The sequence below is a fragment of the Phocoena sinus genome, chromosome X (assembly GCF_008692025.1).
Source record: "Phocoena sinus isolate mPhoSin1 chromosome X, mPhoSin1.pri, whole genome shotgun sequence".
Lineage (NCBI taxonomy): Eukaryota > Metazoa > Chordata > Mammalia > Artiodactyla > Phocoenidae > Phocoena > Phocoena sinus.
The window spans coordinates 109968010-110089905 of NC_045784.1; the positions used below are offsets into that span (position 1 = coordinate 109968010).

Genomic DNA, 121896 nt, shown 5'->3' on the forward strand with positions numbered 1-121896 from the left:
CACACCGCTGTTTTTCTGCGTGTGGCCACAGATTTTATGCAACTTTGCAATTTTCAGAACTATCTCTAAGCTTTAAAGAAATGATTATACTTGTTTTGGTTTTAAATGATATTATGCCTCTATTGGTATAGCAGTGACTTTCATATAGTCTGAGATGCTTGAAATTGAGCCTAGTGAATTTTTAATTAGGTATCAATCAAATCAAGAGACTGGTTATAAAGCATCATTTTCCAGTAAAGTCAGCAACATGGTAAATGATTTTATTGGTAAACCATGAGCTTTCTTTACATATTTATTATTATTATGTCAATACAGTTTTCCTCTATCTGCGTATGTATAGCAGTTGACAATATCAGTCACATTATCAGCTTGGTTTCCTCTGCTTGGCTAGCTTTTCAGCTGTGGTAAGTGAAGTCTGCATTCCCTGTCTCAGCACTTCCGAAGAAGTGGCAGTTACAGTAAAACTTATATTAACTTGCACCCAAGTAATGAACCCTCTGTTAATTGAAAAATTTCTGCACTTAGCTGTTATGAAAAAAAAAAAAGCAATTACATGAGGATGGACTGACAAACTTTTTTTCCCCAGAAACGTTTGACAGTAGTCTATCCAGTCCAATTTCCTGTACTATTTCCATCTAGAGTTCCAGATAGTAATGGGCAATACGCACCTTGGCCCTTACGAAGGGCCCAGCTCTCTAGGTGCCATAGGGTTCAAAAGAGGCAGGAAGAAACTAATGTTTATTAAATGACTACTACGAGCATCTCTGGAAAGACTCTCAAGAAACCGGTGACCGTGGTTGTCTCCTGGGAGGGAAACTGAGTGACGGGGGGACAGCGGTAACAAGGAGGCTTATTTTGCACTACAGTCCCTTGTGTACATTTTGAAATTTTGATCGTGCGCCTATATTACCTAATCAAGGAAATTAATTAAAGGTTGTTTTAAATGCCCACCGTGTTCTTAGCATGACTGAATAAATTCTCACAATGACCCTTTGAGATAAGAACTGTTATCTCTATCTTTAGAGAGAGAAAACCAGAGCTCAGAGAATTTAGGTCACTTGCCTCAGCTCACACTAGTTAACTGAGGGAACAAGAATCTGAACAAGGGTCTGCCTCACTCCAAAGCTGTGCTGACTATGCTGTTCCCCAAAGGAGATGAAAACCCAGTACTTATGCTTAAGGCCAATCTTGTTGGAGAACAAAGACATAAAACTCTGAAGAGTTAATTACTGTATTTCATTGATTCTAAGAAACACATTTTAAATGTTCTGAAATTATTAGGATGCGTCTTCCAATGGATGGCATGTTGTCCTATATTTGGTGGTGGTTTATTTTTCTCGGTGGTTCATTAGATAATGGCGTGTTTTTCCACCAATGGTATCTAGGAGTCAATGGAATATGGTTCCAATAGAACGCAGAGAGAATCGAAAACTCCAAATACCCAACACAAGCAGTAAGTGCTGTAGTCCTGAGGAAGGAGCATCCTCTTCTGTAAGAGTTGCTAGGGAAGGCTCTGTATTGATCTGAGCTAAGCCTCAGTGAAGTGGGTAGTGTATCTGTTACCCATTGCCACAATAATGCTGTGCAAAAAACCATCCCAAAACTCAGTGGCTCAAAATGACAGCCATTTATTTATTATTTCTCTCAAGTCTACAGTTTAGCTGTGCAGTTCTGATCATCGAGGCTGCATTTGTTCATATGTCTGTATATGGTGGGCTCTCGGCTAGGGTGACTCATGTGTAGAGATGAGCTGGCTGTTGGCTGATCTGGTTTGGCCTCTGCTTGAGTGAGGGGTGGTGTGGCTCTTCTGTGTTTCTGTTATGTGTTTCTCGCATACCTCCAACAGGCTAGCCTGAGCGTGTGCTCAGGGACATGGCAAGAGTGAAAGAGCAGATGTACAAGAGCGAGCAGGAGGAAATGTGCAAGCATTTTCCAAGCCTCCCCTTGTACATGTTGGCTAACATCCTTTTGGGCAAAGAATGACATGGTTGAGACCAGAGTCCAGAGATGGGGCAGAACACACTGCCTACAATGGGAGAACGGAATAATTATGTCCATCAATGCAATCAATCCATCACAGGTAGGCTTCGGATATACAGGCTGAGGAAAGGAAGGCTTTGCTTGATGGCTAGGAAAGAGGAGAGTCAGCCAAATAGACTGTATGCGTGTGTTTGAGGGGGTGGTTACATCAGCAAAGACAGAACCAGGCTAGGCTATATCTGAGTTCATTTAGGAACAATGTTCACAGTGACGACACAGAATCATTGTTTGAAATAAGGATAGAGCCAACACGGGGGGAAGGGATAAATCAGGAGCTTGGGATGAACATACACACACTATTATATATAAGATAGATAACCATCAAGGACCTACTGTATAGCACAGGGAACTCTACTCAATATTCTGTAATAACCTAAATGGGAAAAGAATCTGAAAAAGAATGAATCTATGTATATGTATAACTGAATCACTTTGCTGTACACCTGAAACTAACACAAATTGTAAATCAACTATAATCCAATAAAATTTTTTAGAAAGTAATTTAAAATTTTAAAAAAGGATAAAGCCAATAGTTCAATAAACTTAGCCTCCCCACCTCTGCACCCAGAAGCTCCCGAGGCTCACCCACGGAACCCTAAGTCTCTACCAAATACAGTTGGAAAACTACTGCATGGCACTCTTGGTCCCAGCAGCAGGTCTCTCCTGTCTTTGTTCACTGTCCCAGGACAAGCATAATGAATTCGGCTTGGAGTGCGGGCACTCTGGCCCTGGGGAAGTCACCCTCCAGCTCAGCCATCTTGTGAAGCCAAAGTGCTTTCCTCACTAACCAGGGCACTATTCCTCATGTTCGACTCCAGAAAGAGGTCCCCACCTCAGCAGATGAACTTTAGAAAGGACACGTGAACAACCTCCTCTCTAGGATTCCAATTTGCACCCTAATAATGTTTGCAGAGATTTCTTCCCTGTGATATTGGTGGATAATCAACCACCTTTCAGTTCTGAATCACACTGAGGATACCCATAGCACTGAGAATTTTTCTTTTGAAAACAAAAGGGAAATCAATTTCAGCCAATTCAGTTATTGCCATTTTATGAAATTAAGGTGCTCAATGTAAATTAATGCTTTGAACGTATGCCTTTGATCAATAGGTGTAATCGTTGTTTGGAATCACACAAAGCCGAAAGCAGACCAATCATTCCTGACACTGTAGGCTTTCTACGATGCAGATAAACCCCAAACACAACTGCACTGAGTTCAAAGCTTATGTGCCTCCCTCCCAATTTTACAAGTCAGCTCTTTAAAAGAATGTAAGCATGTTCAAAAACAAACAAACAAACAAAAAAAGAATGTAAACATGTTCACTCTTTGCCTTCCTTTCTGTGCAAACTCCTCTGGATTTTTAATTAAAAGGATCCATAGACCAGAGTAGGGGCAGTTGCTCCTGATTGGTCACTTGTCCAGAAAGTGACTAATATAGTTCCTTATGCTTAGTAATGATATCACTACTAGGAAGTATATATTAAACAGAATATACTGACGCAGAGCCCTCAGGCAAAGCTAGCCTGATTTTATTATTATTGGAGGACCACTGCAGCCCCTGCCCCCAATCAAAAGGATTACCCCATAAGCTTGTCATAGCATACAAAATTCTTATTATTTGTCATTGTCAGGGTACACAGAGGCCTTTTCCCTCTTAAGCCCCAGGATCCATTCTGTCTCAGTCCAGTTTCCCATGCTCTCATGAACAGTGTCTAACACCCACTGAATACTTACCAATGAACCAGGCACTCAGCTAGCACTTCACATGCATTACCTCACTGAATCTTTACAAAACTCTGTTAAATAGGTAACAGTACCCTGATTTCAAGATGCCAGTAATTTTAAGATTCACTTTATTTTTTTAATATTTATTTATTTATTCACTTGACTGGGCCAGGTCTTAGTTGTGGCATGTGGGATCTTCGTTGCTGCCTGCGGGATCTTTTAGTTGCGGCATGCAGCATCTAGTTTCCTGGCCAGGGATTGAACCCAGGCCCCCTGCATTGGGAGTGCCGAGTCCTATCCACTGGACCACAAGGGAAATCCCAAGATTCATTTTAATTTAATAAATCCTATATGAATCCTATACACTGATTATGTAAGATACATATCGAATATGGAGGTGTGAAAATGTTAGAATCAGGAAAATAGGTAATATCCCCATTTACAGATGAGGAAACTGAAGTCCAGAGGAGATAAATAACCACTCCAAGGTCACAAAGCTAGTAAGTGGTGACCAGCATTCAAACCCACATCACTGATTCCATTGCCTGTAGAGGCACAATCTCTTTACTTCCTTTGCCACAGATCTTAGATGTCTTGCTCCTCTCCTCCCCAAATGTCACCTTGCATTATCTTTCATGGAGTTCTGCTAACCCCTAGAGCCCAGCTGCTAGGGTGACACAAATACCTAGTTTCTTCCTTCCAGAAGACCTCAAACAACCAGAAACAAATGATCATGCCAGGAAATAGAAACAGTATCATCTGGTAATAAAGGTGCAGGATCAGTGATTTCAAGATGTAAGACCTAATACATGCAGCAATCTCTCTATCCAGCATGAAAACCATTGAAATATAGAGGAATCCTTGAAAGAGATAAAGCAGGTGGGATGGTGTTAAAGAGAGAAACTAGAGCACAACATAGGCAGTAAAACTCTGCTGTGGTAGATGAGAGTAGTACAAAGGATGCTTCATGCCCTCAGGTGGTGGAAACAGGAAGAGCCCTCCCACCTCCTCCCTCCACAGGCCAGGAAGTAGCAACAAACAACAGTAGTGTCTGCATCCAGGTGGGAGCCATGAGTATAGGAGCTTGAATCCAACAGACATCAATGCTTTAGGTATAAGATTGTCAGACAAATTACAGGACACCCAGTTAAATTTGAATTTCAGGTAAGCAATGAACTTTTCCCCCCATAACTATGCCCCATATATTGCATGGGACATACTTAAACTAAAAAAGAATTTATTGTTTGTCTGAAATTCAAATTTAAATTCAAAAATTCTAACACTATAAGACTTTAACATGCAATATATGGGACATACTTATATTTTAAAACATCATTACTTAGCCAAGACATGGAGGCAAACTAAATGTCCACTGAGAGATGAATGGATAAAGAAGATGTAGTGTATATATATGCAATGGAATATTACTCAGCCTTTAAAAAGAATGAAATAATGCCATTTGCAGCAACATGGATGGACCTAGAGATTATCGTACTAAGTGAAGTAACTCAAGGAATGACAAATATCATGTGATATCACTTATATGTGGAATCTAAAAGCATGATACAAATGAACTTATTTAAAAAATAGAAAGAGACTCACAGACATAGAAAACAAACTTATGGTTACCAAAGGGGAAAGGGGGTGATAAATTAGGAGTATGGGATTAATGGATACACACTACTATACATAAAACAGATAAACAACAAGCACCTACTGTAGAGCACACAGAACTATACTCAATATCTTGTAATAGCCTATAATGGAAAAGAATCTGAAAAAGAATATATATGTACACATATATATTTACAACTGAATCACTTTGCTGTACAGCTGAAACTAACACAATATTGTAAATCAACTATACTTCAATTTAGAAAAAAACAAAAAGAGTAATTGATGTGAGATTTAACTGGGAATTCTTTTATTTACTCAGTCTACCAACCATATTCATGAGACTAGCAAACCCTTAGAGTAATAGAGAGCACCCACAGCCAAAAGAACAGCTAGCCATGTCCTCCAGCCAGCAACATCTACTCTCCTCTAAAATAGTCACAGCAAACAGTAGCAACTTCCACCTAGTCCGTAAACCAGATTGTGCAAACAGAGGCAAGAACTGTCAAACATTTAAGGAAAACTCACACCATTAAAGAGAAGGTGGGATGGGGGGAGGTGGGAGGGAGGTCCAAGAGGGAGGGGATATGGTATACATATAGCTGATTCACTTCATTGTACAGCAGAAACTAACACAACATTGTAAAGCAATTTTACTCCAATTATAAAAAAGAGAGAGAAACCCACAGCCAACATCGTTCTCAATGGTGAAAAACTGAAACCATTTCCACTAAGATCAGGAAAAAGACAAGGTTGCCCACTCTCACCACTCTTATTCAACATAGTTTTGGAAGTTTTAGCCACAGCAATCAGAGAAGAAAAAGAAATAAAAGTAATCCAAATTGGAAAAGAAGAAGTAAAGCTCTCACTGTTTGCAGATGACATGATATTATACATAGAGAATCCTAAAGATGCTATCAGAAAAATACTAGAGCTAATCAATGAACCTGGTAAAGTAGCAGGATACAAAATTAATGCACAGAAATCTCTGGCATTCTTATATGCTAATGATGAAAAATCTGAAAGAGAAATTAAGGAAACACTCCCATTTACCATTGCAACAAAAAGAATAAAATACCTAGGAATAAACCTACCTAAGGAGACAAAAGACCTGTGTGCAGAAAACTATAAGACACTGATGAAAGAAATTAAAGATGGTACAAACAGATAGAGAGATATACCATGTTCTTGGATTGGAAGAATCAACATTGAGAAAATGACTCTACTACCCAAAGCAATCTACAGATTCAATGCAATCCCTATCAAACTACCAATGGCATTTTTCACAGAACTAGAACAAAAAATTTCACAATTTGTATGGAAACACAAAAGACCCCGAAGAGCCAAAGCACTCTTGAGAAAGAAAAACAGAGCTGGAGGAATCAGGCTCCCGGATTTCAGACTATACTACAAATCTACAGTAATCAAGACAGTATGATACTGGCACAAAAACAGAAATATAGATCAATGGAACAGGATAGAAAGCCCAGAGATAAACCCATGCACATATGGTCACCTTATTTTTGATAAAGGAGGCAAGAATATACAATGGAGAAAAGACAGCCTCTTCAATAAGTAGTTCTGGGAAAACTGGACAGCTACATGTAAAAGAATGAAATTAGAACACTCTCTAACACCATACACAAAAATAAGCCTAAAATGGATTAAAGACCTAAATGTAAGGCCAGACACTACAAAACTCTTAGAGGAAAACGTAGGCAGAACACTCTATGGCATAAATCACAGCAAGATCCTTTTTGACCCACCTCCTAGAGAAATGGAAATAAAAACAAAAATAAACAAATGGGACCTAATGAAATTTAAAAGCTTTTGCACAGCTAAGGAAACCATAAACAGGATGGAAGGACAACCCTCAGAAGGGGAGAAAATATTTGCAAATGAAGCAACTGACAAAGGATTAATCTCCAAAATATACAAGAAGCTCATGCAGCTCAATATCAAAAAAACAAACAACCCAATCCAAAAATGGGCAGAAGACCTAAATGCACATTTCTCCAAAGAAGACATACAGATTGCCAACAAACACATGAAAGAATGCTCAACATCATTAATCATTAGAGAAATGCAAATCAAAACTACAATGAGATATCATCTCACATCGGTCAGAATGACCATCATCAAAAAATCTACAAACAATCAATGCTGGAGAGGGTGTGGAGAAAAGGGAACCCTCTTGCACTGTTGGTGGGAATGTAAATTGATACAGCCACTATGGAGAACGGTATGGAGGTTCCTTAAAAAACTAAAAATAGAACTACCATATGACCCAGCAATCCTACTACTGGGCATATACCCTGAAAAAACCATAATTCAAAAAGAGTCATGTACCACAATGTTCATTGAAGCACTGTTTACAATAGCCAGGACATGAAAGCAACCTAAGTGTCCATAGACAGATGAATGGATAATGAAGATGTGGCACATATATACAATGGAATATTACTCAGCCATAAAAAGAAATGAAATTGAGTTATTTGTAGTGAGGTGGATGGACCTAGAGACTGTCATACAGAGTGAAGTAAGTCAGAAAGAGAAAAACAAATACCGTATGCTAACACATATATATGGAATCTTAAAAGAAAATAGTTCTGAAGAACCTAGGGGCAGGACAGGAATAAAGACACAGAAGTAGAGAATGGACTTGAGGACACGGGGAGGGAGAAGGGTAAGCTGAGATGAAGTGAGAGAGTGGCACGGACATATATACACCACCAAATGTAAAATAGATAGCTAGTGGGAAGAAGCCTCATAGCACAGGGAGACCAGCTCGGTGCTTTGTGACCACCTAGAGGAGTGGGATGGGGAGGGTGGGAGGGAGACACAAGAGGGAAGGGATATGGGGATATATGTATAGCTGATTCATTTTGTTATACAGCAGAAACTAACACAACAAAGTAAAGCAATTATATTCCAATAAAGATGTTATTAAAAAAAGAGAGAGAAAGAACAAACTCAATAAGTGAAAGAATTTAAGTTAGAGGAAACAGAATTAATAAGAAAATCACAATAAGAGCTTCACATAAGTTTGGTTTGTTCTCTCAGAGAGATATAGAAGGATATTACATCCAGAAACCAGGAGTAAATGGTTTTGAGTAAGAACTGAAGATTATTTTTAAAGCTAATTAGAGATCTTGAAAATTAAAATAAAACTATTGAAATAAATATCTCAACAGATGGGCTAAACAGATTAGATTTACATGAAAAGCAAATAAGCTGCAAAATTGAGCTGGGAAATTATCCAGTAGAAGCCAAAGAGTTAAGAAGACAGAAAGTACAAAACTACAAAGACATAGAAGTCAGAGTCAGAAGTTTTAATATCAGTCTAATAGATGTTCCAAAAGAATAGAACAAAATAGAGAGGAAGCAATATTTGAATAAGTAATAGCCAAAATTTTCCCAGAATTGAAGAATGCTAATGAATCTTTGATTGAAAAGTCCCAACAAGTGCCAAGCAGCATAAATTAAACATACACACACACACACACCCTTAGACACATTGTAACACAATTTCAGAAACCAAGGATAAAGTGCTAAAAGCTACCAACAAGCAGAAAGAGAAGTCAGATTATCAGAAAGGAATGAGAAATCAAGTTGACATCAGACTTCCATCTGCAACATGGGATGCAAGAAAACAAGGAGCACTTCATATTGCTAAGGGTAAATAATTCTGAACCTAGAACTCTATCAAGAAGAGGGGTAAAATAAAGACATTTTCAGCCACACAAAGACTCAGAAATGTTACCTACCACAAACCCACACTGAATGGTGGATATATTACAGAAAGAAGAAAATTGAATCCAAGAGGAAGTAGTGAGATTCAAATCCAAAACTATCAATATGAGAATTGGGAATGGAGAGAAGAGGGTAGTAGAAACATGCTAAAGTTATTATCTTCTCAGGAAGATGAATAAATACTTACTAAGTCTAGTGTTAGAAAAAATATAACTTTATGTGTCTGTTAAAAATTTAAGGGTGATTAATAAAACATAGAAATAAAATGTATAATTTTCCACCTTGAAAGAGGGGGGAATAAAAAAGTCTCAATCCATTCAACAGGAAGCAGAAAGGGAAAAAAAAGTAAGAAAGTGAAAGCATGATAGTTTCATAACAGAAAATAAGAAAACAGGAATAACCCGATACACATCAGTGATCACACTAAATGTGAATGAATTAAACTTATATATTAAAAGACAGTAAAAATGATCCAACTAGATGTTATGTGCAAGAGAGACACTTAAAACAAAATGACTCATGCATTGAAAATAAAGAGCTAGAAAAAGCTAACACCAGACAAATGATAACAAAAAGAAAACCGGTGCTGCAATATTAAGAGCAGATAAAATATAAATTCAAGGTAAAAAGAATTCAGAATCAAAGAGAGAAACATCATTTTGATAAAAAGAGAGAACACTCCACTAAAAAGATATAACAGTTATGAACCTTTCTACACTTATGAACAGAGGTTTAAAATATAGACACATAAACTGATAAATGTATAAGAAATCATGCTTTATGTAAGTCACATCACAATAGGAGAATTTAACATATTTCTCTAAGAAATTGAGAGATCAAGTAGAGAAAAAGTAAGAATAAAGAAAAATTGGAATATTACTCAGTGATAAAACAAAATGAAATCCTTCCATTTGCAGCAACATGGGTGGACCTAGAGGATATTATGCTAAGTGAGATAAGTCAGAGAGAGACAAATACTGTATTATCTCACTTATGTGTGAAATCTAAAATACAACACAAATAAACAACCAAACGCAAGCGGACTCATAGATACAGAGAACAAACTGGTGGTTGCCAGAGGGAAGAGAGGTGCAGGGATGAGTGAAATAGTTGGAGATTAAGAGGTACAAACTTCCAGTTATAAATAAATAAGTCACAGGGATATAATGTAAACCATAGGGAATATAGTCAGTAACTCTTTATGGTGACAGGTGGTAATTAGATTGATCATGGTGATCATTTTGTAATGTATAAAAATCACAAATCACTACATTGTACACCTGAAACTAATATAATATTGTAAGTCAACTAAACTTCAATTTACAAAAGAAAAAAATTATTTGGGGAAAAAAAGAAAAATTGAATAACACAATTAATATATAGAAATTCGCATTCAACAAATAGAGAATATATCTTTTTAAACATACACAAATATTCACCAAAAAATGACCATTCATTAGACCATAAGGAAATATCAAATTCCAAAAACATAATATCCTGTAGGCCATGTCCATTGTTCTTAATGCAATAAAATTGGAAATCAACTACAAAAAGATAGTTCCCTAAAATCTTTATACCTGGGACTTCCCTGGTGGTGCAGTGGTTAAGAATCCACCTGTCAATGCAGGGGACACCAGTTTGATCCCTGGTCCAGGAAGATTCCCACATGCCGCAGAGCAACTACGCCCATGTGCCACAACTACTGAGCCTGTGCTCTAGAGCCCATGAGCCACAACTACTGAGCCCGAGTGCCACAACTACTGAAGTCTGCGTGCCTAGAGTCCATGCTCTGCAACAAGAGAAGCCACCGCAATAAGAAGCCTGCGCACCACAATGAAGAGTAGCCCCCGCTCACCACAACTAGAGAAAGCCTGCATGCAGCAATGAAGACTCAATGCAACCAAAAATAAATAAATAAAATTGATTCTTTAAAAAGAAAAAAAACCACTTTATACCTGGAAATTATTAAAGAACACAATTCTAAATAACTCTTAAAGTATAAGTAAAATACTAACACAGTATTGTGAAGCCATTATACTCCAATAAAGATCTATTAAAAAATTTTTTAAAATAAAGTATAAGTAAAATGGGAATTATATTTAGAACAGAACTAATCTCAAAGCATTAGGAATGGGTGTTCCACTTCATGAATCATCATGGAAACACAAATCATAGCTATCACCATTACATAACCATCGCATATTCACCAGAATGGCTAAAATGAAAAAAAGACAGAAAAATACCAAGTGAGGTATACAGAGCAAATGGAAATCTCATACACTGCTAAAAAGAGTGTAAATACTTAGGAAAACTGGGATGAAACAGCTGAACACATACATACCCTATGATCCAGCAATTCCACTCCTATGTATATACCCAACAGAAATGCATGCATATGTTTACCTAAATAGATGTACAAGAAGGTTCAAACCAGCTTTATTTGTTATTGCTAAAAACTGGATGGAAAAAATCCAAATATAATCAATAACAGAATGGATAAATAAATTAACTGTAGTGTATTTACACAATGAAATACTATGCAGCAAGGATAATGAACCATTACTCACATCAATGAATCTTACAGACATAAGGTTAAGTGAAAAAAATCCAGGTTCAAACGAGTCTTTACTGTATCATTCCATTCACATAAAGTTCAAAAACAGGCAACACTAATCTATACAGCGTTATAAATTAGGATAGAGGTTACTCTTGGAGGGGAGTGGTTGGTGATGGGGCACCAACCACTGGAAGGGGCACAAGAGGGGGCTCCTGAGATGTTGGTCATGTTGTTTCTTGACCAGGGTGCTGGTTACACAGGTGTGTTCAGTTTGTGAAAATTAATTGAGATGTACACTTTTGACTTGTACAGTTTGCTATATGTATGTTATACTTCAATAAAAATTACCAAAAAAACTTAGATATGTGGCCAAATAGTACTCAAAAATAAATTTAGTCTTAAATGCATGCATTAGAAGTAAATATTGAAAATAAATGAACTAAGCTTTCAACTCAAGAAGGTAGAAAGAAAACAATAAAATAAATCCAATGAAGGTAAAATGAAAAAATTATATATGTAGATAAAAACATACATTGGTAAAATATAGAATAAAATTCAAAAAGCTAGATAATAAAAAACCCAAAAGTGAGTAATCTGAAAAAATTAATAATGTAAACAAATATGGATAATGTATTTTAAATATATTTATTTAAAGTATTTATTTAAATAGTATTAAATATAATATATATTATTTTCAGATTCTTTTCCATTATAGGTTACTACAAGATATTGAATATAGTTCCCTGTGCTATACAGTAAATCCTTGTCATTTATCCATTTTATATATAGTGGTGTGTATATGTTAATCCCATTCTCCTAATTTATCCCCCCACTTTCCCCTTTGGTAACCACAAGTTTGTTTTCTATGTCTCTGAATCTGTTTATGTTTTGTAAATATGTTCCTTGTATCATTTTTTTAGATTCCACATATGTGATATCATATATTTGTCTTTGTCTGAATTACTTCACTTAATATGATAATCTCTAGATCCATACATGTTGCTGCAAATGGCATTATTTCATTATTTTTATGGCTAATAGTCATATATATATATCATATCTTGTACAATACTGTAAATCAACTATAGTTCAAAACTGAACTATAAAAAAGAATATTTTAAGACAGCCACATTGTTCAACTTCAAGGGTTCCTCCTGGAGTTGTGCAGTGGACACCCTGCAAGACCTTGATTTTAAATAAAATGTACACTGTTATTTAAAAAAACTAAATTTTAAAAATTAAAAAAATAATGTAAACAAAACTTTGGCAAATACGACTATTTTTTTAAAAAGAGAGAAAGCAAAAGAAACAATATCATGAACATAAGGGTATAACTAGAGATAAATTGGGAACTAAAAATTACAAGAGAATACATATTATGTACAACCTAATACCAATTAATTTGAAACCTTAAAAAATGGAGACATTCAGGGAAAATACAAATTACCAAAATTGGCCCAGGAATAAACAGAGAATCTTGAATAGGCCAAAAACCATTAAAGAAATTTTAATAGCATCCAAAATTTTCTAATACCCCCAAAAAGTCCCAGTGGTTTTATTGACGCATTCTATCAAAGCTTCAAGAAAGCAATATTTAAATATAATGAATAGAAAAAGTTCTGGAAGTATACAACCAAACGGATAGTAGTGGTTACTTCTGGAAAAAGGAGGTGGAAATTATGATCAACAAAGAGATAATAAATAATATTTTCATTACTATAAGAAGAATATACTCATGTATTTCTTGTGTAATTTATAATTCCCTTAAAAATTGCCCTACAATTTAAATGCCAAAAAAAGTATTGATCTGTACCTAAATTGAAGACCTAAATAAAATGGACAATTTCCTATATAAATTACCAACACTGACTCCAAATCCACCACTTCCCAGCTGTGTGATCTCTGGCAAATTATTTAACATCTCTGAGATTCAATTTCTCTGTAAATTGTGAGTAATAATAGTACCTTCCTTACAGGTGTTACAAAAATAAAAATTAAATGCATTAGACAAGTGCTTAGCACAGTGCCTGGCACTTAGTAAATGTTCAACAATTGTTAGTTATTACCATTACTATTCACTAATAAAATAAATAATATTAAGGTATTACAGAGGCCACAGAACCTTACGGCAATCTCACAGTCACCATCCTTAGTGTGTAATTCCTGACTCCCCTCTGAGTCAGTGGTGACTGGGATCCCCCTTGGGATTCTGTATTCTACTCTCATTCCTGACTCTGGGCCTCACTCTCCCTCCCCACCCACAATTCCAAACCACTTCAGGGAAAGTCACATGGAGTTTCCTTTTTTGTTTCTTTCCTTTTTAAAAATTATTGTGGCAAAATATACATAACAGAAAATTTACCACTGGCATCATTTTTAGGTGTACAGATCAGTGGCATTAAGTACATTCACAGTGTTGTTCAACCATCACCACCATCCAATTTCAGAATTTTTTTCATCACACCAAACAAACTCTGCACCCATTAAACAATAATTCCCCATTGTATATTCTTTCTCCTGGAATTTCCCTCTTCTCTGCCTAAAGATACTAAGCCTTTGTCTCCAAGGACACTTAGCATCTCTGAAGCTCTCCAGACTGGGTGGCTTCCAGTTCTCCAAGCTTCTAGAATGATGGTCTCCAGGCCTTTCCTCACAGCCAGTACTTTCAGTGAAAGTAGGGAAGGTGTCTTTTGAAATATAAATATGTTTACAGGGATAATGAGCCATTTTAAGTCATTAAAATCTTACTGAGCTACAAAGAACCTGTTATGGGTTGAACTATATCCTTCAAAAACTCTTACGTTGAAGCCCTAACCCCCAGCACCTCAGAATGTGACCTTATTTGGAATTAGCATTGTTGCAGATGTTATTAGTTAGGGTAAGATGAGGTCATACAGGAGTAGGATGGGCCCCTGATCCAATATGACCGGCATCCTTATAAAAAGAAAACCATGTGAAGAGACAGACATGAACACAGGAAGAACACCATCTGGAGTTTTGCTGCCACAAGCCAAGGAACCACCAGAAGCTAAAAGAGAAGGATGGAAGAGGATCCTTCACTAGCACCTTCAGAGGGAGCAGGGCCCTGCTGACCCCTCATTTTTGGACTTCTGGCCTCCAGAACTGAGGTAATAAATTTCTGTTGGGCCAAGCCACCCCATTTGTGGAACTTTGTTACAACAGCCCGAGGAAACTAATACAGTCACCTACCAAAGAAAATAGGATAGGGAAATTTTGAAGAGCAATGGAGGGTTGGTGGTGTGTACTGGTTTTCTATTGACCTGGGTAACAAATTACTCAGAGTATAGGGCACTTCTGGGGAGAGTCAGCTTAGGTTAGAGGCCATAGTTGGGGGCTATGGACAGTAGGGGGCATTATAAGGGTCCTGGGTTCCTGGAAGACTCAGAATGTCTATAAAAACTAGGCCTGCTTACTGCCATTCTCATTGTGTTTCCAAGGTTACTTTTTTCTGGGTCTACCTGATGACTCCCTGATGCCACATGATATATAACTTCTTCCTTTTATGTGCAATTTTTTTGTTCATCTAAAGAGAAGATCTCTTGGGAGCAGATAGGCGACTGAGGAGAACGGTCAGAGGAAGGCAGGCTCTCTTTCAAAGCTGTCCAGTTTGGTGTCATGAGCACTACCTAGTGTTCAGCTCACATGTTGTTTAACTGGAGGCTGACTTTTGTCTTCTAAAGGGCAGTAGGCTACCCTGGGTATTAGGGAGGAGCTTTGAGACATGGCATTTGGAATGAGTTGGCATATTCAATCTGCCTTTCCCAGAAGAGTGGGAGGCAGGGCCCCCTTCTCTGTCAACCATGATGTGACTTCCTTACTATAGACAGCAGGCTCAGGAATCCAAGATCTTCTTCCAGCCAGCAGCTGTTGTCTAAGAGCTGGAACTGAGGCCAAAGAGGCCTGTCTTGAAAGCTACCTTGTAACCCTCCTGATCTGCCTGGTGGTTGAAAAGGCAGGACTCTTTCACCAGAGCTTGAAATTGGCCCCCCCCCCCTTTTCATTAAAAAATGAAACTCACTATGGGGATTCGCTTTGTTGTGCGACAGAAACTAACACAGTACTGTGAAGCGATTCTACTCCAATAAAGGTCTATTAAAAAATTAAAAAAAAAAAAAAAAAAAATGAAACTCACAAGGGCTTCCGTGGTGGCGCAGTAGTTGAGAGTCCGCCTGCCAATGCAGGGGACGCAGGTTTGTGCCCCGGTCTGGGGGGATCCCACGTGCCACGGAGCGGCTGGGCCCGTGAGCCATGGCCGCTGAACCTGTGCGTCCGGAGCCTGTGCTCCGCAACGGGAGAGGCCACAACAGTGAGAGGCCCACGGACCGGAAAAAAAAAAAAGAAAGAAACTCACGGAATTTAAAAGTTCTTGAGGTTAGAATGTGCACTTGCTGAAATTGGCTCTTAATGGTCTCTCCCTTCTCATCTGTGTCTTCCTGTGTTCCAGCCTCCTGCCAGTGTGCCCATCATACAAAGAAAACAGCCTCTTCTCAGCAAAATATCTTGAGGTTCATGAATGACAAATAGCTGAGAAGGGAGAGAGCCCGTGCCTTAGTTGACTATATAAGTTTAAAATGTGTCATCTCTTATTTTTAATTGTCTTTTGTTTTTTAATTTCCCTCGTAGATCTTTGCAGAAGTTAGGTAACCATAATTACAAATCAAAAGGAAGGTCCTCCCTACAGAATAATTGGCAAGATTTTCAGCCATAATCATCTTGACCAAATATCTAATATATAATCATGCCCTTGGCATTTGCAAATATTTTCCAAGATCAGACATGGAAGTGTCCATCGACAGATGAATGGATAAAGAAGATGTGGCACATATATACAATGGAATATTACTCAGCCATAAAAAGAAATGAAACTGAGTTATTTTTTTTTTTTTTTTTTACATCCTGGTTCTTTTTTTTTTTGTTTGTTTGTTTTTTGTTTTTTTGGGGGGTTTTTTTTTTGTGTGTGTTTTTTTTTTTTTTTTGCGGTACATGGGCCTCTCACTCTTGTGGCCTCTCCCGTTGTGGAGCACAGACTCCGGACACGCAGGCTCAGCGGCCATGGCTCATGGGCCTAGCCGCTCCGCGGCATGCGGGATCTTCCCGGACCGGGGCACGAACCTGTGTCCCCTGCATCGGCAGGCGGACTCTCAACCACTGCGCCACCAGGGAAGCCCGAAACTGAGTTATTTGTAGTGAGGTGGATGGACTTAGAGTCTCTCATACAGAGTGAAGTAAGTCAGAAAGAGAAAAATACCGTATGCTAACACATATATATGGAATCTTAAAACAAAATGGTTCTGAAGAACCTAGGGTCAGGACAGGAATAAAGACACAGACATAGAGAATGGACTTGAGGACACAGGGAAGGGGAAGAGTAAGCTGGGACGAAGTGAGAGAGTGGCATGGACATATATACACTACCAAATGTAAACTAGATAGCTTGTGGGAAGCAGCTGCATAGCACAGGGAGATCAGCTCGATGCTTTGTGACCACCTAGAAGGGTGGGATACGGACGGTGGGAGGGAGATGCAAGAGGGAGGGGATATGGGGATATATGTATAGCTGATTCATTTTGTTATACAGCAGATACTAACACAACATTGTAAAGCAATTATACTCCAATAAAGATGTTAAAAAAAGTGTATCCCTTTAAGAAGACATAAAATAAAAATGTAAAATGAAGGAATTATGGCAGTGTTTTGCATTGTCACTATATTTTGTCAAGCTTTTTGAAAGATAGTATAAGCTCTGATTATGGTGTGATTCATTCACTCTCATTCAGCAGATATTTTTAAAGAACTTACTATATTTTAGGCAGCAGGCTACACACGAGGATACAGTGGTGGGCAAGATGGACCCTGCCTGCACTGAGCTTATGGGCTAATATAGGAAGATTCACAACTAAAGCAGCAATTGCAATAATGTGTGATGCATTCTGTAAAGAGTTAACCTCTCAAGGAGCTGTGAGACTATGATGGAAGAACATTTCTCCTGGACTTGGGAGTGGGGGTGGAGTTGGGAAGACTTCCCAGGGGAGGGAAAATTTCCACTGAGACTAGAAGGATGAGTTAGTCTGGCAGTATGTGGGTAGATGGGCATTCCAGACAGTAGAAACCCATACAGTAGGCTAAAGCTATGAGGCTTTGAGTAGGGTACATACAGGCAACTGAACCAAGTCCATTATGGTTGGAGTATTAGTGTAAAAGAGAGAGAGGTCTGGTTTAAAAAAAATGAGGTTGGGCAAGTGGACAGATGCCAGGTCATAAAAGATTTTCTAAAATTTGTTAAGAAATTTAGAGTTTCTTTAGGCAATGGGAAGCCACTGAAGGCTTTTGGGCAGGGAAGTGACATGATCAGATTTATGCTTTAAAAAGCACACTCCGGCTGCAATGTAGAGAACTGACTGGAGGAGGGAGCAAGAGTAGCGGCAGGGAGACCAGTGAGGTAATCGCAGTAGTGCAACACAGAAATGACAGGGGTGAGTGGTAGTCTATGGTGCAGTGATGGAAATGGAGAATAGTGGAGAGATTCAAGAGATACTTAGAAGATAAGATGAACAGGACTTGGTTATTGACTGAATATGGGAGAGGGAAAAAAAGTTGTCAAGGATGAGTCCTTGATTTAGGGCATAGAACTCTGGGTGGTTGGCAAAGTCATTCAGTGAGATACAGAACACAGGAGAAGAAACTTGAAAGGCTATGGGGAGAGGAAGGAGATGAGTTTAGTACTGGAAATTTTGAGTTTGTAGCACGTGTACCCCAATCTAGACTTACCCTATTTTACTAACGTTTTCTCCAAATGGTTCCTGGTATAGACCTCCGACCCAATTAGTCAGTCTCCTTATATTGTCAACCTCATGTTAGTTTCTTTGCATCCCTCTCTCTCGTCTGTCCACCAAAAGCCTTTGAAGTCAAACTTAAGAGTTCACCTTCTCTCAAAGGCCTTCCTTGACTCCAAGTCATACTGATGGTATGCTCCCCTGCCCTAGTTTTAGCAGTTATCACAAACTACTTCTAACTTATTAGCTTTCTGTTTGAGATATGTTAGTCTTACCACCCTAGTGAGACTGTAAATTCTTCTAGAGCAGCAACTATGTATTTACTTGCCTATCCACTCCCACATGCCAGACAGGCTATGTGCTCAGCAAGTACCTAATAAAAAACATTTTTCTACTGAAACTGGTATGCAGCCTTCCTTTTTAGCTGTTAAGGCAACAAGACCAAGCCCCACTCTCTGTTATCTGTGGTATGCTTATTGCAAAGGATCCTCATTCCATGGCATTTGCCATAGTTAATTGGGGGGTGAGGCAGGAAGATGTCAATATTTTAGTTGCAGTAAAGTACAAAAATCAGGCAAATGCACCAGGAAAGAAAACAACAGCAGGCACTGTGCTCAGGAATCTGGGACCTTTATTAGACATCCTCAAACCCCAGCATGGGCCTGGCCTCAAGAATGAACATTTCACACTGAGAGGCACTCATTTTTAAAGAAGGTCATGTTTGAGGTCATAGCTAGTGGACTGTATCGCTTTAATGGGGACAAGATAAAATCATACATTTTTTAAACAAGGGCTGTTGGAATGACTTTGCCTTGGCTTATGCTGCATTTACCCTGGAAGGAAAGCAGGTAAACATGGTTGAGACTTTCATTAAGCTATAAAAATTGATGGAGCCAATTACCTCCCTCTGAAAATCAGTCAGTATAAGGAAGAGGAGAGGAGAAGATAAATGGCTTGAAAATGGAAATGGGGCACTAATAGAGCTATGAGTTGCATATGTGAATATGACCTTACTTATAAATACGGTCCTTGTAGATTTAATCAAGTTAAGATGAGGTCATTAGATTGGTCCCTAATTCAACATGACTGGTATCCTTATAAGAAGAGGGAAACCTGGACAAAGATACATAGGGAAAATGCCATGTATGACAAAGGTACAGATTGGAGTGATGCAGCTGCTAGCCAAGGAACACCAAGGGTCGATGGCCATAACCAGAAGCTAAGAAGAGACAAGGGGTGATTCTACCCACAATCTCAAAGGAAGCGTGGCCTTGCTGACACCTTGATTTCAGGCTTCTAGCCTCCATAACTGTGAGACAATAAATTTCTATCATTTTAAGCCACCTAGTTTGTGGTACTTTGTTATAATAGCCCTAGCAAAATAATAAAGCTATTTAGAACATAAATATATAAAACAACACAAAGAGTTTCAACTTGTATGAGATATCAGAGATAACACTGGGGGAGTTCCCTAGCGGTCCAGTGGTTAGGTCTTGGCACTTTCACTGCTGTGGCCCGGATTCAATCCCTGGTCTGGGAACTAAGATCCCACAAGTCGCGAGGCATGACATACATACATACATAAATAAATAAATACTAGAAAAAAAGAAATAACACTGGACTAAGAGTTAAAAGACCTAAATTTTTGTCCCAATTCTCTCCTGACTCCCTCTATGACATTAGGCAAGTCACTAACTCTGAGCATAAGTTTTCCCATTTACAAAATGCAGGGATTGGGTTGCATAATTATTAAGGTCCCCTTAAGGATGACATTCCCTACCATTAATAGAACTCATTTCTTTTTCAATTCTAAAAATGTTAGCATAGGGCCCCAAATTCATATGATACCAATAAAAAGAAGTGAAATATTTTATAATCAAATTAACTCCTTCCATCTTGAAGCTCTTTTGCTCATCTTGAAATCTCACTGGAGCTAAAACCACCATTGTTTATAAGACAAGGATGCCCACTCTTGCCACTTTTATTCAACATAGTATTGGAAGTCCTAGCTACAGCAATCATACAAGAAAAAGAAATAAAAGCATCCAACATGGAAAGGAAGAAGTAAAACTATCACTGTTTGCAGATGACATGATACTATACATAGAAAACCCTAAAGACTCCACCAAACAGCTATTAGAATTAATAAATGAATTCAGTAAAGTTGCAGTATGCAAAATTAGTATACAGAAATCTGTCGCATTTCTATATACTAATAACCATCTATCAGAAAGAGAAATAAGAAAATAATCCTATTTACAATTGCATCAAAAGAATAAAATACCTAGAAATAAATTTAACCAGGGAAGTGAAAGATCTGTATTCTGAAAACTATAAGACATTGATGAAAGGGACTGAAGACAACACAAATAAATGGAAAGATATACCGTGTTCTTGGACTGGAAAAATGGAAAGATACCATGCTCATGGATTGGAAAACTTAATATTGTTAAACTGTCCATACTACCCAAAGCAATCTATAGAGTCAATACAATCCCTATCAAAATATCAATGACATTTTTCATAGAACTAAAAGAAATAATCCTAAAATTTGTATGGAACCACAAAATAGCCAAAGCAATCTTGAGAGAGAAGAACAAAGCTGGAAATATCATGCTCCCTGATTTCAAACTATATTACACAACTCAATATTTAATAAAAAAAACTATTAAAAAATGGGCAGAGGGGCTTCCCTGGTGGCACAGTGGTTGGGAGTCCGCCTGCCGATGCAGGGGACACAGGTTCATGCCCTGGTCCGGGAAGATCCCACATGCCGTGGAGCGGCTGGGCCCGTGAGCCATGGCCGCTGAGCCTGTGCGTCCGGAGCCTATGCTCCGCAACGGGAGAGGCCACAACAGTGAGAGGCCCACGTACCACAAAAAAAAAAAAAAATGGGCAGAGGACCTGAATGGACATTTCTCCAAAGAAGACATACAGATGGCCAACAGACATATGAAAAATGTTCAGCATCATTAAGCATCAAGGAAATTAAAATAAAAACTACGATGAGATATCACCTCACTGGTCAGAATGGCCATCATCAAAAAGTCTACGAGTAAGAAATGCTGGAGAGGATGTGGAGAAAAAGGAACCCTCCTACACTGTTGGTGGGAATGTAAATTGATACAGCCACTATGGAGAACAGTATGGAGGTTCCTTAAAAAACTAAAAATAGAGTTACCATATGATCCAGCAATCCCACTTCTGGGCATATACCCAGAAAAGAGGAAAACTCTAACTCAAAAAGATACATGCACCCTTATGTTCATCGCAGAATTATTTACAATAGCCAAGACATGGAAGCAACCTAAGTTTCCAACAATAGATGAGTGGATAAAGAAGATGTGATGTGTGTGTATGTATGTGATGTGTGTATGCCTGTGTATATATGTATGTATATATAACGTGTATGTTTATATATATAATGGAATATTACTCAGCCATAAAAAACAGAATGAAATCGTGCCATTTGCAACAACATGGATGGACCTAGAGGGTATTATGCTAAGTGAAATAAGCCAGACAGAGAAAGACAACAACTGTATGATTTCACTTATATGTGGAAACTAAAAAACAACACAAATTAACAAACAAAACAGAACAGAAACAGACCCATACATACAAAAAACAAATTTGTGGTTGCCAGAGGGGTGGAGGGTGGGGAAATGGAGAAACAGGTGAAGGGGATTAAGAGGTACAAACTTTCAGTCATAAAATAAATAATTCATGGGGATGTGATGTACAGCATAAGGAATATAGTCAACAATATTATAATAACTTTGTCTGGTGACAGATGGTTACTAGACTTACTGTGGAGATTGTTTCATAATATACATACATAAACGTTGAACCACTATGTTGTATACCTAAAGCCAATATTGTATGTCAACTATACTTCAATTAAAATAAAATAAAGTAAAACAAAATAAAATTAGGATCCTAAAAAATCTACCCATTCTGTGTAAAAGAGACTAGAACGATTTTACCCATATCTCAGGGAAACATCAAGGACACTTATAGGCTCCTGGCAGCTATGGATTGAAAATAAAGTCTTCCATAAGAAGTCATATTCTAAGTCTGTGACATATTTTTGGGTGGGGGTGTTCACTTATCTATTACATGGAATAGGACAATAAATTAACATAAAACTTCGCCCGGAATTGGTAAAAACTCCCATGGTTCCTGCAGAATCAAAACCAATTTTTAGAGACCTCCACATCCTAGGGTGTATGGAACACCCATAGAAAAGACAACCTTGAATTTATAATAAAAAGGTAGAAACCACTTGAGGAAATTAACCACCATGAGGAAGAGTCAGCTGTCACAATAAACAGCAGGATTACCATCCAAGAAGCACACAAAATAAATACTTGAAGGAGATTATAAAACAGGCATGTTTAAAATAATTAAAAAGATAAAAGAAGAGCATAGGACTTTGAGGAAAAAAGATGAATTTAAAGGAGAAACGAAAAGAACTTCTCAAAATAAAACATAGTCACTGAAATTAAAAACTGAATAGAAAAGAACTGAAGGCTAAACACAGCTGAAGAGAGACTTTGTAAAGAGCAGAAGTTAGCTGAGAAATTAACTTAGAGAGATAAAAATGGATGGAGAACATGAGTGATTAAAATAGCTAAAGATATAAAAAGCAGAATAGTATTAAAGAAATACTATTATTTTAAAGGTCTTGTTTACAATAGATAGAAAATGAGTTACAGAAGAAATGAAGAAAGAGAATGGGGAAGAGGCAGTATTTGAGGAGATAATGGCTGGAAATTTTATAGAACTGAAGAAAGACATGAGTTCTCAGATTAAAGAAGCACAACGAGTCTTAAGCAGGATTAATAAAAACATGGATAGGCGGGATAAGCACCAACCTCTAGATAATGCTCACATCTGAAGAGGAAAGGAGGGAAGGGTATGACACAACGGATAGAAGGGGAATGAGTCTTCAATGGTATGATGTGCCATTTTGTTTCTTTTTTAAAATTATCTGCAAAGGCAAATTTATAGAAAAAGTTGATTAGTGGTTGCCTGAGGCTGACGTCAGGAATGGGGAGTGACTACCATGGACATGAGGGATCTTTTGGGGGTGTTGGAAGTCTCCAAAAATTGAATTGTGGTGATGGTTACACAGTTCTGTAAATGGCTGAATTATACTCTTAAAATGGTAAATGTTATGGTATTTAAATTATACGTCAATAAAGCTGTACTTTTAAAACTATCTGTAATATATTTAGCAAAACATTATAATGTATGACTATTAACATAAAAAACAAATATGTTTGTATATGCTATTAAAAGCTTTTTTTAAATGACGGGGCATAGTAGTTGGTTTCTGCCTATAGGTCTGATGGCTCAAGTCAATTGCTTTTTGGAAAGAAAAGAATGTGGGACTTAAAGATAGTGTTGCTGAAATAATAACAGTGATAATAATAGCTACTTTATATTATTTGATTTATTAATTTAGATACATGCATATTTAAATTTTAAGTTAGGGATGTTGATTATATTCTCTCATTCTGTGAAGCCAAATCAATGTTTGCATCTTCCTGGATCACTTTCTGCATCATCTAACATAATTTTCCAAAGCACATCATTTTCACTTCTGAATAGTAGCAGAAGACACAGCATTTCAAATATACATATATGATGCTCTCTCTAGTAAAAAAATGTTCCCAGGCAATAAGTTATACCTATAGGCATAATATGCATAACAACTAGTCCATTTTTTCTCACTAATAATTTAACACAGTGATTAAAAGAATAAGCTCTGGAGTTTGACCAGCTAACATCTATCGAGGACTTGCTAAGTGTCAAGCCTATCAATCTTCACAATAACCCTTGAAGTAAATATTGTTATTTAGCACCATTTTTCAGAGGAAAAAAAGAAGTCTCGGAGAAGTTGAGTAATTTACAGCTAGTGAGGATCTGAAGGCAAGTGTCTCTACTCTAGCTGCTCCTATCAAAAGTCTAACTACCCAGAGCCATGTTATAAAATTAACCACAGGGTCTGGTGGAAGGAATGTTGTCCTAAACTCTTGTCAGTGCTGTCAGATTAAAACTTTGTTTCCAGTTCAACCAATGATTTTAGGTAATTTTGACACCAAGGGCTCCAAAGAATTCAGATATCCTTGCCAGAGTTTTTCAGATTGTCTTTTCTAGGAAGGTTCCAAGTCGACCAAATCATGGATAATCTCCCTGTTGCTTTAGCTCTATAGAGGAGCTGGGAGTGTTGGCTGACTCGTTGGCCAGGTAGCAGGTCAGAGATGGCCGACTTTCGCTGGCAGCAACGGAATTTTTTTAAATGTATAAACCCTAAAACAAAGGCAAAAGTAAAGAGACTATCACTGGACAAGAAATATCAATAACTTTCTGAACACAGAAAGCAGATGTAGAAGTGGTAATTGATGAAGTGAGGCAGAAGAAGCAATAGCTAGAAAATGCATAGAGGAATACAGCCAAGAAAGGAATCAGTATGCCGTCTATCATCCCACAAAAGCTTATTGTTCAGAAGCACCAGAGACAACAAAAAGTAAGAGTGAGGTGTGGAACTGACAACACAGGAATTAATTAAAAGTCTGTATGTGGAACAGTTGACTCTCCCCAACATCCAAATGCCCATGCGCAGAAATATTAACCACCAGACTTTTTTCCCAGGTGAGGAAAAGGGGGCTTCTTCTCTGGAGAAATTCAACAGTCCTACGGCAAAGGCCTCTGCTTTCTGATCTTTGGGAGTTCCCTATCAGATGACTCTAATGTGAAACATACCAGTTGACCAGCTTTATCCAAGCACAGAGTTCCCAAGCAGTTGTTTATATTTTATTTCATTATTCTTATACATGAACCCAAGGATCATCAGGCATTTGAAGAAATTTTTCAATGGAGAAAAGATCAATAATAAACAGGAAAATGGCCCCAAGGGAAACAGCAAGAGTTCAGGGAATAAAGAAAAGTAAAAAAGCAATAAAAATAAAATAATTTTTTTATTGTGTTAAGAGCACTTAACATGAGATCTACTCTTTTAACAAAATTTTGAGTGTACAATACAGTATTGTTAAATATAGGCAGTATGTTGTACGGCAGATCTCTAGAATTCACTCATCTTGCATAACTGAAACTTCATACCTGCTGAACAACTCGTCATTTTCTCCCTCCCCCTAGTCCTTGGCAACCACCTTTAAACTCTCTGCTTCTTTAAGTTTGACTATTTTAGGTGCCTTAGAGAAGTCAAATCTTGCAGCATTTATCCTTACGTAACTGGCTTATTTCGCTTAGTATAACGTCCTCCAGGTTCATCCATGTTTTAGGATATGAAAGGATTTCCTTTCTTTTTAAAGTTGAGTAATATTCCATTGTACTTATATACCACATATTCTTTATTCATTCATCCATCAATGGACATTTATGTTGCTTCTGTGTCTTGGCTATTGTGAATAATGCTCCAGTGAACATGGGTGTGCACATATCTTGTCAGGATCCTAATTTCAATTCTTTTGGATATACACCGAGAAGTGGGATTGCTGGATCATGCGGTAGTTCTTTTTGGGTTTTTTTGGTTTTTTTTTAAGGAAACTCCATACTGTTTTCTATAGCATCTGCACCATTTTACATTCTCAACAACAGTGTACAAGGGTTCAGATTTCTCTAAATCCTGGCCAACATTTCTTGTCTTTTGTTTTTTGATAAAAAAGGTTGTGAAGAGATAACTCATTATGGTTTTTTCTACTTCTGCACTCTGTGTGCTACAATGCTCCCTAGATATTAAAAAACAGTGAATCAAATTCACTATGGTTTTGATTTGTATTTCCCTGATGATAAGTGATGTTGAACACCTTTTCATATACCTCTTGGCCATTTGTATGTGTTCTTTGGAGAAATGTCTGTTCAAGTCCTTTGCCCATTTTTTAATCAGGTTGTGTTTTTCTGCTAATTGAGTTGTAGGAGTTCCTTGCAAATTTTGAATATTAACCCCTTATCAGATATATGGTTTGCAAATACTTCCTCTACTCTGTAGGTTGCCTTTTCACTCTGTTGATTGTTTGCTTTACTGTGCAGAAGCTTTTTAGCTTGATGTAGTCCCACCTGTCTGTGTTTGCTTTTATTGCTTGTGCTTTTGGTGTCATGTCCAAGAAATTATTACGTATACCAAGGTCATGATGCTTTTTCCCTATGTTTTCTTCTAGGAGTTTTATAGTTTCAGGTCTTACATTTAAATCTTTAATCCATTTTGAGTTGATCTTTATGTATGGTGTAAGATGTAAAATGTCCAGTTTCATTCTTTTGGATCCCATTTATTTAAAATAGCATCAAAAAGAATAAAATACTTAGGAATAACTTTAACCAAGGAGGTGAAAGACTTTTACATTGAAAATTACAAAACATTGATGAAAGAAATTAAAAAGGTCACAAATAAATGGAAAGACATCCAGTGTTCATGGATTGGAAGACTTAATATTGTTAAAATGTGCAACCTACCCAAAGCAATCTACAGATTCAGTGTGATTCCTATCAAAATCTCAATGGCATTTCTTTTACCAAAATAGAAAAAAAATTCCTAAAATTCATATGGAACCACAAAAGACCCTAGTAGCCAAAGCAATTTTGAGAAAGAAAAACAATTTTAAATAACATCCTCATAGAGATTCAAGATATTGTATTCCTAAAACAAGGACAAAATGCTAAGACAAGGGACCAATGAGAAAAAAAGAAAGAGATTGTGTAAATTTAAAATGTAATTTCCAAAATAAAATTTAGTGACAAGGTTGAGCATAAAGCTGAGGACACTTCCCAGAAAACAGAATGAAGGCACAAAGAGGTGGGAAATCTGAGCAAAAAATATAATACACAGAGGATCAACACAGAAATTCTAAATCTGATGAACAGGAGTTTCAGAAAAGAGAATTTAGAGAGGAAAGATAAATAAATTATCATAACAAAGAATATAAGAGCATTTTATAGAGCTCCGTGAAGAATAGAGTTTCTATACCAAAGAGGCCTCCTCAGTGTCCAGTGCAATGAAGCAAAAACAAAACACTCCACAACAAGCCACATCACTGTGAAATTCCAGAACACCAAATATCAAGACAAGGTGCTAAAAGCTTCCAAAGAGAACAAAAGTGGTCATCTACAAAGGTACAAGAATCAGACTGGCATCATATTTTTCATCAGCAACACCAGATGCTAGAAGACAACTGAGCCACACCTTCAAATTCTGAAAGAAAAGTACTTTCCAATGAGAATCATCCAACTACAAACTTATCAATCAAGTGTGAGAATAGAATCAAAACATTTTCAAACATTTAAAACTCAAAAAGTTTATTTCTCACACATTCTTTCCTGGGAAGTTATTTGAGGATCTATTCCTGGAAGAAAAAGTAGTTAACCAAAAAAAAAAAAAAAAAAAGACATTGAGACCCAAGAACCAGTGGCTCCATCCAAGAACTGCAGTGAAGAGAAGTCCTAGGATGATTGCTGCTCCTTAGAACTGGGGAACAATCTGGGCAGAATGGAGCGACTTCTTGATGCTTTTTTTCATCAATTATTTTCCTCAAACTTAGAGGGATTTACTACAAATTGATTTACCTTTCAGTGAAGAAATATTTTTCCAAAGTATATAGTTTCTTCAGTTTGACCTCATTTTCTCCTTGCTCCATTAAATTCTAGCAAAAGTAAATTGAATAATTTTGATTAAAAATATGTATTATATGATCCAAATTTTATCAAAAATTGGTTTGTACATAGCAGCCTACATGCCCATCAAGAGATGTATGGATAAAGTAGATGTGGTACATATACAATGGAATACTACTCAGCCATAAAAAATGAATGAAATAATGCCATTTGCAGCAACATGGATAGATCTAAAGATTATCATACTAACTGAAGTAAGTCAGAAAGAGAAAGACAAATACCATATGATATCACTTATGTGTGGAATCTAAAATATGACACAAAATGAACTTATTTACAAAACAGAAACAGACTCACAGACATAGAAAATAAACTTATGGTTACCAAATGGGAAGTAGGGGAGGGATAAATTGGGAGTATGGGATTAACATATATATGTTATATATGTATGTTAATATATATATAATATATATATATTATATATATATGTTTATATATATAATATATATATATTATATATATATATAAAATAGATAAACAACAAGGATTTACTGTATAGCACAGGGAACTATATTCAGTATCTTGTAATAGACTATAATGGAAAAGACTCAAAAAAAGAATATAGATATATACATGTATATGTACAACCAAATCACTTTGCTGTACACCTGAAATTAACACAATATTGTAAATCAACTATACTTCAATAAAAATAAATAAAATTGGCTCTGTACATCTATCACTGGTCTGGCTATATGTGTGCAATCAGATATTCTAGAATGCTGTTAATCTCATGTTAATGGTGATTGTACCAGGGTGATGGGAATTGGGGTGGTTTTAGTTCTCAACTTTTTACTTTGAATTGTCTGAACTATTTATAATGAGCATGTATCATTTTTAGAAGAACAATAAAGTCATGTTGAAATGAGAAGATTAGACTCAAAGGTCTCCAAAAATCTCTAAGCTCTAAAAGTCTATGATTTAATATTCTATGAAGCAAGCACAGATTCATAATTCAGTGATGTCTCCACATTCTTTTTTTAAAATAATATTTCACTGAAACTTCTAGCCTCTTTGATCACTGATCTTTGTCTAGGCTCAAGGCCTATTGGAAAAATACTAAATGACCTCAAATAATTAACCTTAGAGGACAGTGTGTTCTCATCAACCAAAAGCAATTTTTAAGATACAAACAAAAATTTTAAAACAGGAAGCAAACTATCTAGTCTAAGAACAATAAAGAAACATCAACTTACACATAAAGTAGTTTTAATATTTAATTGTAATGACTGTAAACTGTCTACTTAGAGAGGTTGTAAATATATCTTACATTGGCATACTTTTCTTCAAAACAAGCAGTCCAAATATATTATCCAGTAGGAACACCCACTATTCCCCTAACCTCCCAGGTCTTTCAGACCTGTGTATCTTTGGACACATCCCAATGCTTTCTCCCTCATCTATAATTTGGACAAATGCCATTCACCTGGCGAAACTCAGTCCCTCCTACAACTACAGGCCCATAGCATTTGGCATATACCTCTGTTATAACAGTTCTCAGGGCCACTGTGTGTAATTGTGCAGGTTGTGCACTGCACAAAGGCACTCAGATGAGGGAGTAAGTAGGTGTGCAAATCTATCCTGAGCTTAGCGGCCAAGCCAGGTTGTACCTGCCTAGAGGAAGTCTCTTTATTAAATTTGAACAAAGGTATCTTATAGATTCATACTGACTCTCAGAGTTGTTTGGGTTGAAATCAGAGTTTACTCATCTATTGCCCCTCCTAGAGTGTGCACTCCTCAAGGACCTAGCATAGAGTAGGGACTTAATGTTTGTTTAATGGATCCTGAATAAAGATAAGATATAAACAGTTCCCTTAATCTCTTAACATCAGAGTGAAAACAAGTGTCAGGCATCTTTCTCTCCCCTTATTTAGGTTGAAAAACATTTCTCATAAAGTTGTACAGAAGAAAAGGAAGAAAATAAAATTAATATTTCATGAGTAGCAACTCAATGTCAGGAACTTCACATATATTATCTCATTTTATGTTCCAAATAACCCTACCTATTAAGTTTTACTAGGAGGGATAGTCAAAATACTTAACAACCAGTACAGCATGGGTACCTACCAGTCAGAGTGGACACTGGCCCAATCAGAACAGAGCCCAGCGGCAAACAACTGATCCACCCATGCTGGTAACGTTCAGCTGAAAGTCAGCCCTGAGTATCTCATCCCCACATTACAGATGCGCAAATGAATGCTCAGAGAGGTTAAGTAATGTGTCAAGGTCACATAGCTAGTAAGTGGAGAAGCTAGGACTAGACCCTGATAAGTCTGAGTCCCAAAACCGGTGCTCTTTCCCCCATACCATGATGCCTCTCCCTGGTCTCGAAAGCCCAGCAGAAGTGTGACAAGTTGGGCTTAAGTTTCCTGATGTCTAGTCCAATGTCTATTCACTAGACTACTTCACTTCCCCAAAGAGGGATAACATTGTTTATGACTCTAAAATAATGACCCTCATACCATAAGTCACACACAACAAATAGTCCTGTTGCTTTAGAGTCACACCTCATATCTTAGTAAATCTGAACGAGACATTTCTATCACTTTATACATTGAAGAGGTTAGCAAAAGGAGACAATCCTTGAATAACGCTCCTAGCTCCCTATGCAGTTTTTAAAGTCCGTATTCTTTAAATCTGAACTACATAATGCAGTTCCTTTCAGCAAATACACTTCAACTGTTGAAGAATATACCAAATGTAATTTTGTTCTGTGAAAATTCAGGGCAATACTTTGCATCCTAGACATTTTACTATCAGTTGATGAATACTAGCTTTTTTCAAGACCTCATATGTTCTCTGAACATAGTTTCATTTTGGGATCCTGTTATTTACCCAGTCCTTGCATCAGCCACTGCACAGCACTATGGCCAGACACTATATATCATGGCACATCCCTACTGGGAATGAAAACATTCAACAGTGTTTGGTTTCTTCCAAGGTTGTTTTCCATTACAGCCCTGTAGGAGACTCTAACAAATTTGTTTCTCCTATGAAATCAGTTCTTTTCTGTAAAGAAAAGGGGATTTTTTCCTTAGGTCAGTTTTACTACAATATAATACTAACCTACAGGTAATTGACTCATTCTGATTTGTGACCAAAATTTATTTTTCTTGCAATAAAAGAGTGAACCTAAGGAAAGATTATCACTTAAAAATGCTTTTTTAAAGATCCGATTTCTCCTCTTTTTACAGAAATAAATGGTGAACGTTTTTAAAATGCAAAATTTGTAGAAAGACGTGTTGAAATTGCTTTAAAAGAAATCAACCAAAGTATGAAATACATAATTTACAACTACACTAATGCAAGTATGCATAGAAAATATTGCACATATGCATTTTGTAATACAGGTTTTGGATCTTCTTTCCATGCAAGTCATGGGAATGGCATTCAAAATATTTAAGAAACAGTGTAGCACAGACATCAGCCAATCAAAACGGAGGCCATCCTAGCTCTGAAATAGAAGCCCAAATTCCTCTGCTAGACTACAGATTAACTTTTTAATTTCTGGGTAGTAAGAAGATCTTGGGGTTCCCTGGGAGGGGTCAGGTCATCTGGGATTGGGGGGCACTTGAGGGGCTCAGGGAAGGAACTATTTACCAATCACTAAGAGGTATTCAATATTTTAATAACCAGTACAGCTGGTTATTAAACAATTACAAGTAGTATATTTTGATTTATATTTTAACATTATATTAGATATTACCATATTAATCAAAATAACCAGTATGGTGGGTACCATCTGAAAATCAACTTTGCCAGTCAGTACACTATACTCAAAATGTTCATCAGTGCCTGCCAGGCCCCAGGCCCTTTGTCCAACTCCCCTACCCTTAGCCCTACTGCCCAGGCAGCCATGTTCTATGCCATATTACTCTGCCCTTCACTGGCCACAGCCAACAGGACTCAGGGACTCACAGTCCAAAGGCTGAAAATCCCTAGGCCAGCCAGCAACCCTTTCTGGCCTGACACAAAAAAATAACCTGGTCAACCAATCAGATTCCTAGTCTTAGAAATCTGAGTTAGGAAATACAAGTAGCAGTTAGTACTATCCCGGCAGGACATGAGAATGGGAAAGGTGATAACAAAGATATCACAAAGGATGGGAGGAGCTTGGGTTGGACACAGTGGCAGCAGGTAATCATGGAACTGTGTGGACATCCCAACCGACCCACGAGGAAGGGTGGCGAGCCCGGTGCCAGGAGGGATGGAACACAGGAAAAACTCTGTTTGGGGTTTACAAATATAGGGGCTCCCAGGCACACTAGTGACAGAAGACCTAGAGAAATTCTCCTGGATTGAAACTACCAACAAAACCCCACTTCAACTTGATCACCAGAGGCCTGATTCAAGTACCCTAAAACGACAGTTTTTAAAGTGTGATTCCTGATTTGGATATACACACTACTATGTATAACACAGATAACTAATGAGAACCTGCTGTATAGCACAGGGAACTGTACTCAGTACTCTGTAATGGCCTATATGGGAAAAGAATCTAAAAAAGAGTGGATAGATGTATATGTATAACTGATTTACTTGGCTGTACAGCAGAAACTAACACTACATTGTAAAGAACTATACTCCAATAAAAATTAATTCTTAAAAATTTTTAAATAAAAAATTTAGAGATTGGTTCAAGATGGTAGAATAAAAGGATGTGTGCTCACTCCCTCTTGCAAGAGCACCAGAATCACAACTAAATACTGAACAATCATTGACAGGAAGACACTGGAACTCACCAAAAAAGATACCCCACATCCAAAGACAAAGGAGAAGCCTCAATGAGACGGTAGGAGGGGCACAATCACAGTAAAATCAAATCCCATAAACACTGGGTGGGTGACTCACAAACTGGAGAACAATTATACCACAGAAGTCCACCCACTGGAGTGAAGGTTCTGAGCACCACATCAGGCTTCCCAACCTGGGGGTCTGGCAATGGGAGGAGGAATTTCCAGAGAATGAGACTTTGAAGGCTAGCAAGATTTGACAGCAGGACTTCAACAGGACTGGGGGAAACAGACTCCACTCCTGGAGGGCACACACAAAGTAGTGTACACATCGGGATCCAGGGGAAGGAGCAGTGACCACACAGGAGACTGAACCAGACCTAACTGCTAGTGTTGGAGGGTCTCCTGCAGAGGCGGGGGGTGGCTGTGTCTCACTGTGAGGACAAGGACACTGGCAGCAGAAGTTCTGTGAAGTACTCCTTGGCATGAGGCCACCCGGAGTCCACCATTACCCCACCAAAGAGCCTGTAGCCTCCAGTGCTGGGTCACCTGAGGCCAAACAACCAACAGGGAGGGAACCCAGCCCCACCCATCAGCAGACAAGCAGATTAAAATTTTACTGAGCTCTGCTCACAAGAGCAACAACCAGCTCTACCCACCACCAGTCCCTCCCATCAGGAAGCTTGTAGAAGGCTCTTAGATAGCCTCATCCACCAGAGGGCAGACAGCAGAAGCAAGAAGAACTACAATCCTGCAGCCTATGGAATGAAAACCACATTGACAGACAGACAGACAAAATGAAAAGGCAGAGGACTATGTACCAGATGAAGGAACAAGATAAAACCCCAGAAAAACAATTAAATGAAGTGGAGATAGGCAACCTTCCAGAAAAAGAATTCAGAATAATGATAGTGAAGATGATTCAGGACCACAGGAAAAGAATGGAGGCAAAGATCAAGAAGATGCAAGAAATGTTTAACAAAGACCTAGAAGAATTAAAGAACAAACACCTAGAAGAATTAAAGAACAAACAAACAGAGATGAACAATACAATAGCAGAAATGAAAAATATACTAGAAGGAATCAACAGCAGAATAACTGGGGCAGAAGAATGGATAAATGACTTGGAAGACAGAATGGTGGAATTCACTGCCACAGAACAGAATAAAGAAAAACGAATGAAAAGAAATGAAGACAGCCCAAGAGACCTCTGGGACAACATTAAACGCAACAACATTAGCAGTATAGGGGTCCCAGAAGAAGAGAGAGGGAAAGGACCCGAGAAAATATTTGAAAAGATTAGAGTTGAAAACTTCCCTAACATGGGAAAGGAAATAAATAGCCACCCAAGTCCAGGAAGCACAGAGAGTGCCAGGCAAGATAAACCCAAGACGAAACATGCCAAGACACATAGTAATCAAATTGACAAAAATTAAAGAGAAAGAAAAATTATTAAAAGCAACAAGGGAAAAATGATAAATAACATACAAGGGAACTCCCATAAGGATAACAGCTGATTTCTCAGCAGAAACTCTACAAGCCAGAAGGGAATGTCATGATATATTTAAAGTGATGAAAAGGAAGAACCTACAACCAAGATTATGCTATCCAGCAAGGATCTCATTCAGATTCAAAGGAGAAATCAAAAGCTTTACAGACAAGCAAAAGCTAAGAGAACTCAGCAGCACCAAGCCAGCTACACAACAAATGCTAAAGGAACTTCTCTAAGTGGTAAAACACAAGAGAAGAAAAGGACCTACAAAAGCAAACCCAAAACAATTAAGAAAATGGTAATAGGAACATACATATCGATAATTACCTTAAATGTGAATGGATTAAATGCTCCAAACAAAAGACACAGGCTCAATGAATGGATACAAAAACAAGACCCACATATATGCTGTCTACAAGAGACCCACTTCAGACCTAGGGACACATACAGACTGAAAGTGAGGGGATAGAAAAAGATATTCCATGCAAATGGAAATCAAAAGGAAGCTGGAGTAGCAATCTTCATATCAGATAAAATAGATTTTAAAATAAAGAATGTTACAAGAGACAAGGAAGGGCACTATGTAATGATCAAGGGATCAACCCAAGAAGAAGATATAATTATAAATAACATGCACCCAACATACGAGCACCTCAATACATAGGGCAAATGCTAACAGCTATAAAAAAGGAAATCAACAGTAAAACAATAATAGTGAGGGAATTTAACACCTCACTTACACCAATGGACAGACCATCCAGACAGAAAATTAATAAGAAAACACAAGCTTTAAGTGACACAACAGATCAGATAGATTTAATTGATATTTATAGGACATTCCATCCAAAAACAGCAGATTACACTTTCTTCTCAGGTGCACACGGAACATTCTCCAGGATAGATCACATCCTGGGTCACAAACCAAGCCTCGGTAAATTTAAGAAAACTGAAATCATATCAAGCACCTTTTCCGACCACAAAACTATGAGATTAGAAATAAATTACAGGGTAAAAAACACAAACACATGGAGGCTAAACAATATGTTACTAAATAACCAAGAGATCACTGAAGAAATCAAAGAGGAAATCAAAAAATACCTAGAGACAAATGACAACAAAAACACGACGATCCAAAACCTATGGGATGCAGCAAAAGCTGTTCTAAGAGAGAAGTTTAAAGCAATACAATCCTACCTCAAGAAAAAAAAACTCAGATAAACCATCTACCCTTACACCTAAAGGAACTAGAGAAAAAAGAACAAACAAAACACAAAGTTAGTAGAAGGAAAGAAATTATAAAGATCAGAGCAGAAATAAATGAAATGGAAACAAAGAAAACAATAGCAGAGAGCAATAAAACTAAAAGCTGGTTCTTTGAGAAGATAAACAAAATTGATAAACCTTTAGCCAGACTCATCAAGAAAGAGAGGGAGAGGACTCAAATCAATAAAATTAGAAATAAAAAAGGAGAAGTTACAATGGACACTGCAGAAATACCCAGCAACGTAAGAAACTACTACAAGCAACTCTACGCCAATAAAATGGACAACCTGGAAGAAATGGACAAATCTTAGAAAGATATAACCTTCCAAGACCGAAGCAGGAAGAAACAGAAAATATGAACAGACCAATCACAAGTAATGAAACTGAAACTGTGATTAAAAATCTTCCAACAAACAAAAGTCCAGGACCAGATGGCTTCACAAGTGAATTCTATCAAACATTTAGAGAAGAGCTAAAACACATCCTTCTCAAACTCTTCCAAAAAATTGCAGAGGAATGAACACTCCCAAACTCATTCTATGAATCCACCATCACCCTGGTACCAAAACCAGACAAAGATACTACAAAAAAAGAAAATTACAGACCAATATCACTGATGAATATAGATGCAAAAATCCTCAACAAAATACTAGCAAACAGAATCCAACAACATATTAAAAGGATCATACACCATGATCAAGTGGGGTTTATCCCAGGGATGCAAGGATTCTACAATATACGCAAATCAATCAGTGTGATAAACCATATTAGCAAATTGAACACTAAAGACCATATGATCATCTCATTAGATGCAGAAAAAGCTTTTGACAAAATTCAACACCCATTTATGATAAAAACTCTCCAGAAAGTGGGCATAGAGGGAACCTTCCTCAACATAATAAAGGCCATATATCACAGACCCACAACAAATATCATTCTCAATGGTGAAAAACTGAAAGCATTTCCTCTAAGATCAGGAACAAGACAAGGATGTTCACTCTCACCACTATTATTCAACATAGTTTTGGAAGTCCTAGCCATGGCAATGAGAGAAGAAAAATAAATAAAAGGAATACAAATTGGAAAAGAAGTAAAACTGTCACTGTTTGCAGATGACATGATACTGTACATAGATAATCGTAGAGATGCCATCAGAAAACTACTAGAGCTAATCAATGAATTTGGTAAAATTGCAGGATACAAAATTAATGCACAGAAATCTCCTGCATTCCTATACACTAAAAATGAAAGACCAGAAAATTAAGGAAACAATCTCATTCACCATTGCAACAAAAAAATAAAATACCTAGGAATAAACCTACTTAAGGAGGTAAAAGACCTGTACTCAGAAAACTATAAGACACTGAGAAAGAAATCAAAGATGACACAAACAGATCAAGAGATATACCATGTTCTTGGATTGGAAGAATCAAGATTGTGAAAATGACTATACTACCCAAAGCAATCTACAGATTCAATGCAATCCCTATCAAACTACCAATGGCATTTTTCACAGAACTAGAACAAAAAATCTTCAAATTTGTATGGAGACACAAAAGACCCCGAATAGCCAAAGCAGTCTTGAGGGGAAAAAAAGGAGCTGGAGGAATCAGATTCCCTGACTTCAGACTATACTACAAAGCTACAGTAATCAAGACAATATGGTACTGGCACAAAAACAGAAATATAGATCAATGGAACAGGATAGAAAGCCCAGAGATAAATCCACACACCTATGGTCAACTAATCTATGACAAAGGAGGCAAGGATATACAATGGAGAAAAGACAGCCTCTTCAATAAGTGGTGCTGGGAAAACTGGACAGCTACATGTAAAAGAATGAAATTAGAACATTCCCTATCACCATACACAGAAATAAACTCAAAATGGATTGAAGACTTAAATGTAAGACCGGACACTATAAAACTCTTAGAGGACAACATAGGAAGAACATTCTTTGACATAAATCACAGCAAGATCTTTTTGGACCCACCTCCTACAGTAATGGAAATACAAACAAAAATACACAAATGGTACTTAATGAAACTTAAAAGCTTTTGCACAGCAAAGGAAACTATAAAGATGAAAAGGCAACCCTCAGAAGGGGAGAAAATATTTGCAAACAAATCAACAAAGGATTAATCTCCAAAATATATAAATAGCTCATGCAGCTCAATATTAAAAAAACAAACAATCCAATCCGAAAATGGGCAGACCTAAATAGACATTTCCCCAAAGAAGATATACAGATGGCCAAGAGGCACATGAAAAGCTGCTCAACATCACTAATTATTAGAGAAATGCAAATCAAAACTACAATGAGGTATCACCTCACACCGGTTAGAATGGGCATCATCAGAAAATCCACAAACAACAAATGCTGGAGAGGGTGCAGAGAAAAGGGAACCCTCTTGCACTGTTGGTGGGAATGTAAATTGATACAGCCACTATGGAGAACAGTATGGAGGTTCTTTAAAAAACTAAAAATAGAATTACCACATGACCCAGCAATCCCACTATTGGGCGTATACCCAGAGAAAACCATAATTCAAAAAGACACACGCACCCCAATGTTCATTGCAGCACTATTTACAATAGCCGAGACATGGAAGCAACCTAAATGTCCATTGACAGACAAATGGATAAAGAAGATGTGGCACATATACAGTGGATTATTAGCCATAAAAAGGAATGAAACTGAGTCATTTGTAGAGACATGGATGGACCTAGAGACTGTCATACAGAGTGAATCAAGTCAGAAAGAACAAAACAAATATCGTATATTAATGCATATATGTGGAATCTAGAAAAATGGTACAGATGAACTGGTTTGCAAGGCAGAAATAGAGACACAGATGTAGAGAACAAACATATGGACACCAAGCGGGGAAAGCGGGGCGGGGGTGGGGGGTGGGGGGGTGGGATGAATAGGGAGATTGCGATTGACATATATACACTAATATGTATATGTATAAAATAGATAACTAATAAGAACTTGATGCGTAAAGAAAAGTAAAAAAAATCAAAAATAAATAAAACTATGTAAGGAAATTCTTGCTGCAAAAAAAAAAAAAGAAAAAAGTGTGATTCCTGGACCAGCAGCATCGATATCACCTGTGAACGTGTTAGAACGCACATTCCCACAGAAGCAGAAACTCTGAGGGTGGAGCTCAGCAGTCTCTGGTTTAATAAGCCTTCCAGGTAATTCCAATCCAAGCTCCAGTTTGAGAACCAACCCCCTCAAGCTGGCTTTGCCAAGACTGCCAGCATTACCTGGAAATGTACTGCTGCTGCCCTTAGGGCATCTCAGGGGTAGTCCTCCCAGAGGCAGATTCTCCAGTTGGTCAGATTTGCTGACCAAGGAACTCACTTCTCTGCAGTGTGTGTACGCCTACCAGTTCCAGTATAAAATCCACCATCCCCAAGCAGCTGCAGGGTGCAGTATATACTCTGAACCAGGAATCATAGACAGGCCCAGGAATTGAAGATTTGAAGATGCCACCTAAAAGTTATAGACACTGAGTCTGATGAGCAGCTTTTTTTTTTTTTTTTGCGGTCCGCGGGCCTCTCACTGTTGTGGCCTCTCCCGTTGCAGAGCACACGCTCTGGACGCGCAGGCCCAGCGGCCATGGCTCACGGGCCCAGCCGCTCCGTGGCATGTGGGACCTTCCCGGACCGGGGCACGAACCCGTGTCCCCTGCATCGGCAGGCGGACTCTCAACCACTGCGCCACCAGGGAAGCCCTGATGAGCAGCTTTTAATGTGCTCTTTTCATATTACTTCTAGATAAAATCGCATTGCCTTCCAGCTGGAAGTGGGGGTAGCAGGTGTTTGTGGCTGAGGTGTAATAGACCGTTTTAGGCAGAGGCAACTTTGGTCCTGCATGGAGGAGAAAGGTTGGTGTACCAACGGGCAAGAAACAGACTATGGGGACATGTCAATTACTGCCAGTTAGTCCACTTCCTGCCTGCACCCTCTGCTGCTCATGCTGCCAACTCTTATATCACATGACCTTGTCCTCTAGCCATAGGGTGTACCCCCGACCCAGGCGCAATCAAGTCAATCAAACCACTTACCTACAATGTCACCGGATGTAGAAGATGATCTGTACCCCTGTGAGTCTCCCAGTAGAAAAGGTGAAGGCTGAAGCAGTTAGAAATGACAGCTGAAGCTTACCAAAATTGCCCTGAGGAGGAGAAGGATCTATGAAGGGTCATGGCAAGGCAAAGTAACAACAAAAACAGAATGCATTGCACAGCATGGGCTTCCAGGAAATGAAATCGGTAGGCCATCCATCCATTAAGGCTAATCACAGAGAGAGGCAGAGATACTGAGAGAGAATGACAGTGACAGGGACAGTGAGAGAGGCATCATGGAATCCGGGAGAGAGACGGAAAGCATAACTACCTGGATTGCTGTTGGCTGGTGTCCTTAGGAGAGTCGCCCTTCTGTGTTTAGATGGTCAGAGTTACTGAAATGCCTGAGGAGAGGGCTATTTAAATTAGTTTGAGTGTAAGAGCACGTGAGGGCAATTAACAGGATGAGGGAGACCCAGAGTCCAAAGAAACAGAGAGAAATACACGCAGACCAACAGAGACAGAGAAAGACAGTGCCTATGGATGCAAAGCTTGAATGGCATTCTGTCAGAGACAGGGTCATGGCCACAACCCCTTCTCCCAGGAGTTTAACCCGAAGTCCAATTAAATGAAGAATGAATGAATGAATGCACAAATGAATAAATAATAAATTAGTAAATTTAAAAGGAATATGTAAAGCTAATGACCTTTGTCGGGATGGACACAGGTGACGCTGGTCAAGGCCCAGTGGCAGAAAGAGCAACAAAGCTTCTGAGATCAAATCAGTATGAGAGTAGAAAGAGATGGCACTAGTGGGCCAGACCTTGCCCGATGTAGTCAAAGAGGAACAGAAGGACTGGGTCTGCACGGTGGCAAACCCAGCAACCAATCTCAGCCCAGCTCTTCTGGTGGGTGTCCTGAAGAAAAGTTAGTTAATGTTTCTAAAGAGCTCAAGTGTTCGAATTTCAGACCAGTTTTGTTTTTTTGTTTTGTTTTTTTTTGGCCATGCCACACAGCATGTGGGATCTTACTTCCCCGACCAGGGATTGAACCCGTGCCCCCTGTGGTGGAAGAGCGGAACCCTAACCACCGGACCACCAGGGAATTCCCCAAACCAGTTTTTGATAGAGCACCTTAACTCAGTGGTGGCCTGGGCGAGGATCTCACTCAGGGGCCTGGGAAGTGATGGGAGTGGGAGTGTTTTGCCCCAGATTTATCAGTTCAGTCATCACACGTGGCAATGCACAGTCCAGCACCAGCAATGGCCTCAGTGGCAATCCAGGAATCACAAACCTCGCCAACTTCAGTGGCAGCAAAAGTGGCATGGAGGGACTTCCCTGGTGGTCCCACGGTTCAGACTTTGTGCTTCCACTTCAGGGGGCCAGGGTTTCATCCCTAGTCGGAGAACTAAGATCCCGCATACCTGCACGGTGTGGCCAAAATAAAGAAAAAAAAAGTGACATGGGAAACCTGTTCTGAAGTAAACAACCTAGGGTAGCAAAGGTGGAGGTTTCCAGCCTCAAAAGGGTTTATCTGAATTCTGGCCCAGTGCCAAGAGAGGAGTAGCAGGACCAGCCCTAGGCCTTGGTAAACATGTGGGGCCTTAGGGCATTCCAAGACAACACAGGACATTTGCTCTTATGGCCTCTATTCTGACCCTGCCATTTTGACCCCCAGGACATTTTTGTTCTGAATTTTGCTCTTGCCTCCACCCAGAGTATGGACCATTCAGGTTAGAGGAATTTAATTTTACTAGGCCTTTAATACCTCTGTTTCAACTTATAAGACATTTCTTGGAATGTAACTAGGGATTTGACGCCTTGAAAGCAGCTGAGCCCAGGAGAGGAAAGACACCATGTGCTAATCTTCCCAGTTATAGAATCCTCCTGCTTTACCAGTTTATAGCAATGATAACCTCCAGCATGGTGCCTGAGAAAGAAAGAAAAAAAAAGGCAGCCTCTGAAATCTGAAAGCTGGTAGCCTGGTGCTCACAGCTAGGCCATGTTATTCTTCTATTGCACATTAATAAGTCTGCATAAAACTAACTTCAAACAAGGTTAGCCTCAGAATATGAGACAAAACAAGGACACTTCATAATTTTAAGCAAAAGTCAAGGTCACTGTGTCCCAAACCAACTACCAAACACCGCCCCCTCTTGGCTAAAATGAGGAACTGCTATTTCTTCACCAGTTAACAGCTTTATTCTCTCTCCAGCTGACCCTCCCTATAAAAAAGATTTTATTGAGATACCCAGTCATAGAATTGTCCCTGATTTCTGACAGAATCAACCTAGAATGAACCCTCATTTTCTTAGACCCTCCCACTACCTAACTAAAGCCCAAATCCCATAATAGGCTCTTTCTACTATCCTCTTACTGAGACACCCCATGGTTCCCCAAGGTGTGTACTCACCCTCCCTGTAACAAGAAATAAACCCAACTTGATCAACTCAGGTGTGTTCCCAGTGGGCTTTAGCTGAAGGGCATTGGCATGCCCCTATAATTCATTCTTTTAATTGATTTATTTTGTCTTTATTGTATGTTTGTGTGTATGTGTGCGTTTTGCATGGAAGGTGGAAAGACATAAACTTTCAGTATCACATTTATGATTTTGGAGGGGTAATAGAGTTTTAAATGTTGAGTGTCAAATATCTACAAGAAGTTTAAGAAGAACAGGTAACTAGCCATAATTATATTAAGAGAAACTGCCTGTTTAGGTTGTACTATGATAAGTAATGTTAATTATTAAACCACCTGAGTCTTTAATGGAAATTTGGTGATATTTTAACAAAAGGGGTGTCAACTGCGGGACTCAGGGATGCATAACATTTTTTTTCCCATTTAAAGTAATGGTAATGGTAATCGCAACTTTGATTCAGGAGGATTTGCACCAAGGGAATTGCCAGGAACAAATCACAAGGGGAAAGATTATACTCATAAGCATTGGATGTGCAATAGCATAGATCCACCCTGAAGAATGGGAAATTTCTGGAACACCTGAGGGGAGGTGCTCACAATTTCCTCACGGAATCACTAAGAAATTAATATCAATTTCCAAGTCATAATAAATATAACTGGTAGACCTAATCAACACAAGATAAAACGGTCAATGTCTAAAACAGCACAGGGTAAAATTTATTAGAAACAAAAAACTGAAAAAAAGACATGTCATTTGTAAGACAGGAAACTGAAAACTGACCTGAGAAAATTTAGACTTGGTGGAAATAACCACCATAGAAAAACATGGCAAGTTGTGAAATTGCACAAGATAAAACTTTTTACTGACTATAATTTTACAGAAAAATCACACGTTCTTAAAAAATTTAGACATGTAACATTTGACCGAAGGAAACAGACTTTGATAAAAATAATGTTCACAATTTACAATGCAAAGTAAGTTTTACTATGAAAAATAGTTTATTGATAAAGCAAATCCTTACTGTAAACTTAAAATGAAACTAATGAATCCCAATGAAAATACTCTCAGTAGAATAAAAATACAAATGGAAAAAATCTGTACAGTTTAGAAAATCGATCAAGGACTTTAGTTGGCTTAAGAGAATTTGTTTCAGTAAAAATTTGCTCAATAAGAAAAATCACCAATGTTGGGGTATTAGTTAGGATATAGCTCCATATACCAATGACAACAAAAATCAAAAACAGTGGCTTAAACAGATGGAAAACTATTTCTCTCTCAAGATAAAGTCTGGAAGTGGGAGCACGCAAGGGCTGGTCAGGCAGTACCATGGTCATCAGGGACCCAGGCTCCTTCTATCCAGCTGCTACACCATCCTTGACGTGCGTCCACATAACTCAAGATGGTTGCTCAAACTCCAGCCATAATAGCCACATTCCAACTAGCAGGAAAGAGGAAAGGAAGAAGAAGACCTCTCCTTTTAAGGACACTGTCCAGAAGTTGCAATGTCACTTCTGTTTACATCTCATTGGTCGAAATTTAGTATGCAGCCATACCTAGCCACAAAGGGAACTCGGTAATACAGTCTTTTAGCCAAGTGGCAATGTGAACATCTGAAAATAGATATTCTTATTACTAAGCAAGAAGTAAAAGATGTATATTGGGAGGCAATTGGCAGTCTCTGTCTCTTTTAGCATAATTGTGATATACATGCTTGTACTCAGAAATAGGGCATCCAAATGTTCTTGTAGCTAAATAGATGGGGGATCCAAATTGTTGGCTCAAAAACACTACTAGTTCAAATGGTAGAGTCAAAAAGGCAGGTACCAAATATCTTTGTGCCCTTCACGGACACATCAGGAAGGAAGGTTCTAAGTGACTGATTCTGGACTTTCCATTGAGCTGTGTACAAGGGGACTCAATGTTATAATGTGGGGTACTACTAGAGGACTGTTATTTGCACACTAACTATAAAACAGGGCACCTCAACAGCAGAAGCTCGTGGTAGATTCCCCTCCACCCCCATCTTGTATCCAGACCTTTTGCAATGTAACTCTGCAGCGTCTCCCCTCGAGAAATGGAGTCAATTTCCCTATCCCTTGAATCTGGTCTGGCCTTGTGATTCGCTTTGACCAGTAGAATCTAGAATGAAATCCAAGCCTGGGCCTCAAGAAGGCCTTGCAAGATCTTGCTCTATCTTCTTTTGGATCCCTGCCAAGCTGCTGTGTGAACAAGCCCCAGCTAACCTGCTGGATGATAAAGAGACATGTGGTGAAGTTACCCCCATTGCCCAAGCCAACAACGAGTGACTCCCCACAACCGGGGTCACCTAACTGACCGTAGTAGATATGTGAGTGAGCCCGGTCAAGACCAAAAGAACCACCCACCTGAGCCCAACCTACAGAATTGTGAGTTAAATAAATGGTTGTTTTAAGCCACTAAGTTTTAGAGTGGCTTGTAGCAAAAGCTAACTGATGCAGAGCCTAACTAAAATAAAGCCAAACCAAGCTCAGTTATCATCAAAGCCTGAAGCTGACAATTCTGAATATTCTCCTTATTAAGTCCAAAGCCCTGCACCCTGGGAGACACAACCACTAGTTAACAGTTCCATGAGGCTTGGGCAGTGCATCTTGCCATGCTCCAGCACCTAGCATTGTGGAAGATCTCCACGTGAAGAAAATTATGGCATGTAAATTATTCACACATGGTTTACATTGCTTTTCTTAACTATAAAATAAAAGTGAATCTTTTAAAGACACAGTCCATCCATATTCAAATTTTAGCAGATGTGCCTTTATAACACAGCATATGAAAGAATCACTTTTTATCCTACTATCATGACCAGCAACAGTTGCCGCCTCCCAGGAGACTCAACATACTGTGACACTGTCATACAATTAACCACTGTTCTCAAGGACTCATGTTCACTGACAAACTGTCTCACCAATAATCACGAAATACGGTAAATAAGGAACCCCACATAGGTGATACAATTCTCATGAGAAGTTATCAAGTTTGCATTCTTATTATAATGGTACTTCTTGTGATACCTTTTACGCTCATCAGTGTTCCAGCCGTATACCAACATGGAATCAACCACAGGCCATAGGAACTGACCTGGCTACAGAAGCTGAACATCTAGACAGTGTAGCATAGTGTCCATATTGGCCTCCAGGGGAAGGGGTTCAGAGCTCCTCTCTGGTCCTCTTCCTATCTCTTACAGGAGTCGTGGAGGAATGCCGAAGTGATAAGATTCCCGAACACTTGTTGAATCACAGTTTCTTGTGGGTGGAGCCTTGAGAATATAAACAACCCCATATGGATGGAATGCCTCTTTCTGGATTCATTCCCTCTGGAGCTGGTAGCTGTGAGTTCTTTTCTCATAGTAGTGGCAAATTCTGAGATTTGATTTTGGCCTAAGGGAAATGCTACGCTATTCATCCTGCTTTGGTTCTGAGTTCCAGGCTGCCTCTACCCTAAGCTGCCTTGTGATCAAGCCCAGCTCAGTAGAGTCCTGAACTAGGGTTTGGAGCCAATGTTCAAGTTAATAAAATGTTACTTTGCATTCTTTTGACACTCTTTCATGCATATGCATCCCTTGTGGAACACCAAGAGTGGTAGGGCCAAGGCACAACTTAAGTATTCCTGAGTTCCCTGGCCTAATACCACCATAATTCCATCCCTTAGTATTACCTGGACCTTATCTCCACTCCTAACACGGACATGGTCTCAGTAGACAGAACAGAACTATGTCCCAGAAACGGACGTTTAGAGAGCAAAGTCCCACAAAAGAGATTGAGGTTCAGTTTCCAGACTTGAAGCGCTATTCTGCAAGCACAGACTATAATCTCCCACGAGTAACAGGCGGGTGTTGGTATTGGTGCAAATGATCATTTTAGGAGCTAGCCTTGTTCCTGACTTCAAAGTGCAGAAGCAGCAAGGTCTGCAACACGACCTAGGTCTCCCTAAAAGAAGCAGTGTGACATTTTTGGCCTATTGGATGGTTAGAGCCAAACAGTCATATGGCCAACTAGATGGCAGGTCCAGATTCTGTTCCTCTTAATCTTGTTTTAACCTGCACCCAGGGATAAAGAGAAAATGATGATGAGATAAAATTCTGGGGTATCGTGTGTCTTCTCTGAAGTTTTCTGAGTCCCTTCTCCACCATATGTTCTCACGCTGACTCTGATTTGGGCATCATCTAAATCCTAATCTACGAATTTGTAGAAAGAAGATAAAGGGACAGAGTAACAAAAAATAACTGTTAGTGATTTGCAAGGTTTAATCAGGAGACGATACATGCCTTGCGATGGCTGTTATGATCCCGTATCTGCAGTGAGCATTGGCCAAGCTCCAATCGTGGTTGTGGATTTCAGAGACTTCCACAGTGGGATGCAATCACTGCAGGGAGGTAGAGCTCACTAGTAACAAAGATTGAGGCCTTTACTGCCTGGGGAAGGTAGCCTCGTGGACTGAGTTGGAGAGGAAAATTTCAGGAAAGAAAAAACAAGTCCAAAAGTCAAAAAGACTTTAAATAATGCCTATACCTAGAATGCCCTGGCTGTGAGAATTGGATTGGCCCAGACACAGTGGAAGGCCTTTACCAGGTAACATGATTACAGGATATTTTAAATGAACTAAAAACTCTTGTCCAGGAGATAATTTGAGCTCTAGGAGTGACGGAAGGCAAACTAGGAAAGAATTAGGAAATTAAGGAAAAGAAGAAGCACTGAGGTCTCAGAAACCATGATGGACACATACGAAAGGAAAAAAGGGCATACAAAGATATAACCAGACCTAAATGTAATCAGCTATCACGAATGTAAGGGCGGCCATCTATCCAACACACGCTGGGAAACAGTAGATGGAATACCATGCCAATCTTAGTAGAAAATGGGTAAATTACCATATTTTGGCAATGCTCTCATATGGCCAGTACAAAAACTAAGCGGCATTTGGAGACTTACAGTTGATTCTAGAACAGAGGTAATAAGGTATCAATCCCAATTGAGATGATGGTCACATACCAAATACTCTAGCAAAGATGGGACCTTATTCAAAGATCTTTTCTGTCTTGGATATAGCAAATAGGCTTTAGTGTCTACCACTGAAGGAGATATGTTAGTTCAAAACTGTGTTCATGATGAGAGGTAGACAGTTGGACATAAATAGTACTCACCATCAACCTCCCATAGATATATGGAGACCCTAAAAAATAGGCCACATAATTTGATACTCCTACATATAGACAAATCTAGTATCATGTCACAGAAGGAAGATCAGAGATTAGCCAAGCATACCTTGGGGGCAATATGGAAGGCAAGGTTGAAAGTCAAGGGAAAGATATAGCTTGAATCTGACTACAGTGGCCTAGATGAGAGTTTCCCCAGTGGGAAAGCAATGTATCAGGAAAGGGACAAATAATCAGGTCACTAGACCAACAGATGAAAAAGAAAAGCCTGCTATCACCAGGCTTCTGTAATGGTTACATGGCACAGTACAATGAGAAAGGCCAACACGTGGTCCACTTACCTAAACGAACCAGTGCTACAGCAAAGGGGCACCAACCAGCATGGAGAACACTTAAAGAGACAATAGCCCGGGTACTAGCTTTGGCCATACCAAAACTTGGGAACCTTTAACTTCTGCCTGATAATAATTCCCAGTACCATAGCTATCAGTGATTCTTACAAGAAAGTCTGGTTTGTTAATGGAGAGAAATGAGAACCCAGTACTTTGTACCAGTGCAAAATATCCTGGGCCAGTCACATCACACACTGTCCACACAGGGGTAGATCTTCTAAGAACAGATCAATGATATACTATCCAGTCATTATTCTCCTTAAACACACCACACTTTTTATGAAATAACTAAGGGCTAAGAAGAGCTATGCATGCAAGGTGAGTGTATTAATTTGGGTTTCCTCAGAAGCAGACCCTGAGACAACGATTCTAATGCAAGTAGTTTATTTAGGAGTTGGCCCCAGAAAACACTCAAGACAGGAGTGAGGAAGTGAGACGGGGAAATGAAAACAGTCAATAAGGAGCATGTTATCCCACTACTGCGGGAGACTGGAGCTTCATCCCACGAGTAAACTCTGGGGAACCATACAGATGACATACCTTAGAGTGACCTTGCTTAAGGGGAGCGAGAGCTGTTGCACTTACACACCAACTCCAATCAGCTTTTGGTCGAGAGCCACTCTGAGGTGTAAACCCTCTTCCAGCCTGCTGTGCAAAGGGTAGAAAAGCCTTCAAAGCCTCTGATAAAGCCCTCAGATAAAAAGATACTGGCAGTTAGAAATCAGCTGGAGCATACAGAAATAATACGGTGGAGGGATAGGGAACAACTACGTGTACCTGAACCACAGGAAAGTCTCACCCCTTGTCTATTGGGCAGGGTAGCTTTGGCAGACTAAATGAAGGAGACACGGGGTAGAATACTGATAGGAGTTTGAAATTTGATGGCAACTGGAGGATTTCAAAAAACACCTGGAGAGAAAGCGTGCGTACAGCAGCAGCATCATTGAAACTGGCCCGGGAATCTGTGCTAGCTGCGTTGGCTACTGCACCATAGAGGAGAAACAATAGACCACACTGGGGACCTTTGCCAATAACTGGGAAAAACAGCATTTCATTTTGGTGACAGTAGAGAGTTTCGCGAGTTAGGTAGAGGCTTTTCAAACCAAACACCCAGCAACTAAGATAGCTGCAAAGATTCTAGTCCAACGACTTCTCTTAACTAGGAGGTCTCATATAATGGACCAAATTTGGGGGCGTATTTCATGGGAGAATGTGTAATCTGGTAAGAATCCGGGTTTTCCAGACAGCATAAGCACTGGTAGGCCAGGGAGCCAGAAGGAACTGTGTGATAAAGACTGAGAGACAAGCAGCTATGACGAAAATGAGAGATTTCTGAGGTCTCTGCCTTCTTTTGATTCTAAGGAAATTAGGGCCCGAGTATCCAATGGATCAAAACAGATGCTTTACTAGGGCCTCTGTGGGAGCCTGAGGGTTACTGGGAAACCTATTCACCTCTTGTCTTCTACAGAGAGGCCCTGAGTAAAGGAAACCACTCAGAGTCCCTGTACTTCTACTCACTTCCCGCCTTCACATTGTCCAAACAAAGAAGCAGGTTGGGTCAGATTCCAGTACAATCTGTAGACCGCTTTTACTGGTGGGCTGCATCACTGTGTATTTGTCAAATTGTATTCATAGATACAGCGCTCTCTTCTGCTGCTTCTGGTCTCTGAGCAGCTGACTCAGTAAACTGACTATCCTGCTCCCTCAATCCAACACGGCAGCCAGGTCTAGTGTTACTATCCTATCAGTCTCGGCCTCTTGTGTGAAGTGGGATTTATTTGTTGGGAGTTTTAAATCTTCTGTGACACTTTAATTTCTCTGTGGAAAACTGACAATAAGAGGGGTTTCAAATAGAGACTTGGGGCATTCTGCATCCCCAACATTGTATTGGTTGGACTGTGCTACCATCAGGTGTTCGCTGTATGGACCTCCTTGGTAGGCTATGTTCAACAATGACGCTGTACATAATCTAGGAGACCTAGATTTCACATCTCTTTGGTCCAAGAAAGAGCCATGATATAGCCAGGGAAATGGCCCCATGCAAAGACTGACAGAACTTACCTGCAGATTTTCTCTCTTAAAGTAGATGGTCACATACAGCTTAGCCATTAACCCCTTTGGGTTAACAGAGAAAGAACAAGAAGTAGAGATTGTTAAGCTTCCGTGAAAGAAGTTCGAAGACCCTAATTGTACCTGCTCCCACCCTCCATCTTCATTTCTCCCCAAGAAATGCTGAACTGATTGATCGGAGTCCAGTACCCTCACTGGGCTATTTTTCAGTGCACAGAACTTGGGGGTATTAATAAGACCCTCTAAGGTATAATTTTCTCCATCTCAGATGACTGGGACTTTTAATCTCATTGGAGTGGAAAATTCCAAGATTTCATTCTGGGCTTAATAGTTCCGGATTGAAGTTTGGAGCCAAAGCACCAGCTAGTGAAGTATTACTTTGCTTACCTTTGCCTCTTTTGTGGACCTTATAGAAAGGGCAGTTAGGCCAAGGACAGATTTGGATATCTCTGGGTCCCTTGACCTAATATCTCTTAATAGCACCCTAATTTCAACCATCCTCCAACAGAGTACAAGAGTCTAAGTCCTAATAGTGGAAAGAGTAAGAAGAATCCTATCAGGAGCATGGCAGTAAGAAATATGAAGTCTGGACAATGAAAAAAGACTTGGAAGAGTCCAGCAGACAGTGGGTTGTCATTCTAGAAGATCTATTCATATGTTGCAGAACCCCAATGAGAAAGAGGACGTGAAAGACGCTGACTTGCACTCAGGGCTACCCAAGGTTTGCCAGTGGTACACTAAATAGAGTCTGATAGGAAATGCAGAAGATCTTGGGAGGGGGAGAGAGCAACTCTTTAGTGGCCCCAATTTTGTTTTGATAACAAACACCACTGTCCTGCATTCCCAGCTTTGCTTATTTGCCATGTGTTTCACACTAGGTTCTGATCCATTTTCCCTGTTCCCTTATAACCTGACCTTGACTCTGATTAATCACACACTAACGGTTTCGTGTGACAGCCCCTGTGGCAGGGGCAGTAACGTAAAAACATTCCACTTGTTCTCCTACATTTGCCAGTCCTCTTGCACATACACAGGACCATGTGACTAGTTTTGGACAATGAAATATAAATGGATGTGACATTTGTCACTTCTGGGCTGAGGCAATAAAGAGCCTATATGCGATTCTCCAGCCTCTTTTTCTCCTACAGCGGCAGCTGAACAGGCCACATGTTCCAGATGGTACAGCTGTAAAACAGCAGAGCCTCAGTCAGCCTGGAGCCTTGAGGGACTGTGTGGAGCAGATCTCCTCCCAGCGTGGGGTCTGTGGTGTGGGAAAGGTAGAAGCTCTTGGTGTGCAAAGCCTCTGGCGCTCTGAGATTACCTGTTATCTGACCGTACTTGTATTCCTATGGAAGACCCTCCCCCTTTCTTCTGCATGCATAGCACTTACTTCATACTCTTAACTTAGCTGTTAATAAATCTACGTGTTATACCCAGACTCCCCTGGACTGGCTCTATGGGACAAAAGATCAGGCACAAGTCAGCAAGCAAAGCTTTAACTTTCAACCAAATACATAGTTGTGAGCAATTGAATTCGGTAAACACAACTATTTTCTACTGCACAAAAAACAGGAAATAATTAAATTTCTTATAGACGTTTCTTTATTATACTTTCCCACTTGAATATTTAGAGAATAATTTAAATGTAATGCATACTGACAGCAAGCACAGTATCAAATATTAGTTTCTTAAATTTTTTCTGTTCTCACCCTTTATTCCTTTAGGAAAAAAATATTTAGATGACCTCAAAGAAACAATTATTATGCTAATTACAGTATGCAGTAACACGTACAAGCCCATACTCAATAGAAAAGAAAGCAACAAAGAAGTGAAAAAGTCTTTCTCCTCAAATCATTTTAATTCAATTTTCCACAGCCATATAAATTTAAAGTATGAAACAACAATAATACAGCTATAGAATCTAGGTTCTCTTTCAAAGCAGCGGCATATAAAACATAGAAAAGCTAAAACCTCAGCACAAGCTTCAAAAGAACAAGGACTGAGAGGATTTTGATGAAGACATGAAATGCACAAAATACAGTACACAAAAATACTAGAATGCATAAAATATAAAGCTACACATTTCATGTAGAAAGCATTGTAAAATATATAAAATATGCAAGAAATCAAAACCAAAGAGATTTTTCTTAGAGTACCATGAATACACTGGAACTGGCATTAGCATTTGAAGATGGGAACAAGAAAATAGCAGTTTCCCATTTAAAACTTTATTTCTAGGCTTTAGGATTTCACCTTCTTGACATCCTTCTTTCCAGAGCTCTCAGTAGCTGACTCTGCTTTTCTTTTCTGTGACTAAAATGGAAACAGATTTAATGTTCTGCTCCAATATGCACATTTTTAAATGGCCCAACAATGTTAAATCTAGGATGTAAATGCATTAAAAAAAAATTTTAACATGAATATTCACTTAAATGTTATACTCACATTTAATGTTCTATATAGCCCAACAAACTATGTAACCCAATGTAAGATAACCTCCAAACATGTTTCTTTTTAAGAAAAGACATAAAATACCCATCAAAAATAGTCATCAAGTTTCTACTTACACATGGCACTATAAATGTATGCTTATCTTAAAGAACTACTTAATACTTAAAGTTTTCCGGGAAAAATGTTATTTATGAGTGTATTAATTTTTAAATCTTATGACAGATGTTAACATACCATATTTCATATATTCTATGATGCACATTTGTTTCCCACTTTAGCATCTCTGAAATCGGGATGCATCCTATAATTGATGACAAATCATAGTTACTTGGCAGCGGTTCTTCTTAGTGGCACATAAAATAATGCTGTGTCTTACAATGGAAGGCATCTTAGACTTGATGAAATATGGTAGTTTACTTAACCACACTCAAATAATATGATCTATTAAAGAGTATTTGAAATTGTAACTACACAAGGCAACCTGACTGAATTAAAATTAAGTCATCTTATTATTCAACAGTTAACTTATTACCAAGTAAACCAAGTAAAGCTTTGCTGTCTCCTCAAAGTTCTTATTTGCACTCATAGTTCCACAAAGATCAGAAAACTTATTTGATCAAATCAGAACTCCCAGTTTCAAGCTCAGTCCCACCCCACCCCACTCCTCTCCTACTCCCCATGACAACTCTGGTCTCAATTCAAAGGATTTTACTTGCATTATACTTCTGCTTAAAAGTCATGAGGAATTTTTTTAAAATACTGAGCCCTGTTACTACGGGAGTTCCTAACCATATGTTCTACAAACAAATAGGAAGCATGTGCTTGTAGTGTAATTCTTTTTCTGTCAAAAAACAAATCAGCATTTCATAAAACCAGTTTTTATAATAGGTATCACTATGGCATTAAACATAATATAGGCATTTTAATTATGTAAAAAAAATGGGATCTACCTAAAAGTTAGGAAAATGCTGAAAATTTTACCATTGGAGTTTTAGTTGCCCGTTTCTTCTTTTCTGCTCTCTCTCTTTCCTCAATTTCCATATTTTCTTTCTCAATCAATGAAATCAGAGTATTACAGCGTCTCTGGAATTCCTAAACCAATTAATACAAGACTTTTAATTTCTTCAACCCCGGCACAATCTTTTAAAAGTGGTAATTCTTTAACTGTATCATTTTTGTGACACAGAATTTCTAAGTTGGTATTCTTCAGAACAATATTCATACAGAGTATATTCCACCAAAAATATGAGAAGTGGATAAATATCATTCAGTGGGTAAATGGGTAAACAAACTGTGGTACATCCATACTTTGAAATACTACTCAGCGATAAACAGGAAAGAAATATTGGTATATGCTACAACCTGGATGAACCTCAATGGAATGATGCTGAGTGAAAAAAGCCAATCTCAAAAGGTTACATACCATATTGTTCCATTTATATAGCATCCTTAAATGGAAGTTTAGAAATGGAGAACATATCAATGGTTGCCAGGGGCTAGGGAAAGGGGGGAGAGTGGGTGTGACTATGAAGAGCTAGCACAAGGAAGTCTTGCGGTGGTGCTAGTTACACGTATCTACGTGTGATAAAATTGCACTGAACTATACACACGTGTGCGCGCACCCCCCCCCACACACACACACACAAGTGCATCTATAACCAATGAAATCTGAATAAGCTCTGTGGATGGTACTAATGTCAATTTCCTGGTTGTGACACTGTACTGTATTTATGGAATATGTTACCATCTGGGAAAACTTGGTGAAGGGTGCACGGGCCCTCCCTGTACATTTCTTTACAACTTCCTGTGAACTGTAAGTATTTTGAAACAAAAAGTTAACAAAAATCACATAAACAAAAAAATAAGAGGATGTCCTATTGTCAAAGCACATTTTGGAAGTACTCAGTTTACAAAAGTCAAACAGATTTCTTTTCTACAGGGCTGCTCATAGCCTTTAAGTTCCTAATGAGCACTGTCAGCCACTAGGGTAGGCGATGTAAGAAGCAAGCAATTCCCCAAGCTATTCAAACAGCAGAACTCCCTTCTCAAAGGACATCTTGTGGGATCAGAGTTCTGAGGAGGGCGTCTCAGGAAACACTGATGCATTTGTTAATTCAGAGCAAGCAATAGCTGAAAAGATTCCGCATTAACCTTGCCACTACCTATATTTCACTGCCAGCAAATCAATGCATCCAAACGATAAACAGTTTTTATGAACATATGATGAGCATTAAACATATGATTAGTATGGATGCTCATATATATTAACCCTGTACACTTTGCTGTATTTTAAAGGTAAATAAGTTTAATATCAAAGGATAAATAACATTTAAAAATGATTTCTTTTTTGTAGAAGCAAAAATATCTGGGGGTTCCCTGGCGGCGCAGTGGTTGGGAGTCCGCCTGCCGATGCGGGGGACGCTGGTTCGTGCCCCGGTCCAGGAAGATCCCACATGCCGCGGAGCGGCTGGGCCCATGAGCCATGGCCGCTGACTCTGCACGTCCGGAGCCTGTGCTCCTCAACGGGAGAGGCCACAACAGTGAGAGGCCCGCATACCGCAAAAAAAAAAAAAAAAATCAGATAAAATATAAAGCAGCTAAACCCTCAAATAAAAATGTAGATTTATTGGCAATTAAGAACTCCAACCAAAAAATGGTCCAAGTACAAGAATAGAAAACTCATAGGACTCCCCTGGTGGTCCAGTGGTAAAGAATCGCCTTCCAATGCAGGAGACGCAGGTTCCATCCCTGGTCGGGGAACTAAGATCCCACATGCCGCGGGGCAATTAAGCCCATGTGCCACAACTACTGAGCTTGCGCGCCTCAACAAGAGAGCCTGTGTGCCGCAAACTACAGAGCCCACGCACCACAACAAGAGAGAGAAAACCTGCATGCTGCAACTAGATAGAAGCCCGAGCACCGCAACGAAGAGACTGCGTGCCATAACAAAAGATCCTGCATGCCTCAATGAAGATCCTGTGTGCCATGACTAAGACCCGATGCAGCCAAAAAAATTAATAAAAATAAATAAATAAATTAAATATTTTTTAAAACTCATAAAAAATTAAAATGTCCATATATTAAAATTTTTTCAAAGAAATGCAAAGTAAAACAATGATATATTTATTAAATTAGCAATGACACGTTCATGCAAGTGTGTGTGTGTGGTGTGTGTATCTGGTGTTGGCAATAAGATGAAATGGGAGCTCTCATTCATTGATGATGGGATGCCAAAGTTAAAAATTGTGCCCTCCACAAAATCTGCAAGTTGAAGTCTTAACACCCCCGCAGTGTGACTGTGTTTGGAGAGAGGGCCTTTATGGAGGTAATTAAGGTTAAATGAAGTCATAAGGGTGGGGCCCTAATCCGATAGGTCTGGTATTACAAGAGGAAGAGACACCCAGAGATCCCTCTTCTCTCTCTCTCTCTCTCCACTCACACAGAAAGGGTCATGTGAGGACACAGCAAGACGACCCCATCTACAAGCCAGGGAGAAAGGCCTCACCAGAAACCAATCCTCCCGGCACCCTGATCTTGGACTTCCAGTCTCCAAAGCCATGAGAAATTTGTTTAAGCCACCCCATCTACAGTACTGTGTTATGGCAGCCCAAGCAGACTAAAATAATATCTTTCTAGAAAGCAATTTGGGAATATCAATGATACATCTTAAAAATTTCATACTCTTTGAATGAACAATTCCACTCCTAGATGCTTAATGTAAGGCAATAAGAGACGTATACAAAGATTTACAGAAGAATATTTAGAGCAGTGCCATTTTTAGCAGAGAAATACTGGGAACTAAATTTTGGGTACTTTGTCAATTACCATGTACATATATACACAACTTACTATATATGTATATACACAGCAGAAATATCTGAGAGAGTACTAACTACATACAGTGTTACTAGTGGTTAACAGCAGCTACTTCTGAAAGTAGGAGCAATGGTAACTTTTATTTTCTTCTTTATACTAGCATGTATTTTCTAAATTTTCTGCAATGAACACTTAGGCCTTAGGCAATCTAACATTTTTAAGAAATGGCAAATTTTTTAAATACAGTTTTATCTTTCCAAATAAAAGCTAGAAAAATGGCATACAGAAATATTATCAACTAGTCAAGCATTTTCTACTCTGTAAAATTCAAGCCCAAAAGAAGGCAGAAAACCAAAGATAGTCTAGCCAGAAAAAAATTCTTCATTAACAAATTATTGTTTGACTATTAAAAATAACCTTACAAAACACTGGTACATTCACGTTTCTTGTGCATCCTCAATTACCCAAGGTTAAATAATTTAGGAAAAATAACACTGGAATTTTCCTTACTTACCAAAACAATAGTGGTATCTTTAATATGCAGACCAAGCACTCTTCACAGCTTCATTCAGTAACACACATACAAATTAAACAGCATGTTATTCAATTTATCTATTATGGAAAGGGCTAAGTTGACCCCGATGAGATTTGATTGTTGGTTTCTAGGGAGACTAGATAGAGTCTTTATGTGAAGCTGATTCTTGAATCATTAAGCTATACCCTCTGGCTATTATTATTCTCAGTAAGTAATAGTTGCCTGTGACTGCAGATATCTTTAGATACATATTCATGGTTCATAATGGGTGATTCAGAAAAAAACCAACACTTTTGAGACAGTCTCATATGCAGTGAAATAGAATATTTCAAAATGATTATAAATCGACTGTGTAATAAGTTCTTACCTTCATTCCTTTTAACCTGTCACTAACTACAGACAGAAAAATAATCTAACTCTCTGGAGAAAGGCACCAAGGAATGAGTGAGTCTGGACGTTACCTTCCTAGCATAGGTAATGCCACTTTCTCTAAAGATACCGACCCCATCTTTTATTCACACGCTTGAAGACTGCCTAACTAAACAGATGGTATCATAAACAGAACACGAGCTAACACCAGAAATTACAAGGAGGCCAGATTACCAATAAAATAGTGATTCATGTTTTGAATAACTAAGTGACTATGAAATGACTATGAGAAATTTCATGATGTCAAAAGCACTTTTATCTCATATAATTTCGCCTTGCACATACATATCCCCCTAGATTCTTGTACCTTTTTAATCTTCCTATTTTCCTCGGATTACAGGGAGTGGTTCATGTGCTCTCAAACTGTTTCCACAATTCTGTAGTCTAATTATCTCTTTCTCTCACGATTTCCCCATGCTGGATTTAGGAATGAAATTGGAGGGAGAAAAATAGCACACAAGAGGAAGAGAGGAGATACAAAAACAATAAAGACAACAGAAGAGAGTAGGAAAATGGCAAATGGGAAACTGTTCTGCAGCGTTAATAGCTGTGGCCAAAGGAAAAAAAATACTTTGTGTTCACACATGCGCAGGAAATGCTAGATTTTTAAAAGGTTAAACAAATTTCTTCATGGCAGGACTTCTCAGAGCTTTTAGCACTCTAATGTAGATTGGAAGTGTCACAGGCAGGATTCAGTATCAGCCATTTCCCAAATTTATTTGAACACAGAACCCTGTTCTGCATATTGTATACTGTAAGGCCCCTACATACAAACCGAGAACTTTCAAAGATGCGAACTTGCGTTCCATCTTGCAGCTTGCCCTCCATCTCCTACTGCTGACGATCCTTCAGCTCTACCATCTCCCACCTCCTCTCCCTCCTATAGTCAGTAACTCTTCTTGCCTGTTCACTCGATGCCAGCCCCTATGTGCCAGCTATTATACTGTACTACTGTACTTTTCAAGGTACTATACTGTAAGATTTAAAATGTTTGATTTTTTCTATTTTTTATGTATTATTTGTGTGAAAAGTATTATAAACCTATTACAGTAGTACTATATAGCCGATTGTGTTAGTTGGGTACCTAGGCTAACTTTGTTGGACTTAACAAAGAAATTGGACTTACGAACGCACTCTCGGAATGGAACTCGTTCGTATGTAAGGGACTTACCGTATTTGCAAATCCTGGAACAATGTTTGGTAGAAACCAACTTGGGAAATGCTGTGCAGGGTAAGAGTGATAGATAAGACTAAGTTTGAGTCAAAATACAAAGAACCTAGAAGCTAAAAACAAAGAACTAAGCAATTTTACTTAATTCAGTTGACAAAAGGATCTCACTGATGATTGTTGAGCAGGAGTTGTCATGTAATCAAAGGTGTATTTTGCACTCCGAAATCTTCCCTTGATACAGAGTCTCAATAGTGGGAGCTCATAAAATTACTGACTCTCAAGATTGGAAAGGACCTTTAAAAATTATTCAGGTTGATACTGAATCCCTTCTACTAGGTCCTTACTAATTAGCTATTCAGCTTGTCTGAATTCTTCCAATGATGGGGTACTCACTACCTCCCAAAGCTGTCTATCCCACCTTCGGACAAGTTAAAAATGTTCCCTTATGCAAATTGAACAAGCTGATTTTTGTAGTCAAATTGAACAAGCTGATTTTGTAGTCAAATTGAACAAGTTGATTCCCTCTTCTGTATGACAATCTTTCAAATATTACAAGGCAGCTCTCATGGCTCCATGACAATCACTGCAATTACCACCAGACCTGCCAGACAATCCCTCTTTTAGGCCAGATAGCCTCCCCCTTTACCCATCCTTCATTTAACACTTTTCTTGAAGGACTGTATAACACTTATGTCTACCCTTGGTTATATTATTTCTTTCCTTCCACGTTTCTTACACATCCTTTTAAACCACGGGTCAGCACATCCTTTCCGTGAAGAGCCAAACAGTAAATACTGTCAGCTTTGTAGACCACATGGTCTCTGTCATGACCGCTCAGCTCTGCCGTTGCAGCATGAAAGCAGCCATAAACGATGCATAAGTGAATGCGTGTGGCTGGGTTCCCATAAAACTTTACAGATGCTAAAATCTGAATTTTGTATAATTTTCACATGTCACAAGACAGTCTTCTTTTGATTTTCTTTCAACCATTTGAAAATGTAAAAATCATTCTTGGCTTGCAGGCCGTACAAAAACAGGTAAAGGGCTGCAGTTTGCCAAGCCCTGTTTTAAGCCAGTCTTTAGATTGACTTTAAACAAACTGTCTGCCTTGGTTTTCCGTATCTTTTTAATAGTTTATAATTCCATTCAATGCAAAGTCACCCAAGTTTCAACTTTTGAATACTAGGATATGTATCTCTACCTTTATTTAATAAATAATGGGATGTTTGCAGTAAGTGGCGCTGCCCTGTACTGTGTGGTGAATATCAATCACGCCAGGCACCAAGTTCAAACATCCTCTGCCCCAATACCCAGCTTCAAAGCATCAATTCAAAAGGCACAGAAAGCATCAGTAGACTTGAAGTGACTTATTGAAAGAGATTAAAGAGACTCCACATTACATTTCCTATGTACTAAAATCCTAGACACTAAGCCTGCCTAAGTCTGAATGACAGAAGGTCGCTGCCCGTTATGGTTGAAAGTCAAAAGCAGGTGAATGAGCAAAAGCAAAAAAATAAATAAATAAATTGCACTCCACATCTGCACATCTAAATTGGTAGGTGGTTCTATAAAGTCAGAATCTTCTTCTACAGTTCTTAGTAAAACAAAATGGGTGTTTGTTTCTCCTTTGCTCTTTTATAAACTCCCTATACTTTACCTTTGGGAACTGATACCCTCAACTATACATTCTGTGGTATATTTCCTAGGTTCTTTGTCACTTTGGAACCTCTATCGTACTAACAAAAAGCAATGGCATTCTATACTAAAATCTCAGGGCCCACGCACACTGGTAGTTAGATGGGAGTTATATATTCTAATAATAATAATTAAGAAATATATCCTATATTTCTTAAACAAGTATCAAATGTTATGATAGTCTTACCTAACTGCTGCTACTTAAACATCGCTATTTGTAAAATGTCACATCACCTCTTCACAATACATAAATACATAAAACAAACTCCTGTTAGTGCATGTATCGTATTTCAGATTGTCAGAACAACTCAGTCTTAAATCAAACACTATAGTTACTAATAAAACACATGATATTTACAACCGGCTACTCAAACAAAAGCTGCAGGGATTACAGCCAAGTAAAGTCTATCATTAGAAAAAGGTAGATGAAAATAAAAGAAAGGAAAGGAAAAGAAAAAAGAACTCAAACCCGTTGCTACATTTCTTCACATTCTATCCGAATCTGATCCAACTGTAGGGGTCTATGAGATAGAAGCAAACTGAAGTACGAAAGTTCCATGCTCATTTATTCACTGAATGCCTACTTTGTGCAAGGGTTATGCTGGTACTTTTAGGTGTAACCCTTTGCACCTGATAGTTAAGAGAGCAGTAGTAAAAAATGACTCTGGGGCAGATGGTGCTATAATAGCCAAGGGAAGTAAAAAAAGAGGAGGAACAGAGAAAAGACAGAGATATAAATTTGGGAATCGTCAGCCTATATGGTAGTTGAGGTAGACATTTGCCCATTTCCACAGAACAGTATTTCTGAAATGTAAATCTGACCGTGTCACTGCCCTGTTAAAATCTTTCAATGACTCCCCATTTCCTAGAGAATAATGACCAAAGTTCAATACCAAGGACAGGGCTCTTCGTAATTTCGCTGCCAGCTCCTTCCTCATCTTCCAGAACTTCCCTACTCACACTCCAGCACAACCTACTTACAGTTTCTTAATGTGCTGTGCTCGTTTCTACCTTTGCACATGCTGTTTCCACAGTCCCAGGGCCAACTCCTTCCTGGTCATTCAAGACTCAGTTCCAAGAAGGACCTCTTCTATGAAGCCATTCCTCTGACCTAACCCTCAAGGCAAAGTTAAACACAACCCCTTCTGTACATACCTCTATACAGGACCTTTCTGAAAATTAGGGCTGAAAGGGACATTTTAGTCTTTCAAGCACATTAGGAAACAATGTATCCCTATAAGCATAAATATATTTTAATATTTTCATAATTCTACGGTCAAGAAGAACCCATCATTAATTTTACATTTTACCAATTTTGTGAATAACGTATTAATTCATATCCTCACATTTCATTAAGAATGTAATGCTCTAAGAAATCAATATTAGCTGTTATCACACAATTAAGCGCTAATACACAAAATTAAAAGTCACGAGTGGCCTTCTTCATAAAATTTCCTAGGCTGTGCTGCTATAAGCAACAAACAAAAGCGTTATTGTGACTATAAAACAGTTTGGGAAGTTTTTAATTTGACTTTTGTTTTTGTAAAGTATCTAGAAAGAAAATCCTTCTCTGACTGGACAGATAATTTATCAAATATCCTGTGCTGAGCTAATAATTTAGTTAACATTTACTATCAATGATAAACCTATAAAAAGGGAAGCAAGCTGATAAAGAGCTATAGCGATATTTTCTAAATAGTACTTTTTCTCCTACAATTCTGATGAGGAATGTCATGTTCTTGATTTTAAATAAGGAACACTTTCATTAATAATAAAGCTGTGATTTGAAAACAAACAGCAATAACATGAAGTTTTTATTACATTGTGTACAACAGTGTGTGATTCTCTCTCTGAGATACTACCCCAAAAATTCATTGAAACTACTACAAAAGGCAGGGTAATTGTAATAACTAATTACTAATACTCTGATTCAACTCTAGAGTCCATGGCCACGGGCTATGCACACGGAGCTTCTTGCGAGGCCAGGAGAGGAAAGAAAAAAGCTTCCTAGAGGCTAAAAAGTAAGAATATTTTTAAACTAAAATTAAGAGTCAAAGCAACCCTGCGGAGGAAGCATAGTGGCTATATCAAGAAATGTTCTTTATTTCAGAGAGCCAAATTCTGCTTTTTCTCCTTTAAGTACTTAAAAGAACCTAAGCAGGTCCAAAGAATTACTGATTAAACTTTGGATACTTTCAATATGTCCTTTCCAGTAAACTGATGTGCTAGATATTTTAGAATTCTCAGATTCTTTTCAAATCTCCCAGTCACGTTAGTCTGTCACTAAATGAACAGAGATAATGCCCTGACATTCATTCCCTAAAAGGAATTAATGAGCTAATGTTGGTAAAGGGATTGGCAACCTTATATATAGAAGGTAGTATATAAATACAAAGTATTATCTTTTCCTCTTACAGTCATCTGGCAAAGGTCTGTTTAATTCTGATAGTTTTTAAATGTCCTAAGACTAAGACCTCATTGTAATACACTTTTTTCTTAGAAGGAAAATGGTAGGGCAATTCATGTACTCTGAGCTTAAAAATCTAAATTGATCATATCCTTCCTACTTGTTTATGTAGTTCAATAGAGACTGATTACTTACTTAAAGACCACACAAGTTCTCAGAGAAAGAAATCACAGTCTTTTTAGCACAGAGAAACAGAACTAAAACTCATTTTCTCTTTTGTATAGCCAGCATTTTTAAATGGAGAAGAGCCTCAAAGAAATTTTCAACCTTTAGCTGAAGGCTTTCAAAATGCGGCATATTTAGAAGTGGAGGTTCATGCCTTTAAGTACTTTAAGACTGTTGAGTCAGAAGCCATGAATTCAGTACTTTGAGATCTCTGAATAAAATATAACTACCAAGGTTTCTTTTTTTTCCCCTAAGTATTTCACACTATTTATTGGTGTCGCTGGGAAAGAGTCATCTTTAAGCAAGATTATGTTTTGAAAGATAGCTTCTTTAGTAAGCTAAGTTTAAAGTTTAATCATTAATAAAATTTTAATTTGAACACAGTGATACACTCATATAATGAATCAAATTACATCCCCTACTATTTCTAAGATGGGGTTTTTCAATGAAGCAAATTATTTTAATTTTGGAAATCACAAATGCCTCTTAAGGGGGAAGTTTCACTTCCTAGATTGTGAATGTGATTCACTATACAAGATCAATTATTTAAAATGAGGGGAAAAGAGATCATCTAGAAATAATAGTAATCCATTTCTTTAATTCCCTAATGATTTTTATTATCATGAAACATTCCAAAAAGATGATCTAAATATATTCATCCATATTTTAAAATATATTACTTATATTCTAAATCCAGAAATATAAGCAAAAATTATCCATTAACTAGGAGGGAAATAATATAGTAGAAAAGTTAACAAAAACTCTGGACTAAAATATTTAATATGAAAGAAACTACTATATGTTTTTAAAGATTCTTTACAAATCATAAATTCCACCTTCCAGAACATAATTAAGGACAGAATTGTCTTCATTTTTAACAGACAAAATAAAAGTTTCATTTTTCAATCTCGTATGTAGTTAATATCCACTCTTTGGAAAACATACAGTAGATATTTAAACCTCTTGGTAAAGAAAGAGATAAATGTTTTGTTGAAAGATGGAAGAAAAGATTCTTTACAAGGGAGTTCAGAGACATCTAGTGGTTGTTAATAATACACTGGGTTTCTTCACGGAAAACGACATAAGGTTATGTATGTAGTTCTACAGTCATGCTCGTATTACAAATAATATAAGATTTTCCTTGCTCTTTTGAATCTGTTTCATCCGACTGCTTTAGTTTAATGTTTCCAGAAACTGAAAACAGCATTAAACTCAACCTTTTAAAAAATTAGTAAACTATCACTGAATTAATACTCAAAATGCAGCAAATGTTCCATCACATAAAAGGGCATGTATGATCGAAAACATGATTCATCAACAAATGCAGGTGGGCATTTGTCTTTTACAAGCTGCTGATGCTGCTCTAAATTAGATCATTACACGCATAAAACCCCAAATGGCTAAAAGTTTTAAATGCATGGCTTTTGAAAGGAGTTCTCTGCTAAACATGGTCATAGATGCACCGAGCTAGAAGGCACCTTAAAAGGCCAACTAGCTCACTGCCAAAGTCTTCAGACTGTCAAAATAGAATCTCATTTTCAAAGCTAACAGAAAGCTATTAACACTGTTCTTCAGTAATCTATTTCAACCATCCAAAGAACCCTGTCAAACAACTCTTCCCTACATCCAACCTCAGCCCTTCATGCTACAGATTAATTCCTATCTTTTTTATTCTTTTCTCAATTCTTCCTACTGTATCTTACTAACATATACACCTCTTCCTATTCTTTTGTACAAGTATAGCACTTTACATTCATCCCCACAGTTGTCATGCTGCAAGGGAGATTCGATCAATCCATCATTCCAATTTCTCTAGTTCCTTTTGGATTCTGGCTTGATCCAAAGTATTTGCTACCTCTCCCAGCATTACGTATTCCATAAACTTGACAGACACATTCTAATAACAATCCAGGAACCCTCTAAATTTGTGTTAAAATTTTAAGAAATATCTGATCTTATAAAGCATCCACCAAAACTAGCATCTTCAATATAGCAACTCAGATTTTTATTTTCTTTTTTCAACTTGAACTGAAAATATAAAATGGGTCAAACAAAATGTTCAGCATTGCTTCACACCCCTATGAACTTTTGGCCAAGAAAACATTTACGATAGACAGAAACTAAAGAAAAATGCTCACTGTTTAGATTGTTAGTTTCCGGTTACTTTTAATGTTTAGGCTGTATGAATCTACTTTTGTCTTAATTACCTCGGCTAACAAAAGACTGACGATGCCAACATTAAAAACATGTGGCATTTATTTCAATATCAGCAAGAACACTGCTAAGCAGCACTAGGATTTAACAGGAACACAATTCATGTTAGAAAGTAACAGTAAATTGCATGAAGCTAAAATAAAATCTCTTCTTAATTATTCTGTCTCATAATATTCTTATAAAAACTCTACTTAGGGCTTCCCTGGTGGCGCAGTGGTTGAGAGTCCGCCTGCCGATGCGGGGGACATGGGTTCGTGCCCCGGTCCGGGAGGATCCCGCATGCCGCAGAGCGGCTGGGCCCGTGGGCCATGGCCGCTGGGCCTGCGCGTCCGGAGCCTGTGCTCCGCAACGGGAGAGGCCCCAACAGTGAGAGGCCCGCGTACCGCAAAACAAACAAACAAACAAAAAAAATCTCTACTTAGGCAACAGTTCCTTCTCATTAAAAATAAATCCTTAAGGTATTCACACAGTCTCAAGTATCACCTGCCTCATGACAAAGGGGAAACTACCTTTAAAGTGAAGAGCTCTGATGGTCACCATATTAACCAAGTAATCAAACTCAGCATCACCAAGAATGCGACGACCTGACATAATGAGCCTCCTGATGTGATGCAATGAGAAATACACATCACTTAGGCAGCATTCCTGCCGAAAATGCTTAACCTAAATCTAACAGTGAGCAAACAATGAGATACATGTTGGGCATTCTACAAAATGAGTCTGGGTACCTTAAAAAAGTCATTGTCACGAAAAACAAAAAGTTGTAGACTGAAGAGACTAAAGAGACTCAACCAAGTGCAATATGTGAACCCTGACTGGCTCATCAATTTTAAAAAACAGCTATGAGAGACACTTTCGGGACAATTGGAAAATTTTGTACATGGACTGTATACTAGATGACATTACTGAATCAACGTTAACATTTTCAGGTAGGATGATGGTACTGTGCTCATGTAGGATAATATTATTTTTATATTTAGGAGATAAATGCTGAAGTATTTAGAGGTGAACACTCATGATGTCTGTGACTTACTTTCAAATGGTTCAGAAATATATATCTGTATATAGATTAACGAATATAAAACACAGATCCGTATTTCTGAATACAATATATAGATTCTATATGTATAGATAGATGCCATGTATGTATGTATAAGTATATACACACATATACTAGTGAGAGGAGAAAGCCAGCGTGGCAAAATGTTAAGAATTAGAGAATCTAAGCAAAGGATGTATGATATTTGAAATTTTTCAAAAGAAAAAGTTGGAGGAAATAAGTAAGAAAGGAATACGTACCATGGCGGTTCTAGACTTGATAAACCAGTCAAATCTAAACTGAGGAGCATTCCGAACACACTGTCTTAATTCTTCATACACGTTTTCTCTATCAAAGCCCATTTTGTGTAACATACAAATCAAGAATCTATCTTCTTCCTCAGTATAGTTCTTTCCTTTGCTGGTTCCATACTGAATACGTAACTGATGAAATGGAGCCTTGTATCTTGCAATCTGTAGATTTAAACAAAATAGTGCTTTTGACTAAATGTGCGATAATAATAAGTCAAAGCTAATCACCATTTAATCAATTAAAACAATCTATTGGTAATTTGACAATTATGAAATATACTACTTTGGCATCCAGGGCTTTCTTGATACTGATCCTTCGTTGAATTCTTGCTTCTCCACGTTCAATTTGAGCCATAATTTTCTCAATGTCCTGTAATTCATTGCAACGTTCCCAAAATACAGCTGAAAAACAGAGTTATTACTTTACATCTTACTATCATCTTAAGTAAGTGAATCCAAGGAACTGTAGAATGAAGAATTAGCAGGAAAGGATACAGTGAACTTATACTGTTTATAATTAAGATTCAAATTCATCTGTATATATGCGTTCAATTATTAAATACTCTTAAGGTGTAATAAATGAGCGGTATTAAATACCTCCTTCCATTTAAAAGTAAGACCTCAACAAGGAGGTTTTAGGTTAGTGATTTTCCTTTCATGAAATATTACGAAGTTTTTAATTATCCATCCCAGATGACCAGAATTTCAAAAGATATTACTACAGATACTGATTTAAGCTATGCTTTTATTCAAACATTATACAGAAGGCACCAAACACATAAAGTGAAACAGAAGACAGGGTGGTCATATAAACTTAGAGAACATAGTTTCCTAGCAAGCAAAAGTAAAAACGAAACTATTATCAACAGGTCAATCAAACTTCCTGTAAAGCAGCAATTTCTACTGAAACTGTTACTTCGCTTTGGGAACCACTCACTATTCTTACAGTATTTCCAGTGACATATAGCTTGTTTTTTAAACTTACTTGGAATAGCCTTTTCTCTTTAAAAAAAAAAAAAGGAAAGCCAAGTCACCCAAATTTTATAAATGAGCTAAATGATCTGGCTGCATTAACGTCACATCTTATGACTTCAGTGAGAGGCCCTCTAATGACATATTCTACATTCTCAAGTTTTTTCATTTTTAGAGTCTATCAAGAAAGGAATGTCAGTACTCTGATTTTTATAAGCACCTGTATTCATTTATTCATTCTCTCACTTATTCATTCAACACAATTTAAACGCCTACTATGTATAAGATACCACAAACAGCCAACTGTACACATTTCATCTTTTATTGCAACCAACTACATAAATTCATTCAAATCTCCCCATCCTCTGACTTGGTCCCAATTAAGCTGCCCTGAGCTAGTCATGCTACCTGGCTTGCTGTCAATTTGAGGGAACATCTGACATGGTATTTTTTTTAAATAAGCTCTTTTTAAAAATATTTATTTATTCATTTGGCTGCGCCAGGTCTTAGTTGCGGCATGTGGGATCTAGCTCCCTGACCAGGGATCGAACCCAGGCCCCCTGCACTGAGAGCACGGAGTCTTAGCCACTGGACCACCATGGAAGTCCCGACGTGATATCTTTTTAAATCATTTTTTTTCTTGCAATTTCATACACACTGATGCTATCCCCCTTCCTAACTTTTGAAGAAAATTCTACTTCAGAAAATCTCTCTGCACATATCCTTTTATACTCCTTTCATTCAACTCTTGCTGCTAAAATTTCTCTCTCTCCTCTATTTTTCCCCTCTTTAAGCCCCCAAATGTCCTACACTTATGTGATAAATTTTAAGGGTAGTAGTAATGTTATACTGTTATCAAAGTAAAGGACGTTCGTAGACTTGATGTTATACTACACGAAATAAAAACTCAAATATAATCCATCTCTCAAGTCCCTGGCAATCACCAGAAGACCCTTTCAGATTTCCAAAAGAAAAAAAAGCGTTCTCTAATTAAACATGGATTTATTCAAGCATTAGTACTATAAATAAATTAAAAATTGTGCCTAATCTATATTAATCTTTGGTCTATTTAGTAGTATTTCAATGTTTCCTCCCTACTATTTTTCATGGCAAAAATTCAGAATTTCAGTTGTTAGGCTAAATAGGCTTTGAGAGGCTAGCTCAGAAACCTAAACCTACTTTGTAACATTGTTTCTATGGGGAAAAAAATGCCCTAGATTCTATACAGCTGATATTCAGACTAAATTTGAGAGCTCAATCTAATTGGATTTTAGAAACTTCCTATGTTCTTCTACATAAAGAAAATTTACTAGACATATTTACCTATTTTAATAAGATTTCTTTTCAGAAGCCTGAGGTTGGATGCACTGTGACACGGAAATCAATATTAACTCCATATGCTTCAGCACCTAATCTAGTTCTGGTCAAGACCAAAGACACAGCTAAGTAAGAGAAGGAACTGATTCTAGGACCAATCAACAGGTTTATTCAAGCAGTCTTTTCAGATCTACTCCAGCTTGCCTGGAGTTAGCAGAATCCACACATAACTTGCCTGGAGCAAACTAGAACCCTGAGAGTGTTTGAGGATCTAAAAGGACCTTATAGGACTTCTCTACTTCAAGAACAACCTAGAAAGACACTAATTCCATCCACTGAAACTGAAGCCTTAGACTTGACTTGCCCAGAAGATGATCAAATTCCAGACGTGGGAAAGTAGGCATTTTGCCAGTGCTCATCCAATAGCTACCCTTGTTTTATCAGTGCTATACTTGGCTCTATTAGCTAACTAGTAGGGACCACAGCAATTTGTTTTGATAAATCTTATAATCTTTTCATAGAAATACAATTATATTTTATACTTTCACTTACAGTTTATTCATAAAAGTCTAAAGGTCTCTGAACAAAGGTAAAATTAAATTGACACTAAAGAAATGCATAAGGTTACAATTAAACACCATTTTTGTAGTTGTATACAAACCTGAATACTCCATGACCTCCTCAGGAGATTTGCCCTCCACCTCTCGAGCTATATTATCAATGTCATCTCTTCCATACTTCTCATTAGCTTTAATAAACTGATTAAAATCTCGCTTAGTCCAGTTTGTGAATCCCTGTGAACAAAAAATTAAGCATCGTCAATAGAGGTTAAATCAACCAATCCAAACATTGTTCTATTCAGTTCTATACAATGATACATTAAAAACAGTTCAAAAGGCTTAAAATTTTCCTTCTTATAAAATTCCAGGTTTTTTATGTTGGAATCAAAAGTTGAGTTAGTGTTACTAATAACTGCTTTTCTATCATGAAGAGAATATACTTCCCTCCAAGTACTAAAAACTGATTTATAGCTCCAAGATATTGTGTAGTTTTTAACTCCGTATTTTATAGATGCCTACTACATTAAAATACAAATGCATTAAAATTAAAATACTAATGTAAATGCTGAAGTCCTGGATATTCCAGTACTTCATTTTTTTCACAGACTTATTCCCATGTAAATTAAGAAAAAATGTGTATGCATTAAATCAAAAAAATACATGAAGGAAAAAAAAAGACTGAAGAAAAATTTTTGTAGCTCTTTACATCATTCCAAACTACTGTGAACAAATAATTTCTGTTCAAAATTATATTCATAAATAGGATTCGATAAACAGAATGTTATTGGGCCTGCTCAATTTCTTTCCTAAAAGATAGAACAGTTCGACCAATCAGTGTTTTAAGTCTCTTTGGTATTTATTTGAAGTCACGAGATCAAATTTTTGTCTTCCACTCCTCAAGTCCCAACCCACATAAATGTGATACCCTTGACAGAGCAAAACTCTATCCCTAGGTGTTAGTTGATAAAGATTTTAGATTACCCCACATTTTGTTCCTTTGTACTCCCATGATTTTTTAAAAGATTAATTATTTAGGGCAGTAGAGAAAGGTGATTAAAGATGACTTCAAGTACTAGGAGGGGCAAAAAATTGATTTTGTTTCTAATTACAAACCAAAGCAATTTCTCAGTTGAGACTGTATATTCACAATATATTGTACATTCGCAATATACTGCAAGCCAAGTAACATTCTAAGACCATAACTTTATTTTTGTGTTCAGGAAATAAATTTTGAAAAAAAATCATGAATATTTAAATGTTTTACTTTATTCTGTGGTAAGTCCTAATATTCAACCAGTTGCAATTACATTTTCAAACTAAACTTTATGACTTCCAGGCATTTGGCTCAAAAATTATGAATGTAATTTGTAAAACTTCATTCAATAAAATTACATGTTATAACAAAGAAAAGACCTATATAATAAATAAGATATAAATATAAAAACTATCTTTCAATAATTAATGTGGAAAATTTCCTAGCACTGTGCTTTGCATATTGTTCAAAAGAATTTGTTGAATAAATAAATCTTGCTGGCTACTTTCTATACTAAGGTGGTATCATACAGTACACGTTTCTTTACTATTTTCCAAGGATCTTTTGCACTGTGATTCTTTTTATCTTCTACAGATTATTTTGGAAGTATGACACTCGTAAAACTCATTAAAGCAACAATGACCAGAAAGCATTAATATGTTGTTCAAATCGAAATGTTCCCTACTTATTAACTATTAGCTTTTAACTATACAATGAGCACCTTTTATAGTTTCAGAAATTTCTCATCATTGTATTAAAGTTCTTTTCAAGAAAGAATATAAGGCATTTTGAGAATTATGAAATCATTCCATAAATAAAAGATTAGTAGAGTATAATTTCAGAGGACAGTTCACAATCAATAAAATAAATTTAAATTTTCAAGAATATGCTAGTAATTACTATCTATCAGGATTCATATGTGGATTAACTGACTTTATTATAATTGATAAAATGCATGTCTTATTTCTTATAATTGACACCTATATTTTGCATTTATACATTTTTCAGTATTTCTAAAAGAGTATATTCTATAAAAGGAATTAAAAAATAGGGATATTTGGCCTAAATTTATGTTTACAAAATAGCCCTGAGTTGTGTTGGTGTGTCCAATCAGGGTACCAGGCCCATACAATAAAAAGTAAGTGTAATTTATAATATCTTTTTTTCTATTCGTTGGCTAGAAGTATTTCAATCACTTAAAATATGTTACTTGTGTGAGAAGTTTTTCCTTTTCTTCAGTCTCTTCTGGTGTAAGAGGTTCAGCTCCATCAATCTTTTTTTGCTCCTCTCTTTGAGCCACAGCTGGATTTGGGATATCAGGATTCCTTGGGACCTAAGAATCAAGAGGTGTGTTATGAGTAAACTGTTGAGAAAAATTAATTAAGGGTATACATACTTATATCAATATTTAGAGTTATTTCAGCAGGAAACAAAATAAAGTCATACCAGAATGACACATGACCCTCTCCACATTTCTACTACCATGATATTACCAAAGTAAAACTGTTCTTAAATGTGCCACGTGGTATTTTACAGTTAAAAACCAGTTACAGCTAAATGCTACATTATATTCTAGACTTAATTACACTGTGGAACAAAAAAATCCTTATGATATTGTAATACATGGTAATAATAATATCATTATCCCCAACACCAACATTATACAATAAAATCTCAAGCCCAGAAACAAAAAGTTGGGTAGTACAAAAAGAGCCCATATTCACCTGGCAATACAGACCAGGGTAGAGAAGTGGCAATGCACCTGAAGACTGCATCCAATGCTCTAATCAGTTCAACATGCAAAAAGAAAGGAGTACTTTTATTGCCTTCCAGGATATGGAAAGAGACAGCATCTTCACATAAAATGCAAAGACTGAAAGAGTGACAGGATAATGAAGAAGCAAAAAAAAAAAAAAATAGAGACTATATAAGAGGGAAGGGGTAAGCAAAGCACACAAATAGCTGTGATGGGGCCTGCAGTCAAGGGGAAAAAACTACAGTAGCAGTGAGCAACAGAAGGTATAGTGTATACTATACAGCTCTGCATAGTATACAGAGCTGCAATACACTGGCAACTGAGAAGAAGAGAGCTCAAGTTCAAAAGACTGAGGACAGAAGCTCAGCTCTACAAGTAAGCAAGCAGTCAGCCAGTCATTTGTATCTCAAAACTGTAGTCCCAGGGGCCTCAGTGTGTCACCATGAACTTAGACAACCCATACAGTTCAGCAGTATAAAGCAGCATTCATTGTATGGAGTGATGAACTAAGTCACTCGGCGCAAAGCCTCACATCATTTTTAAGTGCATCTGCAGTGACAATGCAGCACGTTGATTTACGAGGGCAGGTATATAACATGTATAGTACATTTTATAGCATCCATCAAACATGGCAAGAGCAGGGTTGGCAGTAAGCCTTCCACTGTTTGGAAGGCACACCTATCATAAATGACTCATCCTCTAGAGGTATCAAATAGTCACGGTTTTACTAAAACATGATTATAATACATACTAGAGTACATTTCTCTAATTGTTATACACATTTCATAGAGTTTCAACCATAGCACTGTAATTTAAAAATAAGTATTTTTAAAACTATTGTATCCAATAGTTGTTTAAATATAAAACCTACTAACTGGGCATTAAAAAGACAGACTGAAAAACAGATTCATTTGTACATAATCATCAGTACGAGACAATCAAATTAGTAAGTATTGACTAAATGTCTATTTTGTCCATAGCACTGTGATAGGTGTTCACTGGAATATAAAAAATAGTGGACATGGTCCTTGCCCACAAGAAGCTCACAACCTAGTTGCGGAATTCTGAGCTATACTCTAAGAACTATAAGAATTTGGGGAGATGGAGAAGAGAGAACGAATATTCTAGGCTGGAGCAGTAAAGCAAAAACGGTAAAGGCAAAAACAGGAAGGAGCATATATAAGGTTTATGTTGAGACGGGATAAGAAACAAGGCCAGGGGGAAACAGAATTAGAGGGCCTTCTGAAACTACACGGTAGGCAACAGCAAGCCATTGGAGATCTTTCAACAAGGGAGTACTGTTTTCACCTGCAAGGCTTGTGCTGGATGGATTGAAGTGAGGAAGCGACTAGAGGCAAGAGAACCAGCTAAGCTGTTGTAATCTAGAAATGACGTATGATCACCTGGCCTAGGATGGTAGCAAATGGAAATGGAAAAGAAGGTGTAAATTAAAAATGAAATGTAGGGCTTCCCTGGTGGCGCAGTGGTTGAGAATCTGCCTGCCAATGCAGGGGACACGGGTTCGAGCCCAGTCCGGGAAGATCCCACATGCCGCGGAGCAGCTGGGCCCGTGAGCCACAGCTACTGAGCCTGCGCGTCTGGAGCCTGTGCTCCGCAACAAGAGAGGCCGAGATAGTGAGAGGCCCGCGCACCGCCATGAAGAGTGGCCCCCGCGTGCCACAACTGGAGAAAGCCCTCGCACAGAAACGAAGACCCAACACAGCCATAAATAAATAAATAAATATTTAAAAAAAAAAAAAAAGTAAACACCTCACTTGTAACCAAATACAGCAAACAGCTAACATAAAAAATAAATAAAATAGAAATGTTTTAAAAAAAAAAATGAAATGTAGTCCAGTGATATGCATGATTTAAAAATCACTTTTTTCAATAGCTAAATTCCACTTTTAAATCACAGGCACACCAGCAATTCCATTCCTAACATATCTATACGAAGACTTTTAGGAGAATGTTTATAGCAGCTTTACTCACAAGAGCCAAAACCCAGAAAGCAGTCCAGATGTCCATCAACAAGAGACTGGATAAGCAAACTGTGGTATATCCTTACAACGGAATAGTACTCGGCAATAAAAAGGAATGCACCATTGATAATGGGACAACATAGATGAATCTCAAAAACACTATGCTAAGTGAAAGAAGCCTTACACATAATATATGATTCCATTTATGTGAAACTCTAGAACAAAAAAACTAATCTATAGATGAAAATAATATCAGAACAGCGGTTGTGTCTGGGGAATGAATATGAGGATTGACTGGGAAGGGGCATTTTCTATATTTTTATAGGGGCTTCAGTTATATAGGCATATGCATTTGTCAAAATCCGTCAAATGGCATGCAAGATTTATATATTTCAATGTATATAACTTTTATCTTAAAAAGAATCAAATAGGGGCTTCCCTGGTGGCGCAGTGGTTGAGAGTCCGCCTGCCGATGCAGGGGACACGGGTTCGTGCCCCGGTCCGGGAAGATCCCACATGCCGCGGAGCGGCTGGGCCCGTGAGCCATGGCCGCTGAGCCTGCGCGTCCGGAGCCTGTCCTCCGCAACGGGAGAGGCCACAACAGTGAGAGGCCCGCGTAACGCATAAAAAAAAAAAAAAAAAAAAAAAAGAATCAAATAAATATTGAACTCTGGCTAATGATATACATGTTGAAGTGTTTCCGGGTGAAATATACTTATGTCTGCAACTTTGAAATGCATAAAGAAATAAGAAGGATATCCATTTGATAGAAAGCTGGAGAAATGGACAAATAGGTGATAAAGCAAATACAGTAAAATGTAAATTGGAAAATATATGTGGTGTGTATATGGGTGTTCACTGTATAATTATTTTGACATTTTTCTGTTTGGAAATTTTTCATAATAAAATGTTGAAAAAAATTACAGACATAGCTTTAAAAGTTTAACAGACCCCTTCAGTTGCTGGTGAAATTACTTTGGCCATAAATTTTAACTTTCATTGAGGAAAACCTCTTTAATCTTAAGATATTTCTCTACCAAAATGCTTCAAACTTTCCATACCTGACAAACCATACTTTAACAAACTATTTCACAAACATCTAATTTTATGACAGAAAATGGATAATATACCCACACAAAATGAACTTTTTATTCCTATGTAGGTATCTTCAATACTAAAACTTTTCCACCTGAACTTTAATAAAGACAAAATCAGAATATTATACCATACCATTAGATTTAGGATCGACTGCCCATATTTTTAATACAGCAAAACTTTAGAATGACTTCATCAATGTTACATTTACAATTTTACTTTTCTTTTAATTTAAAAAAATTTTTTTGCGGTGCGCGGGCCTCTCACTGCTGTGGCCTCTCCCGTTGCGGAGCACAGGGTCCGGACGCACAGGCTCAGCGGCCATGGCTCATGGGCCCAGCCACTCCGCAGCACGTGGGATCTTCCCGGACCAGGGCACGAACCCGCGTCCCCTGCATCGGCAGGCGGACTCTCAGCCACTGCGCCACCAGGGAAGCCCACATTTACAATTTTAGTTCTAAAAATTACTCAAATAAACAACTGCTAAAATTTTTAGAATTAGAAATGACTCGTAATTCCTAAATTCCTGTATCTCTTCCTACAAATAATCTCCTTCTTAATATTTATTATTTTTAAAAGGTATTCATTTTTTACCTCATGAGGTTTTATCGGCATTTAGCTTCCTAGAGTGATTTCAAAGTGCTCTAAAAGAATTAAGTAGACGAATTATAGGCCAACAGTACTAAACAGATACCTAGATGGTATCTCAAGTACTCATACTGTATATATTACTGATGACCCCCAGTAACACTTAATATACAAGAAGTTATCTTTCAAGGAAACAGCTCAATTATTATTTGGATTGCTAGTCAGATAGTAAGGAATTTGTGATTAAGAGCTATGTTCCATGGAAAAGTGAAAAACTTTTTGGGGGGCCTTGTTTCTTAGGAGCTTCAGCAAGCATTTCATAGAAATATGGAATACTGAATTAAATGTGACAACACACAAAATAAAAGTAGTAACCTGAAATCAGCTCACTGTATTTTAATTCTACCACAGCAAAACAGGTGGCCCACAATGACACATTACGGAAACTCACAAAGATCATAGAACTTCCTGCATTTGTCAAATGTTTATATCCCCCCCAAAGAATTTTTATTGAAGATATATATTAGAATGTCCTACAGCTTTCTTCAGCTTCTAATATGGCAAAACTCTTTCACTCCATGTCTTAGACTCAATGGGACTTTTGGATACTCTGGATTTTTAAACTTCTGCAATTGAAGTATCAATTGAGTCACCTTCTTCCAATGGAAGGGTTTTAGTGAGCAAGTGATTAAAAGCATTAAGTAACTCCTTTAAGTCACAAGAGCAATGAAGCTTCTGAATACGTCTAACCTGCAACAAGGTCAGAGCTTAGACAGCAGGGAAAATTGGCACATAATGCACAGCTATCTACCAAGTGGTTAGGACAAAACAAACAACTACTTCTCTCAGCCTCAAATAAAACAGAACTCTTTAATTCCAGATCTTATTATCAGGAATACTGCTGTGACCTTGTTGTGCTGAGTATTGAGGGGAAAAAACAAAACAGAAAATAAAAATGCGAATAAGCAGGCCCTGAAGAAAAATGTTGTTTACCAACTGCTTCAAGCCTACTGAGCCCTTCACTAACCACACTCCAAGTCACTACAGAATGTGACAGTGGGGACTCAAAATGGACAAAATGGAACCATGCACCACAATGCCCCCAGCTTCAGACAAAACCTCCCTCCCCTGAGCTAACAATCATTTAAGCAGAAGGAGGGAAAGGAGTCCCTTTTTGAGAACCTAACTACGTAGAGAATATCAGGAAACTCCACTACAGCAGTCCCGTTCATCTGAGAACAAACTATTGTTCCATTCATACTGTGGCTTGGGTTAGTTTTCTGGAGGTTTAGTAGGGGGGAAAAAAATCAATGCTAGGAATCCTTGAGAAGATATGCCCAACACTTATCAATATCATATCGTCCTTTATAGGAAGCTTTTGCAAGTGATTAACATGCCATGCTCATCTGTCTAAACAGTCAGCCCTCTGTATCCGCGGGTTCTGCATGTGTGGATTCAAGCAACCTCAGATCAAAAACATTTGAGGAAAAAATTGCAGAAAGTTCCAAAAAGCAAAACTTAAATCTGCTGCATGCTGGCAACTATTTACATAGGATTCACATTGTATTTATACCTATTTACATAGCAATCACATTGTATTAGGTATTATAAGTAATATAGAGATGATGTAAAATACATGGGCGAATTTGCATAGGTTACATGCAAATACTACGCCATTTTATATGAGACTTGAGCATTCACGGATCGTGGTATCTTTGTGGGCTTCTGGAACCAATGTCCCGCAGATACCAAGGGACAACTGTACTCAAACACAAGACCCACCCAATTAAAGCACCCACCTTAGCTCAGGTCTGTAGCCCCTGGTAAAGAATGGAAGAGACAAGGTTCAGAAAGAACCAACATCCAGAATGTATTCTTCTTTCTCTTGTAAATCCCCAGTTAAGTAGGCATACAGAGGATCAAGGCAAGTCTTAAGACAGTACAAAGGCAATCCAGGATGGGGCTGAGGAGAGCCTGGGGCTAGGAGTGGAGTGGTAGGGGGTCGATTCTCCTTCCACCCCCACTGCCACCACCACACTCCCAGCCACCACCATCTTTTCATCTTCACACTGTAGCAGCCTCCTGGCTGGTTTCCCTGGAGAAACTCACCATTCTTTGTGTTGCAGCCAGAGTGATTTTTTTTTTTTTTTTTTTTTTTTCAGTACGCGGGCCTCTCACTGTTGTGGCCTCTCCCATTGCGGAGCACAGGCTCCGGACGCGCAGGCTCAGCGGCCATGGTTCACAGGCCCAGCTGCTCCGCGGCATGTGGGATCTTCCCGGACCGGGGCACGAACCCGTGTCCCCTGCATCGGCAGGCGGACTCTCAACCACTGCGCCACCAGGGAAGCCCAGCCAGAGTGATTTTTAAAAATGTAAGTCTGATCATATTCTACCTCTTATAAGTGGCTTGACCTTGAGCAAATTACTCAGGGCAAATTACTCAACCTCTGTATGCCTCAGTTTCCCCACCTGTAAAATGGGTATGTAGTTCCAGGGCTCTTCTGAGAATACTGAGCTAATCATTTCTCAACAACTAAGAAGAGTAAGCAACACAAGTGAGGACTAAATAACTATCTGCTGTTATTATTCCATCACCCACCTACCCCTCTGCCTTAAAAACATCTCAAAGGCTTTCTTTGCTCTGAAGTTCAACCTAATTAATATGACCTATAATTAATGTTCAATGCTCCACTTGATCCAACTCAACCAACCCACCAGTTTCATCTCAAGTCATTCTCCTTCTCACCACTCCCTAGCAACACTGGCCTTCTTTCAGTTTCTGAAGGGGCAATCCTCCTTCCTACCACAACACCTCTGTACCTGTGGCTCCCCCACCTGAACGCTTCTGTCCCACACTTCACTTGGCTAATTCCTGTGCATCTCTCTGATCTCAACTTAAATGGTGGTCCTTAGGGACCACCTCCCTGATCTCCCACTCCACACTAGATACCCACGTTATGATCCCTCATAGCACCCTTTGTAAGAACTGAAAACAAGTAACGTCACTACGCTGTGCTTTCAGCTTAATGTCTGTCTCCTCCATCAGAACGTGAGTACTGTGCACTGAGGAACCCCCACTGTCTTATTCGTCAGTTTATCCTCAGACCTTGACATAGGACCTGGCATAGGGGAGCACTCGATAAATATGTATTAAATGAAAAACAGTCCTCCTTTCACTCACACTCCCTCTCCAGTCACTTCTCTCCGGGGGGAGGTGAGGAACAGAAAACAGTAAGGTGCCATAGCATGGATGCCGTGCCATCTCCCCTCTGCTCACTCATCCCTTTCCTCTCTTCTCGCACCTTCCTCCTTCCTATCACCCTTCGCAGCTGTCCCTTCATTCCTCCCTCTTCTAAGGTTTCCTCTCTCCTCCATCTCCTTCCAGCTGGCCACCACCCAACTGTCATGTAAGACCCTGACCCTTAACCACAAACTGCCTGTAATGAAAGGCACTATTTACATTAAAACCAGAGCTGTGGCGAGAATGTGGTGGGCACTGTATTATCACAGGGAACAGAATTTCAGTATCTCCAAAGAAGGAGCATAAACGGTTATATTAGCAGAGGTGATTTTTTTATTGCTGCTACTTGACTACCACTTGGCTCACCTCCCAAACAACATGTCAAACCACTGTAAACACAGTCCTTATTTAGGGCTGCAGAAAGAAGCAGAGTTATGTCAGATGCAGAAATAGCCCAGAATGTCTGAGTGGAAAGAGCATAGCATTTGAATGCTCAGAACCTGTGTTTGAGACCAGCACCCTTGGCAACTCTGTTAGCTGCCTGACCTTGAACAAGTCATTTAACCTCACTGAACTTGTTTCCTCACCTATTACATAGAGGTGATAATAACACCTATCTCGCAGGGTTTCTAAGAAATCAAATGAAGTATGTGGTAAAACATTTATTCAATTATAAGATGCTCTACACAGATATTTGGTTGATTACTGAGGTCTAACATTTCAATTTAATTCTCCTTTAAGTCTCACTAATAATAGTCAATAAAAGTTAACAGAAAATAATGATCTAAACCTAAAATGTTTAATAATTCTTAGCGGGATCATGTATATATTTGTTTACCTCGTGAAATCTTATTCACTACTTTATTAATTTTACTATTTTTATTTTACATTTTAAACCTATAACTTGCCTGTTTCTTCTACCATATCGCTGTTTTCACTTTCTTTGAAACTGGTTTTATGCCTGATCCGATGTTCAACCATGATTCCTGTACTCTTCTACAACTTCCTAAGGATTTTATCCAGTCCTGTTGGTTAAATACATTCAAATTTAATCATATTTCCCTAACCAGATTATAACTAACCACTTTATATATTTTTATACTTATATTCACCCTAACTTTCTTGTTCCTATTTATATATATTTCCACTTATATTCACCTTAAGTTTCTTGTCCCTATTTATATATATCTAAACTTTGGTACATAAATAGCAAGCAAAACTTTTTTGCTCTATTTCAAATGACAGTGCTCCCACTTTGGACAAATAGTAGAAACACTCTAGAGATTCATTCAGTTCCAAAATATTTTTTAACATCTTTATTAGAGTATAACTGCTTTACAATGGTGTGTCAGTTTCTGCTTTATAACAAAGTGAGTCAGTTATACATATACATATGTCCCCATATCTCTTCCCTCAGTTCGAAAATATTAACTAACTAAATATCTTATATATATATGGAGCTTTTCTAGGCATATTACAGTTACTAATCAAAATAACTGGTCACAGTTCCACTTGTGATAAAAGTTCACAAAATAAATTTTAAAACACAGCTTCCAATTCATAAAACATAAATCTTCATAAAATTATAACAGTGTTAATACTTTTATAATTTTGTTCACACTATTGACTATTATTTGGTCATCCCTTTCCACTCACTACGAAGCCAATTTCAACATACAGAAATAACCTGGTACGCTTAATCTCTCAATGTGATAGCTGTAAGTATGACAAACATTATATTTCACTCACTATAAACGGGTTCTTATCTACCTATACAAGTAAGAAATTTGAATTCTAAAACATCATTTTTAAGTTCCATAATTCATTATCATGTTTATCATTATTTTGACACCTAAGTGACCACAATCCACTAACCACCAACAGGGCTTCTATCAATCTATGAGCAATAAACACAAAAATACTATTTCTTGGTCATTTTGAGGAAAATAATCAAACATTTCCTGTCATCTATTATACATTCACTTCTATTTAAACACATACCTGTTGTTTATTCTACATATTCTTTGAGCACCTGAACACGAACATTATTAAAATGGTATTACTATTTTGAAATATTGGATAATTCTCCACTAATCTCATTTAGTGATGATCTTACTGGTGATTGGGTAGCTTGATGCTTTGCTTCTAGTTAAACCTCCTCTTTGGTTTTAAAAACACCACTATTTTGACTTACTCTTAAGTTCTCTCACGTTAAAATGGAACACTTTCTAGTCTAGCTTGATACATTATATTAGCTTAAAAGATTGTATTATGCTAATCCAAAAAACTGAAAAATTACCTTATAGCCTATGGTCTTCCTATAATAAAGAATTTCCTTTTCGAGGAGCTCAAATAAGCGTGGTGGGAAAAACTGAAAATCCTGAATATTTGGCTGTTTTGGAGGTCGTGGAGCCTGCAGGGGAGAAAATGCATTACATATATACTTGTTTTCAGTACATGAAGTGAACACACTTACCTTTTATTATTTCTTTTATATATAGAAAAATAAATACAATGGAATCCATTTATATGGCTGGAGCATATCAAGTACTTTTCTGTATTGTTATATTTAGGGACTAAGATTTAGCACTAATATAAGTAAATCTGAATCAGAGACCACGTTACAAGAGAATTCTACTGTAGGACATAAAACCTGGCCTCATACTGCTTTACCTTTGGAATCTTTGGCTCACTAACACGTAAAGCCTCTCTGAAGTAGGCATCCACCGCATAGTTGGCTTTGCGTTCTCGTTTGGGAGGTTCAATCCATTCCACCATTCCAAGCTATACATGAAAACAAGAATGAGGAGTTTAATAATTCCAAATTGTTTTATAAATATCAAGCACATCAAGGTTGTAGAAGTGTGAGAAAACCAAAGCCATTAGGAAGAATCAAAACTTGCTTTGTAAAACTCTAATTGGAAAAGATACATGCACCCCAAAAGAATCTGAAAAAGAAATAACTAAATCACTTTGCTGTACACTTGAAACTAACACAATATTGTAAATCAATTATACTTCAATTAAAAAAAAAACTTGCTTTATAAGTCACAGTTATACATCCCAACTTCCAAAACCTCATACTGTATACCAAGTTTAGGTGCAAGTGCAAGGATGGTTTTCTTTTTTTTTTTAAGTAAGTTTGAAACTTAGCTCTTCCTTAGTGATTGAGAAGAATTTGCATAATCTGGTTAATATTTTATGTCAAAATAAATAAATAGCGTCTAATATAGGAGGAAGACTAATATTGATTCTGGTAACTGTGTTAAGTGTATGAATTAGAAAGTAGCTGAAAGGCATAAATAATGAATATCAACATGACAGCCACATATCCCTTCAAATCAAGAGAAATTTTAAAATAAGACCTCTTGGTAAGGCAGCTGTGGGAAAAGCCAGTGGAATCAGAAAGACCTGAATCTGAAACCAGGTCCTGCCACTTTACCAACTGTATAACTCTGAAGAAATTATTTTCTCCATCTGTAAAATGGGAATAATAATAATACCTACTCTGAGGATCAAATGTGACCATATACGTGAAAGCATTAGGTAAACTGCCAAGAGTTAAATGTAAGTTATTATTAAATATCCAAAGTGGTGTGAACAATGATTTGGTAGCCTTACAAAACTTTACCCCAATATCAGCTAGAAAATGCAATTTAAAAGTCAATATACAAAAGTGACAATATAAAGTTCTGGAGTCTGTAGGTATGCTTTTCTAGTTCAGATATTTTTCTTGATTTCACAGTGCCTAGCCTACTACTTTTACACAAAAGAGGCCATTAATCTATTGGGCTGGCTAAAAGTTTTGTTTGGTTTTTTCTGTAAGATGGCTCTAGTAGCACTTACTTGTCTTTAACTTCATTTGAAATAATTCTGTTAGATTGTATGTGACAGCTGTCATATCAGCGTGCATTCAAAAAAAAAAAGACTTATCAAAATTGGTGAATTTTTGTGTAGCCATTTTAACATTGAAGATGGAAGGAAAAAAGCAACGTTTCCAGCATATTATACGTTATTTTTCAAGAAAGGTAGAAACGCAAAAAAAAAAAGATTTGTGCAGTGTATGGAGAAGGTGCTGTGACTGATCGAACGTGTCAAAAGTGGTTTGCGAAGTTTCGTGCTGGAGATTTCTCACTGGACGATGCTCCACAGTCAGGTAGACCAGTTGGAGTTGATAGCGATCAAATCGAGTTATTGAGAACAATCAACATTATACTACGTGGGAGGTAGCCAACATGCTCAAAATATTCAAATCAAGCACTGAAAATATTTGCACTAGGTTGGTTATGTGAATCGCTTTGATGTTTGAGTTCCACATAAGTTAAGCGAAAAAAACCTTCTTGACCATTTTTCCCCTCTACTTAAACATAATGAAAATGTTCCATTTTAAAACAAATTGTGACGGGTGATGAAACGTGGGTACTGTACAGCAATGTGGAATGGAAGAGATTGTGGGGCAAGTGAAATGAACCACCAACAACCACCCCAAAGGTCAGTCTTCATCCAAAGAAGGTGCTGTTGTGTATATGGTGGGATTGGAAGGGAGTCCTCTGTTATGAGCTCCTTCTGGAAATCCAAACGATTAATTCCAACAAGTACTGCTCCCAATTAGACCAACTGAAAGCAGCACTCGATGATTAGTCAACAGAAAATGCATAATCTTCCATCAGGGTAACACAAGACCGCATGTTTCTTTGAGGACCAGACAAAAACTGTTACAGCTTGGCTGGGAAGTTCTGATTCATCTGTCGTATTCACCAGACATTGCACCTTCAGATTTCCAATTATTTTGGTCTTTACAAAATTCTCTTAATGGAAAAAAATTTCAATTCCCTGGAAGACTGTAAAAGGAACCTCGAACAGTTCTCTGCTCAAAAAGATAAAATGTTTTGGGAAGATGGAATTATGAAGTTGCCCGAAAAATGCCAGAAGGTAGTGAAACAACAGGGTGAATACGTTGTTCAATGAAGTTCTTGGTGAAAATGAAAAATGTGTCTTTTATTTTTACTTAAAAACCGAAAGCACTTTTTGGCCAATCCAATACAATTAATGGTCCCACTCTATTTGACCTCATCTACAGGCTGAGTTCTAACCTTGTTATCACATTTTAAGAGTGGAAGATAAACTAAGATGACTAGAATGGTTAGAAATCATAAACTCTGTGTCTAGAGAAGTAAAGACTAAAGACAAAATGGTGGCATCCACATATAGAAAAGTCTATCAGATAGAAAAAAATGTTCTTTGTTGATCTATAAGATTAAAACCAACATGGAAAGTCACAAGAAAGTAGACTGCTACTCAATATAATTTAACAAATATGTCTTAAGTACCTATTTGCAAGTGTCAAGGATACAAACACGAATAAAACAATCTCTTCCACCAAGGAGCTTATAAGCCAAATAAGAAGTATTTTGAGGTACTTCCCTGGTGGCACAGTGGATAAGACTCTGTGCTTCCAATGCAGGGGGCCCAGATTCAATCCCTGGTCAGGGAACTATATCCCACATGCATGCTGCAACTAAGAGTTTGCATGCCACAACTAAGAGTTTTTTGCATGCTACAACTAAGAAGCCCACCTGCCTCAACTAAGGAGACCACGTGCCACAACTAAGGTGCCCGCCTGCCTCATCTAAGGAGCCTGTGTGCCACAACTAAGACCCGGTGCAACCAAATAAATAAATATTTTTTTTTAAATAGAAGTATTCTGAGAACCAGAGAATATAACAGAGTGAAATGAAATATCCTGAATAAGAATCCCAACATGACCGAGTTCAACCAGAGGTTGGATGGGGGGAAGAAAAAAAAACAGAGGCTAGATAACTGTCCTAGATGTTATCGATGGGATTTCTTAATCACAAACAAGGTTAGACTAAATGTCTCTTTTACCTCTAAAAGTTCACGAGATGGATAATGTGAGTTATGTAAGATGATGAGTTTTGTTTTGTTTTTCCCCTCAGATGGGTTATTGTGAGATGACAGTAATAGAAAAGATTTTTTTTTTTTTTTTTTTTGCGGTACGCGGGCCTCTCACTGTTGTGGCCTCTCCCGTTGCGGAGCACAGGCTCCGGACGCACAGGCTCAGCAGCCATGGCTCACAGGCCTAGCCGCTCCGCGGCATGTGGGATCTTCCCAGACCAGGGCACGAACCCATGCCCCCTGCATCGGCAGGCGGACTCTCAACCACTGCGCCACCAGGGAAGCCCGAAAAGATATTTTTTAATAACCAATATTTATTTGTCTCAATTGGGATGAAAAATCAATAATAACTTTCTAAAAGTAATGTATTTGGCCATTTAACCTATACTTGTTTGAAGGTTTAGATATTCAAATGTGAAATAAGTATTAAAGGCCAATTCCTGGATTTTCAAAAACAGAATAAATCATGCTAAATTAGTTTGTTTTAGATAAGACTACATTAATACAAACTTATTCAGGTTAATTTATTCAGAATCAATTTCAGTCAATATGACTTAATTCACCAGGTATGGTTATAAACTAATGCAACTGGTTCGACAAATCTTATATAAAAATCTACCTCACTGTGCAATTTCCATATGTATGAACAACATTCTTGCAGGTTTTCAATTCTCTTCAAAGGACAGTATGAACTTATTTTATGAACCTATCTAGAAAATATGGAAAGACATAATAAAAATATAATTTCAACTCAGAATATTCAGAAAAAAATCTGATTTAGTCAATTATAAAAGTCATCATAATTGTTATCATTAAAATTTCTTTATATCTGTACATCATTATTTTGCTAGAATTAGAAACACAGGAAAACTTGTTATATTAGAAATGGACAAATATTTTACTAAGCCTAATTTTTCTCTAAGAAAGTAGGTAGGAAGCACCACTGATATTTAGACTTTTCACTGTTACTTTATAAAACACTTATAATAACAATAAGCCCAAGGGAATAATTGGAAAATTAATAAAATTCATATCACATAATGAGATCTAAAAAGCATATTAGGAAGGCAGTTTGCACTCTGTGTATGCAGGCTGTCACCTCCATCTCCTCAGAGTAAGCCATAAGTAGTCTGAATTAAGGTTATAGATAGAATAACCACATAGATTTTGGTTGAGATACTAAAAACTAACCAGAAATAATGATAGCAACAAAGCATTATCAACATACTAGTTGCAATGCAAATTAAAATGGCTCACCTCTGATTTTTCAGTAAAATCAATACCCAAGAATAAGCTTTTTTATTTTAAAAAATTCATTCTGTCAGTTAAAAAATATAACAGCTTTATAGAACAATTTGAGTAACAAAATAAAAATGATAGAATTGTATTATAACTCAAAAAATAACTCTCCTTGAGTCCATGTTGATATAAATAAAAGAGTACATAAATAAATGGGGAGAAGGGACAGCTCTTCCTTACAGAAAAATCCCAATTAATAAATGTAGATGGAATGAAGGAAATACAAAATTACCGTTAAGTAAACACCACAATAACTATTGCAGGCAAACTCCACCAAGAGATACTAAAACCAGTGGGCAAAAATTTGAGGCGTATCTCCCCCCACCAAGATACTTATCAATTACAAAGGGATAAATGGGAACTCTACAGTGGAAAAAGCCAGCAGACATCACCTCAACAAAGTGACTAAGGTTACTGTCCCCAGTAACATGACATAGTGATGTCATATGTTCCCTGGTATGATGTACTGAGAAAGACGTAACATCCCTTCCAACACATTCTTGCTAAAAATGCAAAATGTCAATCAAATCATGAAAAAAATGTCGAACAACCCCAAAGTGAGATTCAAACTACAAGACAACTGAACAACACTCTTCAAGAGGGTCAAGGTCGTGAAAAACAAAGAAAGACTGAGAACTATCACAGATTAGAAGAGACCAAGGAGACACAGCAACAAAATACAATGTGGGTCAAGAGAATGAGAAGACAAGCCACAGACTGGGAGAAATTGTTTGCAAAAGACATATCTGATAAGAGACTATTATCCAAAATATACAAAGAACTCTTAAAACTCAACAATAAGAAAACAACCATTCTGATTTTTAAATGGGCGAAAGATCTGAGGAGACACTTCCCCGATGAAATATACAGATGGCAAATAAGCAAATGAAAAGATGCTCCCCATCATATGTCATCAGTGAAATGCAAACTAAAACAAAGACATGCTACTACACACCTACTAAAATGGCAAAAATCCAGAACACTGTCAACGCCAAATGCTGGTGAGAATGTGGCACAACAGGAACTCTCATTCACTGCCCACGGGGATGTAAAATAGTATGGCCACTTTGGAAGACAGGTTGGCAGTTTCTTACAAAATTAAACATACTCTTACCATACAGTCCAACAATCGTGCTCCTTGGGATTTACCCAAAGGAGTTGAAAATCTATGTCCACACAAAAACCTGCACACAAATGTTTATGGCAGCTTTATTCATAATTATCAAAACTTGGAAGCAACCAAGATGTCCTTCAGTAGATAAATGCATAAATAAGCTGTAGTACATCCAGAAAATGGAATATAACTCAACACTACAAAGAAATGAGCTACCAAGCCATGAAAAGACATGAAGGAACTTTAAATGCATATTACTAAGTGAAAGAAGCCAACTGGAAAAGGCTACATACTGTATGATTCCAACTATATAATATTCTGGAAAGGGCAAGACTATGGAGAAAGTGCAAAGATCAGTTGTTGCTAGGGGTTGACGGGAGGGTGGGATTAACAGGCAGCACACAGAGGGTTTTTAGGGCAGTGAAACTATTCTGGATATCATAATGGTGGATACCAGTCATTTATACATTTATCCAAACCCACAGACTGTACAACACCAAAAGTGAATCCTAATGTAAACGATGGACTTTGAATGATAATGATGTCAGTGTAGGTTCGACTGGTGTGGGATGTTGACAGTGGAGGAAGCTGCTGGGGGGAGGCAGATGGAATATGGGAAGTCTTTGTATTTTCCACTTGATTTTGCTGTGAACCTAAAACTGCTCTTAAAAATAAAACTCTGTTTTTAAAAACTGCAATGTGGGATCCTGGATTATAAACCCTGGAACAGGGAGAGGACATTAGGGGGAAAACATGTTAACTTCCTGGACTTGATCACTGTAATATGATTAAGTAAATTGCTAACATTAGGGGAAGCTGAGTGAAGGATATATGTGAACTCTTTACTAGTTTTTGCAATAAAGTCTGAAGTCATTTGAAAATTAAAAGTTTTTAAAATTACAGCCATAATTTCAGTTTAAACAGACAAATAAAATTCCCATTTCTTCAAGAGACCTTTGTTGTCCATGAAGTATATTACAAGGCATTCTTTTATAAATGAGACCACCTGTAACAAAGTCCTTATGGCATTTAAGTAACTATATGTTAACAATAATATTATTACTAATATAATTAATACTAAGTGCTACATATTTTGTTCTAATTACTCTATAATGTAATTACTCCAACCTCCATTTGAAGGTGAAAAAACTGATTATCCAAAGTCACTTAATTATGGTTACCAAACAGGAAAGGAGGGGAAGGATAAATGAGGAGTTTGGGATTAGCATATACACACTACTACATATCAAATAGATAACCAACAAAGACCTACTGTACGGCACAGGGAACTATACTCAATATTTTGTAATAACCTATAAGGGAAAAGAATCTGAAAATAATACATATGTATGTATAACTGAATCGCTTTGCTGTATACCTAAAAGTAACACAACATTGTAAATCAACTATACTTCAATAAAAAAAAATTTAAGTCAATTAGTGATCGAGTTGTGATTTCAGCTTTAGAATCCAGGAACTCAACCACATCCTATACTGCTTCTCAAAAGCAAAAGTGGTGGTAGTGGTAGTAGCAGCAACAGCAAAAATGATGTTGATGGTGGTGGTAATAATAATAATAATAAACCAGACCTTAGATGAGATCATTTTGACATACATCACTTTCACTCTGTAGCACAGTATTATGATAGGTAAGTGCCAGTGTTTTGTTAAATATATAATTGTTACGGGAAGAAATGCTAATTTGAGAATCTAATGGTTGAGGGTAAAAAGTTACCTTCTGTTTTTCTCTATAATCTTCTCCTTCAAACTTGTACAAACTTTGTTCAGTGTCCATTCTAAAATTTCTCAGAGAAGACTCTCCCATTTTCTGCAAGCGTTCATTCATCTCTGCAGTCTAAAGTTGAATGCATTGAAATTAGAAAATATCACTGAATTACTTATAAAAATCTGTGGATTTTCTATCTTTTTAAAAGTCAGGTTTTGATATGAAATATGCAGTCTGTTAATTTACAAGGTAATAGTGCAATGTTAACATCAAACTTGAATATAAATTTAATTTGCCCCAAGTATTTTAAATACTTAAATGGCTCTTAAGTGTTCTCACTTAGGCTTTCTATAAAATCTTTTGTCATTGAAAATGTAGCCATATTATAATTTCTGCTGCATAATTTTAATGGGACACATGGCTAATGCTAAAACAAAGGCAAACTTGGATTAAACAACACATTTGCACACTAACATGAAACACAGTAACACAAGATTGTTCAAATTCCAACATATGACTTCAGATACATGAAAAGGTACTAAATATCACTAATCGTCAGGGAAATGCAAATCAAAGCTACAATGAGATATCACCTCACACCTGTTAGAATGGCCATCATCAAAAAGTCTACAAATAATAAATGCTGGAGAGGATGTGGAGAAAAGGGAACCCTCCTACACTGTTGGTGGGAATGTAAATTGGTTAAGGCAATGTAGAAAACAGTATGGAGGTTCCTCAAAAAATTAAAAATAGAGCTACATATGATCCAGCAATTCCAAATTCCACTCCTGGGAATTTATTTGAAGGAAATGAAGACACTAACTTGAAAAGATACCTACCTGCACCCCCATGTTCGTTACAGCACTATTTACAATAGCCAAGACATGGAAACAACCTAAGCGCCCATCGATGGATGAATGGATAAAGAAAATGTGGTGTAAATGTATACAATGGAACATTACTCAGCCATTAAAGAGAAGGAAATCCTGCCATTTGAGACAACGTGGATGGACCTTGAGGCTATTATGCTAAATGAAATAAGTCAGACAGAGAAAGAAAAATACCATATGATCTCACTGATACGTGGAATCTAAAAAAAAAAGAAAACCTAACTCATAGACCCAGAGAACAGATTGGCTGGTTGCCAGAGGTGGGGGGTGGGAGGTCAGTTATAAAATAAATAAGTGCTGGGGCTATAATATAAATGTATGGAGATATAGCCTCAGAAACAAAAAATAGTCTGAAAAGTAAATTCGACCAATTTACAGGAAATACAGTACATAAGTGAACATGGTAAAATACCCCGTGGGGATGGAATCAGCAAAATCTAGACTGTGAGCAACTCAAAAGGCAAACAATCCAGTCTCTTTACCAAATAAATTACAAGGGAAATAATACATAAATGGAGGGAGAACCTACAGATTAAAAAAGATACATATGACATATCAACCAATGATAATGTATAGACCTTATATGCATTCTGATTTTTAAAAAAGTTTTAAAAAAGTTTAGCTACTTCTGAGATAATTGGAAATTTGAATTATAACTGGATTTTTGCTGTTAAAGAATTATTGGGGTTTTTCAGGTGGGACAATGCCATCATGGTTATGTTTTTAAAGAGTTCTTATATTTTAGAAATACATAGTGAAATATTTACAGCTGAAATGATATGGCTGAGATTTGCTCCCAAATAATCCAGGAAGGGGGAAGATGAACTGGGGCTGTGAATGGGGCAGGACTGGTTGATGGTTGTTGGAAACAGGTGATAAGTACATGGGGGTTCATTACACTATTCTGTCTATTTTTGCTTATGTTTGAAATTATCCATAATAATTTGTGAAAAAGGTAAATTCAACACAAAATTGCAATATTCTGAAACAGCTTATTATACTTTAATAAATAATGCTTTAATATTTTACAAAATGTTCACAAAAGTTTCAGTTAACACAATGTATCAGTAGATAATTTCTAATCCCATGCAAAAAAGTCACAAAAATGCAGTCCTGATACAAGTGATTAAACACAACATTTTTTGGGCTTTTAAGTAGAGTAAATACCAATATTATAAGCATGAGATATAAGGTCACTCAATTTTAAACTCCGGTTCTTACTCTTCTCACCAAAAATTAAATTAAAAAAAAACCCTAAATTATCCCTGGATATAAATCTACAAATTCTTAGAACATGAGTCATTTGAAACATGCATTTGAAACAACACACTACAATAATCATGCTGAAATAAACTGATGTTAAAGCAATCCATCATGAAAACAAAATGCCATTTTAACTAACCTTCTTTTCCCCTCTTTCCAGAAGAGTTGTAATGTCTTCATCTGTCAGCTCACTTTCTTTAGAAGCAAAAACATGGGTGGCTCCATGACGTATCATTTGTAACATTTCCTCTTTTGCCATCTTGTTAGACTGTTGGTCAATAAGTCTTCCTGATAATAAAAACAAAAGTTGTATATATTCAATGATATTCCAGAGAAAGCATAGCATATTAGTTCTAATCAGAAACCACTACATTTAAACATAAGTAAAACTTTAGTGAGCTTTAAAGTAATTTTTTAAATGAACAACCCTGCAAGTTTTTCTTCTACCATACCTTCTATTTCAATATGAATTTCCTTCTATAAAATTCAGTTAAAACATAGAAGGACAGAAACATTTTTTCATGTTCAAACTTCATTTCTCAGATCAAATTGTTCTGTATGAAAAGGTACCCTCTAATACATGTTTTAAAATTTTTAAACCAAACATTTTATCTGCTAAATAATACCAAGTACTTCAAAAGACATGCCACTGACATTCAGCTATAAGCTAGTGATGTTCAAGTACCTACTCCATATACTGAACGCCAGGTTTCAAAATAGGCAGATTTAAATTAGCATTTTTTTTAATTTGACTTTTTTCTTTTACTAAGTTTGCAGATTTTGGTCAACTTTCATTAAAAGTAATCTCCTCTGAAGACAATTGCACGTGTTTTTCAAAAAAAACACCTAATTCAGTTTACACGTATAAATACCTTGTTGTATGACAATTGAGTCAAGTCTCAGTTTTATCTCAGCTCTTTCAACAATCCTTTCTTCAACCGTGTTGTCGGTGATGAGACGAAATACACGTACTGGCTTCTTCTGACCGATACGATGTGCCCGATCCTAGTAGAAAAAAATCCTAATATAAGACGTTGGGTATTCTGGATAAAATGTATGGTATAGCCAGCTTATGCTATAAAATTCTGAAAATAAAAATTAGTTCCTGATCTCTCTAGACCTGCCATTTTTGAAACGAGGGTAAAGAATATTAAGAATATCTAGAGACCCCTGGGAACACAGAAATCTGCAAATATTCTGCCGTACCATTAATGGAAATTTCCAGAAGGACAACAGACAAAACCCCTTTAAGATGAGGACTAAAGAGAGCTGAAAGCTTCTGGATTAAGTTACTAAGTAACTTTAAGCCATTAAATACAAACATCTTCCACACTAGCAAGGAGTTTTTTAAGTGAGGGGCAAATTAGTTAATAAGGGTTGCTTTGGTGGCAAAAGTCAGCTTTCTCTCATCAGCAAGCAGTTCTTTCTGTTTACTGAGGCAATTCAGGGATCTGTAGTAAAGGGTCATAAAAAATTAATGGACTATTAATACCCTTACTGTATGGTCTTGAACTGGTCCTATGGTTTACAGTTGGTAAAGGTGTGACAGGTGGCAAGTTCTGATAACATATAAACAGCTAGGGGGAGTGTTTTTGTTTTTGTTTTAAACATCTTTATTGGAGTATAATTGCTTTACAATGGTGTGTTAGTTTCTGCTTTATAACAAAGTGAATCAGTTATACATGTACATATGTTCCCATATATCTTCCCTCTTGCGTCTCCCTCCCTCCCACCCTCCCTATCCCACCCCTCTAGGTGGTCACAAAGCACCGAGCTGATCTCCCTGTGCTATTTGGCTGCTTCCCACTAGCTATCTATTTTACGTTTGGTAGTGTATATATGTCCATGCCACTCTCTCACTTTGTCCCAGCTTCCCCTTCCCCTTCCCCATATCCTCAAGTCCATTCTCTAGTAGGTCTGTGTCTTTATTCCCATCTTGCCCCTAGGTTCTTCATGACCTTTTTTTTTTTTTTTTTTAGCAGCCACTATGGAGAACAGTATGGAGGTTCCTTAAAAAACTAAAAAGAGAACTACCATACGACCCAGCAATCCCACTACTGGGCATATACCCTGAGAAAACCATAATTCAAAAAGAGTCATGTACCACAATGTTCATTGCAGGGGGAGTGTTTTTAAAACACAAGAAGCTGCCAGGGCAAATAGGTGAAGGGAGGAGGCTGGTCGAGAAAAAAAAATCAAAGAAACAGGGTTCAAAACATCCCTTGTACTAAATATAAAAACACTAGAGCCAGTAACAGTTTCAACACAGCACACTGAGAGAGAATGCAACACCCCTACACATATTTACATTTCAAACTCAAATCAGTAAATCGTGAAAGATCAGCTATCCTCTAACACTTTTAAGGAAATAAAGTGTCACCAGTAAGTTTTCCAGTTCAGTAACACTGTAACTTACTGGGGCTTACTCCAACTTAGTCACATCAAACATGCAGTCTGGTACCCAAAGCAGTAACAATTATGCCAAAGCATGTGGATTTTAAAATGTCCCGATGGTCAATATTTTCAATTCTCTATTATAAAAGAAAAGGGACGACTTCTAAGCTCTGCCTCATTGGCATATGACTTTAATCGTTTCCAAAGACAGTCAGTTGTCCCATAAATTCCTGGGATTTTGAATGCATAGCTATGTTTTATCTTTTTACCTCTGAAATTATATATATCTCAAAACTTGAGTCACAGTGACTCAAGTTGTAGCTCTAGTTCAATAAATGATACCATGATGAAAGGTAAGAAAAGCTCCCTGAATCTTTTTTAAACATAGAGTAGTTTCTGATGGTGTCCTTAGGTAGCAAATGTTTTCCTGGAATATATTCCTTTGTTACCTTTTTACCTTCTTGCCCCAATTGTTTTATAACAGAAATTAAAACCCTATCTCTCCCAATTTCAGTGCTAAGGATTTTAATATATTTAGTTGTTAAGGAAATTAATACTGAAAGACTAATTTTTAAACCCTTTTCATTAAAACATATGTATGTGCCCTCTTCAATATTTAGGAGTGGGAAAAAATGACATTTCTGTTTCATGATAAAAGCCAAAATCAACACACAAATGCTATAGTTGGGCTTGGGGTGTATTTGTTTTTGTTTTGTTTGTTTTTTGCAATTAGCACAGCAACTTTGTTTTCCAGAAAAATCTATTTTAACATCTACAAAATCCCCCAAAGATTGTTGTTACCCTTTTATCATAAATTACCTTTGTGCTGTATAAATAACAATAGTTTTCTGAGCTAAGGTAAATTTCTGATACCATTAAAGATTACTAACCATAGCTTGTAGATCAACCTGTGGATTCCAGTCTGAGTCATATAATATAACCACATCAGCACTTGCCAAGTTAATTCCAAGACCTCCAGCCCTGGTACTCAGCATAAAGATGAATTTGCTACTATTAGGAACATTAAAGGCCTCTATTGCTTCCTTTATTTAATTGACAGGAGATGGAAGAAAAAGAGAGAAAAATCAAATTATATTACCAGAGTCCTTAAGAAAGAAATAAACATTTTAACATGCATGCTCAAAACCCCACTTTGTAATATTCGTCCACCTTCAAAAATATTTAAGCATCTATCTATAAACTGTACTATGTGTACAGTAAAAAGTGTATTACATAACGTTCCTAACCTTTAGAAGCTTACATTAATAAAAAGAACAATCACAAAGACAAATTTAACTAAGCAAGTAATCAATCATTTAAATTATTTTAAAATAATAATAGTGAAAATGTTTTAATTGAGTCGGAGCTAAAATATATCTAGGGGGTAAAATGTCAGATATCTCAACTTCATTCCCATTAATTTATGAAGAATTAATAAAGAAGGTATAGAAGACCAACCAAGAGAGATAAAAGTTTAGAAATGGGAATGAGAGCAACAGATAGAGGGGAAGGTAAGTAGATTTATTTCCATATGGTGAAAAGGAGCAAACAGGGAAGTAATGAGGAAAATCAGGAAGGTAATCCAGGGATATTCAGTGAAGAGTCTTAAAAATTAATAGGATGTTAATATCCTTGCTATATAAAGATCTCATACAAATTAATTAGAAAGAAACACTAAGACCGCAATAGAAAAATGAGAAAAGAAAGGACAGTACACAAAAGAACAAGTATGAATGGCTAATAAACACAAGAATAATGTTCAATCTCACTAGTAATCAAATAAATGCAAATTAAAACAACATAATACCATTTTTTAAAGATTAAAAAAATGATATACTCAATGTTGACGAGGGGGCGGTGAGACGGGCACTCTCATACATTGCTGCTGGGAGTGTAAATTGGTACAACCTTTCTGGAAAGCAATTTGGCAATATGCATCAAGAGTCTTAAAAGTGTTCATACCCTTTGACCCAGTAATTCCACTTCTAGGAATTTATCCTAAGGAAATAATCAGAGATGGGCACAAAGATTTATGTATAAGGACTTTTACTTAGGCATTATTTATAATAGTGAAAAACTGGAAACAACCTGAATGATCAACAATAGGGGGATAAATTATTTATTGTATGTCCACAGGATGAAACATTACACTAAAATTATTTTTACAATGATATTTTTTACTGATATAGGAAAGTACAATATAACGTTGAGTAAAAAGTGTCAGGATACTGAACTTCATATGTAGTGTACAGAGTATAATATTAATTATTTATATATTATATATGCATAAAAATATTGGCCAGAAATACTTTTCTTCTCAAGATTTCCTTGGCAATCATATATTACTTTCATCATCTCAAAATACAGGAAGTTCTATTTTTAAGGAATGGAATGGCATGGTCAAAAGTTGCAGACAGAGAAGGTGGCTCTGCCGCAGTCCGTACAGCATGTAGAGGGGGCAGTATAGAAAGCAGCACGGTGTAGTGAGAGGCAATTTGGTGTAGAGGAAATAGCAAAAACCTGGGCGTGAATCATAACTCTACCATTTATTACACATGTGGTTCTCAGCAAGCATTTAACCTCTCTGAGACACAGTTTCAAGTGGAGAAAATTATGCCAGTGCTTTACTGGGCTGCAGGGAGAATTCAGCTGGAACTCTAGTAAGTTGCCTAGCTCATAGTCGTTGCTTGACAAACGTTAGTTCCTTTCCCCATAAAAGTGAGGAGCTAGCTGAATTTAGCTGTAGCAATGGAGAAAGGGCAAATCCAGCTGCTATTGAGAAAGAATTGCTCATTAACAGCTCGCAAACAAATCGAGTAAGGAATTAAAGGTAGTCTTCCCCTTCTTACTAGGAAAATAGATGAAATGCTTGTCTGAACAACAACATAATGGGAAGGCAGGACATTTCCAAAACAAAACGAACAGCTCTCACTTTGCTATATCTTCTTTGTTTTAAAGATTTTTTTTTTGATGTGGACCGTTTTTAATGTCTTCATTGAATTTGTTACAATATTGCTTCTATTTTATGTTTTGGATTTTTGGCTGCAAGGCATGTGGGATCTTAGCTCCCTAGCCAGGGATCGAACCTGCACCCCCTGCACTGGAAGGCAAAGTCTCAACCACTGGACCGCCAGGGAAGTCCCTCACTTTGCTATATCTAAAGTCAAAGCATGTGATTCAAAGTCTCTGAAAGGAGAACATTATTTAACATTTTAAGAAACCAGATAATTGGAGCATATAATTAGGTAAAGTCCACATTATTCATGAGCAGAGAGATTAGACAGAAATGCAAATTGGCTATTTGAGATCAGAAAGCACCTACTCTTCTGCCTTAGTATCATCTTCATTCCGGGAAGAAGGGCCATCTTGAATGGTACTATGCTTAATGTGGATTTGGAGAAATCCATTCCCAGGAATAAGTCAGCAAAAGCCCAATAAAGATTCAAGTTACCATTTCAGAGACGGTAAAAGACTAAAGAGCAGGGAACAGTATAAGCTTTGAAACGTCCTCATTTATAAATATTACCACAACTGTTTTCCCACAGTGGGTAGCAGGGAAACCCTTAATGTGAAAAGGGCCTGTGCTCCTGCTGTGGACACTATCGTACACTATGCCAGGTTTCACTAAGGAGGCACACAAGGGACAGAGTGCCCACTGCAGCTATGGAAGGAGAGGGACACAGGCTGAGAGTCTTTGTGGCCTGAGAAGGGGTCCTAGAGCTGAGAGGTGAAAAGGCCTGTGTGCACTTTCATGACCTGTGGGCTACACTGCACTACATAGTACAAAAACTCTGTTCATACATATTATATCCAGTGATCCTCACAACACTGTCAGGAAAACAGAAGCCTAAGCATTAATATTACCCTTATAATAAAGAGTCAAAGATACTGAGGCTCAGAGGATTAAATAGCTTGCACGCATAGTGGTGGAGTTGGTGTTAAGTTCAGGTCTTCTGAAACCAAGTTCAATGCATTTTCCACTATACCATGAAATCACGATCTCTGCCCAGAGCATGAGTATAGACTTAAAACAGAGGCCAAAGACAGAGCCCTGAAGGATCACAGAAAAGAGAAGATAAATTAGCAAAGCCCTGTCCCTCAAAAAAAAAAAGTGCTTTTAAGGGCTTAAAATACATTAGACCCCTGACATTCATGAGAAATCATCTAAAAATCTTCAAGAATTTCCAAATTACAGAAAACTAGTGGGTGCTAGGCAGGCTTCCTCATTAGCTAAGTGACTCATTCCTGCACACCAACCTTTTAGTACTCCAAAATCCAAGTGCATGATAAGCTCCTACACCTATGTTGTCCCATTTCAGTTGTACAAAATTTCTGTAAGACTGAGATCGTTCCCTTTACAAATTACTGTCTCATGAGTCCACGGTTGCTCATAAATTGAAACAATCTCAACTGTTAAGCTCCATGAATGGCGAGGCTCTAATGTAGGAGGCAAATCAAGATAAGAAAATGACATAGAATCAGGGGTCAAAGAGTAAACTGAGAAACAAGTAGTCAAAAGGCCAGAGACAGCAGTGATTAGAGGAGGTAAGGATGCAATAGATAACTTAGGATGTCTTTGAAAACCTTGGAAAGAATGATTTTTAAAGAGCCAGTGTAATGGAAGTCCAGCTAAAGATCTCAAAGAGAGAGAGATGGTAGTGAGAAATTCAATGCACCTAGCTAAAGAAAAGGCCAAAGTGCAAAACTGCCTAATGATGAAAAACGTGGCTTAATTGAACTCTGATTTTTCAAGTCTTGTTTTATTTTCTCTTCCTCACCTCTCTTTCTTCATGTGGGGTTTGTCCATCCAGTCGACAATACTCGTAACCACGCCACATACAATAATCCTCCAAAATGTCCAGCAAGCGAGTCATCTGGCTAAAAATGAGAACCCTTGAACCTAAAACATTTCACCAAAAAAAGCAAGTTGTTCATCTTGTGTAAAACTAACTTGAAAGTTACAAAAATAAAAGTAAACATCATATGCAATATAAATACATAGCACATGAGCACTCCACTAACCACACACACACACACACACACACCCCTTCAAGGGGTGCTATACAGAAGTATGCATTTGTTGAGTTACACATTTTTAAGGTCTTCAAAATCCTCCACACATATTGAGATGATTTTAAATCTTCCCTTACTAGAAATAGAGACACAGATGTAGAGAACAAACGTCCGGACACCAAGAGGGAGGAAGTGGTGGGTTGAATTGGGAGATTGAGATTGACATATATACACTAATATGTATAGAACAGATAACTAATAAGAACCTTCTGTATAAAAAAATAAATAAAATAAAATTTAAATGATAAAAAATAAAATAAAATAAATTTTAAAAATAACAAATAAATAAAATAAAATCTGCCTTTACTCCATCCTGAGGATGTTTCTAGTCTCTCATCCTCAGTAGATACACCCCCATGCTGCTTCCAAGCTTCTCTTCCTAACATACAAGTCTGATCACATCACTGTCCACAGCCAAATGTTCTATGACCACGCCCACCACCTTCAAAATAGTCCAAACTCCTTAAATCATAGTGTAAAAGGCCTTTTGTAATGGCCCCATCCATCTCCCCAGACTCATCCACTGCCACTCTACCCAAATACCACAAGCTCTACATTCCCTTCTTTCACACCTCTGCTTCACTGAAGATGTGGAACACCCTTCCCTTCCTTTTTCTCATGGTTTACTCCTACACATTCTCCCGTGCTCACCTCAAACATCATCTTTGTGAAGACTTCCCCAACTCCCAATCTCTCAGCATATCACAGCACTATCACAGTGACCTGCAACTATTCCTCCTCACTGTACTATGAGCATCTACAAGGTAAGGACTGTTGTCTTGTGCATCTTTGTATACCCAGCCCATAGCACAATTCCTGACAAACAGTAAATACTCAACAATGTGTGCTGAACAAGTGAACGAATGAATGACAAATGATTATGCAAAATGTTATTCATATACAATATTAAGTTACTTCACATTAATTTGAAGATTTGTAACTCACCCTGTTCCTTGAGTTTGGCCAACAGTTTATCAAGAACTACCATTTTACCACTGTTGCTAACAATGTGCTCATCAGTGGTATACGGTGGACCAGGTTCAGCACCATCAAACAGGTAAGGGTGATTACAACACTTTCGAAGCTGCATCAGAATGTTTAAGAGCCGCATCTTGTCCATTTTGCCAGCAGAGTTTAGAACATCAATATCTTTCATCAGGATTTTTGTATACCTAAAATTTTAAACTATAATTAATCATCAACTATTATAAAGGCTTAATGCCATCAAGAAATGTCCCTTTGGAAAAAAAATAATGTCCCTTTGGTGAACTGCTTAGATTCCTATTTAAAGAAAAACAAAAAGATTTGATTTGAGACTAAATTTGATCAGCAAAACCAAAAAATAGTGACGATCTGAATATTTTAACTTGTATGTTGCTTGTAAACCTATTTCCTCCTGCTTTATCCATTGCTAAAAATTGCCATCAGCTGATAACAATTCAGACAACTACACCTGATAATTATTAATATTTAATAACTACAATATTTGCTGAAAGTTGGTATCTGGCTTTTACTTGTTTGAGTTAAAAACAATTGCAATTTTTTATACCTGTCTTCATAGGTCATTTTTTTCTGATCCTATAAACATTTTTATTGTCTTTTCTAGACCTTCACCCAGGAGAAAACAGACCTACATATCCACCTGGACAGTAATAATATTTAATTATAACGACGGCCAACTTGTACTGAGTGCAAGTGCCAGGTATATGAATCATCTTGTTAAATCTTTACAACTCCAAGATAAGTACTAGGGTCACTGCCATTTTACAGATGGAAATTCAGGCAGCTAAAAGAAGTGAAACAATTTATTCAGAGCCACAGAAAGGGACAAAGCGAGGGTTTGATCTTAACGTCTGAGTCCAGAGAAATATACTCTTTACCACTCCTCTATACTGGCTTCAATAATAGAGAAGTCACTGTATATTATAAATTATCTAATTTTATTTATATAAGCAACACTTTGCTTCTCTTAGTAGCATTATTACATTACTAACATGTTTAATTTTATGTTTAAATTTATGATTCCTTGTGACTCCTCTTGTCAATTTCCTGCTCTGCTTGTATTTATCAATACAAGCTTGCTTTTTTCATTGATGGAAAAAGCAAGAATAACTAACAAATGTGCCAGTGACATTATCCCCTTTAACCCTAACATCCTTATAAGCTAAGTATTATTACTCCCATTTTACAGAAGGGAAACTGAGATTACATAACTTGTCCAAGCTAAGTAGCTATTAAGAGGCAAAGCACTGACTCAAACACAGGTCTATAGACTCCAAGGCCCACGCTCTTTCCTAAAGGTTAAATAAAATACTCATCAATTTTGTATTAAAATATCTGAACTACTTAACTTGGCATTTAAACATAAAAATGTAATTTTTGAACTAAAGGCACAACTGAACCACTACAAAGCTATTTTTTTTTTTCCGGTACGCGAGCCTCTCACTGCTGTGGCCTCTCCCGTTGCGGAGCACAGGCTCCGGACGCGCAGGCTCAGCGGCCATGGCTCACGGGCCCAGCCGCTCCGCGGCATGTGGGATCTTCCCGGACCGGGGCACGAACCCGTGTCCCCTGCATCGGCAGGCGAACTCTCAACCACTGCGCCACCAGGGAAGCCCACAAAGCTAATTTTTAATAAATAAATTCTAATGGAAATATAATAGCTCACCATTCTCGCTGCATTTTACTCAATCCCAAGTAAATCTTGATTTCCTTTTTAGGAGGCAGGCTCTTCTCTACATCAGTTTTTATACGTCGTAACAAAAATGGTTTTAAAACCTAAAAAGTGAGAGTTTTTATAAAAGTTTATAAAACATTCAATATTATAAACCATTTATTTCATTGACAACACCCTAATGTGAAATTTACTTCCCCCTGTATAATCTGAAAAACACTACCAACACCAGTTGCCAACTTTCTTGGTAAAAAAGAACCAAGCAATGGCCCATTACAGACTCAGAATAGGGGACCTAAATTAGACATTCATGATTTGATGGCAGAAAAGACATTAAAAATTAAGACAGTAAGATTATTGACTATTGAAAAAGTACAAAATATACTTTTTTAAAAATCTGCTGTCATACAATATTTTTAAACCTGAGCGGAAATCTGAAGTCAGAGTATGGACCCAAGAGTCTCTAAAAGTGAAACAAAAATTCAAGCCATTTAAAAATGGTTAACTATATGAATGAGGAGAAAATGGTTCAATGTTAAGGAAGATACGAATGAAAAGAGAAAAAACATGAAACAATCAGTGCATACCTGCAAGGCAAATTCTATCACAAGAAAAAAAAAATCTCTAGAGCACCTGCAATGTGCCAAATACTACACCATGAACTTGATAGAGTATTAAATCCTTACAATAAATCTTTGAGGGAAAGGCAATTATTTCAATTTTAGTAATGTCACCAGAGTCACCTTGCTAGTAAGTGGTAGAAGCAGAAATCAAACCCAGATCAGGCCGATTCTACATCCAGCTCAGTCCCTGATTAGCTGTTGTGAGCTGGGCAAGTTCTTTTAACTTTTCCAAGCCTGTTTCCTCATCCATTCATCCAAAACATATAGATTTATGGTATATGTGTATGCCAAGCATTTTTAAATGGGGATAAAGATACCTAGTTTCAAGGCTTCTGTGACAATCTGTGGTAGTACATGTGTAGAGCTTAACCACAGTAGACATCGGTAAACTGTGGCTATTCTTACTAGAGATCCATGGGAGGTAAGGAAAAGGGAAGTGTAAATGAAGACTTCTGGTTTCCTGCTTGGGCCTCTTAAATTTGTCTAAGTGGCATTTTTAAGAGTTTCAACTGACTGTGAGACATTTAGGCAGAAGACTCAGAAGGCAGTGGGATATGTAAATGTAGAGCTTAGGAGAGAGACAAGGAGAGAGAAATTTGGGAGTTATAAGTATAGAGGTGGTAGCTGAAACTATGGGAGTGAACCCCCAGGGAGAGCACATATGAAAAAGGAAGCCAAAGACAAATCCCTACAAAACACTAAACTTTCAGGGACAGAGAAAGAAAAGACCATGGTTGGGACTGAAAAGAATAGCCAAAGAGGTAAGAGAAAATCCATCCCATACCCCAGACACTAAACAGAAAGCTCTTAAAGCAGGAGTGGTTAGCGGTACTAAATATTACAGAGACGCTAGGGCACTGACCAAAAGGTATACCCTGAACTAAGTAACTGAAATCACAAACACTTGTGAGGTAAGTTTCAATTGTGTTTAATGGATAAACTCTAGTGGTCAATGGATTCAGGAGTGAATAGGACCCACCAGAGACAGAGTAAACATTCCCCAGAGTTGACCAAGTTCGTGCTATCAGAGGCCCAGCTGTACTACAACTTGTGTTACAAGATTCTTGGAAGATTTGTCTTCTACTCCTCTGCATTCTTACAATAAATTCCCTATTACATAAGGTCATTTGTTTCTGGACTTGTTCTGTTTAACTCTAAATAAATATTTACATAAATCATGATGACTGTTGGGGCTTCAAGTCAATAAATGTTTAATGAGCAGTTACTCTGGACCAGGCACACAGGGCACAATGTGGTGGAAAATAGACAGGGTCTCTGCCACATCAAGTTTACATTTTTCCAGGGTAGGGGGAGAGAGGGAGAAGTGGACAATACATGGGGGGTTTTTTGTTTTTTTTTTTTTTTAGTATTATCTGTAAAGAGAGATTGAGACTCTCGTTAAAAACAGCAGACAAAAAATAGCAAATGCATCTATACCTACTTCCTCACAAAACTCCACTAAGCCAATTAAAATTATAGGTGTACATTTTAAAAAAGAGTGAATAGGGACTTCCCTGGAGGTCCAGTGGTTGAGACACCACGCTTCCAATGCAGGGGACAGAGGTTTGATCACTGGTCGAGAACTAATATCCCACATGCCGCATGGTGCGGCCAAAAAAAAAGAGCAAATAGGAGATTTGGTGGTGGAGATAGAGGGGATAAACTAAACTTTCAAATAGCTTAGCCATCAAGGTAATAAACCAGAATCACAGCTCGAGAAGGACAAAGTGTTGAGGGAGTACTGTTCTGTGTATGTGAGGTGGGGGCATCTAAGTGTGGGTTAGGATTTAATAAGGGAGATAATTGAGCATATTTACCTGTTGAAGGAAAAGAGCCAACATGGAAGGAGAGGTAGAAAATTCAGTCAATAAAAAGGATAAATCAAGGGGAAAAGTCCATAAGGAAACAGGAAAAGATGAGATCCAGGGTTCACGTTGGAACAATTAGCCATTGCTGGGAGAAAGAAGACCTCTTCCACTCAAACAGAGGTAACACAGATGCAGATATCCTTGGAAGATGGATATCCTTGAAGGAGTTCCTACCTAATGTCTTCTATTTTCTCTTTGAGAAAGGAATGATGGTACTTGCTGAGAAAGGAGAAGGGCAGGGAACACCTGGGTTAGAGGTCTTGGGGAAAGTCTGAAATAGCTGTTCTAGGAAATGAGAAAGAATGCTGAAGAAGGCCATGTTGAAGGATCACCAACATCATCAAATCCCAGCTTACGTTAGGGAACATGAAACTGTAGTGGCTCCAACCTCTACAGTGGGTGTAATCTTCTTTATCAGTGTTGAGCAGCCCCAGTACAGAGCAGGTCACTCTGCTAGTAAGTGGTAGAAGCAGAATTCAAACCCATAGGACAGAGACACAGTTACATAATTCCAGTTTAGGGCTTTTAGGGCAGAAATGGCAGATCTAGAGAGCAAGGGAGTTTGAGATATTGGCAAAAAAAAAGTGGTTCAAGTGATAGAACATGGGCTCATTGCTGGATACAGAAAATGTAACAGAAATGGTCTGACAGATGGGGGTAAAGCAGGGGTCCAGGCACTGGATATCTCTGTGAGATAACAGGACAGATACAAATGGAGTAATATGAGTGAAAGAGAAGGATACAAGAAGCTGTTAACAAAGAAGGGAAAACTGGTGTTCAATGAATGTGAGGGGGTCACCTGGTAATGAGTAGATGACAGAGAAAAGAATGGACAGAGGATGGACTTGCAAGATAACTTGAGCCTCAGAGGAAGAGTTTTACACATGACAGTGGAGAAGCAGTGGTTTTGAAATGGCATTGGGGAACTAGGAGAATACTGATGCAATCTCAAGGACCTGTGGGGTACGGGAGAGTGAACAGCCTCTATGGGAGAGAACCACATTATCCTGGGGAGACAGCCAAAGCAGAAGAGCTGTTCCATAGAGAAGCTGAGGATACAGTGGGAGTTTGTCTCCCAAAGAGGCTATTAGAAAAGTCGAGAGGGAAAAACACTGAGACTGAGCCCAGAAGCAAATCCACAAGTTCAAACAGATTCTATAGCAGCTTGTTTTCTAGCTCAGTTATATACATATAATTACTAAATTTTCCTGTCTGCTATTACTTACTGCGTGAAGTCTTTCCACAAGTTTTTGATCACCAAGACAATTTTTAGTGTCAAACCAAGAATCAAAGTCCTGTGGAGGGGTGAAAATTCTGCAGTAAGTGCACAGTTGTTTTTTTTTAATAAATGAAGTATTCTATAAATTCTTATACAACTCATATAGCAATAATTCATTTTAAAAGCACTGTAAAAAATATGTTAACTGTGATGGCCAATATTATTTACTTCTGAAAACAGATAAAATACTGGAGCAGTTAACAAAATCTGAACCGCATTATAGAGGCACTCCATCAGCAGGTTTTCCTTAAAAAGCTTTTATTAGGCTTCCCCATACCATAGTAGCATTATATCCAGTTAAAAGGAGTAGGAATAAGAATAAAAAATCGAAGACACGCTAATGAAAATGTTAATCAAACAGTAAAAATGAACAAAAGCAAGATAAGGTATACAAACCAATAGATAGCTGAACTTGGTACTTTTATTATCAATTAATATCAATAATGAGGAAAATCAAGCTCCAAAGTCCTTAAATCATTCAATTCTGTTTGCTGCACTAGCATAACCTCGTGTTAATGATAAAATCAGTATAAATTATACATTTACAAAATATGTTGCTTTTCATATCACATAAGCTCTTTAGTACTCACCAAATGTTAATACCTGCAATAATTAAAGATTATTTCAATGACTCCACCTGCCAAACTAGTATGCAGAAAACCCTTCCAATTTAATTAAAAGAAAATTTAGAAAGCACTATTCTGAACTCAGTCTACCTTATGTCATAAGTTGTGGTAGCAATGTTACTATATAGGCAAAGTTTAACAGGCAGGATAATCTCAAAGAAAAGAAACATTATTTCTCTAAATATCCCCGTTTGAAAAAATTTCTACTTAAGAGCACCTTTCTGAGAAAATCAAAACAAATAAAGAATTACAAGTGAAAAAGAACTATCAATTTCAATCTGCATTCTATGCTTTGAAAACAGATGTCTGTGAACATAAGAAAATTACACTTAAAACGTATGACAAACTTACATCTGCAGAATTAAAGACATCAGGCAATAAAAAGTTGAGTAGTGCCCAGAGTTCATGCAGGTTATTCTGCAAAGGTGTTCCAGTTAGGAGCAAGCGGTTAGTTGACTTGAACTCACGAACAATCTCTGAAAGCTAGAAAAATAATAGTTACGTCAACATTGTTTTATTTATTAGAATGTTCATCAGTTCTTCATCCAACCCAATACATTTTTTGAATAAAATAAAACTTGAAAATTAATTTTCTGTGGCAAAATATCCTGGTTCAGGTGACATTGCCACAGTGAAGCACAACTGAACAAAATATTCTAGGCATTTCTACACTTACAAGAATGCAGATCATAGTCACACCTGAGACCGTTCCCCCACTTTAAAAAATTTATTTTTTCCATTTTGGGTCCACAGAAACAGTCAGAACTCTATGGAATTCAGGCTAGTCACTTTATACAACAGTATCGCCTTCTCCCTGCCAATCATGTTCATCCACGATGCCTAGCCAACTTCTAACTTGGCCTGGTCACAATTTTTAAGCACCACACTTGAGCCCATTTCCCCCGAATATCTTATATTAACTTTCTAAATATAAAATCACAAAAATTAAAGCACAAAAAGTATAAAAGAACAGTAATCTTATCAATAAAAATGCACATTTTTATAGTGCTCTTAAATTAACAATTATTCTCTAACATGCGTCCTCTTATCGGGTATTAACTCTAATTTGAAAAGCACCACCTGGTGATTTTGCTTCAGTTGTGTCCCTGGTTCTCCCAAAGCAGCCCAGTGATCCAAAGAGAGGTTCATCATAATAATTGACGCTTTTCCTACTGTTGATGGAGTTGAATGGCAAGAAATGTTGGTATTTTTCAATGTTAACACCACACTCTAATTCACACAAGTCAGATAATTCTAGGAAATGATTTTTTCTAATCCATATGAATACACGTAAGGTAGCTCCTCAAAAAATAAACCAATGCAAATGACATTTATACACCAAATATTGCCAAAATATTAAAATACTGTAGCATAACAGAGTTACTTAGGCTGCAACAGTTATAACAAATGAACACCTAATTTTCTTTACATAAAAACTGGGCTCAATTTTCATTTGTCTTATATTCAATCATTTAAACTTCAAAATCATTTTAAAAACTGATTTTCTTTCACATTCTGTGAATGAAATCACAACCTTCTATCACTTTTTAAATTCCGAATACAGAGAAGTAAACAAACAGAAATTGTAGTTAAAAGAAAACTTTAATAAAGATATTGAGAACTAGCTTACCTTAGATTTTTCATTCTTTATTCTGTGAGCCTCATCGATGACTAGGTATCGCCAGTGAAACTTTTTGAATACAGATTTTTCTTTAATTACCATCTCGTAAGAAGTAACACAAACATCCCACTCTCCTGGCATCATTTCATCACGAATAAAAGCAGCCTGATGCAAAATAAAGTTCCTTATATTAGAATATGTTGACAAGATGTCACAGAATTAAAGCATCAACAGACTATTAAGAATTCTAAGAGACCCTTGGAATCATTCGGTCTCATCCATTTTACAGATAGGAAATTTGAGGCCCAAAGATACTTTGGTGGTCAATTATCTGTATGACATGCTAATATTTTTCATCGACAAAAGAGAAGCAAAGGCTTCCGTTAAACGAGTACAGCATATTCAATGAACCGGAGAAGTTCATGTCACCAGAAGACGACAATTACTAGGCTCTCTCTTCATACCACAAAGGATCAAAAGGACGTGGGCAAAGGAACTACTTTCTGAATACCATACTCTTACCAAGATCCAAGCATTACCAACATGATAGCACTTCGATAAATGGAAAAAGCTCAACATATATGAGTGATTCCAACCTTTTGAGATCTCTTGTATGTCTCCTTCACTTTCTAGCAGGGATGAGTCATAAATTTTGTTAAGGAGTCACGAAAGCCCATTAATGTCTTTGTGAAATTCCTGATGTTATGAGGCTACAAATGGGATTTTACAAAGGGGACTTACTCTCTCTCGGTACATGAGTCTATTTAAAACAGTGAGACTATTTAAAACTATTTTTAAATCTTCATAGGCAGTGGCCAATGTGGTAGCCAAGTTGATTGAAAGCATTTTTAACTTGTATTAACTGAATTCCAGATTATTTTTTATTACAGGTCAAAATAAAGCCACAAAGGTTAACAGGGAGCAGCAAAATCTACATTGAGAAGGGACTGGTTAGTACTGTAAATCTGAAGTTACAGTGCATAAACAAAATTGACTGCTCACTGCAAAGTCATTATTTCATAAATTCAGTTATGCATCAAACACGCCAGGGACTCTTTCAACAAATATTCAATGAGTGCCCACTATGTATAAAAGAATTGCCTGGACTGAAGTAGAGGATAAATAAAAGGCCTTTGTAGATCTCAGCTGCTCCCTGGGAAGTGGTATTCAAAAAGTTAATTAAGACATTAGGGAGTTAGAGGCAAAATAAAAAGAACCAGGGTGCCAGACCCTATTTAGTCCTGCATACACCTTACCCTTATTTGATTTTGTGAAATACTCAGTTTAATGGTTCCTCATACAGTTTCATAGAACATACACATATTTTAATTTAAATTAGCTCTTCTTTGAAATTTGTGTAACTACTTGATAGTTTCAGAGTTAAATACCTTGACAGAATATTAAATAAAGATTACATAATCCAAAAGTTCTCATATTATAGGTGACAAAAATTAAGGCCCTTTGAGATTCATTCAACACCACAGTCAGTAGCAAAGACAGAATTAAGACCAGATCTCCTGTTTCCATGTCCATGACCTTTGATGCCTCTGGAGTGTGAAAGGAAGGGGTCAAAAACTATGTTTAGGAATCATACCTCTAAATACTTCAGGACTACATTAGCTTCAAACAGGATCAGGATTTTCTCTAATAATTTCCTACCTCAATTAAATACCTACTGTAGCCTACATCAAACACTTTATTACCAAAATACTGACCTCATAAAGTGTTTACAGAAGGCCAAGAAAATAGAAAGATCCAATATATCTATCCCACGTGGTACAAAGGCTCAGATCTGTCTATAAATAATGATCTGGATTTTCTCTACACATAATGACATCAATCTTTAAGTGTTGCATATGGCACATTAATTATTTATGTAATTAACAATTACTGGTTCTCAAACTCTTCGACCATGGCCCACAGTAAAATTGTATTTTAGGTCACAATCCAGTATATACATACATGTTTGAGGGCGTGTATATTGAAAGAAGCAATACATATCCTCAATGCTACTTTCTACTCTGTTCTGTCTCAATGTTTTAAAAAATTGTTGTCACCACCCACTAAACTGAACCCCAACCCATTAATGAGTGGCAATTTGCAAAACATTGACTTTGAAGGTTAGTTTTCATGATTAAGAAGTTTTTGAAGTGTCTAGAAGAATTTCAACCTCCCATGGGGTAGAGATAGGGCAGTCACCAATTAAATACATCCACCCTTTCTTGAAAACTCCCAGAGACACTTCATGAAACCCTTGGATTCCACATAATATAGTCGAAAACCACTGACATACATTTTTACTGAGACATGATGACAACACAAGCCTAGATATTTCTCAATATCTATGACCTTCAAGAATAATTTCAGGGACTTCCCTGGTGGCGCAGTGGTTAAGAATCTGCCTGCCAATGCAGGGGACATGGGTTCGAGCCCTGGTCCGGGAAGGTCCCACATGCCGCGGAGCAACTAAGCCCATGTGCTACAACTAGTGAGCCTGCGCTCTAGAGCCCGCGAGCCACAGTTACTGAAGCCCGTGCGCCTAGAGTCCGTGCTCTGCAACAAGACAAGCCACTGCAATGAGAAGCCCCCGCACTGCAATGAAGAGCAGCCCTGCTTGCTGCAACTAGAGAAAGCCTGCACACAGCAACGAAGACCCAACGCAGCCAAAAATACATACATACATACATACATAAAACGAATAATTTCAGCAAAACAAATCAATACTTTAGAAATACAAAATTTTATAAGAAATGGTATTACATTATATAATAGCAGCAATCAGAAAGATTTCTAAGTGACTAATTTGCCACTGCGAAATATTAGGCATAGGGAAGAATCAAGCCTGTAATTCTATATTTATGAGCTCAGTATTTCAATATTTAAATTATTTATAAGTTAAATTTAAATAACTTTAAGTAATTTTTCTTCAAGCAAAATGGTAAGAATAAAATCGCATAATTCATTAGGCTACCATTCTTTTGAGGATATCTTTTGATAACCCATCTAAATATGTAAAATAGAATAAATCTTTACTCTAAACTACGTTCTCTAGAGGCAAAATAAAGACCAAGTTTAATCATATGCTTTCTAAACTGATTATTCATTTTGGTATTTTTGCATAATTCATTATTTTTAGATTAATTCAACAGTCCTAAAATAATTGTAGCCTACTAGATTGACAAATAGCTACTTTAAACAAGAGCCCAGAATTTCTGATATTATCTAAGAATGTATGCACACATGTATTTTTCTATTCAAAGATCAAAACTGAAAGCTGTCTATGCATAAACACAAAACACAAGGTTCTCAGTACAAAGAGAAAAAGTTCCATTCATGTGTGTGTGCGTGTGCATGTGCGCGTGTAAACAAGTCGAAGTCAAAAGTAGAAAATTTAAACAAAAAAATTGAAATGCAAATTGATACATTTTTGGCATCAAAACAGCACAAATGATAGAATCGCTGAAAAGATAGACTGTCAATAAAGTAAGATTTTTTAAAATAAAACATCACTTAAAAGTGCAATTCAAAATGCTTAGGTTAATGAGCTAGTTAAAAGTAAATGCCAATAAGCATAGTAATGGATTTTCTGTTATGAATAGGTAACACATCTACCTCATAGGAGTGCTGTGAGAATTAGCTTAATTAATATATAAAACGCACTTACAAAAGAGCCTACCAAAGAGTAAGCACAACTTAAGTGATATTTAGTAGTAGCAGTCAACTCGAATGTCTTTTATAGCAATAAAACTTAACCCCAGAAATGATGTGATCCTTGATTGCCTTTTTAAACCTGTTTCTCACTTACTCTCGCATCCTTGTCTCCAACGAAACAAATAACACGAAGAGATGGGACCCATCGCTTAAATTCATTCATCCAGTTGTGTAAAGTCGACTTTGGAACTAAAACCATGTGAGGTCCGGGAATGTTTCGGTAATGTTTCAGGTAACCAAGCAAAGCAATTGTCTGTAAAGTCTTACCAAGGCCCTGCGTTATCATCACAAGGAAAAGAAATCCATAAACATTTTTTATTTAATGAAACATCTGTTAGTAGCAACTTTACAAAAGATATTTGCCAACTATCTCACATAGGGAAAAGTTAAAAGACTTTTTTTTTAAATGAATAAACATTCCAATTCAATACTTACCCTGAGCACAAAAAGAAGCTAAGAACTTGCAGTTAGAAAGTTGCTCAACAAAGCAATTTTCTATTTAGGAGACTTTTACTCCTAAAGGAGCAAGCAACCTATATTATTTTTTCTACTAGTTTGCAAAATTAGGAATTTCGTGTATTTCACAAAGACACATTTCCTTTATCAGCCTGCTTAGATACCGGTCTTTCTTTCCCATTGACCCCAACATTATTACAGCCCAGACATGAAATATTCAGACTATGCATTTCAAGGGGCATGTAGCTCTATACTTGCATCTCACACCCTTGAAGACCTAATGAATCATAAAAGAACAGAACATAAATGAACTTTGCAGCCAGAAAGGACTCTAGATCACCTAGTCCGGTGGACTTTTTAAAAAATAATATACTGAACACCCATGAATCCACTACCTAACCTCTGGGAAAGGGAACTATGTCCTATGCTGTATGACCTTTCAAAACAGTTTCTGGCTTTATCGCTATACAAGGTATACATTGCTTTTATAAACCTAAGCTTAAAGCTATTTTTATAGCATTTATCCTATCTGATATTTCACTTATGAGATGAGTTTTATGGATCTTATGCATTAAAATCTTAAAATGTTTATTCTCCTTAACCAAGTAAGTGCACTTCTAGAAATCCTATGGAAATAATTTGAGAGGTGCAGAAAAACTAAATTACAAGGGTTCTCATAACAGTATTATTATATATCAAATATATACATATATATCAATCAACATATACGATATACATATATATAATATATACTCTCAACCAATCCATATGACCAGCAATAAGGGAGGAAATGAATAAAACTATGGAACCTCCCTAGGATTAATTATTATGCAGTAATTAACAACTATTCTTACCAAAATGTTTTAATTGTGTGGAAAATATGTATGAATGTGAAGAAATCAGAATACCAAATCATATATAACACGACCTCAGCTATGCAAAATAAATACAACCAGAGGAAAAAGACTAAAAAGAAATATGCCAAAATGTTAACTATGGTTATTTCGAGGTAACAAAATTATAACTTACTTTTAATTTTTTCTCAACTTTTTTCCAAATTTTCTATACTCGAAGTACCTTTCCCCTTTTTAGTAATTAAAACATAGCTGGTGTCAGCATAAATTCAATATGAAGGATCTTTAGACAGGCTGCAGCCAAGAGGAGCTTGAGGCAAATCCTGATCTTTCTGTTGTCCAATTAACTAAGCTCCTCCCTGTCTGAGTTGACTGTAGTTTCCAACCCAGAATACTAAATATAAGGAGCTACCGACCCTTGATTTAAAGGACTTGCCACACACCTAACAGTTGCTTAGCCAGGGATGAGTACCTATGGGACTGACTACTACACTACAAGCTATAGAGCATCGATAGTCATGTGGCCCGTATGGATATGTGATTGTAAATATGGCTCCAGAGTCACATATATGAGTATCACTGCCCTCTCTTAAATCCCACCTTATTCATTTGGTCTTAAAATGCCAAACCAGGTCTTCATATACTCCTCTGACCTGATGAATTAGCATCTTAAATGGCCTTACTTTTTCTCTTTGGTCTTTTTTTTACACAGTCTGCCCTCAAAATCCACAGGTTTCACATCGGGCATTTAACCAACCACAGATCAAAATCTGCGGATGGCAAACCGCGGATACAGAGCTCCCAACTGTACTATGCCATTTCACATAAGGACTTGAGCTTCCATGGATTTTGGTATCCCTGCGAGTCACAGAACCAATCTCCCTCGGACACGGAGGGACAACTGCATGTCCATCATTCCTTAGCTCATTTCCTGACTCCCAGCTGGCACTCTACCGTCAAGACTCAACAATGCTCTTCACTTTTTTGTTCCTCACACTTTCTTTGATCACACATGGAGGCGTTTACATTCACTCATGCATACATTCATTCATTTAGCGTTTGGTTTCTATCGCCACCTCATTCCCAAAAGGATTTCAGGTAGCCTACAATGAAAACATGGAACATAAATTAATGGTCAAAAAGAAATAAAGAGGGGCCAAGGAAAGTAAGACTAAAAGCTAAAGGATAGGAAAAGGCACAAAGGACACAATGGGCAGACCATTAAAAGTTACACTGATGCTCCATTTTGGTATTCACTAAGGCTCTGAGCTTCCTGGAGGCCATAGTGCAAACATCAACAAAAGTACAAGGAGGTTTTTTTTATACCATCTGAGAAAATTTCACTAAGAATTTTGTGGCCTGTGGAAGTATATGTTCTAGAGGTTACTTAAAGAAACAATTCTAGACTTCACAAATGCCTTTTATGTTACAACTAAATAAAACAATTAGCCTCCAAACCCCAGGGCGGAAATTCAGCTCAGGTATTTCAAATTTACATAAAATTACTGATAACTGAGAATGTGTTTTGAGCTACCAACTCCTTACCATTTCATCAGCCAAAATACCATTGACTCCATTTTCATACAAAGAGATCAGCCAGTTCAGTCCTCGAATCTGATAATCTCTCAGTGGTCCTCCTTTCACATCTGAAAAAAAAAAAAATCAAGGCTCTCATAATTTCATTAATACAACCAAATAAAATTTTCTAAAACTAAACTGGAAACAAAAAACACCAACATGATGAAGTACTTACATGAAGGTGACACCTCAAATCTAACACACACGTTAGATGTTTTCCGACTCTCCGAGAGCAGCTCTTCATCTTCTTCTTGCTCTGTGCGCCTGTGACGGTAGCTGAAATGAGAAAAGAAATACCTTCGTATTCAACCCAAATGCTAAGGTGTCAATTAAGTCAGTATACACTGTTAATATCTTTTATGAAAAAAGAAGGGTCATCTGGAGTCTTGCTTAGAAGTTGGTAGAACCAGCCTACCTTTTTACTGATTGACTTCTACTGAGATAAGAAATATTGTTGTCCCCAAAACATACTTACACTGACAATAACCATATTTTTTGAATATAAAATCACACTGAATAAGTGAAGAAGGAAGGGAAGTATGAAGGGAGGTAGAAGGGGGGCAGGAGGAAGGGAGGGAAGGAGAGAGGGAAGAAAGTAGAGAGACAGATGCCAACATACTCTCCAACAGAAATTAAGCTCTGCTTGTCATCTTTCTTTATCCGAGGGCGTCCCAATTTCATGTTCAGAGGAGATGTTGGAGATTTCTGTGCTGAAGGTTGAATGAAATGTGCAAAAAGTTCTGTCTGCTTCAGTAAAAATTCAAATCTCTTTGCTCGATCTGCTTTCTAATTTACAAGACAAAAGAAAAAGTAATGATTTCTTTTTGTGTTCATTCAAAATTTAACAAATACTTATATTGCACTTAATTTGTACTATGTTCTAAGCACTTTAAACACACTAACCCATTTAATTCTCTTAATAAACCTATGAGGTAGGTACTAGTATTATCCCCATTTTACTGATGATAAAACTGAGGCACAGAGAGGGTAAGTAACTTGCCCAAGTTCCCACAGCTAGTAAGTAGCAGAATTTGAAAATGGTATTTTCAGATGGTTTGAGTAGAAGCCAAGTGATCCGACAGACTTAATAAATGACTCAATAAGAAGTACTCTGCTTAAAGAATTGGGGTCAAAAGGCAAATCCTGAATGGTTTGGAAAGCCAACCAAGAATTTTCAAGCTTCATCTAGAAACAATTTAAATCTTAGAATACAGTGTCATCTTGTCTCAAAATACTTTCAATGTCATGGTACAATACATTTCTCTCTTCAAATATAGTGATCTGGAAAATTGTGTTTCATGCTAAGAGTATATAAAGTTTCTCCCGAAAGTGAGGATTTGGAGAAAAAATACACACACACACATATATAAGTGAAATAGTTGATATATGTTAACAATTAAAAATCGACGAAATGTAAAATAGAGAGCTAGTGGGAAGCAGCCCCATAGCACAGGGAGATCAGCTCGGTGCTTTGTGACCACCTAGAGGGGTGGGATAGGGAGAGCGGGAGGGAGACGCAAGAGGGAGGAGATATGAGGATATATGTATACGTATAGCTGATTCACTTTGTTATACAGCAGAAACTAACACACCATTGTAAAGCAATTACACTCCAATAAAGATGTTAAAGAAAGAAAGAAAGAAACATCGATATATAATTTCTCAATACATTTTAAAAGGTCATATAGCTTATACCAATAAATGCAATAAAACTTTTTTTCACTAAAAAAATCCTAAAAGATCAAGATAAAGAAAAAAACCAAGGTGATTTTTTAATTCCCAGTCACTTTCTGACCACAGGGTAGAGAACACTTGATTACCAATGAAGGATGCATAATTAATAACATCAGAATCTTACAAGAATTCATTAACATAAATATAAGAATTAGACAAATACATTCAGACCAGTAGCTGGAAGGAGGCCAAAACCTTTCCATTTTATGTTATCCTCACTGGAATGTTGTTTTTAGAGCTGTTAAAACATTAACTGTCTGCGTTAGATGTGGCCTTAAACATTAAGGCATGGAGTTTTGTAAAATCACCATGAACAACCAAAAAATGTACTTCATCTCTACTAATTTTTATAATATTACTTCAAAAACAGCCCCTTGACCAAAAAACAATCAGTTCTAACTGCCTGTTAATTTCTCTTTTCAGTTAACCAAGTTCACTGGTTTTGAAGGATCCCAGGGCATAAAAGTCTAGTTTAAATTAAAGCTGAAATATGGGTTTTCGTGACTAAAAATTAAATAATTAAATGTAGAGCAAAGCCATAGGTGGGTGTAATTGCGGTTATACTGCTTAAGCATGTAATATTTTCATACATTGGGCAAATAGCCTTCCCTCAGGAAAATGTATTACCATATTACATGCTTCATAATGTGTAGCATTCATTCACATATCCAGAGCAAGGAGAGAGGGAGAAGAAAATACCAGGCTGGTTTTGTGACCTGCTTTCTCTCAGCCATATTGATATTTTATCCACTTACACTTTCACTTCGTGGATAAAATATTTCTAGCATAAAACACCCTATTATGGGGTAAAGAGTGCTAAACAAAAGTGAAGAGATGTGCCTTCCAGTCCCAACTATTCCATATCATTTCTCTGATACTCTATTTCCTCATCTGAAAGTGAGGAGATTCATTTATCCATCAAAAATCTATTACGGTGGATGATATATTAAATTACTTTTCAATTCTAAAACCTATGATTCTGTATTCACTATATAAACACATGTATTTTTTAATCTTTCACATGTCCTCTATACAAATCAACTACTGTATTCACTATCCTAGCCAAGAACATATTTACCATTTTCTCTTCATATTCTGGATCCATTTCCTTTTCAGATTTAGAAGCTTTAGCAGCAAGTTTGAGTTGAAATGGAGAAAGGATTTTCTAGAATTTCAAAGAAAATAAATCATCAAATTGCAAAGCAAGGTCAACATTCTCATTTGAAGAAAGTAAAAAGTAATTAAATACTAAATAAATAAATCAACATGGGCCATGCCTGGACCAATGATGAGAGCATGCCATGAACAGGGCTTATGATTAATCCAGTTCTGTGCACCTGAGGTCCAATTAAAAAAAAATCTGAAGAATTGTGAAAGCCAGCGAAATAACATTAATTAAAATAAAAACCAAAAGGTGGGAAAATGAGCCTTTTCACCTACTGTCTAATTTAAAGTGCAAGAAAGTGTATAACCACCAAATAGGAGATTTAAAATCTAGACTATTATCAACCACAAACCAAAGAATTCAAGGAAAGTAAATATTAATTCTCAGAAACACTTCTTTATGTAACAAGCCAAACTTTCAGAAGAAAAGACTGTGGTTTGTTCCTGAAAAGATATGATTTTTTAATATTGTTTTATATTCTAATTAGAACATTCAAACTGTTTTATGTACTGCAATGCAATCATTTATATTTAAAATAATGAAATAGTACAGTTTCAAACTTTTGGTTTATGCTAATTTTCTCCTACTGGAAAGAAAACCTTTTAAAACTATTTATAAACACGAATATTTTGTAGAAGCAGTTTCTCAGGGCTATTAACTATTAACCTTTGATATTTAAAAAAACTGTAATTTAGTGAAAAGTAATATAAATCAGCTACTTTAAAATACTGAAATTATCTAGGGGGTTATCTCATACATCCTATCCTTTATAAAGACAAAGCTGGTACTTGTAAATAGAAATAGATATGTAGAATACACCTCCTTCTCTGTAAGAAATCAAGAAATAAAATAGTAAAAACACAAATCTACCCATTAGTACCAAAGTGGAGAGTATTCCAGCTTTAACACAGACTGCAAAGTCAAAACACAAATCTGTTTGTGAAAACTAAAGAAATTATGTCCATTTGAGCATGGCTTTTGACAGCCTGTTCCTGAAAACTTAGGTCATAAATCAACAGAAGAATGTGATCTTAAACATAAGAAAAACATGGCTCCAGTAGTTAATAAATGTTTTCTAACATTTACTAATATTTCTATTTTGAGGAAATCCAGACTAAGATTATGGAATCTGACCCTGGTCAGGGTTCTCCTTTGGAGCACTGATCAGATATTGTTCAGTTATTCTTAGCCCAAACAACAGCCATCTTGATTTACAGCATCTCATATGTATGTATGTGGGATGTTCTGAATGTAATTCTGGATGGATGAGAATAGAAACTACTAAAATGCCCTCAATACCACACTTTCAAACTGTCACATACACTAGAAACCCTATTTTATTTTCAAAGCAACAAGGAAAATTCGATAACAAAATCCACACCTTTATCATTCCCTGAAAAGCTAAATGAAATCTAGTTTTCAAGTTTCAAAATTACTTTCCCTCACATACGCAAGTATATATCTAATAATGTGGGATACAAATTTCACTTATAGAAAATTAAAGCTTTATTATTAGAAAAACATTTTACTCTTTACTTTTTTGCTTACCTTGTGGTAGAATACCATAAAATTTTAATTATATGCTAATTAAAATTCCTAACTTTGAGCATTGCCATTAAAAGCTGTAGGTAATTACTTAATTGGCACTACCTTCCACAACAAATTTTAAAATACCTACCTTCTAAACCTTTCCATTTGTGTCTGTGTATGTTTTCACAAATAGAGCCTCTCATACAAGAAAAGATAAAAGGTGACTAAGATATTCTAATGAATTCCTTATGGATTTTATCATCTGGTAGTCTAGATGCCATGAGAATGCAGCACAAGGTCACCAGGATGCCCTGTCTTAAAGACCATGACCTTTTTCTTGACATTTTCATTACCAAAAATACCAACTCTAATTTTCACAGCGTTAGGTTATCCAACTGTCACTTAAACCGAGGAAGTTCAAGAACCAGAAGGTAAGCAAAAATACCCTTCTGTAGCTAAATGTCACAAGATAATCCACTCTCATCTACTTTATGCATCACGAAAATGCTCTCATTCAGAGCCTACTTTCTTTTGTTTGATACGCAATTCCAGCAAGTTTGATAATCTGGCTTCCCATTCTACAGAGAATAAAAGCAGCAGCAAATGACTTGGGAACGACCACTAGAAGAAGGCACGCTGGCAACAGCAAGAAAGGATGGCAGAAGCCCAGGACTAAAACTTAAGTTCCATTGCACTAACAGCCCTTCTGCTTGGTGTTCAGGTTATCTCCCTCTCCCCTCTGGATCCCTTGTATTTTTGTATTTTGCAATTGTTTTAAATGAAAGGTTTTGTTACATCTACATCCTTTTATCATAAACCCATTCTTTCTGATGAAAGTAGATGAAGTGTCTAAAAAGTGATAGTTAGCCTGACAATTGAGGGAGGAGACTGAAAAATTATGAAAAAATCAACACAATACCAAAGTGTCTGGGAGGTGGTTATTTGAGGGGAAACAACCTCCTAGGTCTCAGATGCCTTTGTATCACTGTCAGAGTACAATAACTGGCGGACATGAGAAAAAGGTATTTAATCTGCACTTTTAGGACACCATTTAAGGCATCAAGGCAGTGTGTAAATATTTAGATTGGAGGGAGGTACCGATTTACTTTATTTGAAGCAATGGTACAAATGAAAGCACTCAAATAGATGTTTTGGTACTACTCAGATTTTTAAGGAAAAATTTAAAAAGATGTAGTGACTAAATCAGTAAACTTCAGATATCCAGAAAGTTCCTTCCAGGCAGCACCTCATTTCCCTACGCTGAGCGGACAGATGAGATACTATTAGTGCAATTTCTGATCAGGCCACAGAGTTGTAGTAATATATATGCATCAACTCTCTGATTATACAGGTTTTTTATTGATTCCAAGTCTCTTCACAATTCAAAAAATTTATACACTCTGGAAATTCGACAACCTTTACTGCCATACAAAAGACAGCGGAGCACTTACATTTACCCCATCTAGGGAATAAAAGGCACCTAGACGCACTCCTGAATTTCCCAACATTGATTTATACTGATGCTTGGTATTTGGCCCAGCTTTAATCATCGATATTGTCTTACCGATCCAAGTACCACATAGATCCTAATATGCGTATGTTTTCTATGGTTTTCACTTAGCACTACAATCGTCCTTCTGTTTAGTCAACCTTGTAACAGTAAAATATGTCACTGAAGCAACTGCTGAATTTAAAATTACTCTAATTCGCGGCGAAAGGTGTTAACTTCCCTCAATAGCTTTTCACTTGGTCATATAGTATCATATAATGATCCAGACAAAGCTACTGGAGATCTCTAAAGCATAATTTTAATTACCTACCGTTTTTTTTAATTGCGATATGTCTACTCGTAAACGGAAAAAAATCCAGCCATAAAAGATCCGTTCCACAATTTTATTATACATCAAAAATCCTTATGCCCCATCCTATTTTTTAATCTCAATTTTTTCAACGAGTTTCATAGTTTTATTTGCACGTCTCGGCCCATATGAAATATGCCTTATGGAGATAATATATATTTTTCTGGATCTGGCTTTAATAGGTGTCAGAGCCGTCCCCTTATGTACATTAGCAGCAGTTCATCCTGGCGACGCTGAGTTTAAAAAAAAATTTCTTTTTAAACCTGCGTGTGTCCAGGAGCCAGCAGCGCCCACTAGGAAAGGGAGGCGGAAGCCTGGAAGGCTTGGGGCCGGATTGGGGGACCATTTGGGTGGCCCTGGAGTGAAACACTATACCGTCGGGGGCGGGGCAGGAGAGGGTGAGGGTGCACACGTTGGAAATTTTCCTAAGCCAGCGTCCACCGTGCCTCAGTTTGGGGTTTGGATTGGGAGGAGGCGGGGGTACAAAGCTGAGAGCTCATTTTCTCGGGGTGACACCCCCGCCTAACTCAGCAGGCGGGGACCAAACGAACGAGGGATGATTTTTTTTTTTTCCCTGCCACCCAAGGGGCCGACATTGCCAATCAAAGAAATAAAAGTCTCTCCTATCGTCCTCCGCCTTCCAACCACCGGCACCTGGAAATTCAAATTTCAAAAAAATAAGCCCCCAGCAAAACCCCTTTTGCGCGAGTGTGGGATTGAAGGGCCCAGATTTCCCAGGCAGAGGCCGACGGGAAGGGGGGGGAGAGGGAGCGAGCGAGAGGAGAGGGAGAGGCGGAGGCTTTTTCCTGCACGGCCCCATCCCCCACCCCGTTACCCCAGTTCCGGGAACGCGAGGCGGGCCGGGGGCTGTGCAGGGGCTCCCCAGCCCCCAAGTCCCGGGATAACGGGCACCCGCCGCCCCGCGCCGCGCCCGCGCCCCGCCCCCGGCCTCCAGGAGGCGTAAAGGGAAGGGGGAGGGGAGCGAATGCTAGACTGTTCCGCCGCCCCCACTCCGCGCGCCCGCCGCCCCCAGCCCAGCCGAGTTCCGCGGGTACCTGTCGGCGCCCAAAGGTCAGGGTTTGGGCCCCTCGGAGGGGCCCGGCGCAGGATTTGTCCACCGCACACACACCCCCTTCCTATTTACCTCCTTCTTCTTCTCGCCCTTCTCCTTGGCCACGGTGGCTTCGGTGGCCGCGGCGGCCGCTCCCTCCTCCTTAGAGGTGGACGGCCCCGGCTGCTCGTCCTCTATGACCACGATCGTGGCGGTCGCATCAGAGGCTGCCACGGTGGCTGCCACTGCGGCGGTGTCCGGCTCCATGGCGTTGGAGCGGGAACGAGGAGGGGGACGAGCAAGGGGACGAGGGCTCCTGGGCGGCGGCAGTGTCTGCACTGGAAAGAGCTAGATGGAGCAAGGGTGGGGAATCACTGGCTTCCAACCCCTTCACTGGGGCCCCCCTTCTTTAAATAACCCTCAACCCTGCCCCACTTCCGTCCACCCACCCTACGTCATGGCCTCCCCCCGTCACCCTCCCCCCTTCCTCCACCCCCCCCTCAACGATCGCGAGACTCCCCCTCCCCACCCGGAGCCCGGGCCGGCACCGCACGACCAACTGTTGCCTGAGCGTGGGGCGCGGACAGGGGTGGAGGCGGGAACCCACAGCCCGCGGCCACCTAAAAATCTCCTTCCCCACACGCCCCCAACAGTCAGCCTCAGCTCCCCTCGCAGATGTGTGCAGAAAGAATCCTCTTCCCCTTAAATCTGCTCTTTGTACCTCGGGGCGCTCTCCCCTTCTTGCACAAAGAACTTTTCCTCTGCTTATAACTGTACTGTAGAAGGTCTGTCTCACCATTTGCAAAGCCCAGAACCCCTCTGGGGACTTCCCTTTCCTAGGTCCCCAAAGGGGGACTGGTGGTGCTCTTCCCACCTTCGTAAATTCTGCAGAAGCACAAGCACTCCTTCAATCTCTAGATTGCAGCTGCAAACATTCACTTACAAG

General features: G+C 37.6%; 1 protein-coding gene across 10 annotated transcripts; it reads right to left on the bottom strand.

Annotated features, from left to right (window-relative positions):
- Positions 1-51393: 51393 nt before the first annotated feature.
- SMARCA1 (SWI/SNF related, matrix associated, actin dependent regulator of chromatin, subfamily a, member 1) lies at positions 51394-121407 on the bottom strand. Of its 10 annotated transcripts, XM_032620459.1 has the most exons (26): positions 121044-121361; positions 116424-116510; positions 114231-114397; positions 113787-113887; positions 113579-113679; positions 110818-110997; positions 107022-107177; positions 105743-105874; positions 104713-104781; positions 100990-101099; positions 99267-99493; positions 98027-98148; positions 95211-95246; positions 94139-94291; positions 91727-91859; positions 90994-91142; positions 88711-88830; positions 81320-81430; positions 80946-81059; positions 71195-71317; positions 69053-69185; positions 66386-66504; positions 66052-66264; positions 53242-53352; positions 52495-52561; positions 51647-52122 (listed from the first exon to the last, which is right to left on the bottom strand). In XM_032620459.1, exons 1-25 carry the CDS (start codon positions 121215-121217, stop codon positions 52535-52537), a joined length of 3168 nt encoding a protein of 1055 aa, XP_032476350.1. In that variant the 5' UTR covers positions 121218-121361; the 3' UTR covers positions 51647-52122; positions 52495-52534. The 10 variants fall into 10 exon arrangements, with proteins under 10 accessions (XP_032476352.1, XP_032476350.1, XP_032476347.1 ...); XM_032620461.1 differs by lacking the exon at positions 52495-52561 and having other exon boundaries at positions 51394-52191; positions 121044-121376; XM_032620456.1 differs by lacking the exon at positions 52495-52561 and having other exon boundaries at positions 121044-121407.
- Between the last annotated feature and the right edge of the window lie 489 nt (positions 121408-121896).

Bases quoted from the DNA above. Each gene is read 5' to 3' on its own strand.
- SMARCA1 (XM_032620456.1), bottom strand. From the start codon at position 121,217: ATGGAGCCGGACACCGCCGCAGTGGCAGCCACCGTGGCAGCCTCTGAT. The intron at 105,875-107,021 runs GTAAGCTAGTTC...TTATTTTTCTAG, and splicing joins TAAAGAATGAAAAATCTAAG to CTTTCAGAGATTGTTCGTGA. The intron at 98,149-99,266 runs GTGAGTTACAAA...GAAATGTTTTAG, and splicing joins GGCCAAACTCAAGGAACAGG to GTTCAAGGGTTCTCATTTTT.